The sequence below is a fragment of the Pangasianodon hypophthalmus genome, chromosome 12, assembly GCF_027358585.1.
Source record: "Pangasianodon hypophthalmus isolate fPanHyp1 chromosome 12, fPanHyp1.pri, whole genome shotgun sequence".
NCBI lineage: Eukaryota > Metazoa > Chordata > Actinopteri > Siluriformes > Pangasiidae > Pangasianodon > Pangasianodon hypophthalmus.
The window spans coordinates 10,417,948-10,562,126 of NC_069721.1; the positions used below are offsets into that span (position 1 = coordinate 10,417,948).

The window sequence follows — 144,179 nt, forward strand, 5'->3', positions numbered from 1 at the left end:
TGAAGTATTACCTGTTATTTTTTTTGGACATGTGTAAAAAATATAAGGTTGCACAAATAGGGGGGAAAAAATCCTTTTGTCGTTCATCATTATGGGGAAAACCAATGGCCTCTCGACATGAAAGTCAGAGACGGATGTTGACCTGTGCAAACTGGGTAATGACCATCAAAAATATCTGGGAAATTCAAAATACTTTTAATCACAGCATGATAAAAGCTTTAAGTCTTAAGTAGTTAGACGCATATATGAGAAATTTTAAGCCAACTCATGGTTGACTCCTCCAGGACATTAAGACTTTTCTGTAAGTGGATCTTTAAACAAGGTAATGATCTGAAACATACAGTCAGGTCCATAAATATTTGGACATTGATAAAGTTATTGTTATTTCAGCTGTCTACAGTATATTGGCGCTGAAGTCAAAACGCCCTAAGAACAAGCAGGAACTGAAGACAGCTGCAGTAAAGGCCTGGCAGAACATCACCACAGAAGAAACGCAGTATCTGTGATGTCTGTGGGTTCCAGACTTCAGACAGTCATTAACTGCAAAGGATTTTTCAACCAAGTATTAAAAAAATGACAAATTTATTGTTGGTTTGTGCAGTTACTATTGGTCCCTTAAAAAGTGGGGAGCTATATATAAAAAGTGCTGTAATTCCTACACTGTTCACCTGATTTGGATGTAGATACCCTAAAAAAAAAAAAACTGATACTCTGCACTTCATCTGCACTTTGAGTTCACATTTATTATGTAATTTTAACTTTGTCAATATCCAAATATTTGTGGACCTGACTATACATCCATCCAGCACAAAAATAACTCCAAGAACAAAATCTGTTTTGCAACAGCCATGAACTATATCGACTATCTGCTCACAGCATCTGTTATTCATTTATGTATATGCTTTTGCTCATTTTCATGAAGTGCCAATAATTCCATAAGAAAAATCTTTTCTTTAATTAAAAAGTCCATTACCCGTGACAAATATTACAGTGAAATCTCGCAGCAGCCCCTGCCCCCAATCAGTACTTGCACTCGCACAGACCTAACACTCGTCCCTGACCGCAGCTGCCCTTGGCTACACAACATCTCTCGTGTAGTCTTGAATACAAACAAATCAGTGCTTGAAAAGTCCTTGAAAGTGCTGAAAGTACATTTTGAAGTGTCTTTGTGAACTCTGTAACTGTAAGCTGAAGGAATATCCCCTGCTTTGTGGGAGTAGATAGAGATCTAGAGTGAAGTGTGAATAAGCTTACAACTTTTCTGCCTCCAGTCTAACTGCCCTGCCAGTGTACTTTCTGCCTTGCACTAATCTGTCAACACCTACGCACCCTTCAGAGCCATAAACCTCAGCATCGGTATGGAAAACTCCTCATCCCTAAAGCTTCACCACACCCAAGTTCTTCCAAATCTAGCCTTGATCAAACAGCATGACTCAGTTTAATGGTTTCTCTGAGCTAACACCTCATTCATCTCAGCTCAATTTTAGCGGGTGTTAGATCTGCTAAAGCACTAGGTTTTCAAGCCGGGGAAACCCACCACAACCTTACATAAGAAAGCCCCCCAACAATTGCACACAATCAGTCAAAAGAAACTTGTCAAATGAAATGTCAGCTTTAGCCTTCTGCAGCTTATTTATAGCCGCGCTTGCTTTCCTTCAAATGGCTGCGGGTGGATTCAGGACGGAGAGGGGAAGGGCGCGGGATAGATACGACGGTTTGGATACCTCTCCTTGGCCTGTAGATGTCTAGACTGATAGAGGAAGGCGATGAGGAGGCTGATTGATGGAAGCCCTCAGGGAGAGTGGGCTCTGTGATTGGCACACATGCCGAGTGCCAAAGGAAGAATCCTTCACTCTGTCTGAGACTCTGTCAAGAGCAAACACACCCTTCATGATATCATCTGTCTGCAGCCTACAATTACGTGGAGGTGTTTTAATTCATTCTAATGAAAGAGCTTTTCATGGTGATGGAAAGTGATTTGGTGTGAAGGATTATAGGTCTAGTACTTAATGGGTTGAATTAAGTGCACTTTTCAAGTATATGGCATTTTTCTAAAGGAAAGTCATGGCAACTGTGCTAAATTACTGAGAGGAGCACTCTGAATGCCGCCTTTAAAGATTAGGCAACACTTTACTTGAGTTCGTAGTGCTACATGTCATCAACATAAGTGATTCATAATTTCAATATAGACTTACTGACCACTTTATTAGGAACACCTGCTCATTTACGCTATTATCCAATCAGCCGATCATGTGGGAGCAGCACAATCCATAAGATCATGCAGACACAGGTTAGGAGCTTCAGTTATTGTTACAAACATTGGAATGGGGAAAAATGTGATCACAGGGACTTTGACCACAGTGAGGTTGTTGATGCCAAATGGGCTGGTTTGAGTATTTCAGAAACTGCTGGTCTCCTGGGATCTCTAGAGTTTACATGAAATGGTGAAAAAATACATTTTTAAATTAATTTTTAAAAAACTGAGCAGTAGCTCTGCAGAGGGAAATACCTTGTTGATGAAAGATCAGATTGGCCAGACTGGTTCAAGCTGACAGGAAGTCATGAATAACTGCATGAATGAGCAGGTGTACAGATGTTCCAGTTAAAGAGGCGTGTGAGCGTATCTCCATTTTGATATTATGTTGAGATAAGACCTGATTCAACTGACAGTTTTTGTTGGTGTAAGGTTTTGTTATGATGCAATTGACTGTACAGTGTATAACATTCAAACCTTCTGTATAATTGTTAGAATGAACATTTTGGCTGTGATGTATATTCTTCCTGGCTATTAAATGTTCAATTTTACTAATTATAAAATTTTAAGAACACACATTGCCATGCTATGATTGAAATGTCAGTTTCATATTTTCTCTGAACCTCAGTTAACACTTTTTGGTGTATAACATGTGACATGACCATAATGTGACACTGAGTTTTATATCAGTTTTATGTCAGTTGTCATGATGGACTTATGATGGTGTCACAAAGCCCTGTGAACACTGCCATTAACCGAAGTGTTGCAAAACTTTAACAAAGCAGGCTTTTTGTAGCAATAATTTATTTACAGGGTTGCTAAAAAGCATTTTGAGAGTCAATTTTTCAGCTGATGATGTACCTTTGGACAGGGGTCTCATTTTACAAACAAACTATTCAATAATTAGGCATTGTTTCAAAGTGTACAATAATATTTGGCCTTTTTTTTCATTTATAGATTTTGCACTATTTTTTTATAAAATTTGTCATTAGATTCCAGCTGACATCATTCATAGGCATAATAACTTACTGATTTTACTCTACTGTAACAAAATTAAAAAAATCATGGAGTCCCTGACTATGCTTCACTGACCTCAATTTGAGAATGATGGCATTAGAATAATTATGGGTTTTTTCCCACCAGATTGCACAGTGTTGTTTGTTCTACTGCTGAGCAGGTATCTGTCAGCTAGATATCTGACACATGAACAGTGCAAATGCGTCTCGCATAAACACTGACCACACAAATATCAGGTTTCTCCCCCTCGTCTTTCCCACAGAAGTTCAGTTAGAGCACATCCTTCCTGGCACCAGCCCATAACCTAAGGCAATGCAGCCTGAACCCAAAACATGCTGACGGCTGATGTTAACTCATAGAGGATGTGAGGTAAACTGTACTGATTATGAATCACACGTACATGCAGTACTAACCTATATACTGTAAAATCACAGCTCACAGCAAGTCATTTAAAAAGTGACACTTCGCGATGTATCACTCTAAGTCATTTGAAGACGCATGTAGTGCAAGGATAAGCTGATTCTGTGTGGCCGTTTTGAAATCAGAAATGGTTCACCGCTTTCTCCACTCAACCGTTTGCTGCAATATGTTTGCTGTGGTTGGATCAAAGGAGAAGCACAGACAGGCGCAGAACATGTGCTTATGCGCTGACGTGAAGAAAAAATACTTGGCTCTCTGGATTTAAATATGTTGTCATTTAAATTATTATTATTATTATTAATATTATTATTATTATTACTGGGTGGCACAGTGGTACAGATGGAAACGTTGCCACCTCACGGCTCCAGGGTCCCCAGTTTGATCTTGAACTCAGTTTTCCTGGCTCTGGAGAGTTTCTGCGCATGGTCTCACATATTCATGTGGGTTTCATCCGGAGTCTTAGGTTTCATCCCACCTCCAAAAGAACCTGCCAGTAGGTGGACTGGCTATTCTTAATTGCCCCAAGATGTGAACGAGTGTGTGTGTGTGTGTGTGTTCATCTGTGTTTGGTGGCTTGTGTGTACGTGGTTCCCTGTGATGGACTGGCGTCCCATCTGTGGCGTGTATTCCAGCCTCAAGCCCAGTGTTTCCAGGATAGATTCTGGATCCACTGTGACGCTGAGCAGGGTATTATTATTATTATTATTATTATTAATATTATTATTATTACTATTATTATTTGTAGTAGTAGTAGTACCCTTTCTAAAAGTGTACTGTTAGTGTATTATTAGGAAGAAGAAACAGCTTACACTTTTCGATAAAAAGATAAAAATCTAGAACCTTTAAGGGTTCTTTGGTTTGTCTTTTTGGAGAAACTCTACAAGAGAGTGTTATCTATTTAAAGAACTCCTAACCTGTTTTTCTAAATGTGTACTGTGGAAATACAATAAAGTCTGAAAAATTCTTCTCTGGGTGCTGGCAAAAATGTTTTTATCACATTTCCATGATATTATTGAGGACAACATATATGACACAGGAATTTAAAGGTGCTGCTTCTACGCTGTCAGTGTCCTTGAAAGTAAATTCAAATCTCAATAGGACAAAAGTACATGAATACCTTAGAATGGAACTGTGCTGTATTATGATGTTATGTGGCTTAGTTTTATATGGAGGATGCTTACTTGCTGTTCCATTTAGTTGCGTCAGAGGGTAATGATTTTATCATTACTTTCACATTAAATGTGAGAGAACTGGAGGAATGAGTGTGGACGTAGACTACTTCATTTTCACCCTGATTATAAACTATGTCTTAGGGTTGTGAGTCCCCACCCCCCACCCCCCCCAATGCTGTGCTGGACTGGGAGAATTTTCTGGCCTGCTGGTTTCCCTCATTACAGTGTGTCTTTGGGTGCTTGTCAGATACACCTCCCACATCCTAAATCAATTAACCACTCTCCTCTCCAAGTGTCCTGATCTTTTAGCAGGCAGAGAAGGGAGAGCTGGTGTGTGTCTGACAGGATGACTCTCCCCAGCCCCCCTCCCAATGCCCTGATTTAATTTGCTTGGTAATATGAGGATTGGCATGTTCAGCCCAGGTTCAGTCCAAAGTGAAATTGGACAAGGGCATTGGAGCTTCACCATGTAAAACTGTCTCACCTTGACAGCTGGCTGATTGGGCTGAGGATTGCCTGAGAAGAGCACCTGAACGGAGTGCACACACCAATTCATTTAGGTGCGTGCCGGGGGGATTCAAGTCTGAAGTCGGTGTTATGAAGATGGCGGTAAGTGGGCAAATCCACGGTGTGTTAAAGAGAGAATGCAAGCACAAGTTGCGAAGTCTTGGAACAATTTGGCCCCCAGGCTCTGAACTTTTTTTAAACCTTCATACTATCATAACATGTCAGGCTTTAATGTTTATAGCATATGAATAAAGTAGTTTAGGGTGAGAATTTTGGCTCCCTCAGACCTATACTTTATACTTTTCAGGACGTCTTTTCTGCAGTATGAATCTAGAAAAGCTGATACAGCAGGCAGGGTAGATAATTGGGTTACTTGTGGCTTGTGTTACTAAACTCCACTGGCTTTATTCCAGCTTGTCAGAACCGACATCTCCCATTATAGATCATAGTGCCTCAACTGACAATGACATATTTATCTGGAAACATATAGAAATTGTTTTTTGCTGAGTGTTCTGTTTTATAAGATAAACCTAACTAAGAAGTCACATAGTGGATGAGCTGAGTAATGTGAGTTATCTTCTTATGCAGCTTTATAGTTATTTGTATCACTTCCCAATTTACCCCAGCTAGTTCTTCCCTATTATACGACAGTGTTTCCTTCCTGTTAATGCAGGGTTGCTTCAATACAAACACAACGCTGTCAGCAGTGTGTGGCTCAGATTAGTGACTTTAGTTGGTGATACCTGGATTTCTATTAACCATACTCTTTTCAGGGCAGCACCGTGGTGCATTGTTGCTGCCTCACAGCTTCAAGGACCCCAGTTTAATCCTGAGTTTTTCATGTTCTACCCTTATTTTCATGGGTTTGCTCTGCGTTCTCTGGTTTCTTCCCATTGTCCAAAAACATGCAGGCAGGTGGACTGGCCCTAGGTGTGAATGAGTGTGTGGATGTGTGTGTGTGTGTGTGTGTGTGTGCATGGTGCCCTGCGATGGACCGGCGTCCCAACCAGGGGTGAATTCTTCTGCCAGTGTTTCCAGGATAGGCTCCAGATCCACTGCAACCCTGACCACGATAAAGCAGTTACTGAAGATGAATGAATGAATGAATGAATGAATGAATAATCTTTTCACTAATGTTTCCACACACATTCCTCCAGAATTGCCAAGCTTCATTTCACTCTTCATCTCTCCTGTATACACTCACCAAACACTTTATTAGGAACACTATACTAGTACTGGCTAGGGCCTCCCTTTGCTCTCAAAACAGCCTCAATTCTTCATGGCATAGATTTCACAAGTTGCTGGAAACATTCATTTGAGATTCTGGTCCATGTTGCATCATTCAATTCCTGCAGATCTTTCAGGTGCACTTTCAGGCTATAGCCACACCTAAATAAATGGCTATGCTATTGTGTACTTCTAATATTTTTGTTAGGTTAGTTATCAAGGCTCTTAATCATATCTGCCAAATACTAGCTACTTCAACATTATGCTGTTCCTCTTTCAACTATCTTGTACTTGTTGCTGTTTAGTTGGTGGAAACCATTTTCTGACACTTACATCCTCTATCAGCTCTGTGCTCAGATTGGATTCTATATCACTTGGTAGCATTTGCAAAAACAAGAAATGTAAATGTACTTGTCAACAAACTTGAAATTCTGCAGTTCTTTTTTTGCACTGTAAAGAAAATAACATCTTGTATCTTTTTATTTTTCTTTTTCAAGTAACTGTGCTACTGAATTCATTTGATTCTTTCAGTAGCACTTGTTAGGGTATCCATCATTATCATATGAAAGCCTTTCTTGACATGTGCTTTTCTCCCATAGGATAAGCTGCACTGTATAAGAGCTGCTGTTGTGGCAGGACACACTGAGCATCTTAAGTCCAGCTCATTTCCACCTCCAGTGGAGAGAGACGGCTCCTTTAGCCCTCAGGAGAGATAGCTGATCGTGGCCAATCACACCTCGTAGCAGATGGAGGCGAGGGGGTGGAGGCCAGTCAGTACCTCAGAATAATTGGCCATGATTTTTTCTCAGTTCAGTGGAAAATTCTGGAGTTAATGTATTAATGTTTTGTCTTTTACTAGTATTGTACAGTTCTTCTCAATTAGCATATTTCTGTCATCTAAGGCTATTACTGTTCAGATAATGAATATGGTGATCTAAATTATCCGAGGAGTCTGTTTTTGCTGAAACTAGAGGCAGATTTACTACTGGTTCAAAATGCAAATAAATTCAAGGAAGGTCACATCACAGTCAATAAAATCTCCAGCTCACCAGTCTGCTTCAGTTATATATGCTGTTACCTGAGAAAAAATGTTCTGAACCTAATTTGATTTTGTATTACTTATAGAAAATATCAGTGTGCTCATAGTGTGTGGCACTATTTTTTTCCTGCCACCTGAGACTTTATTAGCAAAATTAATTTAGTGGCTCTCTTAGTAATGCAACTGTCCCACAAGGATTGGTTAAATATAATTCACATTTCGAGACTCAAGCAGCTATTGCAGATTTCATATAGCATTGTCAGATTTTGCCTAAAAAGGATTATATTTGTAGGCTGTCAAAAATGGCTTTTACACCATATGTATGCAACATATGCCCAATAATGAGCCTGAATTCAACCTAAGGCTTGTATAGTTTCAGTTTGTCTCCAGATAGCTTTGCATTTGGCAGGTGTGCCATGTCAAAATGTTTAGTGCCATGATTCACACTGAAATAGTGTAAGAACAGTAACATGCATATTATATAAACACTACATAAAAGTGTGTACACCCCTAAAAGTCGAAGATCCTGGAATGTGACCATACATGGAAATCCCATTCAGACTGATGCTGTCTAGCTGATATTACTTATCTATGTTGCTTTCTGATTAGCTATTGGACCATTGACCTTACAGTTAGTGCTTGACATATGGAATAACCAAATTTACCATTCTGACACGTTTGCCAGTAGCCATCATTGATTCATTTGCTCCTCTTTGTACAACACTGGAAGGAGGTAAGCAAATTAGCATGTTCAAAGAATGTGGATTTCTTGCTGAGAGTAATATTGTGGAACCCTCTTTATCCCCTTATAAGCTGTCTAATGACATTGTGAGGGAAACCACCAACTAAAGTAATTTATTATTCAATATACAAACAGGTGACATCCATCTATTTTTGTACTGCTTATCCTACACAGGGTCACAGGGAGCCTGGAGCCTAATCCTGGGAACTTTGGGCACACAGTGGGGGATACCCTGGTGGGGGTATCCTAGTGTCAACCCATTGCAGGGCATAATCTCACAAAATAGGCAATTTGGAAATGCCAATCAGCCTACAATGCATGTTTTTGGACTGGGGAGGAAAGTGAAGTACCTGGAGGAAACCCCCAAAGCACAGGGAGAACATGCAAACTTTGCGTATACAGGGTAGAGGCAGGAATCAAACCCAAACCCTGAAGGTGCAAAGCAAATGTGTTAACCATTAAGCCACCATGCCCCCAGGTAGGTAGCAAAATGCTGTGGGAGGCATTTTGCTGGCATGGATTGGGTTCACCTGTCCCCTTAGAGGGAATAGTCACTGCAAATCAGTACAAAGTTATTCTGACTTTGTACTGCATTATTTCTTCAAAGATGGCAACGTCCCCATCCACAGGGCACAAGGGCTCACTGAATGGTTTAATGAGTTTTAAAATGATGTAATTAATTTGGACAGCTAAGAGAGATCTATATATAATGGCCATTGATATATTCCTAATATTACTGACCACTATTAGGAACACCTGTATACCTGCTTCATTTATGCAGTTATCCAAACAGCCAGTTGATTACAAGCAGCCCAGTGGATAATCTTATGCAGATACAAGTAAAGCGCTCTCATCCCCCCGAAACAGCTCTGACCTGTCGAGGTCTCCACAAGACCTCTGTAGGTGTGCTGTCATATTTGGCACCAAAAAGTTAGCATTAGATCCTTTAAGTTGCGATAAGTAAGTTGCGAGGTGGGGACTTATTTGTCCAGCACACCCCCCAGATGCTCAATGAGATTGAGGAATTTAGAGGCCAAGTCAACACCCTGAACTCTTTGTCATGTTCCTCAAACCATTCCTGAACAATTTTTGCAGTGTGAAAGGGTGCTTTATACTGCTGAAAGAGGCCACTGTCATTAGGGAATACCGTTGCCATGAAGGGGCATACTTGGTCTGCAACAATGCTTGGGTAGGTGGTACGTGTCTAAATAACATCCACATGAATGCCAGGATCCAAGGTTTCCCAGCAGAACATTGTCCAGAGCATCACACTGCCTCCACCGGCTTGCCTTCGTCCCATAGTGCATCCTGGTGCCATCATTTCCCCAGATAAGTGACGTACACGCACCTGGCCATCCACATGATATAAAAGATGTGATTCATCAGAAGGGGGACAACACAAGGGGGACCTACACAATATTAGGCAGGTGGTTTTAATGTTATGGCTGATCAGTATATAAATTAAATCAAACCAACGTTGATGCTAAGCTGCAGAGCAGTTCAAAACAAGGCCAAATGGCTCAGATGGGCTAAGCTGCTGTATCAGCAGGGAGGCTGCATTTTCAGTCTCTTCACTGAAGCTCCTGGTTCCTGGAATTACATCTTTAATGAAACACATTCCTCGCTCCATTTCTCTTTATGGTCCATAATGATTATTAAACTCAGCCACAGTGCTATCAGAAAGCACAATAAGACCTAATGATGTGGCCAGTGGTTTATCCGAGGTTCATCAAAACAACCAACACTTCCTCCATGGGAATCAGTGATTAAATTCTTAATTACAGCTTTCATTTTACTGCCTGCTAAACATTTTCCATAGGTTTTTGTTATCCTCCATTCAGATGTTATAAGGCATCACTAGCTTTATTGACGTGTGGGTTGTCTGAGTCGGTGGTGTTTGTGTGTTGTGTGTATTGTACAGTAGCCTACACAGTCTTTTCATACACATCAGTTACAGGTGATGAATGACTTCATCATGTATGTATATATTAGGTACAAATGTTCAGTGTATTCGCATAATGTACATTAGTGTTGGCATACTGTATCCATGCACAAAAAATGGAACTCATTTCATCTTGCTGTTTGATTTCCATAAAATAATCATCACACTAAATCACAAGAGCAATTGCTGCTCTTTCCATATGCATGAACCATTAGCTTCCATTACAAACAATGTGTTCAGACTAATGAGCAAAATATCTCTCCCTGGAGAGCTGCTGGAACAGGGAAATCCACTAAAGCCAGGTTAGTGCATAACACTGCCTGCTTTCACTATAGCTCAGCCCATCTCTGCCATCCATCACAGATAAAGGGCTTAACCTCCTACTGAACAGCATGTATGACATCTATAAAATGAATCATCACAAAATGTATTTTTAAAATGATTTTACTCACATTAGATGCATGGTCCATATTTTTTTATAACTCATATTGGAAGTGGTGTCAGTGAACATAAAACATAGGCACAGTACTTTAATGCTCACATTATGAATCCTGTAGCAGATTGCACAGATCCAAAATGAAGGAATGATTACTGTGTTCAAATAAATTAAACACATTTCAAAATTTGATTACCAAATACCAGTGTTCCGCCCCTCTTTTCTCATTTACACATCAGTTACTGAGCTGAGCAGCTGGAGTGAATTTTTTTCCCCCATAAGGAGGCTAATGTAATGTCATGGCTAATAATATCCCTGTTTATGTAAAAGACGGTTTATTTCCTGATGCTCTCAAAGGTGATGTTGCTTAGCAGTGCTTTCCAATAGCAGTGATAGCTATTCAACCACAACCCTCATGCTTTCTCACACGTGGAAGGCAAAGGGACATTCACACACTGAATTTCTCCCTACTATTTTAGAAGACAATCTGGTAACACTTTACAGTAATGTTCAATTCATAGGTAACTATGCAGGAACGAATGAGTAGTTCTTAATTAACACCTATCTTATTCCTATGAAATACTAAGATCTACTAGATAATTACTCAGTAGTAGGAGTTCACTATTAACTATGCATAATTAACTGAGTCGTAAGCAGTAATCATGAGTCTTACATTTCTTCTGCAGAACTACTAGTTAAATTATGGCACTTTTATAATAACTACTGAATAATTACTGATCATATCAACATTAATTCCCAGTATCTAAGTCTTAATTTCCTCCTGGAGATGAATTACCATGTGTATTACTGTTCCACATCATCATTAACTACTGAAGAACTACACAGTAACACTTCAGACATTACTAATGAGTTTGCATGTGCTTCACTTTATAATACTCTTCACATCATCATTAACTACTGAAGAACAACACAGTAACGGTTTCCATGTGTTTCACTTTACAATACTGTTCCACATCTTCATTAACTACTGAAGAACTACACAGTAACACTTTCGTCATTACTAATGAGTTTCCATTTGTTTCTTTTTACAATACTGTTCCACATCTTCATTAACTGCTGAAGAGCAACACAGCATTCAGTAATTAGTAACTAGTAGCCGAATTTAAACTACCACGACCCCGACTAGGCAGTAACTAAGGATGAATGAAGAAATGCTCTTAAAACATTTTGCAGCTCTGCGCATTAATGAACATGGTCTTTGTTTGGCCCACAAGCTACCTATCTGACTTGTAAAAACCTCCCACTCACATTTTTTTTTTTTTTTGCGTCCCACCGAACCCCAATCTCAATGTACATGTCTAGTCTCAAGCAGAAGCCCTGTGAACCATTCTGTATGTATGTTTATTCCAGATGTAGTATCTGTATAGCATTCCTGCAAGTGAATTTAAAACTGAGTTGATTGAATGCAAGCAAATTTAACAAGAGGAATAAAAAGTCACTGATTTGCTAAATTCAGCATAGGATTATAATAATATCATCAATGCAAGCCCATGCCATGACACTACCTCCACCATGCTTGACTGAAGAGCCTGTATGTTTTGGATGAGCAGATGCTTTCTTTCTCCACACTTTGACCTTTCCATCACTTTGGTAGAGGTTAATCTTGATTCCAGAACTTTTGTGGCTTATGTCTGTATTTCTTTTTGCGAATCGCAACCTGGCCTTCTAATTCTTACTACTGATGAGTGGTTTCCATCTTGTCATATGGCCTCTATATTTCTGCTCTCAAAGTCTTCTTCAAATGGTGGATTGTGATACCTTCACCCCTGCCCTGTGGAGGATGTTGGCGTGTCACTGACTGTTGTCTTTGGGTTTTTCTCACAATGTTTCTCTCATAAACTGCTGTTGTTTTCCTTGGCCAACCTGTTTGATGTTTGGTTGTTACTACACCAGTGGTTTCTTTCTTTTTCAGGACATTCCAAATTGTTGTATTGACTATGTATTGAATATTACCAATCAAAATGGCTTGCTTTTCTCCCATAGACAGCTCTCTGGTCTTCATGTTGGTTGATCCTTTTTAACAACAAATTCTGTGTTCACAGGCAAAACCCAAGGCTCAAATCAATAGTAGACTTTCAGAGCTATTAATTATTTAAACAATCAATCTAACAGGGCACACCTGGGCAACAAAAAACACCTCTCAGTCACATGTTCCAATATTTTTGTTCACTTGAAAAATGGGTGGGTTCAAGCAAAAGGCCATGTTTCAAGTTGTTTAACACATCTAAATGTAAATATCATGGAAATGAAAGCTGAAATTCTGATCTATTGTCTCATATTCATCTGAAACCCAAATGTCTTCAGTGTATTACAAAAACAAAAGAACTGGGCTTACCATTCCAATACTTTTGGAGGGGACTTTATGTTGTAAAACTGTATTCAAATGAGTGCATGATTAAAACAACTCATGAATACATTGCTCTACAAATTTTCTTCACCTCCACTAATATTTTGTCATGTCCATCTTATTTACCATATTTATCATTTGGTGTAATTAAATTAGGCAGGTTCTTGTGGAAATAACAAAAATACCCACAAAACAGAACAGTTCACAAAAAAATGAGAAATGCTCTTTTAAATAACCCTTTTAATGTCCAGATGGATTTTAAATACACCTGTTTACTGGTGTTTCTTTTTATCAATGAATATTTGTTTATTTCACCTTTATACATGACCATCCTGTATGTTAATGATAGTTCTGTGGTATGCATTTTAATCATGTTTATAAAACATGTACTCTTTTTAATCAAATCAAATGATAACTTTTTAATTAAAATGCATTTTAATCAACTCAGCTTTTACTTCATGCATTGTTATCAAATCTATTTTAATCAGTTAATTTTTGCTACTTTTACCCCTAATAATGGTGTAGTTTATTATAAGCATGTTGTAGCTAATAGAAATTTTACTTCAAATTCTTTTCAAGCTAAAAATGAAGATAAGTCGAATTAATCATCATTCATGCTTCATTCATTTTCATAAGCCTCATAAAAGCCAGTGTGTTCACATCATTACTGAACATTTGCTAGGGAAAATGGACGAGAGAATGACTCATTATCAGATGCTGAGAGTGGTCTAAGCGAGCTTGTCATAGACTGCTTGTCAGTAAGGCCTTAGTATGGTTTTATTTAGAGTCAGTGTATGAAAATATCTGCAGCCTACTGATTAATCCACCAATTGCCCTTACTGTATCCTTCACTGCTCCTACCGTAGCCTCACCAGCCCTGATTTCCACTGAGACAACATCCTATAATTCAGGCATTGATTAGGAAACACAGTGGAGTGGCTGGGCCATGCAGATAGCGGACTTTAATTTACCTTGCTGGATATGTGGTGAAGACATACTAATGATTAATGGTAGACTATAAATATTGCAAATGCATATGAGAGCATCTGATTAGACATGGAGCCAAAAAAAATGTTTTTATGTTTTACATAACAAGTGATATGTCAGGAATTATTGTTTGCTCCACATATTACAAGCTGGATAAAAGGAAATGAGGCACATTTCAATTATTTAACACACTGAAAATGCACTGTAAGAATTTCTCAGCAACTTTGTATCTCACTATGTGTGATTTTTCATGAGAAAACAGTGGTATCAAAAGACAAAAGAACATAATCTTGTGACCATAGATTATGGTGGGACAGGATATTAGTAATGAGGTTTTCGAGGGGATTTAGACATGCCTTTGTACAGCTGTGTTTGATGCAGCAGGTGTGTTTGCCAGGTTTCAGCAAAATTTCCAAAACCACACAAAAGATCTGAAAATAGCACAAAAAAATTGGGCAATGGAAATGGGGGACACATTTTTCTTCTTTTTCTCAGCCTTTGCGCTGCAAAAGGTGGTGCACACATGTTCCTGATTTAGGGATAAGATCCACTCCCTCTACTTTCCCTCATCGTTGCCATATATTTTACAGTAGAAATTGTTCTGTACTTCATAGACGTACTGTCTGCGCTTACACTTAGCCTTTATTTGTGGAAGTTTATTCGATTAAATTCAGACTACTTGCAATGCAACAAGATCTTGGCAGCCATGGAGTATTTTTAATCTAGCCCATTTTGTCATAACATCCACATACCCTGTCATTAGCTGTCCTATCCACTGCTCCTCCTCCCTGAAAACATTGATAGCATGAGCATGGGGCAGCATGATTCGTGCCCCGGTGGGTCTCTATTAGCGCTTGTTGCAGTTACCCTTTTTTTTTTTGCCACTATGTACAATAATACCTCTATGGCGCTAAATGAGTAAGTGAGCTCACACCTTATAGCTGTCATACAGCAAAAAGGTTTTTTTTTTCACTCAAAAAAGGTAATTGGTATTATAACTGAATTTAAAATGCTAGAAATGAGGACTTTAGGAAGATTAACATTTCTCGAATGGCTGATATATATGGTGGTCCCATATGCTCCTATGGATGAGCTGCCACTGGATTTGAGGTGTATATTACACTCTTCACCCTGAAAACACTGTCTATTCCTTCTTACTCACTGTGTTTCCTCTGGCAATGAGTGTCTCCTACTTCAAACAGGCTCTGAACCTCCAACTGGCCCTTAACTTACATGGTAGATTTATTGTCCACTGTATTGTGATGAGGACTGAAGATCAAGCTTGAAATTTGAACGTGATAGGTCTAAGTCAAACCCTGAACCACTGCTGTATTTCTCTTCACTGATAATTCCATTGGAAAAGCAAAGCAAACTCAACATGCAGAGACCTGAAGCTGCAGAATGTATCTGATGCAGGCCACAGTGTCATTTCAGGCTCTGAGGTAGCATATTATAATAGTTCAGAGGGAAGGAGACTTTTAATACGTACAGTACGTTCTTACTGCAGGGTCAGAGCCATATAACCATCCGCAAATAAAATTCTTATCTATCTGGGCTTTACACTTGACACTGGGGACAATTGTCATATTAATCAACATGTCAGGTTACTGTAGAAAAAATGACCTCATTCTCTGTGCGTGATTGGTAGATTGCACCTGGAGACTCTAGTGAAGTGTTAATTAAAAGCAGTAATACAGTTGTCAGTGTCGATAAATCAATGAAAACCCCAGAGAAGGAAGCAAGAGGAACAGTGCGGTCCTGACTTTTAGAAGTAAACACACTTTTCTTACTCTCTCCATGACCTTTGCAAACAACGGAGAGCAGTAAGTAAAGTAATACTGAACAGATTCATGATAAATGGTTGAACAAAAAATAATTTATTATCAAACTAAGGATTTGCCTGCAGAGTGACCTATTTGACTACAAAGTTGCTTAAGTGTGTGTGTATGTGTGTGTGTGCGTGTGTGTGTGTGTGTAAATACAAAATATACCAATAAACTAATAAATTATTTTCAATCCCGGGAAAAAGTTAGCACAAAAACAAAAATGGGTAGCATTGTACATAAAGTTTCCCTCATTATTTATACTGTGACGCTGTGTGAATTCTCAAATCCGATTGGTCAGAAGGTGTCGATTAATTTTCTATCACGTCAACAGCTCTGCCAGTAGTGCCAGCTACACAGGTATATATTAATGCATTCTGTACTTGTAGTATAATATGTAGTATAATATGTAGTAACAACTCATTCACAGAGACATAATCTAAGACTAATGATAAACAGACTAAAAATGTGCTGTTACAGTAAAGTTTTCTTTCTGTTATTTAACATGATAAAACAATGCTTTCCTTTTGTATTAACTTCTGGTGAAGTTAATGACTGTTTTTATAGTAGCTGCTATAACAATTGATATGAGTGACAAGTTAACTTGTTTCACAGACATTAAATATAACTATTAACAGATAAAATTATGATGTCTTGGTCTTTACTTATAAAGATAATACTTTATAAACTTTATACTACTTATAAAGCACGTGGTTATGGAGAAAATGAAGATCAACATCTTATTGGTAAATGATCACATCAATCTAACAAAGGAGTAAAGACAGGGTTATATAAGGTTACTGGACAGCAGCTGCATGATAAAACTGCCTCAAACTAGTTTCTTCTATGGCCCCAAGAAATGAAAAAGTCCTAGAGCACACCTCAGCCCTGTAAAAGTTGATGGCTTAACTAGACAGGCTAATGTTTTGACTCATTCAGGAAGAGGAGACCTGCCATGTACACCTATATGTGGTGTAATCAATAGTCAAGTGAAACTGAGTTGGATTAGTGCCAGTTTGGGAACAGGTGAAAATTGGAGACAATGTAGGCAATGAGCACAGAACAATAATGTCTTCTGAAAGTAGTGTCTGAATAATAATAATAATGGTGACTTTCTTAGTTTCATGTTTCAATGCATAATTGGGTATAGAGAGATGTATGGACCCTGGAACAGAAAAACGGTCAATTTTACATAGCCAACATCGAAAGGGTCAGTAGACCACAAACCAGAGAATGTGCCAGAAAAATACTTAACCAATTTGTCATGTTGTGTCGGGTCAGGATAAGATAAAGAAATTACTTCAGCAATTTCTGGTGGAGAAAATTCCACCCTGAAGAAGAGTGGAGAGAAACATGCTGAGTCCAGAAGCTCAATCAGAAAGGTGTGTATTATGCCATAGAAAAGCGAGAGGGTGTACGCTCAGTGAATCTGATACAAGAGCAATTCAAGTAACAGACTGACCTAAAATCACAGATAGATCACTTCATATACTGCAGAATCCTAGCACATGATTAGTTATGGAGAAAATGATGATCAGCATCTTATTGGTAAATGATCATGTCAGTCTAAGGAGTAAAGACAGGGTTATATGAGCTTACTGGACAGCAGCTGCATGATAAAACTGCCTCAAACTAGTTTCTTCTATGCTGCCAAGAAATCAGAAACTAAAACCTTGAGGATGTGATAAAAGGAAAACATCGTATCACATACAGGGTCACTGCAACCTCAAAAATATAATAGAGACTAAATCCTGAGGTAAATATGTGTGCAGAGGATCAAGAAGTACAAACCGAAGTCAAAATAGAAATCAAAATGTAAAAACATAATACAGATACAGATTAATGTTAATAAGAGAGATGATAAACCATAAGTAAAATTTCAACGTCACCAGTTCCTCGTTCAAGACTCCATAAAGGGGTCACGTCTCTCCACCAGTTCAATTTGATTCAAATTTATTTGTATAGCTATTTTAACAATATCACAAAACAGCTTTAAGGAAATCCGGATTTATATTTCAGTTTTTCCATAATGACCAAGCCGGAGGCAACAGTGACAAGGAAAAGCCCCCTGAGAATACATGAGAAAGAACCTTGAGGGAAGCCATCCTCTTCTGGGTCACACCAGATAGTGAGATTATAAATCATTACTTTGCTATAACTGTATATTATTAAGTGTGTTGAAAGGGTGTTCAGTACAAGCACTTCTGATGTGCTAGATTTAACTATGGGAAACAAATTGTGAAACAACACCTGGGGAAGAACAGAACCACTTAGACAAAAGTAATGAACCTAATTTCCATGAAATACATATGAATTAGTATAAATAATTGCTTTGGCAAGGATAGTCATCATTAACAATAAAAACAACATTATAAACACTTTTTCTCAAAGTACAATGAAGGAATGAACAAGATGTTGAGTATATAAAAATGGTTACCAAAAAAAAGTGTGTCAGTAAATGAATGACTATGTGGTGCATTTGAAGCAATACTGATTTTCTGAATTCTGGTCCAGAGTCTCTATCTTCTGCCCCTTGTGATTTTACACTGTGTAGAAGTGCTGTTGGACAATCACAGGGAGGTTACCAGCACTTCATCTGATTGCCTTTATCATCTGGATATTATTTATGCAGAGGTTTGGTCAAATGAGATTGTTCTCCTGCAAGAGTTTCACATGGACCCCTTTGTTTCTCTAGAAGGGTGCGCCATCAAGAGTGATCAAACTGCAAACTAGTTTTGTAACCCAATGTCTGTCAAACCAACCAGGAATCACTTACTCATCCTAAGAAAGGTATAGAGATATAGAAGGAAGGAAACACTCAAAACATATTAGTTTAATAAAAAAATACATCACAAACTGTAACAGGCAGCAGAAATATCATTGGGGTCCATCATAATTCAGCATCTGCAAAAGACAGGGCAATTGCTTAATCACCAACCTGAAAAATACATTTCAAATTAGTCATCCTTCTTATTGTCCGCTATAAGATCTGTAAGGATGTTAGTAGCATTAGGAAAAGTTTAATTTGTGATAGGTGCAGTTGTTGAGTTCTAGCTCAGTAAGCAAAGAATTGTGGGTGTTCAACAGGACTGTATGGAGTCCCTCATATCTTAGGGACATAGAGGAGAGAAATCAATTTTTATCAACTAATACTTAATTTTCTATTTGGAAAAAGGTGTTTGCAACAAGATTATAAGGTCAAATCTGTCTTTGAGTTTTTGGGTGCTTAGAGCATTGGAATTTGAGTGCTCAGAAAAGTGCAGAAAAGTGTGAGTCCTGAGAGGTTCTTAAAGAACCTGATTAAATACATATCCATGGTGTCTTTCAAAACACAACAGGAACAAGCTCTAATTATCTGGGCATCCATAATTGGGGCATCCCCCATTAGAAGGTGAGGCACCAAGAGAAAGCTAGTGATCAAGAGCCTCAGCTTCTTCAGGAGAATAAAGAGAGAGAACAGCAGAAAGGACAGGACAGTCAGGATGAGATAGTAGGGGAAGGGAAGGAGAGGGAGGGAAACAAATGCTAAAGGGGTGGGAGAAGGAAATTTAGCAGCAAGTTTGGGTTTTTTTTATAGTAAGACAGTCAGAAAGGTACCGTGGCCTGTCAGTATACAAACAGCAATGTAATTAGGGAGAAATTGGTCACAGAAGAAACTGTCTTGGAAAATATGGCTCTACAGGCAATAGGGGAATACTAACAGGTCAGAAATATGTGTTTTTACCATAAAGTAGTGTAAGAATATACCACATTGAAAGAGTAAGCTGAGACTGTGTACACTGTGAACGGCCATTCTTAAGGGTGTTTAATTCAGCAACTTAAGCACTAGCACCACTCAGAGAACCAGAAAGGACTGCCACATGGTCAGAGTTCACAATTGCTCATCCAAAAAGTCTGTCAGATCCATGAGAAAAACTGCTACCACAAATAAGAAGGACCTCTCCGTGTGAGAAGGGAGAGTCCTGCAGAATGTCATATGTGGAACATTGAATGTTGCGATGCATAGCAGGTTTGGTCTTGTTGTTAGCCACAACAGTGAGTTGAGAAGAGATGAGGGAAGGGATACTGTTTAGAGTTCAGTGTTCTTGAGAAGGCAGAGGAATCTGTGAGGAGTGGGGAGAAACACATGATTATAGCCCACAATAGGGTCCACAGCTTTGAGGGCCAGTTCTTCACAATCCAGGGCCAATCATCAGGGATTGTATTGTCATAGGTGCAGTTATGAGAGCTGAAAAATATGCAATAACATCATGAGCACAGTCACCTTGAGTTTGGGATAAAACTGCACGGTAGCCTTGTGTGACCAAATGTGAAAGGTTTAAATATTTCTGGGTGTTTCAGACTCAGAGAGGAGATCAGAGTGTATTTAAGCAGAGTGAATGACTCATCCATTTCTGGGGTCCAAGTTATCTGAGTGCTACCTGGCTGGACACCTTATAGGGCATCAGTTAAGGATTTGGCCAAATCAGAGAATTTTGGGGTAGACCATCTATTGAAATGAAAAATTCCTAGAGCACACCTCAGCCCTGTAAAAGTTGATGGCTTAACTAGACAGGCTAATGTTTTGACTCATTCAGGAAGAGGAGACCTGCCATGTACACCTATATGTGGTGTAATCAATAGTCAAATGAAACTGAGTTGGATTAGTGCCAGTTTGGGAACAGGTGAAAATTGGAGACAATGCAGGCAATGAGCACAGAACAATAATGCCTTCTGAAAGTAGTGTCTGAATAATAATAATAATGGTGACTTTCTTAGTTTCATGTTTCAATGCATAATTGGGTATAGAGAGATGTATGGACCCTGGAACAGAAAAACGGTCAATTTTACATAGCCAACATCGAAAGGGTCAGTAGACCACAAACCAGAGAATGTGTCAGAAAAATACTTAACCAATTTGTCATGTTGTGTCGGGTCAGGATAAGATAAAGAAATTACTTCAGCAATTTCTGGTGGAGAAAATTCCACCCTGAAGAAGAGTGGAGAGAAACATGCTGAGTCCAGAAGCTCAATCAGAAAGGTGTGTATTATGCCATAGAAACGGAGAGCGTGTACGCTCAGTGAATCTGATACAAGAGCAATTCAAGTAACAGACTGACCTAAAATCACAGATAGATCACTTCATATACTGCAGAATCCTAGCACATGATTAGTTATGGAGAAAATGATGATCAGCATCTTATTGGTAAATGATCATGTCAGTCTAAGGAGTAAAGACAGGGTTATATGAGCTTACTGGACAGCAGCTGCATGATAAAACTGCCTCAAACTAGTTTCTTCTATGCTGCCAAGAAATCAGAAACTAAAACCTTGAGGATGTGATAAAAGAAAAACATCGTATCACATACAGGACCACTGCAACCTCAAAACTATAATAGAGACTAAATCCTGAGTTTAATATGTGTGCTTAAGATCAAGAGGTACAAACTGAAGTCAAAATAGAAATCAAAATGTAAAAACAGAATACAGATACAGAATAATACTGTTAGTAATAGAGAGGATAAACTATAAGTAAAATTTCAACTTCACCAGAACCTTAATGAAAAGTGTTATGCAAAAATCCTTCTGGTGCAGTACCTCATTTAAATGAGAGAACTCAAAAGTCCCTGGCAATTGAGGCAAATAAACTGATGTGTGTGTGTGTGTATGTGTGTATGTGTGTGTATGTGAGTTTGCGTGCATGTGTGTGCGTGTGTGTGTGAATGTGCCTGTGTTAGAGCAGGTGAGAACATTTTGCTGAAGTTATAGGTCTAAGTGTGTGTGTGTGTGTGTGTGTGTGTGTGTGTGTATGTGTGTGTGTGTCTAGCACTGGGTTTCATCCTGGACCTGCGAGCAAGTGCTAAATTGACAGTCAGTAGTAATTACTGATCATGGCTCTGATAGCCCCGCAGATTAAAGTCCAGATTGTTTTCAATCTATTGCCTCTGTGCACATATGCCTAGTCCCATCAGATCTGGAGGAAAGCCAGATAATTGAACTTGCTGGTTCTGCGCTGCTTTGTACAGTTCTAAGATGGAATCATTGGTACTGGGACAGTCAACTCCCTCTTCAATTCTACTGTGTCATTTTTTTCATGGCCTAAAGATATAAATGGCTTCTGGGAGATCTGGGTTTTTTTTTTGTATGTGTTTTCTTTCATTGTGTCAAATTATGACTTTGATTATGGGCTAGAGGTGAGACGATGGAAAGTGAATTGAAACACCCACCCACACGTGCATGCACACAGAGACAAACATGTTTGTCTTTCTATCCTTGTGAGGACCTTCCACTGGCAATTATTAATGCTTTGCTTGCACCTACACACTCAGAAATATCTTTTGTACCTTTATTGTGTATCTTTTACCTTAATTAATTAAATGTACCTTTAAATAATTTTAGAGTTAAGCTTTAGGGTTACATCAGCTGTGCTTTAGGTCCACTTTTTTACCTTAAATTCTTTTTTAAAGTATACTATATCTACATTTCCAGGAAAAAGAAAAGGTAAAGGTACAAAAGACGCACCCTTCGTGGTAACACCCAAGCAACCTTAACGTCAGTAACCCAAACAAAACCTTATGGCTGTTATTATTTTTTTTAAAAAAAAGGTTGCAGTTTTTGAAAAAAAAAAAAAAAAAAAAAGCCAAATGTCTCCACAAGGTTAAAACTGTCAGAAATCTTGGCCCCACCAAGGTAGTAAAACACCCCCCACCCACCACCACCAAACACACACACACACACACACACACACAAGGGCTAGGAAATCAGGCTTGTCCCACACAAATAATAGACGAATAACAACATTCAAGTGATGTGACACTGACTGTGTGAAGTTGTATCGGGTTAGAGTGGGGCAGGAAGAGTGATAGGATATTGCCGAGAGGCAGCAGGACCACCGTCATGCCAGCAAAGTGTCATGGCCTCCCAGCTTACATCACTGACAGCATGAAATAGAACACGACACCTCAAGGGGAACAGGAAGGCAGGAAATTGAGGGCAAGTAGGACCTCCCAATGAGTATAAGGCTTTAGCACATACTGAGTGGACAAGTAATTAGATACATCAAAGTCAATTCATAGCACCCAATTGTACTATATTAACCCTTAAAAGTGCCTATCATTCTGTTAATTATCTTAAATCATATTAAACAATATCTTTTAAGAATTGTATTTCGTATTAAATAATTCATTTAATAATTATTAAATAATTTATGAATTATGAATTATTTATTGATTACTGTGAAACCAATCTGAAAGATACGTAGTTAGGAGAGTGGGGAATGTCGTCTGGGAGTTTAAGGGGTTAGCGTATATATTCACACTCTGTGTAAGGGAGCAAGAAAGAAAACTAATACGTTATTACTTGATATTCCTGCAATTTAATTTCTGGCAGACAGATGTGTTATTTTAATTTATTGAAAGAGTACATAAAAATCCATAAAAGTGTTTATTCATGTTTTCAGAGCTTGAACACATCTCCATGCTGCAACATGTTTTAAAAGATGTGTGTCTTTTAAATGTTTCTACAAACCACATGGTGCAGCATTACTCAATAAAATCTAGTGTGCAGCTCATAGCAGTGCGCATATTTACCTTGGTCATTAACACTTGTAATTTCTAGGGCTTATCCTGATACACTGAGATATTTTGCAATGACTCAGGCTTGCCTGAATGCTCTCTGAAATACATGGCTAATGAAGTAATGAGCTTGCTCTGGGATCAGTTCTCTTACTGCACTGAGAACATGGTGCCTCAGGGGCTCATTAAAATATTTGGCTATAAACAATAATTCAAGCAACCAGTTTAAAAACAAAATGAAAGCATGTGTGGATGTGCTTATTAACATGTGTGAGGGTGAGATATGTTCAATTACTGTACACTAAGATGGTGTCAAATGTGCTAAATGAGCTTGAATATTCTGAGAAACAGCTCATGTTTACAAAATCACAGCCTGCATATATTAAGCCTCTGTAATGAATACGTAAATACCCTGAAACTCTATGAGCCACTGTGAGCTTTAAAAAAGCAGGGTATGTTGTGTACACACTACACCAATATTGATGAAGTGTGAAGAAAAGATTGTTTTAGGTCACAGGGTTCCAACCCTGGTCCTGACAAGTAGCTCCTGTCCTGCACATTTTAGGGTTTTTCATGCTCTAACAATAATTCAATCAATCAATCAGCTACTTATCAGCCTTTCCTGAGTTGAAATAGGTGTGATAGAGCAGGGAAAACACTAAAATGCAGGACAGGGGTAGTCCAGGACCAAGGTTGGGACCAAGTTCTGTTACAGTAATTCACTGGCAACATAGTAAATATACAGTAAAGAATTATAAAATATTGTGTTTTGCAGTATATTGCAGTTATATATTACTATATTACTGTATTTGCAGTAATATATGTACTGTAAATTTAAAATAAAATATAATCCACTACATTTGGTCTTTTGGCTGATGCTTTCATCCAATATGACTTACAATTGAGGCAGGATACAGCTGTGCTGTTGAAGGTTAAAGGTCTTGCTAAAGGACCCAACCATGTCAGCTGGCAATACTGGGGTTTAAACTCATGACCTTCTGAGCTGTAGTGCAACAGCGTAACCACTGAGCCACCACTTCCCCCAACTAGCCTGCACTGATTAACCCAGCTCTATTGTTCAATTAACTCGCACTAAAAGATGAATTTCAGAGCTTTGCTAAACTAAAGTTTTTTTTACTAGTATATAAACGTAAACCTGAAGAGGGTTTGTGTTTGCCTTAAACAGTTTCGGATATAAAGGGCACAAAAATATTTTCAGATGTTGACACCAGGAGAATATTTCTTGTTCTCACTCCCACATACAATGGTAGATATCCCAGTATGCATTGTGTTTCCTGTTATTTTACTGTTAACCAACACACTGCCCTAACTGCCTAATTTACAGTCCAATCCGGTAAAGTAATAAATCATTTTAAAAATAAATACAGTAAATTTATAGCATTCTTTTACAGTGTTTGTATTAGGTGAACGTGAGGAACGCAAACTATGGTAAATGTGTTCGTGAAAGTTTCGCTAGAATAAGCAGTTAAACTGCTGGAATTGCTGAGATTTCACCCCAGATATTTTTAGAAAGCTGAGCTTACAGCATTGCAGTATTCATTGCAGCAGGGTGACTAATCATTCTAACAAATGTAATCAAGTTATGCATGTTATGATTTATTACAGTACTTAGCACCCAAAACAAATAGCTTTACGCTGCACACAGAATGCCACTGAACACTCGGGGAAATGTTTACAACAATTCCTTTAATTGGTCCCATTAACTTGTTTATACACTGATGTTTTATGAATGCACTACAAAAGTGTGGACAAATTTTAATGTTGCCGCCTGTCTGGGGTCAGCAGCACATCCATGGAAGATACAACTTAATATAGCCTGTAATGAGGTCTGACAGGGAATAAATATTAATTAAATGAGATCAAACCAGGCTTGAGCACTCGTCTTCATTAATGTTTAAGTGACAATGTAATTTTCTGGGTACTGCAACTCACGAGGTGATGAGGCATCTCCGATGCCGCTTGTTGTTCCCTGAGTGCCATCTAAAGTGTTTGTGTACACTGAATAGGACGGTGTGTTGCACTGAGTGCTAATGGCACGACGGAGCTCCCTCCCAATATCAGCTTTCATGGCGCTTGTAAATTATAGATCTCGATATGAAGTTATAACAGCCGCTTGAGTGATATCTGTTTCATGGAAAAGGATCGTCTCAGCATTTTTCTTTCACGTCAGTCCCCGGTGGTTTACTGATTACCATCCGTCATGTTGATGCTCCATTGTTTATTGATCAGCAGCTCATAAATTGTGAAAGGATATAGCAATGATGGGGCCTCTAAAAGCATTTTTAAATAGATTAGTGTTGGCAACTGGAAAACCACAGGAGCCCTTTAGAAATGAATGTGTGAAGGCGCAATACAAACCAGTGAGATTAAAACAAGGCAGAGGAGCCCCTGGGCCATTGTGTTTAATCTGAGTTCCCCTCCATTCTGCCATATTGTTTTTAACTTGAACATTCATACTGTAATATTTTGGTCATGGTTGGTGCTGCTACGCCGAACTGAAAAATATCTCTCAGTGGATAGTGAAACACCAAGGCTGTCCTGCTATGTAATTTTTTTGAAGTGTAATGCTGTTGCCCCGAGTCAGAGCTATTTGTCTTTGTGCTGTGCCCTGGTGTCTTGTGGTACATCACAGGAAAGATGAATGCAGCTAATAGACTGTGACACAGCCATTAACTACAGCTGTAATGAAAGTGTAATGGAATCAAGCAGCCATTTCTCAGCACAACACTGGCACACGTAGGTAAAATGTTTAAAGATGAACTAAGAAGCCCTGGCATTCCATGCTGCTTGCCCTTGAACTCCTACTGGCCTCACAAGAAACATCAGAAACCCAGAATAAAAGGCTACTTCAAGACATTTTAAGAAATGAAAGAGATCTGCTGATTGCATTTTTAAAAGTTGACTGTAATAAGCACTGTAACCAGAATTAAAATTTTAGGTGGGTCCACATTGCAGAAACATGTCATAGTTAATATATCACACTGTGTACGCCATCAATGTTTTTTTTTAATCTCAGTTATGTTATTCTTCCATTCTTCCATAAACTACTCTGACTTCAGTTTAATTTTATTGAGTTAATTATTTTGGCTTTACCAGACAGCCTAAGCTGTCAATTTCTAAATGATATTACATTACAAATTACAGTACAACATAAATCTCAATCATCATATGAAGAAGCCATGTGTCTGGGTGGAGCAAGTGAAGAGCTCACTGTTCAATAATTGTTATTTTTTTCTATGAATAACCCACCTGCCCACACACTCATTGACTTCCAGTGAAGCAAAATGACTTATTAAAAGGCTCGTGTCCAATGAGTGTTAATCATTTCTCCTATTAAAACACTGTACTTGAATCTGCCATAGGATCCCATAGAAGCTGGGCTTCACTGGAGTTCTAAGAGCTTGCATTAAATGAACAAACAGCATAATAGTGTAGTGAGATATTTTATCATTTAATTTGCTAAAATATTGAATTTCACCAGGAGTGCTGAATAATATTGACACATTTCTACATTTAATATAGAAACATTTCATTGCCAAATTTTAATGAAGTTTTAGGGGAGGCCAGGCTTCCCCTGTAGTCTTTAAACAATTGCCTCTGCTGTGTACTCATTACATTACTGTGTACATAATTTTGTGAAGTAGTTATACCACACAGTCAGGGGCACCAGTACAAGTTCTGTGCCTCCTGACATGTTAATGTACTGGACCCACTACCATAAACAATTTTTGTTACCTAGGGTCTCTTGTCCACTTAGAATCATCCCTACCATCCTCCCCTTTAAGGCCTACTGCACACAATAATAGCATGCCATTATCCAAGTACACTAAGAGACATAGTTAGGGTAGTTTTAATTTCACTCTTCATCTCTAAAGCTTTATTGTTGTTATTTACGCGCTGACTTTCATCTATTCTCTTCCCGAATAATCCCATTTGCTTGTACACAAACAAACCCAGAGCCTGCTGAGACCATCAGCACATAAGACTCTGATGAAATTCTAGTATGGTGATGAACTTTGATATCAGGGGAAATAATGCAAATGAATATAATCTAATGAGAGCTCAAGATGTCTTTTTGAAATTTTTAATAGCAAAAGAAATAGATCAAATTAGATGAAAGATAAAGTTAACTAATATAATAGTTCAGTTCACCAAGAAAAATCAAACAACTTAACATGATTTTAATTAAATAGGGAGCAATAAGAAATATTTTTACTAAGCAATTGTATATACAACACAACTCAGTAATACAATCTCAACACATCTCTTAATGTCAAGCTTGTTTAATTCCAAAATTTATATTAGACTACTTAAAATATGCTACACATATTCTTGCAAAATACATACAGTACTGTGCAAAAGTCTTAGGCACATGCAGAGAAATGCTGTAAAGCAAAGATTCCTTCAAAATAATTCAGTTAAATGTTTCTACATAAAAAATACTATAAAAACAGTAAACAATAATAATATGGGCTGTTATGTAATTTGTTGCTTTCTTTACTGAAATACAAACATTTTTCTGCAACGTTAATTATTTTGTTGGAAAAGTAATGTTTGGAAATATTCAGTGTGTTTGTGACTTACTCATTAATGCAGAAGTCACAAAATAAACATCTATAACAAATTTGTGCTAAAAAATTAGGGGGCCTAAGATTTTTGCATAGTACTGTATATATTTATAGAAAGTTATCCTCTTCAAGTTTGAAAAACACGCTCAATACACTACCTGAAAAATAAAAATGCTGTTCTTATTCTTGTTTTCGAGTGAAAAGTAGAACAGGGCTATTCATATCTTATTAATAACTCACAGCTTTTCATATATAGTGTGGTCTGGCTTGTCAATAACAGTCCAATGTGCCAAAAATGGATGGATTAGAGTGTCTTTCTCTGCTTCTTCAAAGGTATTCTAACAATTTTCGAGACCAGCAACTTTCAGGTCTATAAAAATTGATTTGTTTGTCAAGAGAGCAAACTGATTTGGATCCTTTTGTCTGTGAAATCTTTGGGTGAAATAGGAGTATTTTTCTGACAGATGAACAGAGAGAGAGTGAGATTTGACTTTAATTTAGACATTGTCTGGTGTACTGAATCCAAGGAGTACATACAACAAGATAAACTGATGAACTTATTAGATTTTGGAATTGATCCAAAAAAGGCTAAGGTCACATCAAGGTCAAATGTCTGAAATAGTTTTTCTTCAACAGCTTCCTACCTGTTTGTCATACAGAGATGGTACTTACACATTCATGTTCAGGAACTCAAGGCCCATCTGTCCATCAGTACATCTGTCAGTCTGTTGGTCGAAAATTCTACCAACGTCCCAAATATACGTGGCTAAATATAGGATTTGTATGGACTTATCCTTGCTACCGCCGGATGAACTGATTACATTTTGGCATTGATCCAAACATGGTCAAGGTACATTTTAAGGGTATTGGAGGCACCCAAATTAGTAACAAGAAGGACTAGACTTGATGGCTGTAGGTATCCCTGTCGACACTGCTGACATTGAGTGCTACTTGTTCCTGTTTCTTTGATTTAAGATACTCAACAACCAAACTACATAAAAAATATACAGCTTGTCTAGTTCAGACTTTTCTGTTACTTATACAAGAAAAAACTGTTTTACTCATGGAACTGATATACAATTATTTAATGATATATAGTGCAAAAGTCCTAGGCACCCTGTAAGCTTTTAAATGTTTGTCTTGTACATGTATGTCAGCACAAAAGAGCCAGTCTTAGACCTCCAGCTATTAAAAAAAAAGCTGCAGAGAAATATTTGGATGTTGTTACAATAAAAAACATGCTTTCGCAGTATACTGCTCTTTACTGTAATTTATTTACAGATTTAGAAACTTTTTATTTCATTTATTTTGAAACACTAACTCATGTAAATAATTTTTACACGTACCTAAGACTTTTACTCCTATTTCTTCCACTATCGTTTTTTTTATTTTTTTTTTTTCATTTTTCCTTGAACAAAAACAAAACATGGCATGGTGATACAGTGGGTTTGCCACCTGGCACTCACAGGGACCCTGCTTCAATCCTGAGGTTGGGTTACTGTCTATGGGGGGTTTCACATGTTCTCCCTTTGTCTATGTGGATTTCCTGTGGGTTCTCTGGTTTCCTCACACCTCCCAGTAACATAACTGTAAGTGAACTGGCTACTCTTAATTATCCCTAGGTGTGGATAAGTGTGTGAATGTGTGTGCATGGTGTTCTGTGATGGAAATATGAAAATGTGAAAATATGGCTTTGTCCAGAGGAAGAACAGAGATGGTGAATAGAAACTTTCCCAGACTTCAGTGCTCAGGCTCTGCTCATTCATATATCATCATTTTGAGCCATCTTCACTCACTCACTTTCATTAACTGCTTTATCCTGATCAGGGTCATGGTGGATCCCGAGTCTATCCCAGGAATACTGGGCATGAGGACTGAACCATCTTTCATCCATAAATATTAAGATTACTTTCACAGAAACTGTGGGTTTAAACTAAGTTCCAAATGAGTCTACTGACTTGCTTTGTACTGCATGAATACCAGTGAATTACTGCTGACTGGTTATTATTACTGTAAGAGTACTGCATCATTGCATCAGTAGACTCCCAGTAGTATTATACATGACTGCAAATTGATTTTGGTGTAATTCACTAAGAGTGAATAACATGCTAAATTATTATATGTCTGATGAAACACACAAAGCCTTGATGTGCTGAAACAAAGTAACTGTGACAATGAGTTTAGAGTGCAAACTCCAGATTGGTACCTCGGGGAATATTTTTAACCACTGTGACTTTTAATGTACTGTTACCACTGTTATCCATCTGTACACTAATCTGCAATGATAGCAGATGATGTCACAAAAAAATTACAGAACATCACACATCACAGTCTTGTAATAAGATATTTTAAACTCTTATTACATAGATTGTGTTTATATTGTTAGCACAAAATCCATCATCCAACAAGTGAATGAGACTTGATTTGTGAGTACAATTGATTTAAATGTGGGCTACAGAACTTAAGAAATTAAGAGGAAACTCGAAATTAAGAAGCCTCCATTAAGTGTCCTTAGTTCCTCCTTCATTTTCTCTGTAATCCACCTCCTGGCCTCAGGCCATCATCCAGCGTCAAGGCCCAAAATCAGTACTGGCAGGCTTTAATTAGAGCATCCATTTTACAACACAAACCTCTAAACCTCCAGTCTTGACCATCAGCCTTTGCCCCTGCTCACAGAAGCCTGTATAATGAGACTGAAGATGTTGACACACATTCCTGCCTATCATGCAACATGGTACAATTCTTGGTCATTATAACACCGCAGATCATAATCTCAGTGCTGGGTTCTAGTAAAGAAGAGAGCACCATGCTGATGTTTACTAGAAATGATATCATTCAGTAATGTCTACAGAGGTCTACTTCTGCTTCATTTCTACTACTGTGTCTTCAATTTGCAGTCTTGCAGTGCCTGCTACCTGAAGCAACATTTTCATCCATTTTAGTCTGCTTATCATGTATTAAATTATGGTCTTTATCTTAAATTTTTTTTTTTTAATATAGATCAGATCAACAGGAATTGCTCAACAGCTGGAAATTCATATACTTGTAGTACAGTAGTACAACTGATAGTAGTTCCAGCAGAAATGTTTATAATAACCTGTTCACTTGCTCTAAATATCATTATTTCTATCAAATAAAATTGAATTGAACAAAAATTGAATTAAAGAACATATGTAATTGTTGATAACGGTAAAGTTTCTGTGAGGAGACATTTATTTAACACTTTTTGGAAGGAGTCTCCATTGTCAGTACTTTGTAAAGCTCAAACTTTACATTTTCTTAATAAAATTAAGAGAGAGAAAAAAGACAGGCTAATGAAGGGAAAGATTATAATGTTATAATATAACCGATATTAGGAAAAATTTGTTTCAATGATGTTCCACAACATTAAATGTAAATAAAGATGCAAAGCAAATACTAAGGAAACAGATACAAATACAAAGTAAACAGATACAAAGTATGATGTATTGTTCTGTAATGAATAAAAACTCAGTGAATGAATAAACTGAGTGAACGAATAAACTGAGTGAATGAAAAAATGAATAAAAAATGAATTATTGTTGGCAAGTTGCTGGCATTTACAAAACGAGAAGACAGAAATCACAGGCAGAGATTCATTTGGCCCCTGTGATTGGTCCATGGTGGGCAATCAACGTACTGTACGGCCAACACACCCATACTATCGTTCTACATAGGATACTCCTCTATAGTAAAAGTTTAAACATTAAAGTGACTTTCACACACTATTCAGTATGCTAGTTTGTGATTTGGGATGATTCATACAGCTCTCTGAAAAAATATGACACAAAACAACACAATAACACAAAATAAAACTAAACAAAGGATTAAAAAACCTTGAAAAATGTGCCAGCAGGACAGCATTAAAAACACAGATAAGTACCAGTGCAGGTGTCTGAGTTCGCTTATGGTTTATTGACAACAAAATGCTTCTCCTTCTTAGAGAAGGTGTTAATTAATCAAGCTAATTAATATCAATAAACACTGGGGGTCTGCTTTATGAATATTAATGACTTGTGGATAGTGTCAATGAAAATGGGCTGTGAGTTTGCGAGGAAGGAAAATACAATATTTTATTAAAAAAAAATATATATATATATATATATATATATGGTCTTAGGCACCTTATTTTTTTAGTACAAACTTTGTTATAGATTTTTATTTTATTACTTCTACATTATTGATTCAGTACAAAAACATTTTCGATTTCCAGACATTAGTTTTCCAGCACAAATGTTACAGAAAAATGTTTGTATGTCAGTAAAGAAAGCAGCATAAGAGACCACTTTTCAGACAAAAAAACATAATGAAGGCTGCTGGGAAGTAAGTGTGACAGTCAAAGTCTCCAGAAGAGCTGTGGCTGGTTCTGCAAGATGCTCAGTAAAACTTACAGCTAATTTCCTTATAAAACTGCACACTCTGCACCTGAGACTACTTTTTTTTTTTTTGAAGCAAAGGACCGTCACACCCAATACTGACTTTGTTTTTTATTAGATAGTGTAATTTATTACTGTTTACTGCTCTTTATAGTATTTTTTTTAATGAAGAAACATTTAATTTCATTCATTTTGAAGGCATCTTTGCTCTACAGCATTTCTTTGCATGTGCCTAAGACTTTTGCACAGTACTGTAAATATATATATATGTATATACAGTCAGTCGCCTGATCTCAACCCAATAGAGCATTCTTTTCACTTACTGAAGACAAGACTGAAGGCAGAAAGACCCACAAACAAGCAGCAACTGAAGGTGGCTGCAGTGAAGGCCTGGCAAAGCATCTCCAGGGAGGAAACTCAGTGGAAACCTGGTGATGTCCATGGGCTCCAGACTTCAGGCAGTCATTGACTGCAAAGGATTTTCATCCAAGTATTAAAATTACAGTTATATTTACAATTATGTCACTTTGTCCAAATACCTTTGAGCCCCTGAAAATGGAAGTACTATATATATATATATATATATATATATATATATATATTTATTTATTTATTTATTTAATTTGAAGATATTTTTTAAAATTGCTTAAGATGTGTTTCTTCAAGACTCGGGAATAATATAAAAATGCCTGAAAATCAAAAGATATAGGACCTTTAAATTATATTTTACTGAAATAACTGCAAAGTACAGATTTTTTTCCTTCACTTGACTTTGGCATGCAGCAGTTAGAAGCTTACAGTGTGATTACACCATGGTGTAGTTAATTACTACTACTGTGTACACAGTGTGTACACACGGCACCATCACCACAATAACCATGACACAGTTAAGCAAAAGAACAGTAGTCTATTGAAGGTCTCACAAAAGCTCCTAACCATCTGCTGTAGCCATATGGCTTTATCACGTCAAATTCAATGCTAACTTTGAAACCCACATAGCTAGCTTTCCAAAGTAAACATAACTTGAGCAAGTATTATTTGTCTCAAGGACACCCATAATTATTCACAAATAGCAGTGTTTTAAACAGTAGGAGTGTAAGATTTGTTTTGTAAAGGCTGTATTTAATTCTGATCAGAATTGCTGAGAGAAGTAAGCAGCTATCAGTAATCATCTCCTTTCAGATGAAGGTACTTCATTACCGAGAGTCTCCCTTTTGACTGCTCTCTCTCTCTCTCTCTCTCTCTCTCTCTCTCTGCCCTGTTCCTTATTCACATTGAAATACTGAAGCAGATGTGGTGCCCTCTGAAGCTCATCTAAATTTGAATTTCATGTCTAAATCCTGCTCTCTTAATCAAACCCATGCTTTATGAGAAAAATTAATAATTTCACAGGAATCTGGAGGAATGCAGTTAATGTCAAAGTCTGTTCTAATGCACACAGGGAGTGTGGCATCTTTATCAATAAAAGGACTGCTTGTTCTACAATACGCAGTCCTTTTATTGATAAAGATGAGCGTATTTCAGGCAGATGGGTCAGTATGAATGACTGGTTCTGAGTATTTGTGCACACCGTGATGGCAATACTGAACTAGAAAACCCATGAAGGTTGTTTTAGTTCTGCAGGTCATGCAACTGCATTTTAAGAGAGAAAAAATAGATTCTTTTACTTTGCTTATATACCAGTTGATAGTGTAGGAATATTAACAATAGTTTAAGGTCAAGTAACATTTCTGATGTTTTACACACTTTTAGAGCTATTTTAGACCCATTCCTATTGTTCATTGGGATGATAAACATTAAAAGGAAAATAAATATGTGTGGATTTATATACTCTCTAAGGAGAGGTGTTTATTTTCTTTTTTTTTTTTGTATTAACACAAAGAGTTGCATACGAAATTTTATTGGTGTGTGTTATTTGCTGTGGTAATACTGTTACAATTCTGTAAGTCTGCACTGGCTACTACAGTAAGTTCAAATGTTATTAGAACAGGAAGGATGAATTTTGAAAATGTAACTAACATTTGATGAGCCATGTGCTCAGTCCTTTTTCTGTCATTTTGGTGAAAGAAGCTGTTATGATTTCTAGTGGTGTTGACAGACACTGATCTGAAACGTCCACTGGAGGTGTGAGAGGTTGATGATTTTTTTATGTTTGCTTCCTGGATGTGGAAGTGAACAAATCCTGGCGGGTGGGCAGGTTTCTACCTATCCTTTCAGCTGATCTAATGGTGTGTTGCAGCTTGTTTGGTCTGCTCTTGCATCAGGATGGACATTCTTCAGCTTTCATAGGAAAAGCCTCCTCTGCTGGAACATTTTAGTAATCCAGTCCATACTGGCATTCCATTTTAGGTCAGCAACGATTACTTGGGGATCTTGTTATGTATAGTTAGAGAAGGCACTGGTCAGCATTTAATAATTTTAATAATTCATGCAACAATTTATAGATTTGTTTCAAATCACAGACTAAAGGAAATAAACTAAGGGACAAAAACATGGCTTTAAGTCATAACGATGAGACATCCTTCATAACAGTGATCATGCACTCAGCACCTTTCAAATGCAGATGTAGGTTACTAAGAATCTGAAGCTCTTCTCTGCCCATGCATTGGTGGTCAGAGTAAATGAGTTATAGATCCATTTCCTCTCTTTACAGCCGATCACTGCAAGGAAATTGGTAGGCTGGACCATAAAGAAAGAAACAGAAATCATTGGCTCTTGCAAACTGGACAGCTTCTCCCTCCTCATCCTCCCAGCTATGTGCGTAATATAGATATTATTTCAGCCTCAGTCCCATTTTCTTCTCAATTAAATTATGATGTCCTCGACCCATCCTGGCTGGGTGAGAGAGAGGGGAAAAGATATGATATGAAAGCTTTATTGATGTCTACAATTACTGGCTAGGCTCAGCTGTAGGCTCTACGTGAATGGGGGTGGGAGGTTAGGGGCCTTATCCGAGCCTCAGAGCGACCCAGGGCCAGCAGGGAGCACCATCATAACTTCCACTGTCCGCCTTCTCTGATGGATGAGGGAGAGAGAGACCTCCTGAGGATTCTTTGCTCCCAGTGCCCACTGCAATACTGTAGTGTTGTGTCTCTCCCTCATCCATTAGGCTCAGCTAGACATATGAAACAGCTATAGTTTTTCAAACCAGTGGAAGACAGGGCATAAAATATGTGTTGGGAAAGTGAGTGGATTATATCATAATACCACTTTTGTGTTGTACAGTAAGATCCATTCCATAAAAATTACAAAACTGCAGGCATAGGGTATTAACCTCGAAAGTTGTTTGTACTTGAAAATACAAAACTAAATTGTAATGGATAGCAAAAAGGGTGCCATCTACCACCCTAAAGTTTTCTATGAAGAACCTTACAACGGAAGTGTTCAAATAGAACCTGTTTAACAAATTACACTCTTAAAATGTGCTGGAAAGTGCTGGAAAAGGTTATTTAGAGTGATTCCATAGAAGAACAATTTATGGTATCCTTAAGAATCTTTTAATTGAAAGATTTTTAACCATTTTTGTTGCTGCCACAGAGAACTAAAAATCCCTATCATAAAAGCTACCATTATGTGGAAGGATGTTTGTGGTGGAAAATGGTTATTCCATTTATTGTGGAAGCAACAAAATTGGATAAAAACTCATGGATCGAAACTCTAAAGAACCTTTTGTTTGCACCTTTATCGTAATAACTGGACAATACAAATGGCATTAAAATACAGAATTTCAGCTTGAATTTCATTGTGTTCACTTTACAATGTAAGAAGTTGCAGCATTATTTTGTGCACAAGAGAGTTAACAAAAGGTTAAACAAAACAAAAGAGATTTGTCTTTTGTACCTGGAGTGTGTTCCTGTGGTATTTGAGTAGTAATGGAGTGCCAATTCCAGCAGTCATGAGGCTGAAAAAACATTAAACATGTCTTTAAATAAAAAAAAAAAACCTGTTATACAGGTACGATATGAAACTAAACGTGAATTGAGAAAACACTATATAACTGATTAATCAAGGCAGCGAGTTGCATACTTGCATTTCAGATGGTACTTTGTAATTACTTGCCTAGTGCTTAGTTTACCAAATGCCTAATCTTATATTCCAGTGCATGAGTGTCAGTGCGACCTCAGGTTTGTCATGTGATTTTATAAAAGAAATACATTAACACCTAACTCACATTTCGACACAGTGTTCTAAGGCCTCTAACTGGAAACAGTGATTCTACACTGTTTGGCTGTGCTTGTGGTGAGCAACCTGGGCTACTTGCTCTAATTTCTGTTCAAATGACGTGGAGGAGAGAGGAAGCCAGTGCGTTTAGAACTTAGTCAGAAAATCCCAGTTCCTCTTTATATTTAAAACTAAATGCTACATATGTGTGCATGTACATTTTATTCACATAAGGCTCTCAGTGTCCCTACATTGCTGTAAACGAGGTACAATACACTGTGGTTAGCACTGAAGCTAAATGTAGTTTCAGCTTATGGGTAAGGCTGTGTTTATTATTAAGTAGTGGTTAGAGTTCATTTTAGAGTTGTTGTTATGGTTAGGGTGAAGGTTATGGTTAGGTTTATGGGTTTGGCTTTAATGAAATAGAAGGATGGATGGATACTGTGTGGATGGAGAGATGGATACTGTGTGAGTGTGTGTCCCAGGCATTGCTGCAATATTTGGGCTCTGATGTACTCTCCACCCACAGAAAAGTACACTACTAGGTGTGGAGCTTAATGAAGGGTCTTGTCGAGGCAAGACAAGGCAAAAGAGCTGAGAGTGAAAGGGTGCGGCCTTATTGGAGTTTTCAAAGCTCAATTCTGCACCACACTGGTGACGACTAAACTCAGAAAAATGGGCAAAGAATGCTGTGGCTGTGTTGCTGCCCTATGAGGTAATGCTCTAATTGGATTTCTCCCGGGAAATTTCTGTCTCAAGTTGCCTGTGCAGACGTTCTGACCTTTACAGTATCAACCTGCAGTCACTTACATTGTAGTATTATTAAAGACAGAAGTTCATGTAAATGGACATGAAATAGACATTTGGGTTTGTCTCACAGTCCTATAAATGCAGATATTGCACATGTGGAATATTAAAAATCAGAAATATGGTTAGTGTAGAACACTCGACTTTACATGGTGCAGGCAGGTTGGTCCTATTTTCTGTTCTCCCCTGATGCATTGTATTTTTCAGCTGGTTAACCTCGCTGCTGTTTGCTTACAGAAACAGCCATCAATCACCATGGTAAGCACTACCTGTTCATCAATTATGCAGCTGTGCCACAACAAAGGGATTTCAAAGAAAACCGATTAAGAGCTTCTGTTTAAAACCCTCAATACATTATCTCAATCCCTGCCACAAATAAAATGCCAAATTATACATACCCATATGTCATCACAATACATTTAACATCCTAGCGAAGTCTGAAGTCTGAAATCAAGTCAGTTACTTGATTAGAGTCATACAAAATAAGCAAGTTTTTCTGTTTCATGCTCATAGATTACATTTCCCCTTTGTCGAGAAGCTTAAACTGATGTCGTAGTCACTGTCTGAAGTTATATATATATATAACTCTAACTTCACTTAAATCACATAAGTGAAGGTTTTGAGTTAAGGCTTATTTTTTCTACAAGACATATGAGGAAAAGGAATGACATGACTCAGGGTTTCCTAGCATTTCTCGTGACAGCTGATAAGGTAGACCAATGAGTCAGAGCTGAGGCTTGTGTTCAATAAAGCTTTTGTTTTTGGAGAAACTAGTAAAGCCTCTTTGTATAGCTGCAAGGAAAGCACCTACCAGTGAAGCCAGAAAGGTCAGCAGTCTTGAAAAGTATAGAAAATACAACAACCAGTCTATAGAAACTAGGGGTGTAATACCATGCTACTATCTGTATCTGTATTTGGATTTAAACCTGATCAAACAGTTAATAATGATGAATAAATGAACACTGTAAACACATTGCTGTTCGTTACTGAAAGTGGTTGTCTGCATGAAAGTAAAATCCTCCCACTCACTTGACTTTTAACTTGTGTCCTGTGGGATCCCAGTTCTGATGCATAGACCTAGTCTCAACCAGATGCCCTGTGAACCTTTCTGGCAAAACAAACAAACAAACAAACAAACAAACACGAATAGAGCGCCTCCTACTCTGTGTTTCAGCACTCTGTGTTTTTTGATACTCACTCACATCCACACATTACTGGACCTTCAACAAACTACTTCAAGCACCACTTAGCAGATGATTCCTAGTAAAATGTGCAGAAGAATTACATTCACATTTAGGAGGACAGCAACTCACAGGCATATTATAGCAACGACTATGTACCACATATTTAATCACAGTCCTCTCATATAGTAGTATCCCTTTAAAACTGGAAAATAAAACCTTTCAATGGAAAAGAGCTGTTTTAAAGTGATAAAAGGGCATGAAGATGCTGAGTCCAGCTGTTTTACTGAAATTGTTACTATTATGGTCTTGAAAGCGGATGGTATTTTATTGACTGTGGTTTTCTTTGCCTGTCTTCGTCACATGGTTATGCACTGAGGTGAGGGACGGAGTTCTGATCTGAGTCAGTGTGCCGTGTCAGCTCCCTTCAGCACAAAACCCACACCAAACAACTGCCACAACTCCACAAGCTCAAGTGCACACAGCCGCATGGACTCCAGCCTTGCAATTTTAGTAGGCAAACAGCTCTGGTAATAAAGGCCTTAGCAAGCACTGTTACCTGCTACAGCCAAGTGTCTTATAACTTACAACCAAGAAAGGCTGTGAGTAGATAATCTACTAAGTCAGCACTTGAATAATTGCAGTGCAGAAGAGTAGTGAGCCAACTTCAGGAGCTGAGACTCTGACAAAGCTCAGGATCATTCTGTAAAGCTCTGGGATTCAACTTCATGGATGCAAATAATGACACACAATAATGTTCCTATCAGTATTCATCTTATAGCAAAAGTATTAAAGCTTTCGCTGGAACTATGTTGCAATCCTCGGAGGTACAGATAAAGACTGCTTTACATTAGGATTGGCGGCGGGGGGGTGATTATTAAGGCTTTGTATAATATTTGGAAAAGATTTTCTCACGTTTAGACAGCTACTTAGAGGAAAAACTCCAGGGAGAAATAAACAAATCAGAATCAATCAGAACAAGAAAGCATCCTGATCTACTCACCTGTAGTCATGTTGCCTTTAAACAGAAATGGTAGGAGGAGCGATCCTGTTTAAAATATCAATGAGGTAACACATATATTTACGTAAGTCCCACCCTCAGTCACCTTGAAAAACATTATCAGAAAACTCTGGCCATTCAGACTCTTACAATGCCACACGCACACATATTAGGCACTCATTATTTATGGAGAGATAGCTGGAGCCACCTGAAAAAACTGAGACATTGATGTTATTCCTTTTTCATGTCCTTACAGTCTGCCTTGGTACATACAACATGGCACCCAAGTGCACATGTTCACATTACATGCAAGCATGCTGACCCATGCTACACTAATGTCTGCACATGATTGTGTAAATGCAGATGCAAAAGTATAAATCAACTCCGGAAAGCTCCCATTTTGTGGCAGCAATAAGGAGCTCTAATCTAGGCAGCGTTCTAGGGGCGTGACTTTGGAGGGAACACTGAAAGGACAGGCTTTATTTGAACATTGAGTTTCAAAACAACAGGCTACAGTTAACTCCAAAATCACTAACTATACCTTTAATAAGTAATATGTAATTATATTATTGCTTCCACCCTTGCTCTTCCAAGATACTCTTTCTTTACTTATAACCACATTTCCTTGGAATTGTTCCATACCCGTAGCTTGCTTTTGTTAGAGAGGAGAGTGAAAAGAATTACTGCAGCATATTTGATGTAATAGACTCTGAGGGAGTGACCTTTTGCCCACAGCTGATCGCTGACTGCTCAGTGTGCTGAAATAGCAGGTGGTGGCAGATTAAAAAGGTGAGGAACGTCTGTCAGACAGGAATCCACACAGCCCAATATACATTATAGTGCTATACTGCTTGATTATTACTGTTCTGCATGTGTTTAGTAACCATTACTGAGGCAAAAACCTGTATGATACGTTAAAATACCATATACCAAGTTTAACTATTAAAAAACTTGAAATCTCCATAGAAACAGGACCGCTGTTTAGGTTCACTTGATAAACAGATTCACTTGTGGGGGAAAACACTCTCATCACATTGAGTTTTATCAGCTGCACTCTTTCGTTAAAAACAAACCAAGGCTCCTTTGGCTGTCATTTTCAGCTTTGAATATATATAGTCCTTGAGTAAAATAACTAACTGTGGCATAGATGACTGTTATTTAGGCAGGGTAAGGGGGTCGTTACTATAATCAGTGCTGACCAGTCATCCTTGGAGACACGCATTAAAACCCACACACTGAAATAAACATAAGCCTAACGCAATGATCTGAACCAAAGCCTTTCCACAGTTCTAGCTCCTGCTCATTAAAGCTGTCCGCCTGGGGCTAATTATAGTGGTATATAGAGTCTGTGGGGCACTGGCTCTGCATCATCTTATCTAGACACAAACATGGCACCCAGGCTTACATGACCCCTCACTTTTTTACCACTTAAACAAACATAGCGTTAGAACTAAATGCAAGAGCTGAAGACAGAAAGAGCAGGAGAAAGGGACCGAAAGAGAGTCAGGCAAAATAGATCTTTCACAATGTAACTGCTGTGGCTTAATTTAGTTAGAGCTGTGTTTGCATGTGTCCGTTGCTTACCCCCGCTAACACCTCTACCCTTACCCGGTCATGAATATACACCCGTTTTTATCAATCTGTTGAAATGTTAAGTATGCTGTGCCTACCTGCTAGGTGGTGCCTACTCTACTGCATATTACAATTTTGATATATGCTATATGTTTACATGATAAGTTTGCATATTTCATAAGAGAAAATGGCTGGGAAATGTATATACATTTCTGTAAGCAGTGCATTTCTACAATTTCTGAAGATTCCTGAAACATGAATGTCCATAGTGCACATATGAGTGACAGAAATGGATCAGCTGCAATTTTTCATGCCAGTTTAATTATGAACTAGAAACCTCTTCAGTGCACCACTCAGTTAGTCTTTCAGATAGTAAAAGGAGCACTTAAGGAATAACAGTGGAATGCAGTAACTTAATTTCTTGGTTTAATTCACTCACGCATCCCTCAACACTCCATCACCATTCAAGCAAAGTGCAGTGTAAATCTCTGACTCAATAATAAATAGACACGTCACCCAATACTTTCACACTCTCATCCTATCTGTATCTATATCTCAGCTTCTATCTCCAGCATAATCCCCCTTTCTCTGTCCATGGAACTGTATCTAATGGCCCTGCCTGCTACCTTGCAAAGACATACGGTACCTGTTCATAAATCTATTCTGGCTTATTTACAGCTGCTGCTGTAGTCAGCGCTTTGAACAGTGCAAATCCTCAGGTGCCTTTGCCATCTGCAGGACTCTAGCTGATGCCAAGCTGTTGGTCAGTGCTGAGGAACCTGAAACAGAAGAGTTTCTACTGCTGGACTGCAAGACAGATATTCACTATTTCCTCTTATGTCCTTTGTCTTCATAAACACAAAGCTGTGTTTTTAGGACACAAGAGAAGGCCTGTTAGGAGCTCTGGTTAGGTTCCGACCAATTTCTGAAAAAAGGTAGTGGTTATGTTGGTGTAAAAATGGGATCTTCGTCCAAAGTTTCTCAAGCAGTACGAATAAATAGAATGTTTTCTGATGCTGGGTCAGATACAGAGGAGCTTTTTTTGGAAGTGAAACGCAACACTATTTTGGATCAATGCTGGTTTATCAAGACTGACCTCAGGTGTTCATCCTAACTCAAAGGATCCTTCATAAATAAAATTGGCAGGCCCTAGACAAAGCATAACATTGTGTTGGTGTGGTCTAATGACAAAGACTCTTAAAGCACTGCCATCTGAGTTAAACATCAGAATATTTTCCTGTAGTGTCCTGTCGTGAACAGCCCTTTCTCTCAACCTAGAATCAATAATAATATAATGTGAATGGCACGTAGTATATGCTCATAATATTGTTCATTTATACATAAAGCATTCATATTTACTGAATATTGTAAATATTAAAGCATCAAGTTCTCTCCATTTCTTTTTAATTGCATAGTCTTGTAAAGTTCAGTGTTTAGTCATTTTCCGTTACTGTTTCCACAACAGTTGGATTATGCATTGTGAGGTTCCTAGACTCAATTTTGAACTATTTTTGCTGTGTTTTTTGGCACAGCATGGCTGATTACCCATTGTCTGTGTTACTTTACAGTTGGTTTTGGAGCATACACTGACACATTTTATTTGACCGCTTTAGAGGAATTTGTCAGTGGAGAAAGTGTATGCCAGTGAGACAAAGTGCTGGAACAAATACTGTTGGGGAATAAGGGTGACCACAGAAAAAGATTTTTTTTATTTTTCATATTACAATGAAGTCACATTCACAACCCCACAGAGTGTATGTACAGTGCCAGAGTAATTTTCATAAAATTGAGCAAAAATTAATATAGAAAAAAAATAAATATTTAAAAAGAATAACACATGCAATTCTTGAAACATACATGTGCACTGTATAGTTTGATTCAAACGTGTTTACATGCATGAATTTGTCATGCAATTTCTACTCTACAAAACATAAATAGTTTCTCCTATTTTTTCAGTGAACAATTTAAATCACTGTGTGTAGTGTTTATTTTATACAATCATTTTTGCTCATTATTTATGAAGGGTGCCAATAATTCTGGAGGACCCTGTATATATACATCTGAAGCAGAGGCTTACCTTGGTTCTAGCTCCTGCGTATTAATTATAGTGTTATAAGGGGGACCATGAGCTCTGCATCATTGTATCTAAAAACAAAAATGGCACTCAGTTGCCAGTTTATTAGGTATACCTACCTGGTCGATTTAATCAGGTATCTAGCATATTGGTTGACTGTATCCCGTTAGTGCACAATTTATTAGCCCTTCAATTGGAGACCGTTCAGTCTTCAGGTGGTAGACCATTCTCAGCACAGCAGTAACACTGCCATGACTGCAGCATTTATATGGGGTGTATAATTACTGGCCACTTTATTAGACATCCTTGTTGTTTTGGTCTAACTACAGTTACAGTTCTACAGCACTACAGCTCATAGATTTCCAAACACAATTAGTGTCACTTGTCATTTAAACCTTTGTAAGTGTGAGCTTCTGTTTTGGTTAGTAGACTATTCTTACCATGAGTTTCTTACCCCAGATGTGCCTGATAGACTCAAATCAGTACCAGGTAGTGGTGTTTGATATTTGGCAATACCTTTAAGTTGTGAATGATGATGATGTAGAGAACGACTATTATAAGTATCAGAGTTATGTGCAGATGACATGTTAGCCTATTTACACATCAGTTTAAAAATAATAAATGATAATAATCGATTTATGATTGTTGACTTGGTTTCAGTCTCATTTAAACTGATACACCAATCTTAGTCATCCAGCTGAGTATGCTGAATTGAGTGGTGTTCATATGACTGTCTCTTCTCACTGATGGACACTGTAGAAGAGAGTTGACCAATTATGCATATCAACAGCGACTGCAGTCAGTAATTGCATACCTACGATATGCACGTCTATGTGAAGTGTACCTTATGAAATTAGGGTATTTACATGGTAGGTGTGGCGGCATGGTGGTGCAGTGGGTAGCATTGCTGCTTCACAGTGCTTCACTCTGTGCATGTTCTACCTGTGTTCATGTGGGCTTGTTCTGAGCTCTCCAGTTTCCTCTCACTGTCCAAAAACATGCAGGTAGGTGGACTGGATGGAGGACTGGTGATTCTAAATTGCCTGTAGGTGGGAATGAGTGTGTGAAAGTGTGTGTGCGTGGTGTCCTGCAATGGGGCATCCCATCCAGGGTGTATTCCCACCTCACACCCGGTGTTCCCAGAATAGGCCCCAGACCAGGATAAAGCAGTTACAGGAGATGAATGAATGACCAAGGTAGGTGTAGTGTAGACCTGCTTATTGGATTCTCAGATGAAGGAAAGCACGGGTGAAGCAGTGGACGGGGTAAGACGCCCTCTTCTTGCACAGTGTGGAGCTGCAGACAGCAGCAGGCTCAGTCTGGGCTCTGATTGCTCTGCTGAGCTCCACTGCGCCGCTTTAGCCAATCCCGTGTCTGTGTGAGTGACGCTGAAGCGGATCGGAGGAGCGCCCCTTTAACACACACACCCACACACACACACACGCACATACACGCACACACACAACGCGACGCACCAGAGCAGAGCGCGAGACGCTAACCGTTTCAGTGCTGTCAACAGACCAAATAAAAATCTTGCCCGCTTGTCATCGCGGCTTTCTCGGCTGTGCCATGTGAAACTTCCGGGAAGAATCTGGCGTCCTGGTCGAGGAGAGGCGCAGCGCTTTCTTCTCCTAACGTGCCCCGGGTTTTGTTTTCGGCTCGCGTCACGCTGTGCTTGATCGAACCTGCTCTGTCGGGGATAAAAAGCAGGAGCGAGCACACGCACATTAGATAAAGCGCGTTTGCTGAAGAGGCTCTGCGCTCATGCAGAGCTCCACTATCTCTCTGCGACCTGCCAGTTCCACGTTAACCCGTTTTATTTTGATGGACAGCAGTGAGTCGCACATTACACACTGCAAACATGTGCCGTTGCGTCTCTGTGGAGATTTTCATGGCGTCTTGTGATGCCTTTAAACTTTTTAAAAAATAGGTGCTCAATTTCGGAGCGCACCGTGACTCCTTTTACTTTGACTGCTTTAATGGAATTTGTTTGTCACTGGGCTGGATTACACTTGAAGCAGACGTGTTGTTGAGAAGGAACTGGTTTCACATCCACAAATCGCCACATCCCGGTTGAAGCTGGCGCATGAAAGCCACGCTGTGCCGTGCGTCCTGCTCAAATTGGCCACTCGCGTCGTGTGCACCGTGTGCGATGTAGCGCGCCTTCTCACTTTCCTCCTTCTCATTCCCAATAAATCTTGGGGCTTCACCGAACAAGAGGGCCTGAAGATGATCCTCTTCCGCAAATTCCGGGTCTTGATCCTGACCGTGTTCCTGATCGCATGCTCCTTGCACATCATGATTGACTTGTTGCCGCGGCTGGAGAGTAAAGGCACCGGCGGCTGCTCCTGCTCTCACACGCCCAGCGAGGATCCGCGCAACTGGGCCCAGCCTCCGGGCCGAGCCGCCGCCCCGGAACCTCTCCTGCCTCACAAACACACTCTGCGAATACTGCAGGACTTCAGCAACGAGCCCGGCTCCAACGTGTCCTCACACTCGCGTGAGAAGTTGAGCCTGGCCGGGGAGAAGACGGAGGCGCGGAGGACAGGTGAGCACCGCGCCAAGGCGGGACAGGAGCGCAAGCAGGAGGCGCGAGCAGCGGGAGCGAGCACACACTCCAGACTCGCAGCGCTGTTCGAGCACCCGCTCTATAAGAGACCTTTACCTGTCCTCACTGACCAGGACACACTGTTCAACGTCAACACCGACATCAGGTTTGACCCCAAAGCAGCGGACAACCAGGAGTGGTTAGTTTCTTCCTCTCTGCTTTTCTTTTATAAAGCCAAGCGTTAAAGCTTTGAAACCATTTCTTACACCCGTATTTATAACAGTTTATTTACTGCTTAGTACATACTCAAGTATCTGAGTTAAAGGATATAAACATGTCTTATTTAGATATTTACATAAATATCAAATACATATTATTTAAAATACACAAGTTTGTTTTACACAGAATATAGCCTATATTATTCTAAATATATCAGATGATGCATTTAAAATATAATAACATTACATTAAGTGCTGTTACTGCTGTTATTAACATAATATTCTTTTTAACTAATCAAAACGATGAACAGATAAAGTAATAACACCATAAAACCTTTGGCACAAATAATTACACTCTCACTTGCTGGTTAAATTGTAAGTTCTTGGTTCTGAAAAGCTTCTGAATTGTGAGTTCAGTCTTTGTTTAGTATCAGCAGCTGGTCCTATCAAAAGCGGTGTGTGTGTGTGTGTGCTCCACAGGCATGGACAGGAGAAGAATGGGGAGTACACCCCTACAGGTGAGCTCACCGCAGACTCCTACCCTAACTGGCTGCGCTTCCACATTGGCATCAACCGCTATGAGCTCTACTCCCGCCACAACCCCGTCATCGATGCAATGCTGAAGGACCTGATTACACAGAGAATCACCAGTGTTGGTAAGTCACAGCAGCGGGGTAATGTATGTGTCTGATTTCATGAATGCTATTAAACAAGACAGAGCATTGTTGGAGCTGGAAAGGTGACAGAGATGAGAATTTATAAAGATATTTTCTTTTCCTCAAACAGATGTGATGGGATTTTGTGCCTCGCTCATTGTGTGTAGGTGTACATTGACTGCAGGCTTCCTTTCATCTAATTATCAAAGTTAACTACACTGCAGTTTCAGTTTCATCGGCATTTAATTAAAATGTGAAACAAAAAGAATAGTGTTTAAATACATTGCATGTAAGCATTCAGTGCTATCTAATAAGAATCAGGCAGTGATTAGTGGGATGCAGCTGTGTTGGCACTCATACACACACACACACACACATACAAACACATACACACATTACTGACTAGAACAGTACATAGTTTACTTACACTGCACGGTGGAAAATTAAAACCTGTTAAGGTCAACAGCCTTTTTTGTTTGAACTCTGTGTCTTTATTTATGATTGCTCATTCTGTAGGCGGAGGCCTTTGTACCGAGGCCTGCCAAGAAATTCTCAACACGCTTGTTTCCTTTCTGTCTCCAAATTAATCAAATATATGTTCTGCACTGAATAGCGGCCATGTGACATTGTAACTTTAATAAGAAAACAGTTACTACATTAAGTGTGAGGCACTGCTGTGACTATGAGAGTTTATACGATGGGCTCATTCTTGTTTTCTCTAAAGCCATGAAATCTGGAGGCACGCAGCTGAAGCTCATCATGACATTCCAGAACTACGGCCAAGCGCTCTTCAAACCTATGAAGTAAGTACTATGTAAATGGCTGCTGCAGTGTGTGTGTGCATGCCTGCAAATTAACACACTGATGCCAGAAATCGAACTGTTAAAAAATAGTGTGTATATAAATATATACACACACACACACACACAAACTTCAGGCAGCAAATCTCTGTCACTCGCATGAAAAAAACTAAATGTGTGAGTTCATGAAAAAGAAATGTGTGAGACAATGTGTGAAAGGAAAAATGCCAGTGAAGAGAGAAGTGTGGAGATATATGTGTTTAGCCGTAAATATACATTCAAACAGTCTTTTATTTGATTTTCCATTATTATTTGTTTTCAGTTTGAGCTAAGCCACTTAGAAACATATTTTCTACTTGGATTTCCTCCAGGAGCAGTTGCTTTCAGAATTTCAGAACTAAAACACTGTTCTTTTGGCTCAGAACAAATGTCTGATGATATTAAAGGGATTGTAACATTAGTCACAAATAAGTGCTGGAGTCGGAGCTGCAGTGCGTAGAATTGTTTTGGCAAGCTATCCCCGTCTGGTTTATCCTGACACTTCTGATTATTTCTACCCTGTAAAATCGGCCTTGCTGTTTTGGGAGGTACGCTTTTAGCACTGCTGCTTTATTTAATTTGGAATCATCTTTCATTATAACCATTAAATAATGGCATTGGATTTGGGCCATTGATGGAGGATTTATGGTGGCCATCACAGTAGGTTATAGAAGGTGGTTTATCTTCTGTCATAAATATAGGTTACAATGGGAGGGTCGCTGTGTGTGGATTTGACGTGCCCCTCTCTACAAGTAATAATGGCCTCCCTATAATTTTCTCAAGCTATAAATGGCAGAAACTGAATCACCTCACTGTCGATCCACAGCCATAGTGCCATCTGAGTGCAGGTGGCCTGGCTGGTGAGATTCTTTTGGCTTTCATTGTTGTGTTTTTACTGCATTATAGCGACGCGCAGTTATATTTGGTGTCAGGGAGCTTGACGGTAATATAAGCTGTATGACTGATAAAATGATAATCATGATTATTTTATTCTGTATAGAAATCAAGAATGTTGAAAACAATTATTCAGTTAACATATGGTTTTTATTGCACTTTATTATTTTATATAAATAAAGATGCCACCAATCAATCAACAAAAATATCTAATGCTGTCTGATAAGGTAGCGTTCCAGTATCACAGTGGATTATGATCACAATTAAAAACTACTAACTGTATGTCCCTAATGTACAGGATGTAGACCTTATTAACTGTGACTGGTGTTGACCACCTAGTCATATAATCTTTCTCTTAAACTGGTAGACATGAACACTTTCAAAAATCAAGGCTGGCTGGGGTTTTCTTCACCCCAGCTTTATGAAGTATGTGAAGCACAGTAGGTCTATTTATAAAAGCAGATTTTTTTGTTCACACACATGTATTTGATGTGGGCTTTCATTGGATTACAGTCTTTTTAGCTCAGACTGAGGTTTGGACTGTGCTTAGCTCCTTTTCAATGGATCAGTCATGTCTAAAACACAAACCCGATTAGGTTCGGATAAATGTGGATTTAAAAAAGAAGTAAAAGAAGCTATACCCTGTCATCTAAACATAGCTGTTAATAATGATTATGTACAGTATGTAGGTTAACACCCCTTCATCTGGGTAAGGCTATGCAGCAGGTTGCATATGGTATACAGCAATTTATAGTACACAAATAAGTCTCCCACAGGACTACCTTCATCAACAGTGTGTTTGGTTTCTGCACAGGGAGTATTTAGGACAGATGAGAACAATGGTCCTTTGGTGAGAAGATAAATGTTATTAGAGAGCAGGGATCGGCATACAGTCTGTTCCTTCTATAATTAGCACAAAGCAAACAATCTACTCTGGCTTCTTCTGAGCTGGACCTCATTCCTGTACTTTATTTTCAAGATCTGTCATTTTAAAGTAAAAACCTCTCAAAATACAGCTTTATAATTTTTCCTTGCTTAGTTAAAAAGGTCAGGAGCTTGGATTTTTTTTTCTCAAGGGTTAGAGTACAACTCGAGTGTTAGATCCAGCGTATACAGTACTTTTGTGGGGGAAAAAAGCAGTGGCTGTTATGAGTTGTGTTTGTTTATGCCGTGCTTAAGTGAGGCCTTAGATCACTTTTTATTTTTGAATTCATCCATGGAGATGACCAGGAAAAGAGATAGTCCTTCCTGTGCATCCTTCTACTTTAGTGTTTTCATTTGCATTAAACTTAACCTATTTCTGAATGTGTTCCCGTACAGATAATCCTAGTTGCAGCATTTGTGGTTTAGTGAATCAGGTGCATAAAAATGATTCATGTCTGTCTGCCTATGTTTGGCATGCAGTCATATCAACCTCAACAGATTGCAAAATGGGATGAAATCCCCTTGACGCTTTTAAGCTACATTTTTCTGTTGTGGAAAGTTTCCTCCAAGACATTCTCTTCACAAGCTGCTTCAAAGCATCTGAAGAGGAGTAATACTACATAATGCACAAGATTGCAGAGGTGAGTTGAACATATTGATGGATGGACTGATAGAATATGAAGGTAATACTTTTGGTCAAATCTCCTACTCAATAGTTAAAGTATGACAAGCATAATAATAGACCAAGGAGCAATGAGTCATACTGTGTTGCAATAAAATAGCAGAGGCCAGTCTAAAAAACTTTCCATGACACCAAACACTGCAGAAAAAGATCTTTTCCTCTTGTGTGAAATGGAGACAGACGCTCATTAATACAATTCGTCTTTGTGCTCCAGTTGTTTGACATTATATTCTAGATGTCATGTGACCGGTAAAACATGTGCATGGTTTGTTGATCCACTTTCTGGTGTGGCTGATTGACCAAATTTGAGACAGTTATGTTTTCATGGAGTTGCATTATCGCAGTATGTTAAGTGTTAATTGTAGACAGTGGCAGGTGGTAAGTGTTTGCCTGAGATTTATCTCCAGTGGGAGAGGCCTTAGTGTTGATCCTTTATGTGGCTGACTGTTGCAGCTCTGCCAGCTCTCAGAGGAGCCAGACTGCTTTACCAGCACTGACATGATTCATACTTAATTAGCACCTCTATAAACACACAACAACAGATTTTGGACAGTTTGGCTGCCATTGATTACAATGTTTTTCAAAGAGTTCATCTCAGTGCGGTGTTTTGACAGTTCGGTGCCGATGACAGATGAAGAACCCTAATAAAAGACTTCCTCAAGAATGTTTTATACTCAGGTGATTGCAGACTTAACAGATACAGGCTTATGTATTTGGTTAACCAGAGACATGTAGTATTTAGCATGTAAACTAAAGGAAAGCTATTTGATGCATCCAGGAATAATTAAAAAAAAAAGAAAAAAGAAAAGAGGTTTCAGCATTTAAAATGTTGTGCCTGGATGACGAGCCACGGCTGATCATTGGATCTGCTTTAGCGCAGCAGACTACTGGCAGTTTTGGGGTAGCTGCCTTCCAAGCAGTTATTTCACTCTGAGCTTTGATTGTATGTGACATGCTGCATTAAGCCAGAAGTATAAAAATACCTCCCAGCCACTGAGCAAACTCATTGACTTCACACTGTACAACCTTATGCCAAACACAACAAGCTTGTTTGCCATGTAAAATATAACAAGCATATAGATAGCCAAACCTGCAGACCCGCCTGATGACCACTGTTCCCGAAATGTTCCCCTAACGTTTGTTTATTGCACGATTAGCTTTAGGAGATGAAGAAATGAACTGAACAGCAAACACAATGATTAGGCATGGTCTTAGTTAAGGTCCTTCATAATGAATCAGTGTAGGAATGTCTGATGAGCTACTGGATTTTGTGTATAGCAAAGTTTAATGGTGTGCACCTCCTCTGCACAGAGACCTAGATCTAGATCTCTCGATTTTCAAGATATGACCTTAAAGGTGTATTAAAGAATGACACATGATCTATGACTTGATCCCATCTATACTGGCTTTCCTTAATACTTCTCCTTAACAGATTTTTGAGAGACATATTGACTCACGTACTTGGTCTATAAATATCAAAAATGCGTTTACAGTGAGGTCCAAAATTTGAGACCACATTAAACATCTTGGAGTTTTGTTCATTTAAAACTGAAAATCAACAGAAAGGTTTAGAAGTGTGAAACATTTGAAACAAATAAGGGAAATGTTTTTTTATCTTGAATATAATAATAATATTGAAGATCCTGCGCTAATTCTAGTGCGGTATTTCAGTATTTAAATTTTAGCAAATTTGTGATATTGACCATATGAACTTCTTGAGTCTTGAGTCTTAAAACTCCGATGCATTTGAACTAATACGGATCATCAGGTTTTACACAACATCATGGTGTCCATGTCAGAAATATTTTCTGACAGTTCCAAATACTTATTCATGGTGAACATAACACACATGAGGGACAGCTGATTATATACATTTTGCACAGTAAATGTGCTGTAATTAAGTTAATTAAAGGTCAACAAATCATCATTATGATTCCTTCATATTTCCCAGCCCCACCTGTCAGATGAATGTGTTCCTTGGTTTTGTTTAATCACATTTTATTGGCTGCCAGCTGCTATGATGTGAAACAGAATTAACCAATCAGGATCATTCATGTTCTCCTGTTTGCATTTGAACCTGAATACCACAAGCACTTCTGCTATTGTCTGCCATCCAGCCAAAATGCATGAGTGTATCACACTTATTATTGCAATGTAAAGATCAGACAGTGATTTTATTTAGCATATTTCCTAATTCCCTCCTGAAATTAATTCAATACTACACCACTGCATCACATAACCTGTAGTTATAGTCAGGAGGTGTCCTGAGAAATAATTAGCCAATAATGAGGCAGAAAGGAAAAATTCAGCATTGTAAAATTTCTTGATTGTCAGTCTTAATTATAATGGCACAGGCGTAAGCTCTGAGCTTATTTTATTTCACAGTAGGACAGACTCTTTAATTGGCACTCCATGTACTAGGCTATGTGAAACTTAGCTTTGAATAAGACAGATAATTAGAGGACAACAGAAAGTGCACCACCATAACTCTATCGGCCCCTGCCAGTGTGAGGAGCAGTTCATGGCCCTGGACAAGGCTTAGAAGACATCTGTTGTGCATCTTAACTTGAAACACACACTGCTCCAGTCTTTCTGTGGACCCCAGGCTGACTCACACACTCTCTAGATCTGAGCCTGAGGTGAATTACCCATCTGAATGGCCTCCAATTTTCTGTACTGGCCATTCCTGCTTGTGTTACTGAAAAGTTGTGTAGGCAAAACCAGTTATGAATCTAGCCCTGGATTCAGATTCATAACCTTTCTCCTTCTTTCTGAAGTTGATGTGTTTTTCTGTATCTGGATAGTTGTTTTTGTCTCATCCTCACTGCTCCCTCTTCCCTGTGTGAGTCTCACAAGTTCATTGCAGATCATTGTGTTGTTGTTGATCAGTACCGCAGTTGTTACAGCAGAAGCTAGGAGGATTGCATGTATGCAGTAAGGCCCAGCATTAACAGCTGCCTGCTTTTCTGTCTCTGTTTTCAAGACTTATATAGATGATTGACCACAAAAGAGAGATTAATATGTGATAAAGCTGAGAAAAAGACAGTTTGCTATTCTGCTAGCTTAAACTAGTTCTTAGAAGCTGTTAAAACTGGAGATGAGGGCTAAAAGCACTAAAGCAAAACAAGCTTGCAGGAAATCATTGATCTGTTTACTCTGCAGAGATGAGCAGAAATGGAAAAAACACACACATTCGCCTGTTTGTTTTACAGCATATGCAAATATGAGCTTTGGAATCTAATTTGTGGTTAAAGCAGGGTGTGTGTTTGGGAACTAATCTCAAATCATGCAAAATAATGTGCATGTATTATTTCAGGCACAACAATAGTGCTGGCAGACAGCAGAGCACAGAGGAGGCACTTATTTCTGGAACACAAGTTTCACAAAATTCCAGTGTTCTCCGCCAGGCACCTTATAAATGGCATGAATCCAAGAATCTCACGTGAAGAGACTTGCTTCTTTAATCCTCCCCTAAAAACAGCCCATCATAGTAATATTATATAAGCCTTTGCTGTTGAATCATTTAAAGGACTTCATTTAAAAGGAGGGTTACAGCATAATACTTTCTGTGAGAGCTTGTCATCGTTTCTGTTATTAAACTGTTTTAATTGAGATGGATGTAAGAGTTGTGGTGGAAGTTGCGTATGAAGGAAAATGTTAACCACAGGCAGTCCGTCGCTCACTGTAGACTAAGTTATAAAGATTTTGTGGCATGAATGCAGCTATTCAAACAGCCTGAGTGTTTTGCAGTTTGCAGTTTGCAGGAAGATAAGTAGTTAATGTGTTTAATATGGACGCTGTAATGTTTATGTATTCAAATTCTGTAGTGGTAAATGAAGAGTGTTTTGTTTGTTTGTTTTCTCAAGGTACATCTGAAGGTTGTTTTTATACCTCTTAAAGCAGTGTGTCAATGCTAACAATTTTTTTATTTATTAAAGAACAGCGCATAATTCTTTTTACCCATTTATACTTATGTTGAATGTTGTGGAACATCTGCAAAACAAGTTACTTCCTGTTGTGTTATAGCAGCACCTCTCATAATAAGACAAAAAATGCAACTTACATTACAGAGAAACCACAAAATCCTATCCTGGAGACTTTCCTCTGTCACAAAACCCAAAGTTACAGCTTTGCCTCTGAGAGCTGACACTGGAGACTCCTTCCAAAAGGCCAAATAAACATCTCCTCACAGAAAACCACTGCATCTGCTATACAAGTCCCTGTGTAAGCTGTTATTATAGAATCAGTAACGTATCAGTGTGCACTGCATACATGTGAGTGCATTAATATAAACATGTGGAGGTTGGGGCCAGATGTGCCACAATGCACAAGCGAATGTGCAGTGCTGTTTTTGTATAACAGCACCATCTGGAGTGTGTTATACCTCTTATACCACAGCAATTTGTCAAAGATTACAATGTTTAATTTATTAATGTATGAAATGACACACATTTTAACAGTTTATAGTTAGATTTAATGTTGTGTAACAACAGAGGTTAGTTCCTGTTGTCACTTATGCTATAGCTGCAATAAACAGTCATTCTCCATCTATCTATCTATCTATCTATCTATCTATCTATCTATCTATCTATCTATCTATCTATCTCTTTCTCTCTCTCTCTCTCTCTCTTTCTCAAAAAAAATGCAGCTTGTCATTTTTACTGAGAAAACAGAGAGCTCCTCTCTGTCCTGAAGACTTTTCCCTCTGCTGATAAACTTCACAAATCACCATGACTGTTACAGAGCGCTTACAGCCGAAACTCCTTCCATGAATGTTACATAAATGTCTCCCAACAAAAAACATCACCACATCAACAATTTTAGTTTGTTTAACAACAGCCATTTTTTTTACAAATCTGTTTGTTATTAGCGTTACGTTGTTTGGAGTGTCCGTCCTGTGTATGAGCTGTTACTATAGAAAAAAATTTATTACAACGAGCACATTACTATTAACCTTGTCCATGTTACAGCCGGAACTACCTGTGCTGTTACACAAAAATAATGCACACCTTCTGACCAGTCAGATTCAAGAATAAAATAAAATGTATAATGTAGAATTATACATACATTATGATTTTATGCCTGTGGTGTGCACTATGAAGACACAAAGTGCTGTCTACTAAAAAACAGCCCATGTGCTGGGAAGTCCTTTCCCTGCTCTTTAGCTTGACCTATTCTGTAGTCAGAGAGCCTAGAGCCTAGGTAGTAGTAGTAGTAGTAGTAGTAGTAGTAGTAGGAGTTGTTGTTGTTGTTGTTTTTAACTTCTGTTCTTTGTGTTTTTGCTTGGAATATTATGAAAGGAACTTCTACATATAGCTGGAAAATGTGACCACATCAGACATCACTGTTGCCAAGGGTGTAGTGAATCTGTATTTATTTTTTTACTCTTTTGGCTTGTATTTTTTTTTTCTCACCAATAAAGTTTCACAGACTGTTCTCATAAATATTTAATGATCTCAGTTCTGCTTTTCTTAGAGTAGATGACATTTTTTTTATATTTCCGCCATGGTCTGTATGGCCAGTTCGCAACATGCTCATTGGCATTCACTGTGGATGTAATGTGAGGCTAAGGTTCTCTGAGCATTCCAGATTAAACTTTTATAGCACATATAGGTAAGCTATAAACCACATGGGGCATGCTGTTATAGGAAAATAATTAATGACAGTGGTGTGATGTGGGGTTACCCCTCCAAAGTTGATTGTTTTTCAGTAACAGCACATGTCAAAGTGTTTTATGACACATCGTTCTTTTTTTTAAATCTATTTTTGGTTACATTTAATGCTGTAGATGTCTGGAAAACAAGTTCCTGTTACTATATACATTATAACAACTATAAGCATTCGTTTCCTCATCAGTCTTTCTTTTTTCTCTGTTTTGAAGTTAAAAAGACAAAAATTACCAAGAAAACTCAAAATACAATGTCCTATCTCCTGTGGTGGAAAACATAATGTTACAGCTTTACATCTGACCGTGTCCAAGTCCATGCTGCAGCTGAGCTCTTATTTAAAACTTTTAAAACATTTCATGACCACAGACTAGGAAGTTTTTGTCCTCAGTTCAGTTAAGATTAAAATCTGAAGGAATGCTTTCATTTTATGTTGGTGTTTTGTGAAGTTTAATGATTTCTTTAAAACTAATGTAATGATATCACACTTTGTGATAAAGAAATTGCCTGTCTAGTGCTCTTTAGAGACCCGTAAGAGACCGAGAATCTGTTTTTTAGAGCAGATTTTCATGTTTTCTCAAATGCTTTAAGATCAAGATCAAGAACCGCCTCTTTTGTAATTAAGCATGAGGAAAATGAGAAAACAACTTGACCACAAGTCGAATCTTGCCAACAGCCAGACCAGACCAAACTGTATAATTACTCTGAAGTGTTCCTGCAATAAATCTGAATCCAGACATGAAAGAATTTAGGGAACATCTTTAATTATACACACGGAGAAGACTACATAAGCACGGTACCTTGGGAGAAACTTTATGTAGAAGTTATCTGAGGAATGCTGAATTTAAAAAAAAAAACTGGTAGGAACTTGCAAGTAATGATGTCTCCGAGCATATTCACACGTCAGTTCAAACGAACACTGGTTCAATTTCTTATTTAGCACAGTTTATTTGAACAAGTGAAAGCACTAACAGTAAAACACTGGCATGGGCCAGACTATAACACTAAGACCCCATGAGAAGGTCACTCTTGGTCTGCTTCCAGAAAGACATTTTTGAGGGAATAGAATCGATGTTTCTGTGTTTGACACATTATTATAGTAAAATGAGACTGTATTTTCTGACTTAAAATGGCTAAGGATTATATTTAACATCTTTTGGCCCAATGTTAAGTAGGTCAGTGTAAACTTTAAGTGAACTGGAGGTAAAATGAACAATGTGTTATCTCCCTGTTTTGGTCAGCACCAAGAAACTTGCATTACAGGTGTGATCACGCTCTCAGAGCTCATCGCGAGGAAGCCCAAAGCACAAACCTCAAAAAATGGGTTTGATGCTTCAAATATCCCACTGGAAATACATATGTGATATGACTCTAGGACAGTTTTTTGTGTGCTTATAATGAATTATTACACTTTGCCTGTAATAAATCAACTGATCATTATTCCCCTTAGATCTCTCTTAGTTAACACAAACAGAAATAGAGATGATTATTCGCTAAATAAAGTGACCCACCTCCATGCCTGATCTTTGTGTTGTCAGGAATTTCCATGGTTGCACAACAAGCCAGTATTTAGGTGGTGCTTTGGAAATTTGATCTCTGCTCTGTTTTTATCCAGAGGACCTCAGACAAGCCTGAGGTGGGACAGAGGAGACTCTGTGCTCCCATTGTCCTGCACTCTCGGCAATTGTCTGCCCTCTGATCACCCCTTTATCTGTAAGAAATCCATACCATGGAGGAAAAAAGTAGAGCGTATTAGCTTACAAGAGCAGTGAATTGAAGGTCTTTAGGAGGTACATTGACCCATTATAGGAGAGGTCGAGGGTGTATATTGTAAAGTGGGAATTTGTTTCGTTGAACGTGCCAGATTCATTAAAAATGCCATGCAGTGCTGGACCAGTGAACCACATCCTGATGTAATAGAGAAAGGAAAGAGTTAGTAAGGCTTGTATTAGAGAGTATATATATATATATATATATATATATATATATATATATATATATACTTGTCTATTATACTTTTCATATTATGATATTTTCATATAAAACCCCTGATAGCTTTTGCTTGCCTTGACAAAACTCATGCCATTATGTTTATTTCAGTATCGCTAATCAGAGCCGTATGGGTTCCAGATTATAACAGAACATTACCAATTCATGTGGGCAAGTGTGCAGTTATATAAGCCATAAAGACATAGGAATAAAGTCATTTGAGCAATAATTTTCAAAGATTTTGGTAACATGGAGGTGACATGAAGCTGTGCTTCATGAAGTACTCTCATTGGACATAGCAGTGATGTAGCTGTAATATTAGCAGGTAGCCTTTTTAATCTGATATTTGAACTGGCCCTAAAGCATATGGCAGTTGGTAAGTGCTTTGATACGTGCTTGCTAACATTACACTATTGTGCTTGCCTGGCAGTTCAACTAGCTAGAAAATGAAATTTACATGACATTTTTGACTTATATAAAATAATTCACATGAGCTGATATTGCTAATATCTCACAATATCACTACTAACTTTTAAACTGAATTGCACTGACTGGAATAATGCACAGTTTCTTCTATAGCAGCTTGTAGCCAGTGAAATTGGATTACAAAAAGACAAACATGACAGGTTCATTATATATCTCTCAAAGATATATAAGGCTTGTTTTACTCAATCTTTTAACTCTTCATGAACCTTGTTTTTGTTTGAACTGACATTATTTGTCCTGAGGATGATATTACTGCGTGAGCTTTATGGGCTTTGGGCTTTCATGAATAATCACTTTAAAATGTCTTAAAATAGCATGCCATGGTCCATGTGTTGTATTCTTTTCAGATTTAGTGTAGATTCATGTTTGAAACAGAAGGAGAACAAGCAGAAGTAAAAGAGCTGTCACTGCTTATATGTCATGCTGGTTCAGTAAGTCCGGAGGGCGAAGGCAATGTTCACTTGCCCCATCAGAGCACCAGCAAGGCATTTCTGTTACAAACTTCTCACAGCATGAGCTGCTTTTACAGTACCAATGACTGAGAGAAGCAGGACTTGCCTCACTCAGATGTTTCTTCCATCTCCTTGGCCTCTCTGAATCCCCGAGGGCAGCTGTTGACACTGTAGCCAAGTATGCGTAGGGAGATGCGTCCCAGCATCCCAGTGAAGAGGAAATGCCTTTCACTCATAAGAGCTCACAAGCCAAATTGTTTCTACACGTCTGCACCAGTGAATGTGTTCTGTGCATGTTTAAAATGTAAGTGATCTTTCAATCAGTGTCAAATCACAGTAGAAAGACAAAAGTGCTCAAGACCAATTGAAAAAAATCAGTCAAACCTTTTTTATCAAGTGCTGAATTGTTATCAATAATTATCACTCACTATCAGTAACCGTGTTTTCCTCCTCAGGGTCACGGTGAATACAGATCCCAGGAACGCTGGGCATGAGGTGGGAATACACCCTGAATTTGACTACAGTCAATTATCAATATTTTTTAAATGCCTAGTAAAACCGTCTAAAATTCCTGTTAGCAGCACTCAGTGGCTGTGGCTGTGGTTCAAATGTGGCACTTAAATTTCCTCCAGTCATCTTACTTTATCTCTTTCTACATTCTCTCTCTCTCTCTCTCTCTCTCTCTCTCTCTCGTTCTCTCTCTCCCCTTTCTGCCCCCACAGTGCACTCTGGCCTCAGATGTTGGCCATTAACTTTCACCGAGCTGCTCTGTAATGTGAAGGAATGGTGTGCCCTCGGCACAGTGAAATTGTGACTGGGTCATCGTTAACACATGCCGCTCTAATAGCCTCCCTGCGTATCTGCTTGATGTGCAGCTGTGTTTGCTGCACCGCTGCTGATGACCCTACAATGACACAAATAATGTGCTTGGGTTATCCTATTAAGAGCCAAGGTAGAGAGAGGAGGAAAGCAGCTATGTGTAAAGCACAGAAGCAGCTCTCTGAATGCCAAATCGAGCTAATCCCTGCATTTACAAAAAGATACACTTTCCTTAAGCTTTCACACAGGCAACCAGTCTCACTGATCCGAGAATATTTTCCGGCTGCTCTCATACAGATTACTCTTATTGCTGATATATAGAGTCTTCAGATATTTCAAATCCCTGCACTTCTTACACAGATCAGATGAATTCTTTATAGAATGAAACCCCATAAAATCCTGGCTTATTATTCAGTTATTCTTCTTAAAGCAAAGTAACTACTATGAATTATTCAGTAAGTACACTTAAAAAAAATAGTTCCATCCAGTACCCTTAAGGGCTCTTTAGTATGTCTTTCTGGGATATGTATGGAGGCTACAACCCCTTATGAATTATCCAAAGAATCTTTAAGAAACTTTTTTAAAAATTGTAGAGTCAAGTAGGAATGGCATGTAGTTACGCAAGTGAGAATTCAGTGTTTTTAATCACTGTAAACAAAATATTAGTGATTTTCTGTCCATTTGCTGTCAAACATTCACTCAAGGTTCTAATTAACTTATGACTGTAAGACAATGGTGGAATGCCAGAGATTCCTGGTAATGCCTCTTAAAACATCCTGCTCAAAGGAAGGGGAATAAAGGAATAGTTATAAATTATGTAAAGCCTACTCTCAAGATGTTCAGTCACATCCTGCCGTGCGACTCCACTCTTACAGCTCTGTGCCATCCTCTTGTGTTTTCCCTTTGGAGGATAAAGCTTAATGCTGGACCTTGAGATTTTCCTCAGAAAAAAGTCTTACTTCAGCGTTCCTCCCCTGCTGCTACACAAAGGCTGATATTCAGGCTTTGTTTTAACACTAGCAGAGAGTTGCGTGTATCGAAGATGTCAGCTGATAGTGTCCTCCTCCCTTTAAATTCGTTACTCCGTGCCCTTTATGCCCTTCTGCTGTGGTCCAGCACTGGATTTCTGTGCGCTCAGCTTGTGATGTTCCCCCGCTGCTAGATAAATGCTGTTTTGCTATCCGTGGGGAAGAGGAGCCTGAGGAGGGACGAATAAGGTAGACTACGTGCACAGAGTGCAGAATCAAAAATGGCAGATTCAAGCTCTCTAATTAGTGGTAATTGCTGTATAGGCAAAGCAATTTGCTTGTTTTCTCTTGAGAAATGTAAATTGTACACCTTTAAGGCTTTGCTCTTAAACTATGATCATGACCTCTGAATGAGAAACTGCCTATATTTCTTAGATGTGCGTGAAAGGTCAAGCCAGTATATTAGCAGACTGTAGTAATCACTGATAAAGCAGAAGAAAGGAACAAGTATGTACACTGGCTTCTTAGAAAAACATAATTAGTGTATGATCTAGTTATATAACAGTTATTGTCAAACTGTGTCCTATTAACTGTTATTGGATTACTCTGAATTACACGTAGGTTTACATCGATGTGCTGTATTGGTGTTGTAAGAAGTGCAATTTTATAACTGATTTTAAAGAATCAGGTTACATTTACCAAAAAGAGGACAATTCCTGCCCATCTCATGCTTTAGGTGTAGCTGATGATGGTGTCTGCTTTCTCTGTGCTCCAGCAGACAGGCTGAGATTTAATGATCAATTCCAATTAGACAGATTTGTCTGGATCTCAGCCCAAGCATAAATAGAGCTCATACTATGTGTGTTTTTAAAGTTAACATAAATCCATGTTGTTCAAAACAGGCATTGTGCAATTCATTTTTAGATCAACAAGTTATGGCAGTTGAATCTGGTTGTGGCATATTTAATCACCAAAACAAAGATTTCAGTCTGTAACGTGTCGTCTGCTATACTATTTCTGTCTTACTTCCCTTTATGCTTGCCTGGTATTCAGTTAATTATCCTTAATGTTCATAGTTTGGAAGCAGCTCCAGTATTGGCTCAATGTTTCTGACTGCGTTCAATAACACCTCACTCACTGGCCACTTTTTTATTGACTTGTAAAGATGAATACAGTCAATTTCAAGTCCTTGTATAATGCTAAAAACACTTCCATGATTTGAATCATTCCAAAAGATGGTATCTCAATAACATAAGTCACAATCAGTCACAATATGTCACCCTCTGCCTTATTATGATGTCTAAGTTCCTCTCAGACATCAGGCATTTAGTGTGTATTCAGGCTCAGAGAATTCCAATCAGAGCCTCTCTGCTGTCTCAATGGGTTTTTTAAAATGAGCCATGCTGCTTTGAGGCATACCACATGCTAAGGCTGGGTACTCCGATTCAGTTTCCAAAAGACATATACCACCGAGCACAAAAATATGTAAAATTCCATGCCCAAGTTTGCTACAAATTAATTTTTCAAATGTGGTTGCTACTTGCATGCAAAACATGAAGAGCAATTTCCCAAACATGCTCAGTATTCTGGCTGTCAAATCTAGTGAAACATATGATGCAGTGAATTAATTTATGTTATTGTATGTTGAATTTGGCAAACACATGATGTTAGGCTTCAGGTAATTGCAGCCTCAGACACTCCACCCACAGGCCACAAAGCCTCTGATATCATTTGTACACTTTTCTGGAACAAAGCTTCAGAATGGGGATTGGCTGTCCATGGTTCTACGTATAAGAACTTCTGTGTGGTAGCAGAAAAAGAAGCTTCTAAACACTGCATCCAAATGAGGTGTTTCATCAAAGAAATTTTAATTAAATGAAAGGCATAATTTCAAAGGTTATACATTTCCAGGAAGGTCCCACTCAGATGTTACTGAAATCACTGCTATAGTTCATTTTGGCTGCCATTACACACCTCATTTTGCTTCTAATAACAGCAGGCATCTTATTTTTAATTTGTAATTGCGTAGAGCCAAGGGGTGATATGTTTTCAAGCCTTTTGGCAGTACTGCATATGAACACTGTGATCAAGCTGAGTAAGTCTAGGAAGCCACAATCTAGTGCTCCAGTGCACTTTATAACCTCACATCAGACATCAGCAGCACCTGCCTGAAGCAAGGTGGGTGGGCAGTGCTGGCTGTGTACGTTTGTAAGATCCTGGATGCATTATCAGACAGAGAAGCAGCAGCCATGGCTGGTAAATCTGTCAGAGATTATGTGCAGATGATTGATTCCTCTTTATGGTCCGCTGATCTGGCTGGAATATTTACAGGATCCCATTATGGGAGTGATGGACCATGGAGGGTTTGATGCAGCAGGATGTTTAGGCCTGCCTGTCGTTCAGCTTGGTGGGTTACTTTCAAAGGCAGAAAGGATTGGTTTTCTGATTGTTGCAGCTGGGCTGTCAGCCTTCTGTCATTTTGAGAGGGCCTCTTTAAACTGACACATAGTCAGTTTTGATAGTGAGGAGAAATCGATTGCTGTCTTGGCCACCTGTTGCTTTCCACAAAGGTACATTTATCCAAAATATCTAACAGTCTATGAGTTCTATGATAGTGAGCTTTAGGCAAAACTGCCTGCTACAAATCTGAACTCAGAGAAACACACGTCCTCCTGGAGCCCACACCATCTACTCATGTTCACACCAACACTTTTCCCACACATGTGCTGACTGAAGGCAAACAGCTGGCCTCCTATATCTGTGTATCTGTGCTTCACATCCCGGGGCACTGCTGACAGTTAGTGAGAGACATGATTGAGGGAGCGATATAGCGTTCAACATAGAGTACTACTACCCAAACAGTAATGTTCCCTTTTAAATATACCAACACAGAAACAGCAGTCTTGCTGAAACATACATATGCGCATAGACACACTCATTCATGGATAAAAATATATACCGGCCCCAGACATGCACAAACATAGACACCCGAGCCTGAGCTATGGCTCCAAATAATAAAAAAAAAAAAACAAAAACAGAATCTTGTGACTGTCCAGAGACAGAGCGGAACATGCTTAGCTGCTTGGTGGAATTTTTACAGCATGGCCGAGTATTCATCCTCCCATAAAGCAGACTCAAGGCCGTCGTAAGACTCTCTCAATAAACAGCTTTGCCAGCACTGTCAGGCACGGCACTAAATAGTGGCCATCTGGGCTGAGCTGAGCTCGGTGCATGTGTGGATGAGTGCAATGGCCTCAATTCTCGCTCGGGGCCAACGCGCCCTTCACAAGTGAAACTGCACCAAGTGCTTTAATGTTGAATGTGAGAAAAATGATAGCAGCGTTTTGTCTGACAGGCCTTTTCAGACACCACCACCACCATCTCTGCTTCTGTTCCACACCTCTTATGTTTTGTAGCTGCACAGACAGAAATTGTGGTGAAATGTGGTTAAGGGCATTTCACCTCCTTGAGTGCCGTTCTAACTGTGGCTCAGGTGGAGTAGTGAGGCTGGTAAAAGAAATTACCTCCTGGCGTAATGTGTTACCTGTTATCACCAACATGCGAGTGAAAGCTGCTTTATTTTCTCCCAGGTACCCCTCATACCCTTTCCAGCAAGAACCGCTCACTCTACAAGAGCCTGGGCATTAGCTCCAAAGGTCATCTCTGTATGCTCCAGCAGAGTTTAAACAATGCTCCGTTTGCTAATCATAGTAAAGTCAAAAAGTCCCAGTGCAGTCCCAGTGGAAAGTGCACATGAATTGATGAAGTTTAGCATGTGGTTCAGCAACATGTGCTTTCAGTGCTCAGTTGTTCCACTGTATCATATTAACTGGAATGATGGAGTAAGCTTTTAGAGCATGTACAGCTGCCATGCATGTGTATTGTTCCTGTTCTCCAAGCAATTATCAATGACACATGTTTAATGGTATTTACTGAGCGAAGGGCCGGTGAGGGATTCAGGCAGTATGCACAGTCACAGCTGTTTCTCGAACCGTTAATCTGTTCTTGCTGATTTTCTCGTGGTATCAGATTTTGTATTGTGCACACCTTTTGTGCTCCCACACCCCACGGCATTTTGCTATCTGCTTCCTATTTTTTGCTTGCTAAGCAAACAGGCAACTTTTTTTGCTGGCATGGTCCTCTAAGCCTTTGGTGTGTGTGTGTGTGTGTGTGTGTGTGTGTGTGTGTGAATCTATGTGCACCTTGTGTGTCCTTTGTGCCAGTAAGCTGTCTGCCTGTTAAGAGTAAACAGTGTCTTTACACCCATGCAAAGTGCATACTCAGCATATGTTGATAGCTCATGAGGTCCTTGTCTCAGCAGACTTTAATTTTAAAAAGGCTACACTCTAAACACACATCTCAAAGGCCCGTCTTTGCTTTCTCTGAAATGGGTGTCAAGTGGGAGGCCAGTTTATGAGAGACGTTGTGTTTTATGATCAACCACGGTCTATGAGTTGTGCATCAGGACTGGAACAAAGATGTGGCTAGACCAGGCAGTTTTTATTCTCATGGGGCAGTGAGATATGAATCTAGTTGAACAAAGAAAGGTCATGTATATAAATAAGGGAGTGTACTGGACGTGGTGGGGTGCTTCGTCCTGGGCAGGGTCAAATTATTTTGGCTTAAATGACTAGAACCAATGAAGTTAATTAGAAAATACACTATATGGCCAACTGTATGTGGACACCTGACAATCCCAATCCCACCTGTATATGATTATTCCCCAAAGTGTTGCCATAAATGTTTTCTGTAGCATTACAGTTTCCCTTCACTGGAGCTAAGAGGCCAAGTCTAAACATGTCCCAGCATGACTGTGCCCCTGTGCACAATGTGAGGCCCATGACGACATGGTTTGGCAAGGTTGATGTGGAAGAACTCAAGTGGCCTGCACAGAGCCCTGACCTCAACCCCACTGAACACCTTTGGGATGAACTGGAATTCTCCAGGCCTTCTCACCCAGCATCACTAATGCTGATCTCACTAATGCTCTTGTGGATGAATGAGCTAAAATCCTCACAGCCACACTCCAGAATCTAGTGGAAAGTCTTCGCAGGATAGTGGAGGCTGTTATAGCAGCAAAGAGAGGACCAACTCCATATTAATGCCTGTGGTTTTGGAATGGGATATTCAACAAGCACATATGGGTCTCATGGTCAGGTGTCCACATACTTTTGATCATATAGTGTATCATGAGCAGGTACAAACCAAAACAACTGCGGGAGCTGGCAGGATCTGCTTGCTAGCCGGAATGAGGAAGAAAAAATACCACCTGGAGCCTGAGCCTCCTTCTCTCTCTCTGTCTCTCTCTCTCTTAGCTCTTTCATTCTTTGTTTAACTATAACCTCAATCTCTCTGTTTGCAACACTGGTATACACACCTATTTCTTTTTAAAACATATTAAAATCTTTTCACAGTTACCCATAAAGCTTTGTAGCGCACATTGTGAGAATGTCCCCATTGTCAGAGGTGTATTATGTCCCATGTACTGGGTGGATGATTTTGATCTTATGACCTTCTGACTCATATCTGGTTTCCTTTGTTATCATTTCCTAATCCAGCAATGAAGTGGCATGTTTTTTTCTTCAGTCCTTTCTGAGCTTTTATGGGAAGAAATGAGCTCTTCCCGCTCCTGCTTAACAAGGCAGTTTAGGGAGGCAGTGCAGCAGGAGGGGTTTTGAGGATCTCCAGCTCCACGGCTTCTCCTCAGGTTCCGCCAGACACATGCCACACTTTCCCACACTTTCCAGTCAGGACCATTTGCGTTGTGGATCAGACGTCTGATAGTAGAATTATAGATTATAGATTATACAAATAGCATGATAGAGTATTAGTTCTGTTAGTTAGTTCTGTTGCTTATATTGAACAACATAGTTGGTAACAAATATTTTTAATTATATCATTAAATATCAGAATATTTAATAATAATAATAATAATAATAATAATAATAATATCATTTGAGTGCAAGTGACATTATCAGGATGTGTGATAATATCAGTAACATGTCAGCAGTGTCAGATAGTTGCTAAAAATTTCTTCAGCAGGAAGAATATATACTTTTATGTCACTATATTAGATGTGTTATCTCATATAGTGAATAAACAGGTGCTTTTGATCTGTGCACAGGAAATCCTATTTCAAATGACACTTGACGCAGAGAGGACGTAATTCAGGAATACAACCTGGGGCTTCAGAGTGGCACAACAGAAATGCGTTCACCCTATTGTCTGGTAATTGTGAGTTCGAATTCTGACAATACCACCAAAGCAACCACCAATCATGGCTGTAAATTAGCCATAATCTCTGGGTGGGGTGGATGACATACTGTTTCCACCCTACTAATCACAGTGACAAAAGCCAATCATGGGTGTCTGTGAAATTATTTATGCAGAAGAGAGCACATAGCGGTTTAGCACATAGGACACAGTGGCTAGCTTCATGCGCCTTGGAAGAAGCACATGTTAGCCTCCACCCTCCCAGGTTGGTAGCTGTCATATGATAGGGGATAGCTGGGTGGTAAGTGGGAATTGGCCAAGACTAAATTACAGAAAAAATCAGGGGAAAATCCAAAAAAAAAGGAAAAGAAAAGAAAGGAATACAGCTTTGGGTGGGACATCAGTCGTTCTCGGGGCACCATGTCCACAAACATTAACACCAAGGGGTAATTCACTCTAGCCAATCCACCTACTGGCATGTTTTTTGAAGGTGGGAGGAACCCGGAGGAAACCTTCCTGCACACGGGGAGAACATGCAAAGAAACTCAACACAGACAGTAACCCAAGATCAGGATCAAACTGGGGACCCTGAAACTTTGAGATAGGAATGCTACCTGCTATCAAATTAGTGCTTAAATATTCATTCATACATCTTCAGTAACGGCTTCAACCTGGTCAGGGCTATGATGGATCCTGATCCAGGAACACTGGGTGCGACGCAGAATAGCAGTGAGCCACTAGCACTAGGAGCACAAGCTGCATCTCTGAGGAGCACAGAGGAATGTGGACTGTCTCTGGCAGCTTCGGTGCTAGCTTATTTAATGATCACTGCATATGTCATCCTCACAGCTGTGTCTGGAACGAACAGCCAGAACAGGATGGCACTCCACGCGGAAATATTGCCATGAACCCTGAGAGAGCTAGTGCCAAGTTTAGTAAGGGAAGAGCCTCTTGGTTGACATTTAGATGTGAGAACCCAGAGCGAGGCAGAAATCTCGTGTGGGTCTGAAATGAGCCCTGCTGGAAACATCCCAGTACCAATGTATATGATGTAAAAATATCCTGACCAGAAAAATGCCAACCCTTGTTGATATTCCCTACCTACATTGTGTTAAAGCAATAAAATAAAAATAAAAATAAAAACTAAGTGAAAAAAGGCAATGACAGGAAGACAGTTATAAGAATAACAACATTAACAGTACATTGTGTCTCTTGCACCATCACTGCTTGACACCTCTGGAGAAGTTTCTGAAAGTGCTGGTGTGTGTGTGTGTGTGTGTGTGTGTGTGTGTTGTTCTCTCAGGGGCCCTATAAAGTTCCTTCAGTTAGAAGACAGAAGGTCATGTTGTGATCCAGAGCATCTCACAGGTGCTCTATGGGGTTAAGGTTCAGGAATATGAGACCAGATCTTGGACTGTTGACCATTTGTCCTGCCAGTCTGCTGAAACTTCGTCTGCTGTGGCAACACTGGCACATGACACACCAGCCTGCAGCATGCTAGCGTCGCTCTCACTAACTTCTCATTATAGTTAGGACTATGGTACATACCTGAAACATATATGGCCTTTAGGCAGCATCTTAAACTTTGAATGAAAAAAAGCAAATTGATACCTTTATAACAAAAGACAATCTATAACTATGGTGTTTTCATCCCAGACATGTTTTCTTTTTGGTGTAGTTTTTCATTCTATGAAAGACAAATATTATCACATTTTACTCTGATACTCCCTGTACATTTTATGTGTGGTATGTGATCCTCAATAATCAGTTCTTACTATATAGGATGGCATGCGTTTCTTATTATTGTGATATTTCAGCACTGTTCAGTATAGCCAAAGATTTAGAGCTTCATGAGCTTACACAGTTTTTCCTCTAGCCCTAGCTCTCACCTCTGACTAAATTTGGCTGTCATATGTCAGGTACCTTTGGGATAGATTTTAGGAATCCAGAAATAGGTAGAGGGTAGATGTATCCCAAAATGTTTTTTACAGCCCACAATGAACTCTCTCAGAGTGAAATGATGTGGGGCTTTTTTTTTATCCAGTGGGGACTAAAAGCACATGAACCTTTGTTTTGCAGGCAGACACGGGAGCAGGAGACGCCTCCGGATTTCTTTTACTTCTCTGATTTTGAGAGACACAATGCCGAGATTGCAGCTTATCATCTGGACAGGTAAATATTCCTCACCTGGTGCTGTAAATGTCAGACATTTTGCTGAATAATATTTTGTGTTTACATGTATGCGCTTGTATTTACACCATAAACAATTGCTGTTAGAGCAGAATTTTACAGTAGCGTCCTGTATTACAAATTATCAATAAACTCCAATAATAGTATAATGAATTGTTTACATCAAATTACTGGAGATAGGATTTTCCTGAATAATTGTACAGTTGACCTTGTTTACGTTGATGCCACGATGAGCAAAGTTTCACAAGTGATGGAATAAGATTCAGTAATGGTTTAAGGGCTAGATTAATAAGATTATTGTACAGGATATTAAATGGCTACGTATAGGCTATTTTAACTGGTTTGTTACGTAGGACACGTCGTATGCTAATGCTAGTTGAAATAGTGAAATGTGAGCGTGAGGTGAAGCTAATCTGTTGCATGAGCTGGGGAAGTGTTCTTCTGTTATTCAGAATATTGCATTTGTCCTTAGTTAGTGTGCACTTTGAACTGTGGATGCTCGGGAGAACCTTTTTGGTAGACAGCAGGGTTGCCAGGTCCATGTTTTTCCCAGTGACGTATTTTAATATACAAGGGTAGGTCGAACAAACACCTTAATTTATTTATTTTGTGTTGTATGGTGCGTATCATAAAAGTGTATCAAGGTTTAAGGTAGCAGTAGAAGGGGCTACTGAGAATAATGGGCCAGTAGTACATTTTTACTTTTGCAGCTACACATTTTATGTACTCTTTCTCTAATTTATGTCTCACTTTGAAGGTTTCATTTGACTCACCCTTGTATTTTATATCATTTTAAATATTTAGTTGTGTGGTTTATTTATAAAAACTGATAAGCTTCAGGACATATAAAAAGGTTTATTTGTGTACTCTTGGTTTAATGATTTACAGTAGTTTATTGTATAATTTATTACTGTAAAGGTTTTTACAGTGAGATATAATCCCTGTGAAATTGCATTAGCATTATTACATTGCATAAATTAAGTTTTACAGCTTTAGCCTTTAAGAACGTTAGGAATTTACTGTAAAATCTACAGAACCCTTTTACAGTATACATGTATATGTCTAGGATTTGTTTGCAGGAGGATGTTCCACTGTGAAATCTGACATACATGTGTGAATGTGTGTGTGAGGATGCACGTTTGTAGAGAGTGCAAAGGAACACTGTGTGTACGAGAGCGTGTGTGTGTTCGGGAGAGTAAACAGACTTAACATGGAATCCACAGAGCCCAGGGTGACTCACTCAAAGTCAATGCAACTCCCAAGCGCACTTCAAGACTATCCTATGAGCTGAAGGATACATACATACAGTCAGATCTGGATGCACTGGGGTCACTGACAAGAAGGGAAACAGAGGGAAAAGACTTCAGTCAGTCAGTCAGTCAGTCATGGGCATCTCTTATTGTCATGCCATTGTAGGTATAAAACTGGATGCTTAATTTTGGAGAATGATTTCCCTTTTTACTGAATCTTCCTACCTCGTATTAATTGTGTAGTTGTGAGCCTCTTGCACTCTGTTCATGTGGATTTGATTGTATTCTTCTAGGATGAAATGTAACGATCGAGCAGGCCCAGCCCAGTACAGCTCAGTTCAACCTTCCTATGCTCTCTCCACACATCTGGCCCTCAGCTGTAACCTCTCACTGCCCACAGGCATGCATGTGGGAAGAGAGAGGAAACCAAGAGCATGAAAAAGCCACCTTCCTTCTAAATATAAGTTTGTCTGGGTTAGCCAAAAGTGCCGGTTTTTAGTTCGGTGTCGGGTGAATGCAGCATTGCTGAGTGAACCTCACGCTCCTCAGCCACGACCTCCATCATCATATTATTAATTATCTGATTTTAGTCAATGGCGTTCGCTCATGGCCGTGGCCAGGAACCGCTCCAAAGAAGAGGCTGAGCCCGTTCTCATTTTCTCTCATGGCTCACACAGTGCTCATACAGTGAAGCAGAATTTCCTCCACATCCTCCCTCCTTCTGCTGCCTCTGTCAATGCGACCGAGCAATTAGTAGCTTCGAGTACAGTCATCCCTCAGGCTCAGTCCATTACGTGTTTTTCAGGATGAATATTTAAAGTTGCTCTGTCAGCAGAAAGCCTCTGAGGAGAGCGAGCACGCGTATAAAATGAGACATGCATGCTGAATGCCTATTAGAGCATGAACAGATGGAGACATTCTCATGGCATGGCAGCCTGCATGTACATTAGCAGCTCGGAGAGACATGCTCAATAACTAGGCCAAATACTGAGTGAAACAGTGTGGAAATATCAGCTAAAGATTTTCATCTTGTGTTTGAAAGGATTAAAATAATGTGCATGGTTGCAGGACTTGACAAAGTGAAGCCATTTGAAAGATGTTTTTTCAGGAAAGATGATTTGGAATTAATTGCTTTACATCTATTGTATCATAGGATTATTTTTCATGGGAGTCATTTTTATTGTGTTAAAACAATTCAAAAATTCAACATTTAGATCTGTTTGCTCCCCTGTTATGCTGAATTTCTTTTTTTTTTTTCCAATAGAGAGTTAAAAAGTGGGGTTAAAGCTCCCTCTGCTGGTACCATCAATTGGCAAACTCAGTTTCCCTGTTCCTGTAAATCATATTCATTCATTCATCTAAAGTAAACACTTTATCCTTGTCAGGGATATCCTTGTCAAAGCACTTAATAAATAATCATGGTCAGACAGTGATAGCTAATGACTTCATGCCAGTGTGTGCAAGCACCTGAATAAGTTTGTGTATAAATGCAGTCCACTGAAATGCTTTCACTAGCTGGTGCCAGAATATGAGCCATGCTGTGGAACAGTTATGGACTTCTGTTGGACTGCAAGAAGTTCAATGCATTATACTTTGCAATGAATTTTTGTCCTTGTGACTACCAATTGCAAATTGTGACAATTCTCTGATTCGTAACAGAATCTTGGATTTTCGGCGTGTTCCTCCAGTGGCTGGTAGGCTGGTGAATATGACCAAAGAAATCAGAGACGTAACCAGAGACAAAAAGCTGTGGAAAACCTTCTTCATCTCTCCAGGTACTGAGCACACTGTAACACAGCCTTTATTCCACTTGCATTCTGGCTCCTTTCTATTCTCCTCTTCTGTTTAATGATAGAAATAAATTTATTGTAATCACTCTAAGCCATTTAAACCTGCTGTCCAAATCCAGCCTTATGCACATTTGACCAAATATTGTCTGGATTTACAGACTGATTCTCATCACTAGATATGATGATATAATCACTAGCATAATAATTTCTTTTCAGAATACAAGCATATACAAAATAAACAAAACTGCAAAATAGCACTGCAGAATGATCTTTCTTTTTTTTTTTTTTTTTTTTTTTTTTTATCATATAAAAGAACCTAAGTGCCCCAGGAACAAAATGAGTCAAATCCACTAAAAGAAGCTATTTGTTATATAATGTAAAAAGGTTTTGCATTTGGATAAATATAAATTAGTTTAAAACCAGATCTTCAGTTGCTGGCCAGACTTCTGCCTTCTGTGCTGTATGTTCAAGCAGAGCACAGCATTGGCTCTCTTACGTTCAAGGATGAATACTGTAGGACCAAATCTCTCTCTCTTGGTGTGCGTGTGTGTAATTTGATGAACATGATGGAACATGGAGACATACTGACTGGCCTACCACATCACCTCATCTCAATCCCATATAAAAATGGAATTATTTGGAAGAGCAGGTGAAATATGAAAATAGGCACCAGTGCAGTGAAAGAGTGGGGTAAAATGAAAGAGGTGTGGTGTAACCAAGCACTATTGCCCAAGTACCAAGTACCTGAGTACAGTGGACACTAGGTGGCGGTGTTGGTTTTGGATTCTGACATTGCGCAGCAAAAAATTCAGCAGAGTTCAGCCTGCTTTGGCTAATCGAATCTTTCCCACTAAATCTTAATTAAACTTATATGCGTTGTATTTATCTCTTTTTACCATTGTGTTTCTATTACCCTAACCCTCTTTTTCTCTTCCACAGCCAATAATATCTGTTTCTATGGCGAGTGCTCGTACTACTGTTCCACTGAGCATGCTCTGTGTGGGAAGCCAGATCAGATCGAGGGATCTCTGGCAGCATTCCTCCCGGACCTGGCCCTGGCCAAGCGCAAAACCTGGAGGAACCCATGGAGACGCTCCTACCACAAGCGCAAGAAAGCTGAGTAAGAACTGCACCACTCAAGCCCTCTCTAGATCAACCAGAACGGCAGGGTTCACATTCAGCCTTATATAGATAATGACGTAATATATAGAGAATGGGATATTCAGTAGAAATTCAGTAGATAAGGTCAATGCTTAAGACAAGGTCCTTACTGTGACTCCTGAAGTATGTGTATTTGTCTTAGGGTTTAAATAATAGCACTCCAAAATCCACCATAAACTCAAACCCTGCTCACCCACATAATTTATTCTGGAAATCTGTTATTATTATTATTATTATTATTATTGTTGTTGTTGTTGTTGTTGTTAATAATAATAATAAGTAATTATTATTTAGAATAATTATTAATAATGATAATTAATACAAAAGAATGGAAATGGGCTCCCATTTTATAATAATAAGAACTATTAGTAGTAGTATTAAATTGATGATCATTATATATCATTATCTATACTACTACTACTACTACTACTACTAATAATAATAATAATAGTAATAATATAATAACTCCCTCAATAATATACATCTTCTCTAGGATTGCACCAATATACCAACATTTTTGGGACTAATTTTTCAGGACTACTTTATTTATCACAATTAAAATTCACACAACACAACAAATGCAGTGGACCATAGTAATACAAAGTGAAGACTGATGCTATAAGCTTAATTTTCAGAAAGAGTACTGATGGTGTTTGTTATGACAAATTTTTAGTTGGATAGCAAGAAATTGATATTAAAAAAAACAAGAATCATTATAGTTGGAATCCAAAATTATGGACTTCAGCTGTAAGGAAGTGTAGTGACACTGAGAGCAAGATCCTGAGTAAACTGAGTAAATATGAGCAGGCAGGACTCCATGTGACATTCTCACATTACTGAACAGCAGCAATGGACTTAGGATGTTTATTCTAAACAGATCCTGCATTTTTACCTCAGATAGTTTTGATAGCCTGCTGTAATGAGTTGTGTGTGTGTTCCTAGGTGGGAGGTGGATCCAGATTACTGTGAGGAGGTGAAACAAACTCCACCATATGACAGCGGCACTCGTCTGCTCGACATCATGGATATGACCATCTTTGACTTCCTTATGGGTAACAGCAATTTCTTGTTTGTGATGCTAGTTCACATTGTACATATTTGGATGAATCATAATCATAAATAGTAATTTATATTATTTACAGGGAACATGGATCGTCATCACTATGAGACATTTGAGAAGTTTGGAAATGAGACTTTTATTATTCACCTTGATAATGGAAGAGGGTGAGACAAGGCTTCTCTTTGTTTCATATTCAGTGTTTTAACAGAAAATGCTTTTTTTTATTGGAAACTATAAACTGTAGTTTTCAATATGTAAATATGTGAAAAGCACAGAGGACTTGGGTTTTCTTTCTAATTTCAGATTTGGCAAACATTCCCATGATGAAGTCTCGATTCTGGCACCTCTGAGTCAGTGTTGCAGGTTAGTCATCCATTTTTACATTTTATTTGTGTTATTATATATACACTTACCTGTGGTTTGATGCCTGAAACTTTGTAGAATATGGTTTTAGTTAATTTATCTGGACAGCTTTAATGTTCATACTCTCATCCTGCTTTGCAAGAGAATTTTATGTTCCTAGTAAGAAGAGAACACCAAAAGTATAGTATAGTATAATATAGTATAGTATAATATAATATAGTATAATATAGTATAGTATAGTATAGTAAGTACTGTATAAAGGCATCAGTTTTGATATCCCTTTGAATAATACCTTGTGAAAATATTGGAATACCTTTATCCTGCCATTCTTTTAGCATTAAATATTATTGCGTAATGAAGCAATTAAAAAAATGTAACAAATAATTTTGAAGCATTTAAAGAGTTTATTTAAAAAAGCAGCAGTGAGACCATTTTCACTGCTGTTGTGCATGGCTTATCATGCAGCCTGGCTAAATAATTACTGGATGATCGCTGCGTTTCAACAGAGTGAAGAAGTCGACTCACTTGCGGCTGCAGCTGCTGGCTAAAGAGGAATACAAGCTGAGCTTTCTCATGGAAGAGTCACTGCAGAGAGACTCACTGTCCCCCATCCTCATCCAGCCCCACCTGGAGGCCATGGATCGCCGTCTGCGCCTCGTGCTGCAGGTGCTAGCTGACTGCATCGAGAAGGAGGGCTACAGCAGTGTGGTGGAGGACGACATGACATCAGAAAGAATGGACAAAGCCTCAGCTCCTCGGAGGTAGTAGGTCTGGAGGAACTGGTCTCCCGGCTTTCCAGCACGTCTCAGCAGACAACGAACTTCTCACAGGGGAAGCTCTCGAAGATGACTTTTCTGAATTCAGTGAATTCCAAAGACTCCGTCCGCAATCGGTGGACCATGTCTGTCATGTTAAAGACATACATGTGGACAACATGTGCATCGCTGCCTGAGTATGTGGACATTTGTGTCTTAATGCAGTATAATGGGGGTCTTTTATTCTTCTCTTTATGGCAAAGAAGAACTGTGCATTTAACAGAGGTTTCTGTTTTTTAAGTCGAAGAGCTTTGAGTGGAGTGCAGGTTAGCTCCAATATGTGTAGCTGCCAATAATTATTTATTAAGTTTTATATTTATTTTCGAGAATTGTTTGACCAACTTCTTATGTCAGTACAGAAAAGAGGGATGGATTCAGAGAAAACGTTAATGAAATTTCAGTGTTTGTGATAGCATTTAGAAAGTGACTGTTTTGTGTATTAAAGACATTCCTGATATAGCCTGTTGGATACCAAGAAAATCTTACTTATCACTCTCTCAGTATCAATAAATCACATTAACGCAATCTTTATGATTACCTGAAAGGGATTTTAGCAAATCTAATCATAATTATAATAAAAGCATATTAGAGAGGTTGCCTAATATTGTGAGTACTGGGTGTGTTCATTTATAAGACAAGCTGGGTTGACACACAGAACAAATAGTAAATTAATTACATCATATATATTAGAGGTAAATACTTGAATGGACCAGCATTCTTTGCGTTTTTACCTTGAGGTTTAGCTTACATGTAAAACAGTGGTATTTTGGCAATGCGCACACATCCGCATCCGCATTCACCAGATCCTCTCCATATTTAACAGTTTGATTTTCACTGATTTACAATATTTTATTGGGCTTTGTATAAACTGTGGTGTTATCATACTAGGCTGGAACGCTGCTATGTCAGAAGACTCAACATTTAGGATTTCGGAGCAAGCAGGGTACTGAGATATGCACGGCTGTGCAGGAAAAGCGCTCTCTTTCTCGCTTTCTTTCTCTCTCTCACTCGGTGGAAAGATGACTGGGTCTCTCCTCCGCTATTAAGCATGAACTTCTCTGTGTGTTTGGTCAAAAGGCTTTTATTTTATTCAACACCCTTTCTTGTTTATACTAAACCTTATTCGCAAGGGTTTTTACAGTCTATTTACAGAGTTTTATCACATTTATTTCCAATATATTTTAAAATTCTGGTGTTGACATTATGTATAAGCTTTGCATTTACTTTACCATTATTTCCTGTCCTTTTTTTATTTTTAAAGGAAGAGTGAATGTGGGTGTTAATGTACAAAGCAAAGACTTTAAACTGCACTAGAGCATATTTCAGTATCTGCTGGAAAAGACCTGTACATATTATGTGAATCCATTACCTGTGCAATCATAGAAATACTTGAACATGTGGGTTCTATATAAATGGGTTACGTGACTAAGCGATGGCATTGCATTGCCAAATTAAGGTAATTTGTTACATTCACTGTACATTATTTTACAGTGTTCATATTGAGTTCAGTCAGAAATATCACTAACATATGACCTTTAGAGATGCATACTTGCTTTTTAGTTGCACCGTTTCTGTGTAAGGTTTCATTTTCATGTCCAAGTGCAATAAATTGACCATTGCAGCACATCTGTGTACTGTGTACTGATATGCTGTAGCTGGCCTGAGCTTAGTCACACAATTATTGTTATAGTTATTAGTGTTATATATATTGCATAACATATGTTTATTTCATTTTAGTTTTTCACAGCTGGAAAACCAAGAGTTTATCTTCATCTTTGTGATAACCCTTGTTTATTTTCATCCTTCGGGGAAAAAAAACCTGAATGCAGTTGTTTTTCAAATGGCTACTGCTTGCGTGGAAGTCTTTAGTCTCTTTCAGAGAGAGCTGTAACCTAAATATTAAACGTCAGATTGAAGGAAAACTCCTCTCTGAAACATATTAAATATGTTTATATTGAAATATATGTGATGTATAGCAATTCTCACATGAATTATTGCAGTATTTTTGTTACTCCTGTGAGAAGTTGAGACATTGATAACACAGTTACAATGGCATTTAATATGAGAAAAAAAGAAACAAATCTCCTAAACATGCGCAATAACAGTCAGGTGACATTGTTAGCTCCTGAAAACAAAAGAGAAAAAAGCTTCTTTTCTCATTCACTCGCAATTTATCAATGTTCATGTCATATTTATGAGGAAATCATGGTAGAATTAGTGGAGACAGCAAACACTGGAGACTCCAGAGACTTGGCTCAGCTAGTTAGCGATCTACGAGATGACAAGCACAATGGTGCCGATGGCTGTATATGCATGAAAATTGCTTCGGAGCCTTATCTGTATGAGCAGAATGCACAGATGAGGAGGTGAGAGAGCTGAACAGACTAAAAGACTAAAGCACTGCTGCATCGCTCTCTGGTAGACATAAGGCAAATCTCGCTGGTGCCACTATTAGCAGATAATCAAAAAGCATTGTGGGTAATATAGGAAACTATTCACCAAAGTGAAAATAGACCAACCATGTTTGAATTTAATTACAAAATAAGTCAAAATAAATAGGTCACATATTTATTTTAAAGATTAATATGTAAGTTGTTAAGGGTGGAGTTTTCCTTTAAATTTAATGTGGTATTAAGGAGCACATTTCATGTCAGAATAACTTTCCAAAAAGGTGGAGGTGAAAAAATCCCCAAGCATCTTGTGTAACACAGAAGAAGTATAAGATGATTTCAAGAAGAAGTGCTTTCGTGCGTTGTGAATGTGTGTAAGTTATGATGACCTGCACATGGCCTTAGCTGAGGGAACTAGCGTCTAACTTTAGAGACACAACAATCCTAACAGAGGACGGAAACAGAGCAGAAAGTAAAGTCCCTTGGGCCAGCTACAACTCAGTAATCGCGATCAGACAAGCCGCAGACACCAAGCAGAGGAAAGAGCGACATGGGAACGCAGCAGGACTTGCACCGGTACACGGGTTGCCAGATTGGGCAATTATGCAGCTGAAAACGACCTTGGGTTGCTTGGTATAATCTGTGCATCTTTGTCGATTAGTCGAGATTTTCTATAGTTTTGTGTGGCTCATAAAATCCATAACATTGTAGTAAAATTGAGTATGGCGAAGCTGGTGAAGGCAATCTGGCAACCCCATCATCCCCGAGTCACACACACGCGCTTTTCATGCGCGTTCACGCAGCCAGACGAGCGAGACGACTTCTGTGCATTTTAAAACTAGTATGTCCAAAGATCTTTCTTATTCATACTAATGTATCACAAGCACCTTGACATGTGTTCAGACTGCACACACACACACACACACACACACACACACACCTCCGGCTGAGTTGTTCAAAAGCATGACAGATACAGTGATCATTAAATTATATGCTTTTGGAAACCGGGCCACAAACTAATGCCCAACTTTTGTGCCCAACGCTGTGCGTGTATCTGTCTATCTATCTATCTATCTATCTATCTATATATATATATATATATATAAAAATATATATATATATATATATATATATATATATATATATATATATATATGTGTGTGTGTGTGTGTGTGTGTGTGTGTGTGTATATATATATATATATATATATATATATATATATATATATATATATATATATATTTGTGTGTGTGTGTGTGTGTTTGTGCGCCACCAGGCAGTAGCAGCAGTATCTCTGTCAGATTGAAGGCCACACACACACTCGAGCCCCGCAGGCTGTTTGCCGGCCCCGCAGTAAACCCTGGCCCCTCATCTGGTCCGTTCAGGCTCCTTTTGAACACACACGTCCTCCCGTTTAGTCACGGAAACGCAATTTATGCTCATTACACAGCATTATAGATTACATCTACGGAACTCGATTGGCTGCTGGAAGATTTGTGCGATTCGGGCTGCGCAAACACGGCGCTGTGTGCAACAAAGTCAGTGAAGAAACACACACACACTGCAGAGCCGCTCACCTTCTGTGTGTTTGTTACAGAGCCTGGGTCCATGTTTAATCGCTATTAAGTGGCTTAGGCTATAAAAAAAGAGAAGCATGAGGAAAGAAAGCCTCAGTTTTAAAACAGGACTGGACCACCCAGACTCCCGGAGTGTGTGTGTGTGTGTGTGTGAGAGTGAGTGTGTGTGAGGGTGTTTGCTGGCTCCATCATTAAAGCCTATTTAGAGCAGCAGCATTACACAGAGGAGGGAGGGGAGGGAGGGGAGGCAGGGGTGGGGGGGGGCAGAACGGGGGGAGAAGGGGAGGTAAGGGGGGCAGGAGGGAGGGGGGCAGAGGGAGGGGGGTGGGGGGGTACCACAACACCAGGCCAACACTGAAGTGTGCTCACTTCACCAAGTTCCCTTCTGCTCTCAGCAGCCCTGAATTACACTGAATTATCATCGCAGGTGACTTTCATCCTGCACTCCACACAATGTTCGACAATTCACAGTATCCTTATAACTGCTTTAATTATGATGGAGATTATCCGTCCTGTGGCACTGAGGAGGAGAAGAAAGTGTGCAGACCTGCTTACAGGTATTTGGTTTAACCATTTTAATCCCATTATTATTATTATTATTATTATTATTATTATTATTATTATTATTATTATTTTAATGAAGTTTGTTATTGTTGCTGTTGATGTTAACATTATTAAAAACTATACAGAGAACTATAACAGTTCTAGTCAATGTAATATTCTAATTCTTTATTTAAAAAATATTGTTATTATTCATAATTCTAGCAATAATAATAGATTCTAGACAATACTATTGATAATAATAATAATAATAATAATAATAATAAAATACTATTGATAATAATAGTTACATCAATTCTTTTATTCTAATTATTAATTACCTTTATTATTGTTATTAAACATAATACTAGTAATAATAAAATAGTTGATTAATAATAAAGTTCTTCTTCTTATTATTATTATTATTGCACAATAATATTGATAATATTAATACTATTAACAATAACAAATAGTAATAGTTATAAATAAATAAAATAGTTATTTATTTAAAAGTATTGTTATTAAACCTAATACTAGTAATGAGTTGATTAACAGTAAAAAATTTTATTACTATGGATGTTGAAATTAAGTTCATAAAATGTTAGCCCAACCTTAATATAACTATTGCTGTTTAAAATACAATTTTCACTTTTTCTTATTGTTGAGTCAGAATTAGTGTGAGCAGTGCTAATACTATTCATGGTCATTAAAAGTTTGTGTAAAAGTAAGCAGCTCATTTATCCAAACAGCAAGAATAATTATCTACTCTCTGTCATTTTTGTAGCATTTGCTCAGTGCTTTCACACCAGGAGCTGAAACCGCTTTGTCGCTATTAAATGTGTCTTTCTCTCATCATTCCTTTCTTTCTTCATCTCACAGTTATATTGCTCTGATAGCAATGGCCATACAGCAGAGTCCAGAGAACAAAGTCACCCTATCGGGCATCTATGAGTTCATCATGAAAAGATTCCCTTATTACAGATCCAACCAGAGAGCCTGGCAAAACTCCATCCGTCATAATCTCTCCCTCAACAGCTGCTTCATAAAGGTAAGAAGGGTGCCAAAACTTTATACGCCACAAATGCATGCCAAGATTAAATGAAATGAAAATTGTAGTAAGTAGAGAGCGAGCAGAGCCCTGCTCACAAACAGTTTCACTGTTTCAGGGTTGAACTTTTGTTACACGGCTTGTGTCTGTGTAATAAGAGCTTGTGTTTTATTGACTTCTTTAGCCTTTGAATCCTCTGCCTAACTGACACCTGCAACTAACCACACTCGGTCAACACACACACAGACAAACACAGACACACACACTAGACTGAGCCACTTTTTCAATTCCATGGGAGATCACGAGGCCAAAATTTGTTTTCCCCAGGTACCTCGCACTGAGGGCAATGAGAAGGGGAAGGGAAATTACTGGACTTTTGCCACAGGCTGCGAGTCCATGCTGGACCTCTTCGAAAACGGTAACTTTCGACGCCGTCGTCGTCGGCGACGCAACTTAAGCCTGGGCTTCAGGGAGCCGTCTGAACCCTTCAGCCCCATGGACCCTCAGCAGAACGCCACGGTGCAGTCCTTTCATCCTGATTCCTTTTGTCCAGAGAGTTCAAACCACAGAGCGGACCAGCGCAACCCTCCACTCAGCAAACCCGAGCCGGAGATCAAATTCAGCATCGACTACATTCTGTCCACGCCAGACCCCTCGCCAGGGTTTAGACCTCCACACGGCGGCTCTGCAGGAGCCGTGATACAGCATCTGGAGCCTCAGCAGCTCAACCTGCACTTCTGGACCCTGTAACCTACACATTCTGAAAAACTCAGAAAAATCATGAAACCTCACTGAACTTCCAAAGGTGTGATGCAAATTAGTTGGGACAATAATGTGATGATTGTTGTGTCGAGTTCATCTGATGTTTGAGATCAAATCTTTAAACACAGTGTAGGTGCAAATAAGATGGCCTGGACTAGCACTCATGGTACAGTGGATTAATAGTAAAAAAAAAAAAAAAAAAAAAAAAAGAATCTTTAAGTTACCAAATGCACAGAACCTTTTTTTTTTTTTTTTGCCTTGTTTATTAGGCTTGTTAGCAGAATTCTATTTCCCCTCTATACAAACATTCCTGAGTATTGGGAGTAAACTTGTAGGACTTTGAGGTTTCGAACCAAAAAATAGACATAAAGGAAGTTCTGCTTTGGTTCACTAACATATCTTTTAAGTTTAAAGATAATAATGACCGTATTCCCAAAGCTTTGTTATTGTGCTGATATTGACACACAATTGCCGTGTTACATGGTCAGTTTCTTTCCTTAGTTTATTTTAAATCATTTCCAGACCTAAGCTTAAGAAACTGGGTTGCAAAACACAGCGCATGATTTGGATGGTTTTGCTCAGAGTGTTTAACCTGCCTTTGGAGTTTAAACGTTCAGTATTGCACCCCCTCTTGGAGAAAGAGTTGAGGTGTTATATTGTTTGCACATTTCAGCGTTTACATTATCTATAATTTCCCCTGACAAACACTGCTCTGTCAGACATTTATAGATGGACAATATCTCTCTTGGAGACAAAAAAAATAAAAACAATTCGACAAGAGGGATCTGTTCACTAATTACATACACTAAATTTTGCTTCTTCTCATATTTTGTGCTCAGAGGACAGATTTCAATTTAATAACTTAATAATCACTGTAAAAATGTAACTGATAATCTGTGATCATTCAGTAGGTTAGAGGAAAGTGAAAGAACCTTTTTTGTGCAATACCAGCATATACAGTATGTGTGTACTACAGTAATTATGATTGTATTTTATATTGTATATAATCTGTATAACTGCTTTCTGGGGGAAAAAAAATCAACACATGACAGAGAAGACAATTAAAACAAATCTCTAATCAGATGGTAGATCTATGCTAATTTGTAAACTATACTAATCTTATGCAAATATTAAAATAGCCCTGAGACATCAAATTTATTGCCACCATTTCTGTCACAATATAAAAATTACACTTAAAATTAAAGTACAATATACTTTAAATGAATAAGATCTGCATTAAGCATAGCATAGAATTTGGCTTAATGAATATATCTTTCTTCAATAAACAGCTGCTTACTGAAAATTGTAAAACAATATCAATTCTACCAGTTTATTACAATGAAAGTGTCAGAACGGTTCATGTAAAAGATTAAAAATATGTCATTCTTTGTATTTTAAATTCTGTATTTCCGTGACATGGTAATTAACATGCTGCCAAACCAGTGCGGTCTAACCTTCTCCAAATCCGACTAATCTCTCTGACTGACCTTTTCCTTTGTGCTGAAACAGAGTCGCTCTCAATTTGATCCCGCCGCTCTATTAGAATACATATCATTCATAACAGTGCACGTTTAAAATGGAAGCCTGTTAACATTTATTTTCCTTCTAAGGTGTATCAATCATTGTGTTTGTACTGGAGAGGGGACATTTTTCAATTTAACCTTTATATTATGGTGTGACTACATCAGGAAGGTTTCGACACACTTACCATGAGTGGCATTTAATATAGTATTACACTTGCAAGGTTAGCAGGAGATGTGACCTTATTCAAATCCTGCTGCCACTACACCACCACTCCCAATGCAATTATAATTAAATGCCTTATGCCGGCTTGCAAATCCCCTGATCGATCATTGATATTAATGTTAATATTGCACTGCCCCCCAGCCCCTGTCTAGCAGTAGAACTGTTATGGATCAGCAGGTTTCTATTAACAGAGCTGTTGATGTTGTGGGCTGTGGTGTGGATATATTTGGGTAAATTAACTTAGCATAAAGTGCTCCAAGGCCTGGGCTTAAAAAATAATGGCAACAACAAAAAGACCAAAGCCATAAGCCTCTATGTACTCTTTCTTCATGGTGTTAGCTTAAGATTACTGTGTGTATAAATGCCATGGGATGATTCAGAACAGAATTAGTTACTATTTATTGATATTTGCTAAAAATTTAAATATGGGTTGTTTTGCCTTTGTCTATGCAAATAAAAATGTGTCTTTTATAATATTTCAGTCATCTTTTTTTTTTTTTTTTTGCATTATGTGGTACCACTGTGACATTGGTGAAATTAGGAGCTTAGGGCAAAGTAAACAGAATTGAGAGAGGCAATTGGGAAATCAGTGGTGTGCAACAACAACAGTAACCATATCACAAACATAAATAGCCAATTTACTCAATTGTTTCTAATTCTAACTTTTCTCCACAGTTTATAATTGCTTTTTTTTTTTTTAAAAAAAATATGACTCAATAACTCACATAAGAAATGTGCTTTTTAAAAATGCATTATTGCATGTTTATGTATAAGAATGGCAATCCAATTATTATGTTCTTGATTAATAATAATTTCCTTGCGGTCTGTTTTTGCTGAAGAGTAAAGATGAAGTACTCACTGGAGATTAATGTACATGTCTGAATGCTCTGGGAGCTAATGAGGATTATTTCAATAACTCGAGGCTAGAGACATAGTAATGTGATTCTTACCATCACAGAGAAATTCACCATGTTGCAATTTTGATATCAATTCTGTGCATCTTTCTGTGGCAGTGTTTACATTTATTTGAACTTGATTTACCCATGACATACAGCTGATAGCTCATGGATGTGCCTCACAGGTAAACTGGAACAGTATTTTTCCTAAATGACCTTGGGGTACAGTGGAGAATAAAATCAGATGGACACGAGCGTTAAGCCTATAAACAGAAATGACATGTGTCCAAGCAAAATAATATGACCTGTTTTGTGAGTAAAAAAAACCGTAAAAACCCCAAGCTCTGTGCAGAAACAGTCATAAATACCATTTGGGTCTTCAGCTCAGGATAAGAAATATACAAACAATTAAAACACAATATAAGTCCATCACTATGTGTTTACTGGCAAACAGAAAGCATAACAAATGTTCATCATCATTGTCTCATTGTGGGAAATCGCTAAACGCTTGGAAACATTTAGTACTTACGTAATTACATTTGATGAGCTTTTTGCTGCTTGAACTCTTTGATTTCATCATGGCACTTCTCTTAACTCTTTACATCAGAACAGCCTGCGGCATGAGGGCTTTATTCTTAATTAAGCTTAATTCCTCCCAAATTACTGGCTTTTATCATTTAAGCAAATAAGCTAGACAGCATCTGGAGAGTAATGGCAGCTCGAGTGTATGTGCCGTCACTAATTCTGACGGATCTCCTGGACATGATCATAAAGAAAAGGACACATTTGAAATATCACTGTATAGTCATTGAAAAAAGCAGATTTGATGAAAGGTCACCACCTTGGTATGTTTTATTGGAGATTAGCACATGCATGAATCAAAGAGCACAGAGTGCAACTTGAGGTATAACAACAAGTAAGCACACAGACCAGCACATCAGTACACAACAGTGTACGGTTTAGCCGTGCCTCACACGCGCTTGAATACAATGCACTCGAGATCTCTTTTCTTGTTCTCCTTTCTCTCCATAAAATGAACATTTCCTGCAGCGGGAATGGGAGAATGCTCACACAGATACATAACACTTCAAATACATATCCAGACAAAGAAAAGTACTACTCATATATGTATATGAAAATGCTATGAGGATGCGCTGATTTTGAAGAAATTCCTTCCCACGTTAAGTAAAAAGAGCATCACTGACCACTGTGTGTGATCATTTAAGCAACTCTTACATATTTTCAATCGCAGTCAAGTCAATAATTTGTATTTATCTTTAAACTGATAGTCGTGGTCATGATCATTGAACCATGAGGTGCAAAAGGGTCTGAACAGCTTACAAAAGCAAAACACAAACACACTCAGGTTTCTATTAACACAAGCATTAAAATCACACAAATAAAAAGTCAAAAGCTGTGAAGTTGATCACTGCATTCAGTTTTACCATCCCAATACTGACATTATGAAATAAAAATAAAATCACTCAGTCCTACATTCTCCACATTTAGACCACAGAGTACGTTACACTCTCAATCACACTGAAATGTAAAGACAATTGATGAAGTGCAGAAGCTGATGAGTGTTATTCTACCCATAAAAATATCCATACACAAAAATTGCACATATTAGATTTAACAAAGGGAATTAGTGTTGCTATATGTTCATAAAAGATTTCCTCATAGACCAGGATTTTAGCATCACTGAGGAAATTACATGAGTTCAGAAATTAAGTATTCATGAGATACCTTAAAAGTATTCATGAGGTACCTTAAAATGAGTCCTTTATATAGGAATTCATTATCATCTGTTGCTGATTAGTGATTTGTGTGATAGTGAAAAAAACAAATAATGTATTCCATTCTTCTAAATTGAACATAAAATTGCTCCAAAAATAACTCACAAAATGAAATAAAAATTGCTCATTAAAATAAAATTACTCATAAAATCTAAAATTTTTTCCAAGAATTTCTCACACCTACTGACTACTCAACATTTGCCACTGACTTTCCATTAATCTCACCAAGGCTGGCATTTTTTTTTAACGGATTCTACGTAACTAAATTCTACAAATGTCAGAAACCACTATTCTGTTACAACAGACCTCCTTACCAAAACTGAGCACTGTGAAGCTAAAAAAAAAAACTGAGCAGTGAAAAACATTTCGAACAAATCTGTCAGCCCTGTCTCTTTCACTGCTAACATCACCTTTGCTTACAAGCCATTCACTTTAAGCTACCAGAATTTACTTGTTATAAAGTTCCAGATTGTGTGTCCAGGAGAACCACATGTGCGTCCAGGACAACTGGACTGTTCAGATGTCACCTGCCTTTGCGAGTGCAGAATTTATGGAGGTTATTTATTAAATTAGTGTTTTCAATATCTCTCTGTGGTCTATCCACTCAGCACACACAACAAATACAGTTAACATGCAGTCTATACATACATTACACAGGATTTTTCCTGACTCAAAATGAGGCAAAGATGACAATCTGTCAAAGCAGGCAAGTGTGGAGTACTCTGTTCTGGATGTCTGTAATTAAATTAAAAGAAATATATTCTTCATTACTATGAAATCACTTTTTAGACATAAGCCGTATCTGAGAAGCCACAACAGTCTACAGTGTAATTTAAATAAATAATGTATGGGATGTAAAATCAGAATTTAACAGGATTTAATTTAGGAAACCTTTATTTAGATATGCTGTGTCTTAATTTCTTCTAACTATGGCTGTTCTGTCCTTCACAAACAAACCAACTTCATACCTGTAAAATGTGAAATATCCATGTTTACTAGTGAAAGTATTGAAATATAACATTTTAAAGTGCCTGTGCTAGTTTACTAGTTACCTATATTAGCATTGTTTTTCATCCTTTTATATCTTTATCTAGGTGTCTAGAGATTATGGTAATTGTACAGACATGTTGTCTATACAATTACTATAGTATTGTATAGTATTGTATAGTATTGTATGGTAATTGTATGGACATGGTAATTGTATAGGTAGGTATTTTATTAATGTGAGCTATTCTACATCACCCTTTTTGTTGTTTTGTGTGGTTGTGTTTGTTTGTTTTTCTGATTTTATGACTTGTAATTCCTATGCTTAACATTTAATGAAATTGGTGTTCATAAATCATGATAAAAATACAAACAAGAAACAACCACCTGGGCTAGATTTCCTGCTTGCTAAGTAGTTTGATAGATTACAGGAAGTTTGTTATTTTGTTGGTTTGTAAGCTAGTTATCATTAAAATGCTTTAGCTAGCAATAGTTAGCTATAACATATTTCAATTTTGTGCACCTCACAGGTCAGCTGTTGAATGACATAAGAACGGTGACTGAAAGAAATGCAGACAACTGGCCTATTTTTTGGTTTGACCTGGGTTTTTTTTTTCTCTCTTTCAGCCGAAGAAGTGCTGTTTTTGATTATTTTTGTCCAAAATCTTTCTGTGGCATCCCTAACAAATATAGTTAACTGATGTTAAATACATACTTGTCTAATGTTAACCAAGTCAAAGATACATTGATAGATTTTGTTTAACATTTTATATTTTAATGAACATTCTCCATTTACCGTGACGAGAAAGTGCCACGCCATTTTTGAATAATAAGATTGCTCTTTTTGCGTAGTTTTGGGTGATAACTCACAGCAGCATTCTCTGATGTTAAAACGTGGTGCTCCTGCTCAAAACGTGTACAGATTTGCAGGTCTGGTTTTGCCATGATGTCTGGGAAGCATCACGCATTTTGAGACAAGTAGCCATCTTTTAATTCCCCATGGAGACAACCCTGATACAAGCTATTCTTCTGGACACCTATAATCAGATATATGCAGTTTGGTCCATTAAAACAGCACACATCTGTGAGTTACACAACACGAAAACACTCAAATGTATCAAACAGAATATTCAAGTTACAGAATTTAAAATTTTACCAAATAGGTACATGTTAGCTACTTATGACTTCTGGTCATTAAGGCAGATCCATTTCATTTCCTAGTAACAGCACTGAGCTTGACATCACTTCTACAGTAGTTGTGCGAGGGAAAAATCCAATTTAACCTGCCTTGCAGTCACCACCAGCTTTGAACTCTATTTACTTGGAATATGTCTCATATAACAGGCAGCATTTCAATGAACGACAGCTAAGATTTGCATTTGAACAAAAGCTCCATCTGCACAGCCTAAAAGACTGCTTCAGTGCAAATGATACTAAATATACATATTAACGCTCTATCCCTTTGTGATTTCTCAAACAGGTCTCACATCTAAATTAATGACATGCATTATCCTGAGGCAGTGCAAAAAACAAACTCTCACTTCATCAATCACTACACTTAAGAGATCTTTTGCTGAACCATCACTTCTGCATCCTTTTCCCTTTCTCACTGCTTCGCGAGGTAGACCAAAAACCAGAGCTCATGTAACCGATATCAAATGAACCAGTCTCCCAAGTTCATGTACTGCAATTCACATACACTATAAAAACCTAACTAATCCTTCTTCTGTTCGTTTTCATTTAATAGATAATACAATAGATAAATCTGACTTTACTGTTATTAGAGTGAAACTTTTTCTAGATAGAAAGAAATTAGTAAAATTTTTTAATTCCCCCTAGCCATAAGGTTTGTGTGCTACTGAGGTGTGGAATAACAATTTAAATAATCTAGGCCCAAAGAAAATTACAAAAAAAAAAAAAAAAATCCATTTCTGACATTTAAAGAAATTGCTAAAATTATCTTCTTGTTAAGTTTTCTAGTTCCTGGCATGTGCTTCATTAACAAAATATCAGTGACCTCTTACATTCATAGAGTTGAATTGTGATATGTTTTTTTTTTTTTTTTAAATAAATGAATGTCTGAAGCTCATGAAAATGTCTGTCTTTAGGATCCGTTCACAAAACCAGTCTGCGAAAACAAACTGCATAGGAGGCAGCCGCCATAGTGTTGATTGTGTAGTAATGCGGGAAGCAGAGGAAGGACAGGGGGCCACTGTGTCTGCAGCACCACCTACTTACCACACACAGGAGGCTGAACACACACCCAATAGTCCCAAAATCCTTCTACAAGACAAACAGGGAGTCTTCAGAGCGATCAGGCTTTTTACCAGCATTTACAGCTGAGTCAGCTGCACTGGTCGGATCTGCACTCGGCGCCAGTGGAAGTGTGGGGACCATTTCTGCAGCTTTAGCCCTCTCCTCCAAAAACTTATCAAATTCTGAAGGTGAAAGAGACAAAGCAATGGTAGAGTCAGTGTCATACACTCATTACTTATTACGTATTACTTGTGTGTGATGACTAAGTCGTTGCTATCTGCCTGTCTTGATTAGTGATTCACCATCGCCTGCTTCTTCTTCTACTGATTTAGTTCCGATTTAGCTGATGTAATCGTGTCTACTTTATGGCTGTTTGCTGATCACCTGATTGGTCGCATTGATTTTAATAAAACCAGAAAACTGCACTTGCATGTGTCTGTTCGCTTCATGACAATAAGATTTGTATACCTTCACTTGTCACCCCTTCTTCTCCTTCATCTCCTTTCTGTCAAAGAAATAGAAACAAAAATTTTAAAGAAGTAAAAATTAAAGCAACATTGATGACAAGACGTGCTGTAAGCAGGTTGAAAACATCAATAAAGCATTTTTATAAAAACAATATCTAAATGATCTTGTTTAGAATTCACACCACTGCCAGTTAAGACAAAGTCAAGGCAAAGATAAAAGTGACAGAAAAATGTATAAATTAATAGTAAACTAGATGCTGGAAATTGTTCATTGCATTTTCAGTGAAATAAAAAAAAAAAAACCCAGAACATCCACAGAAGTCCATATGAAAAGTGAACATTTAAGAAAGCCATTAATGAGCCATAAGCCTCCTAAGAGAAGTTGCTAGACAGCAGAGCTGGTTGGTTAAAACACTCAAAAAGAAATATACTGTTAACAGAGCATATTTCTTTCAGGAAACCTTGTTATGCAGCATCCAAAAAGAAGCAAAAAGATGAAATTAAAAAACAAACAAACAAAAAAAAACCATCTCACCACATCAGTACAGAGCCATTCCTCAATGTCATCCATGACAGAGGACTGGGCAAGAGCGAACTTTGGGCCGAAGTCATGGACAAAACATGGGACAGAACCAAACAAACAACAAAAAAAAAGCCAGAAAACATAAAAAATATATAAAACAAATTAACAAAATTCCTTAAAATTAAAACAACTGCAATGCCTCTGCCTAAACACTGAAATTATCTCAAAAATACACACTTTAGAAAAAGGTGTGCGGTGAAACAGCGCTGCATACAGACAACAGGTCTGGACTTTTACAGTTCCTAGTGTGTTCACATTCAGGAGAAAATGAAAGGCAAATATTCAAACATATTAAATGCTCAAAAGAAATTGTGTTTCATAACACAATAAACACTAATCACAATTGTCCTCTTAGTAATGCCAATTACATTTTAAATGTTTCATCACATACAGTAGCAGTAAAGAGAAGGGATAATACAACAAGCCTACACACACTCATCACATACACTCACCCCTCCAGAGTTCTGTTGTCTAAGCTCAAGTGTAGGAGCTGCTCCACTTGCAGCCTGTGTGTCTTCAAAAGGTGGACTATAATTTGGACAAGAAAAGAAAATAAACAACTGTGAAAGACACTAAATGTTTAACTGATTTACACCTTGTTAAATTTACTTCACTATCAAAATTACCATACGGTGTTACAAATGGTGTGAAGAACATGAAGTGCTTTACGACATCATTTTTCTACCCTGTTCCTGAATGAACAGGGAGCACCACAGGACTGAGGAGATATTGTTTGGGTGGTGGATCATCTCAGGACAGTACTGACACTAACATGGCAGTGAAATGGTTGTGTGTGGTGATGGTGCATCACATACAGCAGAATTGATGTTTTTTAACTGACCACTTTTATTACCATGAATTCATACCTGAATTCATGGTATTACAATCTTTGTGTAATATGTTGTTACTGTCAATGCAATCCACACTGCATGTATCCCACAATGACTGGCACAACAGCATGCTTCATATATATATATATATATATATATATATATATATATATATATATATATATATATATATATTTTGACTGAAAATATTATTAAATATTATTTCAAAATGTTGTTTCGTATGTGCTTTAAGTAAAAAGTACTTGTATTATTAAATATTATTTCAAAATGTTGTTTCGTATGTGCTTTAAGTAAAAAGTACTTGTATAATACAAGACATTGTGATTCTGAAATACATTTATACATGGGTATTCAATTCACAATTTACATCTGTCTTAGAAACTAATTTCAGCCATAAGCTTTTATCAGAATGTATATAAAGGCGCTTTCATCTAGTGTTATCTGAATTGAACCCTGGTGCATTATAGCGCAGTTTGGATTAACAGGTCAGAACACAGCAATCACACGTGTGGACCAACACAACCGGTCCAAGATCATCTGATTGCGGTGTTTCTGTCGAACTCTAGAATGGTTCATTTACAGTGACAAAGTGACTCGATCCTGAATTGATCCAACTGCACGAAGGGAACCAAACATGATGTGCATTGTGGGTTGTTAGGACAGAGGATGAAGGACAGAGCTGAAGTGCTGCGGTGGGCACAAAAAGAAAATAAATGCCAGATATGATACATAAACTGTCATAAAATAGTTATTTACATTATTATCAAATTATTTATTTAGCACCAGCTCTATATTTGGGTGATTTTTGTGATTTCTGTGCACACCTGCCAAACACTGTCCTTCTTCTTTTGCTGCTTTTTTACCAGTGACCCTCAGCCAAAGTGTCTTGTTTTTTGATTCACTTAATTATGTGCAGCGTGAAACCAAACCATATCAAATAGCAAATTAACCAAAAGTATCAATTTCTCTTTGATTCGGACTCGGCAAATTAAGTAATAGGTGCAAACACACCCTAAGACAATGAAAAATATGCAGTATATTCAATTCAGTGTGGTAGTGTACATCACATTTGTATTCAGACTGATTTACTGAATAAGACTTGTTAAATTAGGAGCTTGAAAATTATTGGAATTAATTAATAAAGACATATAAAATTATTAGAGTAAGTGAGAATCACTGCAAAACCAAGGAAATCTTTTGGAACAAGTAGAACTCCATGCCTTCGTTGCCAACAAATCTTTTTTGTTTGTTTGTTTGTTTGACATTGACCTTGTTTGGATCAATTATAAAAACTAGTAAGTTCATCTGCTGGTTACAGTGATAACTCCATGCAAATCCTACAATTATTCAACCACTCGTTCTTGAGAATATAGAGAATCTTGGCCAGATGCACAGACAACCCAAAAACCTAGTGGAATAAAAACCTATTTGGATAAAGCAGTTGTAAATAAGCATGTGCTGCATTAGTTGTTGCATACTCACCTAACTGTAAAATATTTTTTACATTTAAAAAATTAAAAATCTGCTTTTGTCATATTGCCTGGAAAATATGGTACATACACATATAATAAAGTATCATTATAAGTTGCCCTACTTCTTCCTTTGGTCAGCCAGGGTGCCGCTCCTGGTCTGGGCAAACATGTCAAAGTCATCTGACACTGGCTGACAGCGACTTAGAGAACTCAGAGTGCCACTGACACTGTCAGCTCCTACATCTGAAAACACACATCTCTGTCATTTATCACCAAGTGTTACTAGTATTATTGGGGCTAGCATGCAGGAGATACAGATAATCAGCACAGGCAGAGACTCACCCAGACCTGCCAGTCGAGAGGAGAGTGTGGCAGGTGAAGCAGAGCGAGCAGGGGCTACTGAAGCCGGCAGGCTGGAGGGAGGAGTACCACTGATCCTGGGGCTCACCACTGCAGGAGAACCTGGCCCAAGGTCAATCAGGTTGTCGTCTGTGGCCTCACTCAGGACCTGCAGACGCAAAACAATTACACATCAATTGGCAAGGCAACAAACACACATGACTTTATTTAACTCACATGAGAGTATAAATTAGATAAAACACCACAACTTACCCCATTATTGACACCATGAACAGATCGACCAGAACGGAACCTCTCATATCTATGTATAACATTAACAAGTACTCATTAAAGATACAGTCTTTAGAAATAAGGTATTTAGCTTTAGCTGTCCACAAAAAATACCTCTCATATCGCAAAAAGATGTTGTTGAGGTCATCGTTGACGTGGAGCAGTTCCTCTGTGACCTCCTCATTGGACACACGGGAGATGAGCTCTACTATCCTCTGCTGCATGGCCCTGCAGGTTCTGTTCAGCTCCTTACCAACAGATATGAAAGGTGTAGAGAATAATACACCATAACAATGTAACCACAGAACTCACACAGTCACTTTCTCCGATTCTAAATCCCAGCATGGCCATGAGGAGGGAAAAACTGAAGAGTATCCCTGATTAATGTTGTCTATTATATAGAGACTAGGCTTGCTCATTGTTCGAGAACACAAACTGCTCATACAGTGCAATAAAACTATACAAAGACAAAAATGCTGAGTCAGGAGTCACTCACTTGAAGAAGCTCATGGTCAGATGGATCCTCTTGGCCAGGCACCATTTCTGTTAACATCTCAGACATCACCTTGGTGTTCCCACGCACAATATCCAGCTCACTGCGCAGCCTAGAAATCTTCAGGGTAAACAGCCAGTAAAACGTGTCAGTGCATTCTAAGCACAAGCAGCACTAATGTGGCCGTACTGTTTTAGGGGAGGCAGGCTACCTGTTCTGGAGTGGGGTTGATGGATCCAGACATGTGCAAGCTGGGAACCTGAGGGGAGGTGTGGACAGGAGGAGCGGAGTAGGCATGGACAGGTTTTGGCTGAGCTGGAGCATTGGGTTTGGGATCCCCCTCTGAGCTACTCTGCAACTGACACAACACCACCACACCAGAATGTGACCATAAACAGAGTACAGCATTTTTTAAACCTGTAACATCACAAAAAATTCAGCTAGTAGATCATGTGGCACATGCTGTATTTCTGCCAAGCATGGCACCAGGAAGTCTCACCCGCTGTGGTGTGTGGATAGGTGATAAGGTCTCCAGGTCTGACCTTGGGAACTCTATGCCTTTTCTCTTCATTTCCTCATAGACATGGACCACGCCTGTCAAATCGGGACTACTCCTGAAAGCATCAGCCCAAGCCTGAGCCACACAGCACACAGAGTGTCAATAAATATTGACTTCAATGGCCTTAAACCTCCCTTACACATGAAACCTCTCTTTTAATAGGTATCATCTGGTATTGACACAATCCAGGGAGTTGTCTAAAGCTACTGAAAATTGTGAAAACCCATCAAAAGGTGTCAGTGTATGCTTAATATATTTATACATATTAGTTAGACCAACACAAATGTACAAGAAGTTTAAGTGTTCAAGAAGAACATATTTCAAACTTTACCAACCCTGAATTTGCACCACTTATGTAGAATGACCCATAAGTGTAATAAAATATGATCAGTTTAGCAGCCAGACCTCACAGAAAGAACATTAATGTAGCGTGATTATACAATAAAATGGGTGTAGCACATAAGTCCAAAAAAGATTAAGATGTTATCTAGATGCTATTATAGATAGCAATGGAAATGAGGTAAGAGTTTGCAGATAAAATCTCTCATATCAGTATAATTATAATAGAGATTACATGAAGAAAAAGATTTTAACATTTTAAAACATCCCATTACTACAAAACCCGAGCGGCAGAGACGGGGTAGGCAAGCGTTAAAGGTGCTTAGTGAAACACACGCTATATTGAGGGAATAAGTGCTGAATTATATTTTGTCAATATTGTTACTAACCAGTGCACAGCACTGCTTTAACAGGGAAATTAATGTGAAGGGAGACATTATTCTGCTCTGTGAAAAGCTCTGGAAAATTCTCTTTGGGAAACTTTTAAAAAAAACGATCATAATCTCTTTCACATTACTCAATCACAACAACTTAAAGTACTGTAAGAATCTTTACATAGCTCTCACAGCTTTCACTGCAGTTCTATACAGAGCAAAAGCCCATCAAAGACACGATCAAGCTGGCCTCAGACACCTGAGATGCTCGAGGTAACCAGATCGCACATGCTGATTATTAGCAACTCCTGGGACAAAGCACCTGCCAGGTCTCCTTGGCTACAGGGCCTCTTGTATCTAAGCAGTACCAGAAGCTCTCCTGATCCTTCCACCTCACGTTATTTCATTTATTGTGTTTCAAATTACAAAGCATCATATTTTCATCTTCATCACATTAGTATCAAGTTACTGCACCTGTATAAGGGCAAGTACTTTGTCCTGAACGATGGCTGGGGGGTTGTTTTTAGGAGAAATGACCTTAACCAGAACTCCATCAATGAAGTCCCGGGTGGTGACGAGAGCATGGAAGCGATAACCACAGTTCTTCACACATGTCTCAAGAACCTAGTGACAGAGGAGAAAAGGGGTCATAATCAGAGTGAACAACATAAATAAACAAATAAATCTTATTTATTAAAAAAATATCTGCTTACAGTCAAGGTCAGCATCACTTCTCTATAATTCTTATTCCCATTAAGTCTCTTTTTGACAGCCCTTATGGCATCCTTAGGCCTGTCACCAGAAAAGAAAATTAGACATCTACATTCAGTACTGTAGTAATTTTAAATGGAGTATCTGTCTCATGGTCAAAGCAAACAGTATACTTAAATATAATTACTGGTTTGCTCAGTTATGAATTCTCACCTGCATATCTGCATGCTGAATCATACTGTTCCTGTATAATAATAGCAATAAGTTGCTCCTTTTTTATTTAGATGTGCATTCTTCATAAACACTGAATGCTACAGTGTATTATCCCATTCAGTGTATATTTTATCTGAATATAAATGCTGTATCTATGGCTTATTGCTATATCAATTGCACAAGTTTGTTGTCTGTTATGTGCAATACACTGACACACAAAATACACATTTGCTAGGATTACTGTAGAAGCATATCTACATACACATTTGGCAAACATATTTCCTTTTTAGTTTCAGAGTTTCAACATAAATAGCTATATTACTGCTTTTACACAAGCTCAGAGGGTTTAATCTCATTGGTCATTTAGACAGGTGACAAATTAAGGGATGTAGTTTACATAAAGTGTTTTGGCAAGGAACACAATTCTTTCAAAAGATATTCCCTCAGTTGCTGTTTTGACAAAAGTGATAGAGATTGCTGTCTAATACATCGCTCAAAAATCTCCCATAGGTGTTCAACTGGGTTGAGATCTAATGGCTGCATAGGCCATAGCATATTATTGACATCATTTTCATATTCATTAACCATTCAGCGACCCTTGTGCTGTAGGGAAATTTTTCACCACAGTGTAAAGGTGATTAGTCAGAGTAACATTGTATTGATTTGCAGTGACTCTTCCCTCTAAGAGGATAAGTAGATCCAATCTATGCCAGCAAAATGCTCTGGACCTATTAACAAAACTACTGTTTTGTTTTTTTTGTCTGTTAATTTGTCAGCCATCTGTAATCCACGTAAACCAGGGTTTCTGAGACATATTTCAGCCAGGGATCCTCCTACGATTGCAGATTTAGGAGCATAATCTAACTATTCAAATGTTGGGCACATTAGGCAAATGTGTACCATCATATTTAGTTATAAGTTTTCCACACACCAAACCCAAACAATCTAATGTTGTGTTAAATGTAGATTAGAAGCATGTGGGATCATATAAACCACACATTTAGTTGCATTAAAACTGCACTCGGATTCAAAGTGACATTATAACAATTTTTGATAGTAGGTGATCATGATCTATTGCAATGTAACAACATTGTTTAAAAAAAATAAACAAAAACAAAATTGCAGACACACTGCCTATGCTTGATAAACCCTGGGGTCCCTGCGGCTCACTTTTAGAACCATGGACTGTTTAAAAGAAGAAAAAGAAAAAAGGAAAGAATGGCCCTCTTTGGTTTCTTCCCCTCACCCATCTTCTGTTTCATTGATGATGTCACATATCTCCATATTTAAAGTCCAGTCTTCACTCTGTAAGGAGCCATCTGTGGCTTTTTCTATAGAAGAAAACAGAATACTAAGTATAAAAAAAGTATTTAGCATATTTAACCTAATCTCGGGCACCATAATCATAAAATACTGCGTTATATCGGGCTATGACATTGTAATCAGGCAAAATAACACTAGTGTAACGCTCAATCCCACTACAGTATAGTGAGTAAAACTAGCATAGCTAAACGAGCAGGCTACATTAGCTGCCTGCACTGGATGACAGATGGGCATTAGCTAGCTCAGGAAAGGGCAGTATAGTGATGCCCTTCAGTAGAGAGGCTTCCTTATAAACACTCAAACACAGTTTGACCCTCTATCTGAATTTTAGCTGCGGGCATTTCTTCTGATTATAGTAGCTCTGAATATCCGGACACTATCTAGACATGTTTATGAGGCTAGTTCATACACAGGGAACCCAAATAGTGAAATTCATCCATATATGCAGCTTATTTAGCGAGCTAGCTTACAAACAGCTTACAATACTACCGTTACAGCTCAATTTAAGCTTCTTTTAGCTTTAAAAAAAAGTTAAATGTGCACAAAAGAAAGAATTAAATGACTAACTTTTATTGTTCATGACACAGCAATTAAAACGCTGATGTTAAATTGGGAGTGAATTATCAAGACTCCCTAGTACTGGCTAGGACTCGGAGTTAGCCATGTAAGCAGCCAAACTGACGGACTACAAAGCAGTCAAACCTCACTGTAAGAGATATAAATGAATGAAATGTGCTATATTTAAATCCCATACCAATGCACTGTCCCACCGGAGTACCGTACGGATTTCCTAGCAAGAACTCCATCTTGTCAACAACAATCCCATCGACTAACGGTGAATAAGGCAGTAAACACTGAAGCCCCGCCCCTCGCACGGTCCTATTGGAAGACGCAACGCTGGACTTTACATTTATTGGTCGAAAGTCCTGTCTATCACAAATAACCGTTTCATATGTTAAAGGGACACATCAGCAGGTGGATAAATAATGCATATTTTATAATATATTTTTTATATATACATAAAAAAATTAAGTCTACTATGTATGTATACAATATTTTTAAACTTAGAACTCTACATATCGGGCATAATTATTCCTACTAGCTGACACACATGACCTGCTACTTGTTTGAGAGCTTATCTTTTTGGACATTTATAGAAACTGATAGCATTAATGTACCACATGCCCATAAAGTACACTACAGACTTAGCTAATATTTTACCTTAACTTACAAGATAACAGCTAAAAAGAAAGTCAATTAGTAGTTCATTCAGTCACAACCACTGTATATTTAATGTTTCACAGCAATATTATTAGAACATACAGTACTTGTAACTGTTAACATATAATAACACCATTCATTCATTCATTCATTCATTTTTAGTAAGCACTTTATCCAGGTAAGGGTCAAGCTGGATCTTGAGACTATCCTGGGCAAGAGTCAGGAATGAACCCTAGCTGGGAAGCCAGTCTATCACAGGGCTCTATGCACACACATACATACACCTAGGGGCAATTTAGAGTAGCCGATCCACCTATTGGTATGTTCTTGGGAGGTGGGAGAAAACCTGAAAACTTGGAGGAAACCCATACGAACATGGGGAAAACATGTGATACTCTGCATAGACAGTAACCCAAGTTCAGAATCAAACCAAGGATCCTGAAGCTATGAGGTGGCAACACTACCCTATATTCCCACAGAAAATAATGTAAAACATTCTAACACTCTTACAGATGTATTCACAAACACATTACAGAGAAATCGGTTAAAGGCTTTAGACTTTTAAAGTCTAAAGTGTGGCGATGTCACAATTACAGACATATCATTACACAAAATTCTGTTTCCATGACCATAATTATATGGCAGTGATAAAATCCATCTTCTCCACTTATAGTATTGTCTCGTGTACACAGGTCAGATCAGTCCCGAAGCAGTTTTTTCTTCACTGTGGAACTTTCAGATGACAGATGCACAAACAGGGCACCTGCTGCTGTACGAGACCGCAGCTCATACATATCATAGTCATGGGCCCACTCGACGTTTCCCCAACGCTGGATCTAAGTGTGAACACATACAGATGTTCAAGCACTACAGAGATGCTGGACAATGAAAATCACTGCTATTATAGTGAAATGAGAAACAACTCAGAAAACATGCTCAGTCAAAACGAAAGCAGAATCCTATAATTTTTCACAGAAAATTACAGACTGGTGAGGTGAGACAGAGATAGTACCACACAGAGAGTGATGCGTCATTGGACATAAACATTCAAATATTCATTTTTGCACCATGTTTTAGAGAATCATTATAGACTGATTATGTCTCGTTATTATTAGTTCAGTCAGGTCACATAACATTACCTTTAGCCACCATGATTATTTAAAAGATAGCCTGCTAAATGATATATGGATCATTATACCTGGTATTCCTCCTCTAGACGAGACAGCAGAACTGCATGTTCCACAGTTAAATGTCTGTCAATCAGCCCAAAGGACAGAATCAATGACTTCAGTTGTGAGATCACATACTCGAGCCCTGGAGAAAGATGCAATTTATTCAAACAGGGTCTGCTAATTTAAAGAGCAGAACAAACAATTATTCTTGTGAACCTTATACTATACAATAGAAATATAATAGAAACAATTTCCAGGTGCTCTAGTTTGAGATTACAGTGAGTAAATACATGAAATGATAAAGTAGAATCACATGGAACAGCCCTGTGATTGACATTGCTTTTTATTACTTAAAATTACACCTACAACACCTGGTTGTTTCACATATATTGAATATTAACATAAACCATTAGGGGTAAATGCACCTAAAAAGCATTTAAAACAGATTAAAATCCAAACATTCAGCAGATCTGAAGTTTCACTCCAAGACATATTTGACAACTAAAACTTCTGCGACTACATTACGCCATAAAGTACAAAGGTCATGACTCAGCAACCAACTTTTGCACAAACAACTAGAAACACAAGAATAACACAGTTAGGTGCCTCGTTAGGGTATAATCCAGATATAAACAACTACCACGTGTAAACACGGTCAATGTACTTTTAAAAACTAAATTATGAGACACAACTCCTGCTTGTGTGAAAAGAAGAGGCTTTAAATTAATTACACCAAATGCAATTTTTAGAAACATGTACTTATCTATACCTGTCAGAGACCACAAATTATAAGAGCTAAGGTGCTGGCGAAATGTCTCCTTGGTCTCCTCTGGGATTTGCGGGCCCATTATACTAGAGGATGACCCGATGACAACATTGTACCTACAAAAAAAAAAAAAAAGCAGATTAGCAATTTTGTCTGTACATACTGGCAGATGTTTATGTCATACAAAGACTGTCTTTTTAATAATGATTCAGAGAAGATTACCTTTTTTCAATCCAATCCATAACAGGGTCCCATTCATTCTTCTGTAATTCGACAAGTCCTGGAGGGTCTTCTACTCTGTAACTAAAGGTATATGTGGTTCAGGTAACATACAATCATATTTTTCTGATAAACCCTGACAAGATAATAGCTCAGCTCTCAGTCAGTGCAACCCTCCTACAAACACTGTTCCCTGTTAAACCCAAAAATATAATTTCATGTATGAAATAATTATACTTTTTATATGAATGTTCTTTATTTCTGGATGAAGAGATCCAAGTCCTTTCAATGTTTTAAACCGAAAATGCCATCAGGCAGTCATTTAGCATACCAGATTGTGTCAGTCTCCAGAAATTTCAGGGCAGCAGAGATCATTTGGTCCTTGCTGCGCTGTGTTGGGTTATCAAGGGCTGTATTACACAGAGTGGTCTATAGAAACAAAAATACATCATTAGATAAAAAATAATCCCTGTCTGATTTCACAAATCCATGTTTCATTAAATTTAAAGTATCTCACTAGATGCATGGTGTAGAACTTGAGTGTGTCCTTCTGAGCGTCCCATTCGGTAGCAACAGCGATGGCCAGGGCTTCATTGGGCACAGTGAAAAGTTTTCCTCCCGGAGTTTTTAGCTTTCTCCTGTCCAAGTTTATCTCAAACAGACCACCTGCAGCGGACAACAACCAGTATTCAGTCACAACAGTATCTGCTTGTACTAGATACACATCACTTAAATGCACTGCTACACAGTAATACAGTGTGAAGACATCTTCACATAAGGGTATAGCTTGTAAGGAAAAGGCACTCCAGATTGCATTTATAACATGCATTTATCACTTAAACTGTGATAAAAATATCAAATTCCAAAACTGAACAGAAAAATGTAAATTTCATGGTTTTCTCAACTTGCAATAGCAGCATTATCTGAAAATGAACAACTTCGGTGCATGCTCTAACTACTTGGCATAATCACATCATGACATACACTCACTGAGCACATTATTAGGAACACCTATACACCTAGACATTCATGCAATTATCTAATCAGCCAATCATGTGGCATCAGTGTAATGCATAAAATCATGCAGATACGGGCCAGCAGCTTCAGTTAATGTTCACATCAACCATCAGAATGGGGATAAAATGTGATCTCAGTGATTTTGTCCATGGCATAATTGTTGGTGCCAGACGGGCTGGTGTGAGTATTTCTATAACTGCTGATTTCCCGAGATTTATACATAGTCTCTAGAGTTTACTCAGAATGGTGCAATAAAAAAACATCCAGGGAGCAGCAGTTCTGCGGAAAAGCCTTGTTGATGAGAGAGGTCAAAAGAGAATGGCTAGACTGGTTCAAGCTGACAGAAAGGCTACAGTAACTCACATAACCACTCTGTACAACTGAGGTGAGCAGAAATGCATCTCAGAATGCACATATTGAATCTTGAGGCAGATGAGCTACAACAGCAGAAGACCTTATCGGGTTCCAGCTGAGGCTGCAGTGGGCACAGACTCTGGACAGCTGAAGGCTGGAAAAACGTAGCCTGGTCTGATGAATCTCAATTTCTGCTGAGGCACACAGATGGTAGAGTCAGAATTTGGCACCAACATCTTGAATTCATGGATCCAACCTGCCTTGTGTCAACAGTCCAGGCTGGTGGAGGTAGTGTAATGGTTTGGGAAATGTTTTCTTGGCACACTTTGGGCCTGTTAATACCATTTAATCATCGCTTGAATGCCACATCCTATTTGAGTATTGTTGCTGACCATGTGCATCCCTTCAAGACCACAATTTACCATCTTCTACTGGCTACTTCCAGCATGATAATGCACCATGTCACAAAGCAAAAGTCGTCTCAAACTGGTTTCATGAACAAGACAATGAGTTCAGTGTTCTTCAGTGGCCTTCCCAGTCACCGGATCTGAACCCAGTAGAACACCTTTGGGATGTGGTAGAACAGGAGATTCACATCATGAAAGTCACCTGAAAAATCTGCAGGAATTGTGTGATGTAATCATGTCAACATGGACCAGAATCTCTAAGGAATGTTTCTAACATCTTGTGGAATCCATGCCATGAAGAATTGAGGCTGTATTGAGAGCAAAAGTAGGCCCTAGCCAGTATTAGTGTAGTGTTCCTAATAAAGTGCTCAGTAAGTGTATACTTAAAATTAACGGGTCTGTCTCTTCATAGTTTCTTCGGTGAAAGAATACCAAAAGACTATTTTTTTGTTTGTTTTTAATATTTAATTAGATAATGCATCATTTGCATAAACAAATATACATTTTCAAAAAAAAAAAAATCCAATATAAAAATACCTGTAAGAATATCGGCAGCCAACCTTTCAATGTTTTTTTTAATTGACTGTCATATCTATTGTTTAAAAAAATGACCCTATTCATCTGTAGTGCCTTAAAGCAAAAGCAATACAAAAGTCATGGATGCTCACCTTCACCTTGAGAGATACTGACATCCTGGTAGAACTTCCTGCGCTCTGTGGAACAATGTTTCAAGACCAGAATAAATACACAGAAAGCAGCAGACACACTTCAGCAAACTCCACAGTGAGTCTACGCATGAAGACCTCACCTGCTGTAGCACTTCCGTAGTTTGCTCTCTGCACGTGCGCTGATGAACTGAGCGCTTCTAATGCTAATGGACGAGCAGCGAAAGGCAGAAGAGCTCCAGCGAGCCTCCGGTGAAATTTACACAAACTCTGTAACATCGCTGCTTGACCAACCTGAACGACTCCTGCAGTGAATTAAACGCTAACACTGAGTATTAGCCATAAACGCTCTAAAGCTCTAAAGCACATACAAATATTTTAGCACACAGTTAGCTCCAAAAGCTCACAACACCAGTTTAAAACCTCCACATTGACCTTCCCCTCATGTGTGAAGCAAGAAACTTCCTTTTTAAAATAAAAGTCACTTTTCCTTCTGTTCATATAAATATTTTAAGGGAGCAGCTGGCATTGTTTTGACTTTACTCATTTATATAAATAAATAAATAAATAAATAAAATTCTGTTTAAATACTAATACTAATACTAATTTCCCTTATCATTATAATACTTTTAAAATTTTAATTTACATAAAATCTGTCAAATTAAGTCAACAGTAACGTATTCATCATAAATTGCTCATTATATCGAAATAACTACATTATAATAAAATTTGCACACAATCTAAGTCAACTTCAAACATGCTACAAAATATTAATACATTAAAATTAATACGTTATATAAGCCTTATCTAACAATGCAGATCTGAGTGAAGATGAGGAGAACAGGACAAATGAATGACACATGATGTCTAAGACAAATCCTTAGGGTGTAAAAGGGGGGAAAACGTTTGCACTATTTATGTGGATTCAAACAACTAGCCCAAAAATAAAGTACAGTATACTATAGACAACTTTTCTGTTCATCTCAAACATGGATAATGAATTATTGGCTCCCTTGGTAAAGATGGGGAAAGAAAAAGTCATTTAAACTGTTTTTGTGGTTCATTTCCATAATCCCACACTGAAAATATGAGAGAGATTTAATTTAGGGGGTTGTTATTAAATTCTTAATGTACACTTACTTGAATCAAATGTTAGATTTATATATATATATATATATATATATATATATATATATATATATATATATATATATATATATATATATATATATATATATACACTATATTACCAAAAGTATTCGGTCACCCATCCAAATGATCAGAATCAGGTGTCCTAATCACTTGGCCTGGCCACAGGTGTATAAAATCAAGCACTTAGGCACGCAGACTGTTTTTACAAACATTTGTGAAAGAATGGGCCGCTCTCAGGAGCTCAGTGAATTCCAGCGTGGAACTGTCATAGGATGCCACCTGTGCAACAAATCCAGTCGTCAAATTTCCTCACTCCTAAATATTCCACAGTCAACTGTCAGCTTTATCATAACAAAATGGAAGAGTTTGGGAACAACAGCAACTCAGCCACGAAGTGGTAGGCCACGTAAACTGACGGAGAGGGGTCAGCGGATGCTGAAGCGCATAGTGCAAAGAGGTCGTCGACTTTCTTCACAGTCAATTGCTACAGAGCTCCAAACTTCATGTGACCTTCAGATTAGCCCAAGTACAGTACGCAGAGAGCTTCATGGAATGGGTTTCCATGGCCGAGCAGCTGCATCCAAGCCTTACATCACCAAGTGCAATGCAAAGCGTCGGATGCAGTGGTGTAAAGCACGCCGCCACTGGACTCTAGAGCAGTGGAGACGCGTTCTCTGGAGTGATGAATCACGCTTTTCCATCTGGCAATCTGATGGACGAGTCTGGGTTTGGAGGTTGCCAGGAGAACGGTACTCGCCTGACTGCATTGTGCCGAGTGTGAAATTTGGTGGAGGAGGAATTATGGTGTGGGGTTGTTTTTCAGGAGTTGGGCTTGGCCCCTTAGTTCCAGTGAAAGGAACTTTGAATGCTTCAGGATACCAAAACATTTTGAACAATTCCATGCTCCCAACCTTGTGGGAACAGTTTGGAGCGGGCCACTTCCTCTTCCAACATGACTGCGCACCATGGCACAAAGCAAGGTCCATAAAGACATGGATGACAGAGTCTGGTGTGGATGAACTTGACTGGCCTGCACAGAGTCCTGACCTGAACCCGATAGAACACCTTTGGGATGAATTAGAGCGGAGACTGAGAGCCAGGCCTTCTCGACCAACATCAGTGTGTGACCTCACCAATGCGCTTTTGGAAGAATGGTCCAAAATTCCTATAAACACACTCCTCAACCCTGTGGACAGCCTTCCCAGAAGAGTTGAAGCTGTAATAGCTGCAAAAGGTGGACCGACATCATATTGAACCCTATGGGTTAGGAATGGGATGGCACTTAAGTTCATATGTGAGTCAAGGCAGGTGACCGAATACTTTTGGTAATATAGTGTATATATATATATATATATATATATATATATATATATATATATATATATATATATATATATATATAATATGAAGCATTCAAACCAAACCAAGAAATGCAGCTCTAATGTACTCACTGAAAAAGAAGAAGAAGAAAATATATATATATTCTTCTTCTTCTTTTTCAGTGAGTACATTAGAGCTGCATTTCTTGGTTTGGTTTGAATTTATTGGGAACTACAGTTCAGTTAAGCTGAAGCTATGACTGCAATTAGTCAGTGTATTCAAATGAATAAGTCTCAATTTCAACTGCAATCTCAATATACAGTACTGTGCAAAAGTCTCAGGCACATGCAAAGAAATGCTGTAGAGCAAAGATGCCTTAAAAAAATAATGAAATTAAATGTTTCTACATTTCAAAAAAATACTATAAAGAGCAGTAAACAGTAATAAATGAAACAAAGTCAATATTTGGTGTGATGATCCTTCGCTTTAAAAAAAAAAAAGTAGTAGTCTCAGGTACAGTGTGTGCAGTTTTATAAGGAAATTAGTTGTAAGTTTTACGGAGCATCTTGCAGAACCAGCCACAGTTCTTCTGGAGACTTTGACTGTCACACTTACTTCTTATTTTTGCAGCAAAACCCAGCAGCCTTCATTATTTTTTTTGTCTGAAAAGTGTCTCTTATGTAATATGCTACTTTCTTTACTGACATACAAACATTTTTCTGTAACATTTAATTTTGTGCTGGAAAACTAATGTTTGGAAAGCTAAATGTTTTTGTACTGACCTGATAACGTAGATGTCATAAAATAAAAATCTATCACAAAGTTTGTACTAAAAAAATAGGGTGCCTAAGACTTTTGCACAGTACTGTATAAACAAATATTTTGTAATCTAAGACACATTCAGAGGGCTAGTTCTTAGTTTCAAACTTACCCTAAACTGACAAGTAAATAAAGAAATCAGTGTGGTCTAACAAGAAACAATTTCCAGTTTATAACAGCATGGTTTTGTTGTTTAATGTAAAGACGGATGTGTAGGATGTACACACTAATGTATTGATTAATGCATGTACTGTAATGCATGAACACACGTACAGTGTGCATCTACTGCCACCCACTGGATACTATACTGGATACTGAAGCACATTGTAGACTATACTGAAGCACATTGTAGTCTATACTGAAGCACATTGTATACTGAGGCATAGTGTAGACTATACTGAAGCACATTGTATAATGAGGCATAGTGTAGACTATACTGAAGCACATTGTAGTCTATACTGAAGCACATTGTATACTGAGGCATAGTGTAGACTATACTGAAGCACATTGTATAATGAGGCATAGTGTAGACTATACTGAAGCATATTGTATACTGAGGCATAGTGTAGACTATACTGAAGCACACTGTAGACTATACTGAAGCATATTGTGTACTGAGGCACATAGTGTAGACTATACTGAAGCACATTGTAGACTATACTGAAGCATATTGGAGACTATACTGAAGCACATAGTGTAGACTATACTGAAGCATATTGGAGACTATACTGAAGCACATAGTGTAGACTATACTGAAGCATATTGGAGACTATACTGAAGCACATAGTGTAGACTATACTGAAGCATATTGGAGACTATACTGAAGCACATAGTGTAGACTATACTGAAGCATATTGGAGACTATACTGAAGCACATAGTGTAGACTATACTGAAGCATATTGGAGACTATACTGAAGCACATAGTGTAGACTATACTGAAGCATATTGGAGACTATACTGAAGCACATAGTGTAGACTATACTGAAGCACATAGTGTAGACTATACTGAAGCACATAGTGTAGACTATACTGAAGCACATAGTGTAGACTATACTGAAGCACATAGTGTAGACTATACTGGAGCATAGTGTAGACTATACTGAAGCATATTGGAGACTATACTGGAGCATAGTGTAGACTATACTGAAGCATATTGGAGACTATACTGGAGCATAGTGTAGACTATACTGGAGCATAGTGTAGACTATACTGAAGCATATTGTAGACTATACTAAAGCATATTGGAGACTATACTGGAGCATAGTGTAGACTATACTGAAGCATAGTGTAAATAAGTAACATATATATATAAAATGTGTAAACGTTGACAGACATACATCTCAGATCATTTCCATCTTGGATCACTCCACCCAGTATGAATACCTGTGCTAGACTGTATTAAATTATACTTTACACTCCACTGAATCATGATGTCAATCCTGTAGATGTGTATATAGCCTATTATACAACATCCCTCAGGTTATCTACATGGTAACACTCTTTATTTTTTCAGTACTGAAGTTATACTTTTCAAAGCAATGCTTTGGCAGCATACTAGCTGTATGCTGGGAATAGCATGCAAATATCTGCATTGTTATCTCTAAAAGTATGAAACTTCAGGTGCTTATTAAAACGTAAATGGGATGGGCGTAGAAGATAACTAAGGTCACGCTGTCTGCACTCTGAAAAAGCTTAGTCACGCTATCTACTCTTCGGAATATTTGTGCGCATGTACATTACAGTTTACGGTAACCCACTTGTGAAGGAGCCTGGAAAATGCACACTGACTTAGCCACATATATAAAACAAGCAGAGGTTCAGTGAATTAAAAGTAATAAAGTTGGTCCTCAGAAACTGTTAGGACTGTGCTTATTGCACAGAAAGATCTATAACATTATAGTAAATTAAAATTAGTTCATTACACAAAATCACCCAAACTCCCAAAGATTAATGAAGAAGACTTCAGGTACTCTTATTCAATTTTACTGTAGAAATTTATAATAATAATTATTATAAAAATAATACCTGATTCAGTCCTATTTCTGTGACAGTTTAGACTCCAATAAAATTAATAAATCAAACTGTTATCTACAAACTGTAATATATTCATAAAGTGTATTCTTCAGTACTCATGACATGGCTCTCATCCATTTCTAGAGTAACATATTAGAGTAACACTATTTTAAAATACAAAAAAAAAAAAAAAAAAGCTATTCAGTGCCATTTGTGCCACATTTTAAACTCCCTTAAAATTATTAAACCACATTGTTTTCAGTACACTGTAATATATTCATAAAGCGTAGATTATCCACTACTCATGACATGACTTTCTTCCTTCCCAGTCGCCACTGCCACTGTCTGGCAGAGAGTATTGATGCAATGTCCAGAACCAGCTGGCCTTGGAACAGCTTTTTTCACCCTCATCACCTGCATATGATGCAGCCCCCAAATCATACTGCACCATACTTCCATTGTCATATTCACAGCAGTTCACTGCATACTGCATTATCACACTACCAGCTGATACCCCACTCATCTTTTAGATTCTGTGTTGTACAGTGTTTTTATTTAATGTTTATATACACTTTATGGCCAAAAGTATGTACACACCCTCCTAATTACAGGTATTTAAGCCAAACCCAAGTGCTATTATTATGAAACATCTAGAAGCAAAAAGAGCTCAACCATGAAGCTGTAAATCACGCAAACTCACACAGAGTTCTGAAACACGTAGCACGTATACATCCACTACCCACTGTTGCATCACTCACTACAAAGTTCTAAACCGTTGCACACAAGCCTAAGATCACTATGCTCAATGGCAAGTGTCGGCTGGGGCAGTGTAAAGCCCAACACCACTGGAGCAGTGGAAACATGTTCTCTGGAATCATGAATCTTGCTTCACTATCTGGCAGTCTGATGGATGAATCTGGGTTTGGTGGATGCCAGGAGAACGATACCTATTAGAAAGCATTGTGACAACAGTGAAGTTTGATGAAGGAGGGATAATGATCTGGGGCTGTTTTTCAGCCCTTTAGTTCCAGTGAAGGGTATTGTTAATGCTACAGCATACAAAGACATTTTGGACAATTGTATGCTTCCAACTTTGTGGCAACAGTTTGGGTAAGGCCTGTCCTGTTCCAGCCTGACTGTGCCCCTGTGCACAATGCAGTGTCCATAAAGAACTGGTTTGGAGAGTTTGGTGTGGAACTCCACTGGCCTATACAGAGCCCTGACCTTGGGAGTAGCAAATTTCTGGCAACTCAAATAATTATTCCTCTGTTCTCAGAACTAATAAATTATGCAGAACAAATTGTTTTCAGCAAAGAATTCATTCGACTACATAGACTAATTCCAATCATAGCTTGAGCTTACCTGAACTTAAATGTAATTCCCAACAAAGTTCAATCCAAATGACTAAGAAATGGACTAATGCTTTAACGTACTAACCGAAATTATAAATAAAAATAAATATAAATATACATACATACATACATACATATTGCTTATTGTCCCATTGTCCCAATATATATATATATATATATATATATATATATATATATATATATATATATATATATATATATATATATATATATATTGGGACAATGGTACAATCTTTAATTCTTTAACTATAATAATAGAAGAGAGGAAATGTGAAGGGATATAATGGATGCATGAAACAATGGTAGTGTCTTTATGAAATCTTACTAAGCAGGAGAATAAGGTAGACTGGAAATTATAGAAGGTTATACTGTGGAGTATGCAGATATTGTTACTTGCTGTACTGGGTTACACTGTATAGTTTTAGATACTGATATGGAGATTACTGATTGCTGTTTTAATCCTGTGTTATGCTGTTACTGCAAGAAATAAATAGATTTCTTAAACCCTGTTACTGAAATGTGATTTAGTTTAGCCACTTGTAAGCATGCACTAAATGTTAAACATGTAATTGTGGATGAAAGTAAAAGCCTAAACCAAAACCAAAACAGTTTGTTTTAATAATTTTAAGGGAGTTTAAAAAGTGGCACAAATAGAAAAATGTCATTATTCTACATTTGTACAGTAGAAATGAATCAAAGTCATGTTATGAGTACTGTAACATCTACAGTTTATGAATATGTTACAGTGTGCCAAAAGCAATTTGACAGACCTTTCAGAGTGCCCATGCTGACCTCTGTCCACTGCCAAAAGTGCCTACAATGGACAAGTGAGCATCAGAACGGTATTCCCTAATGGAAGTGACCTCTTTGGGCAGGATAATGCGCTCTGCCACGCTGTAAAAATTGTTCAGAAATGGTTCGAGGAACATGACAAAGAGTTCAAGGTGTTGACTTGGCCTCCAAATTCCCCAGATGTGCTGGCCATCAAGTCCGATCCATGGAGGCCCCACCTCACAACTTACAGGACTTAAAGGAACTGCTGTTAATGTCTTTGTGCCAGATACCACAGCACACCTTCAAGGATCTAGTGGAGTCCATGTCTTGACAGGTCAGGGCTGTTTTGGCAGCAAAAGGGGGACCAACACAACATTAGGCAGGTGGTCATAATGTTATGGCTGATTGGTGTATGCATGTGTGTATATATATATGTGTGTGTGTGTGTGTGTGTGTAAAATATATGTACATGTATATGTGTATACCTTCTTATAGTTAGACTGATCTTTTTTCAGTAGGATGTGTTTAATGAAGCCAAGCTTTTTTGCTGCTGCACTGTATAGCCTTATTTAATATAATGTATTTTGCCTGAATAGACAATTAAAATACAGTGAGTTCCTTGCATTTACTCCTCAGTGGCCTGTCTGTTGGAAAGAATGTGTTTGTTCCCAGTATCATACTTTATTTTTCCATGAAGAACAGGTTCTCTGAACTATATACTCACTGGTAGACCTTTATACAATCTCTCTGGCACTGAAAAAGAACAACCTCAACAGATTTTTGGTAGACTGTTAAGATTTAACATATGATTTAATCTTCATGTTTAAAAAAAAAAAAAAAACTGGCACTGGATTATGTCTCAGACGACCTAATTAATAAAGGTGTGGAAAACCAAAATTTTTCTAGATTATGAATAAAGTGACTTTGACAATGCGTATTGTAATTATTATTTATTTTTAAGATATAAGTGATGATTTATATCTTGAAGGAAAAAAGCAACAGACTTTAAATAAGCTCCAATTCTGCCACACAAGTGAATTAAGTTATAACTAAACGTAATAATTGAAATTTTGTGAAACAGGAAGAATGCTGATGTACACTGTCATTGGTTAACTGTTTTATGAGGAATTTGCTTTTCTGTAACTTCTTGCTAACAAGCGTTTCCTTATAAGATATAGTGCCTGTTTCTTGATCTTATTTGGTTAGAAATAACCAGACTGCACAGATACTTCTTCCTGCTACATTCAACCCAGTAAATATAGAGGTATGCACAAGGAAATAACTATTTTTAAACCCTTTCTTGTTTTGTTTCAATTACCTTGTCTGGAAAAGTGATCTCGGTAATGTTACATGTAAAACGGAATTAATGATTTGTTATCTGTAAGGATACTTCAGGACAGAGGAATAAACAGACTGTAGGCTATTCCCACTTGTCTTTCGTGCACAAGGCAAAACCAAAAAGCACCCACTGAGCCAGTTCCTGGATAGGTTTTGCTTTCTCAGTGTCAGAACAAGTTTTATAATTACTTTAAGAACAAGTTTTATAATTACTTCATTCATGTTCACATATGTTAGGTAGATTGAGTTGCATCTGTACTTCTACTGTTTTACTCTTGTACTGATCTTGAACCTTTCGACAAATTCTATTCTCCAGACTGGATTCTCCTATTAAACTATGGTCTACAGACGCTATATTTTACCAGCTATCTTTAACTGGGTCGGCATAACCTTTTTAAAATCAGCTGTTAAAGAACACAAATATTACTCTCAATATGTTGTAAACATTGCATTTGATTAATCTAAAGTGATTCCCAATAATGAAATTTAACACTACTTTAGACCATGTGTTATATAATGGTGACAGCCTTCAGTGATGAAAATAAAAACACCATTATACTGTAGTAGAGCTGTCTTGTGTGGACAGTTTGAGGAGAATGTTCATTTTTAAGCCAGTTTTATACAGCTGCAAACATTCCCATTTCTTATCCAGAATAGAAAAATCCATCTTTTGGCATATTGTTGCATAGTGTGTTCATTTGCAGTAGTTAAATTTCCTTTAAAAAAAAGAGTTTCATTGGGTCATTATACCTGCTAGATTTTAAAGGAAATGATGTGAAATTGTATGAGAATAATTCTTCTGCTCAGGTTCAAAATAATGTGAATAAATATCAGTGTTCTGGGTAAGAAATTTGCCAGACCTGAAAAAAATGGAAGAAACATAATGAAATATGTGAGATTTGGAACCTCTAGTTACCAGATTAATGAAACGTTGTTCACTACCTTCCTTTGATTACAAAATGAGGAAGGTTAAGGCAAAAGTTAAGCCAAAGCTGAGGACAAGGTACTCTGTTTGACCCATTTTCTCTCTCTCTTTCTCTCTTGACCAAGCCAACGCAATATCTTACGACTTGTGCTACAAAATGTAGTGCCATTGTAACAGGAAAATATTGGGAAAATTTATTAGCGTAATTAGATGTGCACTAGTGTGATTAGCTACACCACACCTCCACTATCCAAAGTCCAAAGTCCAGGTCAAACACAGAAACTAAATAGTGCATCTTCAATTCATATATGTATCTATGTATGTGTGTGTGTGTGTGTGTGTGTCTATGTGCACGTGCAAATATTGCACTCCTGTGTTTGGGATTAGTAGTTACCTGTAGTTAAGGTGAAACTATTTACTATAGCATTAGGAATTACTGATAGATGTCAACAAGCAGATTGCTGGTGTTGATGTTTAATAAATCACACATGTTGCTAAAAGTTGTTCTTAAGCTCAGGCTTGGACTCTCCCTGAAGTGCTGAAAAAAGGCTACTGTTGACACCACTCATGTTTGCCTAGGCTGGTCCTAAAGGAACCACTTCATTAACAAACATCAATGCTTCAGGTCAGTTTCCCCTAAATGAAAGTGTTATCTTGGAATTTACTGTAAGACACAGGAGTTTTGTTTCCTTGTTTGACCAAGAGACTTGTTAATCTGAGCCAACCACTTCCTCCTTTTTGTCTTTCTCTTATGTAAATTTGCATACAGTATTTTACATGTACAGTGGTTGAATAACTGAACACTATCTTAATGTGCTCTGAGTAACTCAAATGAGCATTTGATTGCTTGTGGAATACTACATCACATAACATCAAAATTTTATTCGATTCAATATCACTTCCCATGGTGATATGGATAGCTGTGAGGAAACCTAAATATAACTTTATGCTTTCTCTCAAGGTTGTGTAATAAAATCACACTGAGAAATAGGGAAAAGACCAAACTATCATGGCAGAAGTCCAATGCACAAAGGTTTCTGTTTGTAGTTTAGAATCATTTCTTCATACTGTTTGCTGTAAATGAGAATAGATGTCCACATGTTAAAAAGACCTTTTAGTGGAAACTGTTCATGTGCTTCTCAGGATCTCAGTAACACATATAATGTTTTTTAGTCAGTAGTGAGCCTAATATCATTCCCTGGGACTCTTTCACACAGAGTAGAACTCATGCCTCTGTAAAGAGGTTCTTTCATATGTATGTACTGGAATTGATAACTAATGAAACTAAATGCCTTAGAGCTATATGCAGTGACTGGGATCATTATACATCGTATAATAATGATTCATCTAATGATTCATCATTAGCTGTTCTATCACAAGCAAATTGCAATATTTGACTGACATCAACTAAATAGATGTTGGCTTAAGAGTGGATATAAAAAGTCTACACACCACTGTTAAAATTGCAGGTTTTTGTGATGTAAACAAAATGAAACCAATGTAAATCATGTCAGATCTTTTTCCTCCTTTAATGTGATATAGCAACCAACAAAATTCAAATGAACTCATGTTCAAAAGTAATCATCACACACCTGTCATCAGTGAAGTGATTATGATTAACTCCATATAAAGATAAACTTTTCCCGTAGGATTTTCTTGATTTCATCTTGGTTTCATCCAACTGCTAAAGTCATGGTCTGCTAAGAGCTTACAAAGCATGTACGGGATCACATTATTGAAAGGTATCAATCAGCAGAGGGGTTAAAAAAAATTCAGAACAATAGATGTACCATGGAACACCGTGAAGGCCATCATCAACAAGTGGATAAAATGGGGCACCATGGTGAAATTACCAAGAACTGCCACTGGGGGTGCACAGGCTAGTGCATTCTCAGTGCTAGTCCCAGTCCTGGAGAAATGGGGAGGGGAGGGTTGTTGCGGGAGGGCATCCGGCGTAAAACCTGTGCCAAATCAATATGTGGACAGTGGAAGGTGATCTGCTGTGGGGAGCCCTAACGGGAACAGCTGAAAGAACAATAATCTTTTTAGATCTGTTTATAATTAGGCTTACATACTATAAATAAAAGTTCCTGTGAATGAGTTGTTACTATTTATAACATATTAGAATGATTGCATACATCCTGCAGACAGCACTACACTTTCTGATCAATCAAATCTGAGAATTCAGCTGTGCTGTGGCATTGTTCATTCTCTGTGGGCACTGTATAGCAGGTACACAGTGAACTTCAGGTACACTGTAAACTTTACATGCAGATGGAGTTCCTATCCCAGGTGATGATGTCGTCACATGGTAGCCCTGACAGATTGGACTGCAGATGATCTTCAGCAGCCCTCTATGGAATGAGCCTTGGCAGTCCTTCACAGGCTTTAATGATGCTAATGGTCTCAGATCAGCTGCCTCTCTGTCTGAATAGCCAGCTTCCTCTCACCACCCCTGGTTTGAAGAGACACCTGCACCATCTTTCCTCTGATCTGCCTCCATAAAGACACCATGTCATTGTGGAGAAATTGCAAATAGATGATAGCTTGGATTGACTTCTTTTGTTGGCTTATTTTGATAAAATGTCAGGGTAATGCCAGTAAGGTCTCTGATTTAAATGTCACCTCTCTCAAAGTTGCAGATGACTTTATGCTGTGAGTTTGGTTGGGGCTTTTAATATTATATAACGAAACAATCATGCTTTTATTTATGTAATTGTTCACAGAATTAAAAACAGTTAGATAAAATAAATTATACTTGAGTAATTAGACATAATAGGCATATTATAGAGGCAATCTCACATTTGTAATTTGATAGGAGTGACACAAACACACACATACTCACGCACACATGCGCGCACACACACACACACACACACACACACACACACACACACACACACACACACACACACACAAAAGATATTTTATTCTGTCCTGCATTCCAAACACATTTTCTGCTGTCAGCTTCTGTCCCAATTTGAAAAAAGAGATTATTAAATAGTGTAATAATAATAATAATAATTTTTTTGTTTGTACAGAGAGTGATCTCACAATTCATGGTGAGATTTTATGATGTGTTACCACTCTACATATATTTTCCTTTAACAGCAAGTCCCAAAGTATTTTATTCATTTTATACCACAGCAATTTGACAATGCTAACAATTAACTTTATTTGTTAAAGAACAATATGCCATGCTTTTTATTACTATATAATTAAATTTAAATTTGTGGAACAACTTCCTGTTGTGTTCCTGTTGTGATTTTACATTAAAGCAGCTGTAAATTGTAATTTTGCTTCATAAGCCAAAAAAAAATACCATTTTTATTTGGGCCTATCTGGACCCGAATATGACACCAAGGACGTGCAGGAAGGTTTAGCTGACATCAGAGCGTGAACATGATCTGCATGCAGGAGTCATCAGAAGGAACCCTCACCTGCGACCTCATCACAAAAGTGAATGTCTGATGTATGCAAAACAACATCTAGATAAGCCAGAGGCTTTTGGAAGCAAGTGCCTGGACTGATGAGGTAAAAAAAAAAACTCTTTTTGCTTTTTGAATGGCCCTCAGAGTCTCCAGGTTTTTCTCTTTTTTTAATCATTGTTTCTGTTTTTTCCTTCACAAAAACCTGCCATTTTAACAGGGGTGTGTTCACTTTTATTTACTGTATAAAAACTCCTGTGGAGCTGGAGGCTGACAAAAGTATGAGAATATGATTTTTTGTTTATATTTGAATTATATAGATTACATACATTATCACATTAAACAAAAAAATATTTTTTCTGTGCAGTTTTACATTTACATTTTGCCTATGTTTTTTCTTTGTTTTGAGCTTAGTGTAAGATTTGCCTTTAAAAACATATCATTAAAAATTACTGGTTTTGGTTTTTTAGATTTAAAAAAAATAATAATTAAAACCCCAAAATACAAGAGTCAGAAGTTCAAATCTCAGAAATAGAGATTTTATGCAAATTATTTCAAAAGTGAAGCATCCAGGATTCCCAGGGAAAACTGTTCTTATGTTTGGTGGCCTGTGCCAGAATGATTCAGAGCCATGCTCCAGATGCTGGTTCTTTCACTGCCCTCTGTAGAAAAAAAAGGTAAAATAAATAATACATGTCAAATTAGACAATATTCTGTCATATATTACAGACTTGTTTTCTACTCTGACAGCTTCTGTCCCAATTGGAAAAAAAGAAGTTGTTTAATAACAAGGTTTTTGTTTGTACATACTGTATGTAGAGCGATCTCTGTACAGAGAGAGACACATTTGGCTTAAATGGAAAAACCTGTGAGTTTTCCTGTGCCATCAGCAATGAGAAAAATATGGTCAATATAAAATTAGGAAATAAAACAGGTTGTGGTTTTATGGGAGAACAGTCAAGGACGGGGTGGTCTAATATGTTACCACCCCACATACAGTACTGTGCAAAAGTCTTAGGCACCCTTATTTTTTGTGCTATTTTTGTCTTAGATGTTTGTTTTAAGACTTTATTGCATTTATTGCATTATTGGGTCGGTAAAAGCATATTTTATATTTCTAAACATTAATTTTCCAACCAAAATGAACTGTTACAGAAAAATGTTTGTATGTCAATAAGGAAAGTAAAGAACAGATGCAAATGTGATTGTGAAAGTCTCCAGAAAAACTGTGGCAGAGTCTCCAGGATGCTTAAATAATAATACTGCACAAAGTGTACCTGCAACTCCTGATGAATTTTTAATGCATTGACTTTGTATCATTTAGTGCTGTTTACTGCACTTTTTAGTATTTTTTTATATAGAAAACATTGAACTGCATTATTTTTGCTTTGCATTACAGGACCGTTGTGCAGTAGTGTGTATTTTCCTATAACAACATGTCTCAAAGTGTTCTATTCTTCTTATATAAAACAAAATGTCATGCTTTTTTATCCATTCTCTTACCAGCCTCTCTTTATTCTCTCTGTTAGTTAATAAGACAGAAAAATGCAGTTTGTCTTGTTAGAAAAAATTTGATTACACCTTTTATTTACGTCCACTTGGACTTTAAGCATTCCACCGTGGTATTTCCCATGACTTTTCATTTTGGATTCCACTGTATTACTTTCACATGCCTTGTGCATACAAAAGACTTGTGCATCATTATGAAAGTTAACTGTCCTGAGACAAAAAAGTTTGCGTAAAAGTTTGTTGGGACAGCCAAAAGGTGTTGATAACAGATTAGATAGCAGATTAGAGATTATTTTATTTCTAATCTGTTATCATACTCAAACCTTGTTAACCTACGTCCAGATACTGCAGACCGCCCAGCACACTTTTTCTGCATTAGTCATGCATGTGGATTTAACAAAATAACTGAAACCTATGTATGGGATTTTGAAGCTATTTTTGGCTTATTCAGTTGAATGTTTGATGTATGCAAAACAACATCTAGATAAGCCAGATGCTTTTGGAAGCAAAAAAAAAACCTCTTTTTCCTTTTGGAATGGCCCTCAGAGTCTCCTTACTTGAACATCTTTAAAAATGTGTAGGTATATCTTAAACTTGCAAGATGGCCCAAGAACATCTCCGACCACCGGGTGTCCCTAAAGTCTCCATACACACGGGAAATTAACACTTTTTAGCAAAATGTCTGAAATATTGAACATATTGAAATCATTCTCATGGCTGGATCGGGAAGCTGTCACAAGGATGCAATGGACTTTAACAGGAAACATGGCAAGCACATCACACACAACACTGCTGCCAAATTTATTAGCAAATTCAAAAAGACTGGAAGTGTCGCAGACCAACCAAGAAGTCGACGTCCACGAACATCCACTGATGAAGGCACAACCGACAGTTTTGGAACACCCTGTAGAAATGTTCTTCATGAAAGAGTGGGTAAAAATTCTCTAAACAAGAATAGAAAGACTCCTATCTGGCTGTAAAAAGCATTTTCAAACTGTGATATCTGCAAAAGGGCATGTCACTAATTACTAATTAAATGCATGTCCAAACTTGTGCACAAGCCAAGCCACGCCACTGTGGTATTCCCCTGGACTATTAATTTCAGATTCGACTGTATTACATTCACATACTTTGTGCCTTCAGAAGACTCTGGAATTGACCTGGAGCAATTTAACTTTGCATATTAACACTTTGCATATTAAACTTATTGGCACAGCCCTCACAGACTCAGTCCTTGTTAAGCTACAGTATATCTACAGCCAACCAGAAAAGCAGACACCCAGCCAGGCTTTTTCTACATTAGTCATGCCATACAATTTGTGTGGCTCTAACAATATAAATGAAGCTTACAAATGGGATTTTGAAGAGAGAACACGCACAGCTGCCATTTATAGTCATATATATTCAAGTGGCTAGGACTCAAGCTGTGCAATGTGCCCTATATTTTTGTAAAGTGCTAGCTTTTTCACATTTTTTCTTTTTATTTGTTCTTTTTTTATTTTTTACATGATAAAGCAACACTTCAGAGGATGATTTTGATTAACTGAAACTCCAGTTTGGGCTAAACTTACACTGTTTAGTGACTTTTCATGCTGCCAGTGGTTGGGTTTGTAATCATATTTAGGAAAGGTAATGACTAATTTAGGATCAGTTGTTGCACAAACGCCTGCATACAGTGGATATTAAAGGTCTACACATCCCTGTTAAAATTGCAGGTTTCTGTGATGGGGCATGTGACTGTACTCAGAATTAACCAATCACATTCAAACATAGTAATTCACACACAAACAAAGTAATTATCATACACCTGTCATTTATGAAGTGATTCTGATTAACACCAAATAAAGAAAAGCTATTTCTGTAGTATTTTCTAGACATCTTCTTGGTTTTATCCAATGGCTGAAGCCATGGTCCGCAAAGAGCTTACAAAACATGTAAGGGATCTTACTGTCAAAAGGTATCAATCAGGAGAGGGGTCCAAAAGAATTTTCAAAACATTAGATGTACCATGGAACACTGTGAAGGCCATCATCAACAAGTGCAGAAAATGATCACTGATCAGATACAAAGGTACTCATCACTCCCTGCATGTGACAACTCTCTTGTATTCCTCACATGTCTGGGCTATGGGGTAGAGTGGCTAGACAGAAGCCCTTTCTCATGGAAAAAGAAACTTCCAAGCCCACATAAATAAAAAACAAGACAGCTTATCACCCAAAGAACACCATCCCCTCAGTGAAACATGGTGGCGGCAGCATTGTGCTGCTTCTCTTCAGTTGGGACTGGTGTTCTAGTCAAGATAGAGGGAATCAAGAATAAAATTAACATATAAAGTTGTGCTAAGCTGGTACCCAAAAAGACTGTAAGAGAGTGCAGGATTACAAGCAAAAGGTATAGTTAAGGGGTGTGCACACTTGTGCAACCAGGTTTTTCTCTTTTTTTAATCATTGTTTCTGTTTTTTCCTTCACAAAAACCTGCCATTTTAACAGGGGTGTGTTCACTTTTATTTACTGTATAAAAACTCCTGTGGAGCTGGAGGCTGATAAAAGTATGAGAATATGATTTTTTGTTTATATTTGAATTATATAGATTACATACATTATCACATTAAACAAAAAAATATTTTTTCTGTGCAGTTTTACATTTACATTTTGCCTATGTTTTTTCTTTGTTTTGAGCTTAGTGTAAGATTTGCCTTTAAAAACATATCATTAAAAATTACTGGTTTTGGTTTTTTAGATTTAAAAAAATAATAATTAAAACCCCAAAATACAAGAGTCGGAAGTTCAAATCTCAGAAATAGAGATTTTATGCAAATTATTTCAAAAGTGAAGCATCCAGGATTCCCAAGGAAAACTGTTCTTATGTTTGGTGGCCTGTGCCAGAATGATTCAGAGCCATGCTCCAAATGCTGGTTCTTTCACTGCCCTCTGTAGAAAAAAAAGGTAAAATAAATAATACATGTCAAATTAGACAATATTCTGTCATATATTACAGACTTGTTTTCTACTCTGACAGCTTCTGTCCCAATTGGAAAAAAAGAAGTTGTTTAATAATGAGGTTTTTGTTTGTACATACTGTATGTAGAGCGATCTCTGTACAGAGAGAGACACATTTGGCTTAAATGGAAAAACCTGTGAGTTTTCCTGTGCCATCAGCAATGAGAAAAATATGGTCAATATAAAATTAGAAAATAAAACAGGTTGTGGTTTTATGGGAGAACAGTCAAGGATGGGGTGGTCTAATATGTTACCACCCCACATACAGTACTGTGCAAAAGTCTTAGGCACCCTTATTTTTTGTGCTATTTTTGTCTTAGATGTTTGTTTTAAGACTTGTTGTATTATTGAGTCAGTAAAAGCATATTTTATATTTCTAAACATTAATTTTCCAACCAAAATGAACTGTTACAGAAAAATGTTTGTATGTCAATAAGGAAAGTAAAGAACAGATGCAAATGTGATTGTGAAAGTCTCCAGAAAAACTGTGGCAGAGTCTCCAGGATGCTTAAATAATAATACTGCACAAAGTGTACCTGCAACTCCTGATGAATTTTTAATGCATTGACTTTGTATCATTTAGTGCTGTTTACTGCACTTTTTAGTATTTTTTTATATAGAAAACATTGAACTGCATTATTTTTGCTTTGCATTACAGGACCGTTGTGCAGTGGTGTGTATTTTCCTATAACAACATGTCTCAAAGTGTTCTATTCTTCTTATATAAAACAAAATGTCATGCTTTTTTATCCATTCTCTTACCAGCCTCTCTTTATTCTCTCTGTTAGTTAATAAGACAGAAAAATGCAGTTTGTCTTGTTAGAAAAAATTTGATTACACCTTTTATTTACGTCCACTTGGACTTTAAGCATTCCACTGTGGTATTTCCCATGACTTTTCATTTTGGATTCCACTGTATTACTTTCACATGCCTTGTGCATACAAAAGACTTGTGCATCATTATGAAAGTTAACTGTCCTGAGACAAAAAAGTTTGCGTAACAGTTTGTTGGCACAGCCAAAAGTTGTTGATAACAGATTAGATAACAGATTAGAGATTATTTTATTTCTAATCTGTTATCATACTCAAACCTTGTTAACCTACGTCCAGATACTGCAGACCGCCCAGCACACTTTTTCTGCATTAGTCATGCATGTGGATTTAACAAAATAACTGAAACCTATGTATGGGATTTTGAAGCTATTTTTGGCTATTCAGTTGGCTATGACACAAACTGTGCACTATGTCCTGTATTTTTTGTAAAGTGCAAGCATTTTCACATTTAGTGTAAGAACATAAAGCAAGAGGAGCACTTCAAGCACTTAAGGCCTTCAAGAGGAGGAATCGCAAAACCGTAACCCATGATTTCGAATTATATGTTTTTAAATCAAATTTTACCCCTAGCAAGTTCAGAATAAAGAAAAAAAAAAACATAGACAAAAATGTACATTTATTAAATACACCACAGATTAAAAAAGAACTTTAATTAATGGGACATGTATATGATTAAAATATATGAAATTAATATTCAAATACATCTGTCAACTTCCAAGCTTATTACACTCCCCATTTAACTACAGAATGTGGTTAATTACTTTTTGTTGGTTATTCAATTCAGTTCAATTGAAATGACCTTTTTTTTGTCATTATTCATACACAAATGTACAGTATAATGAAATACTGCTAGCTGTTGTTAGTTGTTAACAAATGAGTATACATTAGACAAAAAATATATATATATATGAAAAATACCAGACATGTATGTACTGGGAGTAATTACAAAAATTAGTAAATGTTCAATTAGTCTTGTAGCCAGTGCTGAGATACTACACAGATTACAATTCATAGTGATCAGAGGTTAAAGTCTCCACTGTACAGGTAAAGTGGCTGGACAGCATATATGCATGTATCACATTGGCTATAATACCACCATAATTAGGTTTATATACATACAGTAGCTGGATATACTTGAGTGATGGATTCACAAGTAATAGACTCTAAATTAGGCAAATATCTTTCATCTGAGTGTGTGTTGCACTAGATTGAATGAGCTGAAGACAGAAACTGTTCTTATGCCCTGTGGCCCAATGCTTCGAAACCACTTCCCAGATGCTAGATAAAGGAGTTGTAGTTGGGGTGTGTGCTGTCAGAGATTATGTTTCAAGCTTTTCTTAGACGTCTCTTATAAGTCTCTTTGATAGGTCGTAGAGCTTTTCAGGTGATGAAATGTGCTGCTTTCACTTCCCTCTGAAAAAGAAAGAAACAATGTCACAGAGTATTGTCTAGATAGAATTCTGCATCGGATTTAATTTGGACTTGCCATGTGCTGACTTCTGCAAGCTTGTTTGAAGAACAAACCACTGCTGATAGTGGCAAGGTCAAACACTATAGAGCTGGAAGAAATATTAAGAGTGAGTCTAATGGAAATTTGACCTTAAATGTGTGTTAGGGATTGGGGTGTCCGGGTTTGGCAACCCTAGCTACAGTCAGTAACTGTGGTAGTAAGTGTGCCTGATAAAGTGTAATTGATGTAAATGCAATGAAGCTCTATTTAATGAAGTGGCCTCTGAGTGTGGAGGGATGATGAAATGCGCAGAAACGTTAGCACCGCCCACTGTGATGTGATTGGCTGGCGCGTTGGTCTAGTGAAATAAAAAAAATAATAAAAAAAAAGGTCGGTGAGGATGATTTGGAGCACACCGCCTCACTCGTGTGAAGAGTCAGTAACGGGGGAAGCTCTGATTTAAGCTTTAACAGCCTGTTCACGACCAGCATTCTGCGCAGATCACAATGGGAGACCATCGCTATCCTCTGCACGTGGGAATACTCGGCATAATGTGCAAAGGCAACAGCAAAGTAAGACTGTAGTGTGATGACTAAGATCTAGCATAGTGCATTACACAATGCATTACACTGACATTATAAAAATCCGTTTGTGTTTCAGTTGTTCATGACATCTGTGCTGTGGTCCGATCAGACCGATGTGATTGTCTACAGGTCCCTCCGAGACTTCAAGCAGCTTCACGTAAGAACCAGATGATCGTGAAATAATCTCATTCTGTCAGTGCTGGACTTTCTAAAACGCTTATAATATAATGATTTTGGGGTCTTATTCTTACTGTTATTCTTACTGCATAATTCTTATATATATATATGTGTGTGTGTGTGTGTGTGTAATTATACATACATATACACACACACACATATATATAAATCATATATATATATATATATATATATATATATATATATATATATATATATATATATATATATATACACATAAATATATAAAATGATTTTGGGGTCTTATTCTTACTGTTATTCTTACTGCATAATTATTATATATATATATATATATATATATATATATATATATATATATATATATATATATATATATATATATGTGTGTGTGTGTGTGTGTGTGTGTGTGTAATTATACATACATACATACATACATACATATATATATGTATGTGTGTGCGTGTGTGTGTAATTATATATATATATATATATATATATATATATATATATATATATAATGATTTTGGGGTCTTATTCTTACTGACCATCCTTTCAACACAGTTATTAGCCTACTGTGTGACTCTACAGATGTTATGAGGATGAGTGCTTTTCTGAGTCTGGGTTCTTCCTCATGTGGTCTCAGGGAGTTTTTCCTCACTATTTCCTCTGGCTTGCTCATTCGGGTTGTAAATATAAATCTGCAGCCAGAATTTTTGTCTTTTGGTCCATATTCTATACGAAGGTCAATGTTCTATACAATGTCACATTCTATACGAATAATATTGAAGTGAACTAAATTGAATTCATTTGATAGTAGACAGTAGTTTTAATCAATAAAATGCAGCTTTCTTTTTACTATAGTTTTCAGACATGAAGTCACTACAAGCTGTTTATTATAATAAGTTTAGAATTGGGGGGAAGCTTAATGTAAACCTGTGCTTTATATTTACTTTATGGGATCATTCTTTTGAGAGTGGATAATAGTTTTGATCAATAAAGTGTGTGATAAATTGGGGGTTTCTAGGTTTTAACACGTCTAATGTTTATTCTAGGTTTTAACACGTCTAATGTTTATGCCAAGGTATGTGTGTGAGAGATTCACAGTAGCTCGGTCTTGTCATACAGGAAGAGCAGAATAAACACTTCACTCATAGCACCCAGGGAATGTTAATCCTCTATGCTGCTAGTTTTGGTGTTGACTTCACTCATCACACACTTTTCCAGTCACTGTGCCGCTGTTTACTGGATGTACTAGATGTTCCACACTGCTGTTCCTGTAGCTGTTCCAACTGTTGTATTGTGTTTATCATACAGGGTCTATTTGCACAGTGTGTTTAGTGTCTGTCTGTTTGCACTGAAACTAAACTGTAAACTGATTTGCACTACATGTCTGGTGATTATTTTATACCACAGTATTTTCTGTAATATATTAGACCAAGGCCTGCACCGGTATACTTGTATGTGGCTAGAATGAAAAAGAATCTCTCTCTCTTTCTCTTTTAACCATTTATTCTCGTTAATTTCAAAACAGAGGCAACTAAAGAAGAAATTTCCAGTGGAAAACCCATTTCGCCAACAGGACAGAGTGCTGCCCAGATTCAGAGGTACGGTCGGCTGTGCCGTCAGAGCACATTATTCATTTTGCCATAGAACAAATTCAAACTCTTTCTGAACGTTTTTAAGTGCCGAACACTCTTCTGTCAGGTTTAATGAGGACGCTGAGCATCCAGAGGAAGACTCTGGCTCGGTGGGCGCATCGAGTAAAGGCTCTGGAGCACTACTGCACTGAGCTGCTGCGCTGTAAGCCGTGCGTCTCTCAGTCCTCTGACCTCATTCATTTCTTTATTCCCAGGGAAGAAGAGCTGCATCCTGAGTTTGCACATAACAGGTATCCTACTTTCTACTCTGACTTTAAATGCTGCCTTGGATAAGTGAAAGTTAGGATACTTAAAAACAGGAGTTATATTGGGATATATTGGGAAGGTGGGAAGGCTTTTACTCTCAGGAAAAAAAGTACAAAATTGTGCCTTTCTTTGTCACTTTGGACATTTAGTATGTATCTTTTACATGATCATGTGAATGTAGTGCACCTGTAAACATGATTTAAAGTACATAATTGCACATTGAGGACCCCTGTTGTATCTTTGAGCATTTAGAGTAATAATTTAAAAGTACAATTCATGCACATTTGCAAATTTTTATTGTATGGAGATCTTAACAATGGTACCATTAAAACTTAATGAATCTAATAAGCCTAAAGGCTCGAGTTAAGACTTGATTGTATGGCCAGACCTGAAGTTTCCTTGTTTATTGATCTTTTTTTGACATGATAAAATATTATATTATAATAATATCAAATAATAAAATAAAGCAGTTAACAAATGCTTTGACTAAAGGAATACTCTGGATTTTTTTTTTTTCAGCATAATGATTTTTCAACCAGAAGATGCCCCTAATGATCAGCCAAGAGTCGACTTGAGCAGTAAGTGCCTCAGCAGTGGGAATGTGTCCCAGCCATGTGTCGCCAAACTGTACCGGTGTTTAGCTCCGTATGAGACCAAGGACACCAAGAACAGACCATTTAGTGTGACTGTGAATGAAGTTCTGGAAGTACTCATTAAAGATCAAGCTGGTATGCCTTGCACTGTTTCTATGCAATGTGGGAGAGGGATGATTATGTTGTTGTACTCGCGCTTATATTTCCATCTGAAATCATCAGGATGGTGGCTGGTAGAGAATGAAGCGAAGTGTTTAGCCTGGTTCCCTGCTCCCTACTTGGAGTTGTGTGAGGATGAAGAAGAGAGAGAAGATGAGCTTGACAGTACAGATGGTCAAAGTAAGTTACAGGGCTAATAATAATATGATGATGAAAAAAGTGTAGATTTGCATTTATTTGGTGCCATTTGAAAATGTCTAAATTGATTTGGAAAGTCTTTTAAAAAAATTCTTCATTTTTGTCCCCCCAGTGGCTCTATATTGCGCTATAAAGAACTTCACCTCTACCATGACGGATGAGCTATCGGTGAACATCGGAGCCGTGGTAGAGGTTATTCAGAAGTCTGACGATGGCTGGTGGCTTGCTAGGTAACTCAGTCTATCAGTCTATCTATAGATGTTATACCACTGGAATAAGGATTATGTTATAGCACAGTGCTAAAATGTAACTACTACACAGGATACAGTTTCTGGTGAAAAAAGGTTCCTCTAGTATTCTCAGGGTTCTTTGTTTACCAAAGGGGTTCTATCTGGAACTCTCTCTGATAGTGAGACGACGTTGTGTTTCCTGTTGTTCGGAATAGGGAAACGCTGTTAAACCATTAACTCCTTCAATGCCCAGGTCATCTCAGCGGGTCCAGACTTGTATGTCCCACATATCGACATACAGTACATTTCCTAAAAGAAGGAAAACATGTAGTTCTCTGTAGTTATTGAATAATTCATAGTACTTAATGGATAATATGTTTTAAGATAAAAACTCATTAAAAACTGGATGTTTAGTGGGGTAATGGTTATATTGAACCTTTTTTTCTTATGCACTTGATATAGATTAGAATAAAATCAGTTCTTAATAAAAATCAGTGCAGCAACCATATTTTACTATGGAATACACACACTACACTGCAGGGTTCTTCAAGATTTTTTTGGATAGATATGACTTCTTAGCTCCATCTTGGAACCTTCTGGTAGGGAAACCCTGTTGGACCACTCTAGTTTTAGGGTTCTACATAGGCCCATTAAGCGTTCCCCGAAGAACCTTTTTTCTAAGAATGTATGCAATTGTAATCTAGATATTACAGTTGTATTGAAAAAAAACTTTTTTTAAGTGAATAGATGTTTTATTTAAGTGTTCTTTATTATTGTGGGTGATTCTTACTGACTCAACCTGAACTGTATGATATTACTTTGCTTTAACAGATATAATGGAAAGGCAGGATATGTGCCCTCTATATACCTGCAGCCATACTCCAACCCTATGTTTAGCATGCAGAAAAAGTTGCACAGCTCCAACCTAAATCTGTCCACTCTATCAAGTGCGCTGTCTCACCCCATCCACAAGCCTCGTTTCCACAAGTCCCACTCTATGGAGGTGGTCTCTGAGCCTCCGTGCCACAGTGCTCCAGTCCAACACAATGAATCCAGCAGCCGCGAGAGCAGCTTCAGTGATGACACTGACTTCTGCTCCAGCTCCTCTGTTTCTCCCGGCTCTGAGCGTGAAGAGAACCCGAGACAGTCAGAGAAAGATGCAGAATCAGCCAGTCCTGACAGTGTTGTGTGTATGGAGCTTCAAAGCTCTACAAATTCAGAAACCAGCAGCCCTTCCAAACTGCACCCACAGGTGCCCCCTCGTCCACAAACCCAAGAGATCCTCACCCGCTGTACCACCTTCACCCGCAAAGCAGCCCTGGAATGCCAAGCTCGCCTGTTTGATAGAACTGCGATTCAGGCCCTGTAAAAGAAGAACAAAAGTTATCTAAAGAGATGTTTTGTAATCCTCTCGTGATGACGCATGATACTATTATTTCTGTCTGGTACAGTGACTATGCTTGAATACTTTCATGTCTGAACCAGTTTTTAAAACAATGACTCTGATTGCTCATCCAATTATTGTGTGCATATATTGTCCTTCCTCTACCTGATTGTATGCTATTCATCAGCATTCATCATGCTGTATAAAGGTGAATATAAAGGTGAAGTGGTTAGCTGCGTAAATGCTAACATAGTCAGAGAATATTAGTACAACATTCAGTTACTTCCACTGGTAAGACTGGTTCTATTCGTTTGCCTTTCCTTTTCACAGTCACTTGTCATGTTATATAATAGGCCTGTCACAGTGTCTGAGAGAAAGCAGGCTGGTAACTTTTATATAAAATACTTTTTTATAATATTGTTTTCCCATATGCTGTACTATGTCTTTGAACATTGTCTGTATTCCACATGTTAAATCACAGTACATAAATAAAATTACGCTCCAAATAAAATTATGAAGTGTGCTGTAGTGACATCCTTCACCCAATAACTCAGGTTTGTTGATGGTCAAGTGGCAGGGTACTGATGTTCCAGAGTAGCCTTATATACCTGTGTTATACCGTGTTTACTGTAATTGTTTACAATCCCACTATTCAGTATCACCCAGAATAGAATGGACTTTCCCTTTGAGTGTGGTTCCTCTCAAAGTTTCTTTCTCATGTTTTTTCCTTGCCACCTTCAACTCTGGCTTGGCCATTAGGAATCTAAATCCATATCTGAAAGGTTCCTTCCACTGAAAGTTTTATACACCTGAATTAAATAGCATTAACATCTTAAAGCTTGTAATAGTTTCTCAGTGTTTCTGTATAACCAAAGTTAGCATATGAAGGAATCAGTAAATAAATCTTTCTGCATGAATACATGACTGCATCATCAACGTACCTTTTACAAGAAATGGTATGAAAAAGCTATGGTTTCCTGAAATACTAGATTATCTTTTTGTAAAATCAAATATCTTTGCAAGGAAATTGTTCTGATTTTCCCTGTCGTGTTCCCTTTATGTCAGTCCCTGAATGACATCTATTTAAAGTTTGGTATGTCATGTCAGTTCACTTGTAAAAACATGTCTCATGGCCCTAAGCTCTGACTGCATGATTCTTCTGTAGGAACCAACACAAATATGTTTGTTTAAATAAATAATTGAAAATATTCAAAGGATATTTGAATATGTAAATGAAAAGAAATGTGGTATATATCCAGTCCACATTTCAGATATTGAACTATTTAATACAAATTAATTTTACTTTTAATAACTTTATACAATATTTAGATTAGTGGCAGGTAAATGGGTGAAGCATGACCATAATACTAGATTAGTTCAACAGTATAGACATGGGATCATCATGGAATTGAAATGAATTCAAACTTTTATGAAGCTCAGTTAAGTCTGGAGTATTATATAATGGCGGCTTATACAATATAATACAATATAAAAATTTGTTTTGACCTGAATAGAACGAGGGAGTCATCAGCTACTATGCCAGTTCTTTAATGGCTGGTGTTGGTTGTTGACAGGAGAGAAAAAAATACATTCTATTCCTCCATACACATATGAATATGGATTCCCCGTCATAGACAGTATATGGTACAGCTTCTGTGAATATGAATTATTTTATATAGGTAGGATATAGACAGGTAGTTTGCTTCAGTAACAAGCTTTAATGCTGCCAAATACTACTAAATATGTGACCTAACTTGTGACCTATGTAAAATTAGACTTGTTCTTTGATAAAAGGATTTTGAATGTTTCTGGTCTAGGGTATGTGCTATTTTTTATCTTTAGCTATGAGACATCTGAATTGTACAATGTAGTATTACTAATCAAACAAGAAACAGTAATAAATATCTCAGCAAAATTGAACTGCTGTTCATTCCAGCAGATGCATCCCCACGTCAAGATTTTGTGATCTCCCTGGACAACTCTCAGATCTCACCATCTGTAACTGCAAACAACCTTGGGGTAACCATGGACAATCAACTGTCCTTCTCCTCTCACACTGCTAAACTTACATGCTCATGCCGATTTCTCTTTTACAACATCAGAAGGAATCGTCCATTTCTATCCACAGAGGCAACAGAAATGCTTGTTCAGTCCCTTGTCATTTCGAGACTGGACTACTGCAACTCGCTCCTGGCAGGTCTGCTTCTGCATGCCATTCAGCCTCTGAAACTGATCCAGAATACAGCTGCGTGACTTGTTTTCAACCCTCCCAAGTTCCCAAGTACAAGGAAGGCATGCATCAAGGCTCTTCTCTGTTCTGGCACCTAGGTGGTGGAATGAACTTCCCCTAGTTGCCCGAAAAGCTGAGTCACTGGCTGTCTTCAAACGATGACTAAAGACCTACCTCTTCAAGAAATATTTAAATTATCATTTTGTTATTTAAAAAAATGTAAAAAATACTATACTACTTCCCCAACAAGGTTTTTAGACTGTTAGTACTCTTAGTCCCTAACCTACTGAACCAGTATGAGGGTGTGTGTGTATTGACAGATTCTTTAAAGCACTTCTGTAAGTCGCTCTGGATAAGGGCGTCTGCCAAATGCTGTAAATATGAATGTAAATATTTTAAGTCCAAAACAAAACCAGAGCCAACTGAAAATATCACATCTTGATATCATTGTAGAAAGCAGGACACGACCAGAATGTACAATATAAAGCAAGTCAAACCAATATAAGAAAAGATAAACCATTTCTTTGTGGACAAATAGTTCTGTTGTGTATAATGTGGTTTCTTCCTCTTATCTTGACAGGAATTCATATAATAACCTTGAGAACCTTGAAACTAATAACTTTGAATGAAGAACTACCAGTTTGCCATCTATAGAAGAAGAATGTGGAGTCTGTTTTTATTTTTTGGAATGAATTTAATGAATCGGCAATAATTCATTAAAACTACGTTCTAAAAATCAACAAGTCCAATCGCTCAAATTGTGTTTTCTTCTGGTTGTTAATGTTTATAGTTTGATGTATATGACTAGAACCAAATAAATGGGAATGGTAAAAAATGTTACATCGCCATCTGCAGTTAAAAATTTAAACTAAGGTCAGTCTGAAAAAATCTACAGGCTAAGATGTTAGACCCACTGTAAACACTCCAGCCTGCCTCAAACAACACCTTGGTCTTTCTTAAAAAAGGTGAATGCTGATGTTTTTAGTTAAACATTACCTCACCTTAAAATGAGGCAAACAAAAACCCTAAAGACTGATAAATTCCAATATAAATATGATTCAGTAAAATAGAAGAAATGGTTCGCTCCACTAATAAATAATTATTTTCGATTAAAGTAAACACTGAATGGGCAGTGGACAAATTTTTACTTTGATAAGCAATAAGATGCAGATATTATGTGGATGCTATGGAACAACTTTGGGTAATTTTTTTATTAAATAGCCAGAAGATGAAAGAGTATTACCATTACATGAGTCAACCTACAGAAAACACCACTGTGTTCCACTGGCCATTCAGAGACAACAGTGTCAAGAGAATAGAGTTTGTAGTCTGTAGAGCACACAAGCCATTGAAAGCTCAGTGGTTTCCACAGCACTGCCTTTGTCCACTAAGTAAAACCTGGATGGTACTAAAATAGGCCTCTGTTGGTTGGGTGTCTAACACCTTCTAGACAAGTGTAGTTAGCACCTGACAACATTTACAACACCCTGTGCTAGAATGTAAAAGAAAAGAAAAATGGAAACTAATATATTTCTGAATCATCAGGTGTCAGATGGTCTCAGTTGGGCATGGTTAAGCTGCGTATTGTTGGATGTTGGATGGCAGCATCTGCTTGGACTTCATGGATGTATCATTTGACTAAGAGCTGTGACTTTCTAACACAGTGAAATATGGTGAGTTCTGATATACTTGTTCACTGACTTCACTGACTGTGATCTGTCTATAAAAAACAAACAAAAATAGACTTAGTTGCAATCATTTTGTTTTTCAATCATTCAATGCTTTGTTCGAAGTAGAATCAGGGTTACTAATATCGCCTCTGGCTTGCTCCTTAGGGAAAAATTTATTCATTTAAAATTTATATCCAGAATTTATATATTTCTTTAAAGCTGCTTTGTGACAATGTCCATTGTTAAAAGCACTATACAAATAAAATTTAACTGAATTGAATTAATATTTCAATAAGATTTAGTTTTTCTAACATGAATAACATTGTGAGATTAAACCCTTTCCATAATTTTAGTCACACTCCGTAAACTAGTGGTGTTTGGTTATTGTGTTTCATGTCAGAGTGGTGGCTATGAAGTGGACCTTTTTGTTGACCCCCCAGACCTTGACCTTATCTGTATCATATGCAAAGGGGTTCTACGCTGCCCTGTGCGTGTGGCGTGTAACCATGTCTTTTGCAAGAAGTGTATTTTGCAGTGGATGAGGAGGTATGAAAACTACAAATTACACTTATATTAGAGATGAATCATGCAAAAGCAGTGTTTTCAATGTGAATATGCTAAACAACGCATACTAAACTGATCCAGACAGGAAACATGTCCGTGCTGCAGGAAGCCTGTCAGTCAGCGCCTTATGTTCGTTATGTTCAAGCTCAGTAAATCCATTGGCCGTTTACCAATCAAGGTAAGAAAAACCTTGTTACGAATGCTAGGGAAAGACTGGCATAATGATAACCAAATACTTTTAATCATTTCTACATATCAACCCAGAATCTCAGCCAAAAATTCTTGATCATATCGCATTACTATTCTCAGTGCCGAAATGAGCAACAGGGTTGCACAGCCACCTTCCCTCTCTCAGAGGAGTACCTCCACAGCTCCACCTGCCCATTCGAGTGGCTGCTGTGCCCACAAGAGGGCTGTGGGGCTAGGGTACTGAGGAAGGAAGCCCAGGCACATGCTCAGGTCTGTAGCCACTGGAGGCAGCTGTGCCCGATGGGTTGTGGCACGCTGCTGAGCCACACTACTCAGGCCCAACATAACTGCTACCAAGAGCTGCAGGAGCGCTATGAGGCCCAGCGACAGACGCAGCGAACCATCGCCTCAGCACTGCGCAGGAAGATGCAACGCATGCAAAACTGCATGGCCCACATGACTCGGCAGATCAGCCTGATCTGCGAAAGCCTGGAGCTCAGCGAGAACTTGGAGGAAGAGGAGGAGAGCCCTGGTGAGGGAACCAGCACAGGGAGAAGCTCCAGAGTCGGCCACAGCTCCAGCACACGCACCAGCTCCTAAAAAATATGCCCCTTATATGGTCTTATAAGTGTGTTAATGTGTAATTTCTGATAGAATCTTAAACCTAATACTTACATATACATCACTTGCTTGTCATTGTCAGCTGTGTGGTTTTATTATTAAATGAGTGAACTCTAACAGCTGGGTTGCATATACTAAGCAATACGACTACACTACTGTGTTGAAGTATGTTGAGACCACAGAAACTAACTACACTGAGTTAAGCATGTTAGGTTTTACATGACCAAATGTGAAGAAAACTTTGGTGTTGATGCAAATTTACTCCATGTTTGAAGTCTGCTACAGTATATAGCATACCAAACCATAAAGTCCATAATAATATTGAAAATAATTAATAATATCACTGCATGTAATCAAGCTGAGTATTTTTTATAATCAATTTATTTCATAGTACACTCTTCAATTCTGGTATGGAGAATTAAAAACAAAAACTTCACAGTATGTAGTAGGTGCATATAGGAAGCACAATAAACAGTGAACTCATGTTCTGCTTGCAGAGATTTTATAATAATTTAAACAGAAATGTAAACATTTAAACTGTACTACTGTTTTTTTTATATATTTTTTTTATATAACTGAATAAACCTACCAAATGCACAGTGGTGATGGTGTGTTTTCATAAATGGCCACAGAGTGGCACTACTCTAAAGGGAAAGAATGGTTCATGAAGCAGGTCTCACTGGAGCCCAGAGCAGAACAGTGTGATGGCTGTGTTGGAGAATGCTGATGTGCTGGTTGGCTCTCCAAGGCTGAGTTCATTAAGGGGAGGTATATGTCATCCATGTTTGGCAACACAAACACTTTCTGTAATGCAGTTACAATAAAACCTTATTATAAAGTTTGTAAAAGAGTAAGAACTTGTTTAAAAAATCTTTCTGTGGACATACCTACATTAATTAATCATGTTATATTTATGCTGGTGCAAAAAAGGGAGGTAAGATAAAGAAAGAGCAGAATACAGTAAATGTTTAACCTGAAACTCCTCCTGAAGTTTTTTCTCAATCCATTCAGTGACATGACAGAAGGTCACTTCTCGTTCCCCCAGTTTGGGCTGAACTCGCAGATCAAGCTTTGGAGGCACACAGAAACTGTACCTGAAAGAAAAACTCCCAGATCTACCATTAACCATTTTATCAAGGATGCATTGGCAGGACAAATAAAATTAGAGGGTTATAACATTAATCGGTAGTAATCCAGGGGATAATCAAGTTTGATGTAACTATATCTACTAGTTATTTAACATATTTTCACATTATTAGGATTACCACAGAATGTCTGTGAGTGTGGATTGTACCATATTCTATCCGTAGGTGGAGGTGGAATGTTGACAGCAAGTTCTCCAGAAAGTTCTTTAACCTCAACAGTGAGCAGCAGAGGCGTGTTTGACATCTCTTCAATCTTCTTTTTGATGTACTCATTTTCTGTAGCCTTCTGGAAGTATCTGGATTTAGCAATTTTGTCGACAAGTCTCAAAATCCGCCGTCCCGTGCTGCCCCCACTCAAACCGCTGTTAAGAGGAGAAGTTAGAGATGTCTGACATCTGGACTGAGTTAAGCATTAAATTCTTTAATTTGGCAGTGAGCATGAAGCACAGAAGATTAAACAGCTATTTCACTGATCTAGACTAAATCTAGATTTGAAAGCAGTTTAAAGATATAATCCATGCATTACCATTTAAAAAGCTAATTGGATTTTGTATATTAAAGAATTTTTATGGATGTTTCAGTCACCTCTCAGCACCAGGAATACTGCCCTTCTCTCCCTGAGTTTCCTGAGGCTCAGTGGATGGAACTTCCTCTTCATCAGATGATCCTGCACTTGAGGATTCCTCGTCACTGTCAGCCAGTACAGCAAGTTTGGACCTGGTACTTCTAAGGAAAGCCATCACAGCCAGACAATAACTATGCAAACCTTTCTGTTATGTGATCATAGGCAGAGGGTTAAAGGAGCAGTTTTTCATTTTTAGAGCTCTCTGCTTTCTGCTGTACAAACTGCAGTTATAATGAAAACAACAAGCTTTCCTTTCCCTGTGGAAAGAACACTACTTGGAAAGTACTTCTGTTTTGACTGACGAAGCTAATTTCTGGGCCAGAAAAAAATAATAAAAGTAAACCATATCCTGAAATTAACAACCCAGAGATCCATTGTATAGCCATATTGCACATCATGGTTTCACTAAGGAATATTTAAAATTATATACATATTACGAGTCTAGATAATACTGCAGACTGCACCTTTAAAAATGTTCAGCACAAACTAACCTTACATGGTAGGTCTGCATCTCTTTGACAGCTTTCAGTGCTTCTTCCTTGCCCAGTTTTGATAGGTTAATCTTCGTCTCTAATGTCATCTGTAGGGCTCCTGTGTACTCAATATTCAAGTGGAGCCACAGACCTAATATAGAGAAACATATAATACAGTGATAACCTGCAATGGCATTTATAGTATACACATTTAAAGCTTTTTCTCTTATACTTTAAACTCTTAAACTGTTACGTTCCTCACCCTCATTACCACATGCCTGTCCTATTAGTTAGCTACTGAATAGTTCATTGAAATTGAAAGGAATAACTAAATAATAAAATGGGATTTTAAGCGCTTACAATAATTGTTTGTGTGCGTGAAACACTAGCAGAACAGTCTGTTATTATATTCCTCCAAAAAAAAATAATACGTGGAGGATAAATTAAAAAAAACATCAATGAAAGCTTGATCAGGGTCTTGGTGGTGAGGATTAGAGGATTGTAATCACACAGACTACAAATGACAAACTATTACAGCAGATTATGAGACCCAATCACATGATAATGAGTGCGATAAATCTGTAAGTGGGATGAAGTGTGATTAGAACAGCAGGGCTGTGACGCACAGCATTGCATAATCAACTGTAGATCATCTGGCAGGGAGCAGCAAAAGGTGCACACACGCAGCTGACACTGCTACCGCTGAGGTTTTATATATATACTTATATACAGTATTTACAAGGTTCATATTTAATTGAAGATAAGGTTTAGGCCACACCCACTTCAGGTTTACAGGAAATCTGAATATAGACATGGATATCTGGAGCACTAAACAGATAGTGACATTGCGTCACACACTTCTTTTTGTCACATCAGGGAATGCAGGCGTCAGCTCACTAGGATTTCACCAGCATAAGGAATGTTCCATTCAGCTCAGTGCAGGAACACGGCAGCATGTATGCACAGCGAGTCCACTTTCCTCTGTGTGAGAAAACATCTAAACTGATCTTGTAAGTGTATCTGTTGAGGCTTGTTCACACACCTCTGGCATCGACCTGTGGTTGGAACAAGCCTGTGATCTGGGGCATGCTGGAACCCATGGAAAGCTCAGTTACAGTCAATTCATCCATGAAGTAAGGCAACTGTGGAGGAGAAGGTGGAACAGAGCAGAGTATAACCACTGACTTATTTGAAGAACAATAATTCACTCCTTGATATTCTTCATAAAACTTGATTCATTTCGATTGGAATGTGCTGTTTTTTTTTTTTTGTTTGTTTGGTTTTTTTTGTGGCCTACTCTTATTTTGCTCAGCTTGCGCTGAATCTTGTGGGCTACTTGATCAGACCAGTACTTTTCACAGAGGAAATCCCAGAAGATACGACCAATCAGGGCATTAATCCAGACAGGCTGCATTCCTTCTCCGTGATGGCATACATTCTAGAGTAAAGAAACAAAAGGAAAAACTTAATAAAAAAAAATTTACTGTTCATGAAAGGTCAGACACATTCACTGCCCACTTGAAAGCATTTGCTCCTCTAATTAAAAGATAAGCTTGACAAAATTACTATAGACTTAATGCTGCATATTAGCAATTCCCATGTTCCCTATTGACTTCTTTGGCTGTATATGCGTAATAGTTTCTTAACTGTATTCAAATGTAGTATGTCGACTTCAAGAGGAAATGGGCATGGTGTATTTTTGCAGACCTGATCTTTTTCGGTAGGACTGCCTTGTTTGCTGTTATGGCAGAAGCATTGTGACGATCTGCCCAGGCCTGAAGAGATGAGATCGGCTATGTAGGTGGTGTAGTCATATGTAGACATAGATGAGATATTCTCAATGCTGCCAGTGACCTGCACTGAACTAGAGGATTTTTCCTCTTGCATTACAGACATATCTATGTGGGGAGAAAAATTGCTGGAATGATTAACAGGATTGTACCAGCACAGTTATATAGGCGTTTGAAGAAAATATCTAATCACTGCATACCTGTATATTTAACATAAGCATTTCAGTTTATCATATTAAGTCAATTTGGTCAATAAGACATTTAGTCCCTTAAGATGTGCATTGCTCTTCCTCATAGTTTCACTAAAGTTACTATAAAGAATAATTCATACTAGCATAATAAGAATATTACAACAATAAGATGAATAAATGAATACTAAGCTGGGATTTTGATACTATCACTGCAGCATCACAGACACTTGAGCTCTTACCAGATTCATACTGGCCCTCATTTCTGTACATGGATGCTGCACAAAGGTGATGGAACCACTCCTCTTTCTCCCTTCCTGTTCTGGCAAAGAGGTAGAGTGTGGTGTTGTGATTAGTTTTAGATGGGGAGAGTGCCGATTTCTCATTGAAATGTGGGTCCTGTTGATCCTCAACCTCCTCTGTTAGTTCCTCTGCCCTTGCAACAGTGATGCATATAGGATACTTCCTGTTCCACACTCTCTTCCGTGCCAGAGTTGGGGGCAACAGGAATACCTGTTGCCAAAATAATATCTTTCATGTTCTTTTGTATTGTTCAGTCAAAAGGATATGCAATCAAACAAGAGACACAATAGGAAACAATACTGTAGTAGTCTTAAGTTCAAAAAGAAGTCATAATAAGGTGTGGAGCACAGACCTTGCTGCCATCCAGGTGAAACCTACGAGAGTGGGTGAAGCTTTGATTATAAAACGGCTCATTGAAGGTGGCCCACCGGGGGATGTTGCTGCGGGGATAGTCCAACTGAATACATGGCCCCTCCAGCGTCGCATACACAGAGTGCATAAGAGACGGGTGGTATGTTTCTGGATCGTATGCATACATCTCATTAATCCAGCCCTGAAATACAATACAAGTTTTCTTCCCTCTTTTATCTAAATATAAAAAATAAATCTCAGTGTTACCACTGCAGCATTCCGTACAGTGTTTCAGATAGTTCTCAATATGTTTATCAATTTATAAAAATAGTTTATGCGGATTTGGTGACAGCCTGACTTCAAAACAATTCAATCAATAAAGACAGACATGTTAGAGCTGTCACTTCTCTTTAAAAGGAGCGTCTGGATCCGACAGGCCGTGGGTGGCTGCTGTTCTGCATCAACCGCTGGTGAACAGGCTGAATCCCAAGGCAGAACGATAATAAAAACTTCGGCAAGAGCTCCGAAAGGCAGTGAGACACTAATTGCATACTCTGAAAGGCAGCACACTGGGATATAAATTAATAAAGCTCCAAGGACCAAAGCTCTGGAATTAATTAAAAAAAGCCTTAGGTTTAAAGGCACTCTGACAATCTGTCACCTGGGAAGATTAGACAAGAGTTTTTTTTTGTACTACAGACCCTCTGAAATACCAGAGATTACCGTATTGTGGTGGGGTGATAATCAAGAGAGAATGTTATTCAGCATGACAGTAGACTATTAGAAAGAAGGGTTAATTTTAAAATCCTAAAGTGTTCTTCAGTTTGTCCCCTTGGACACCCTGCAACGTTGGGCTTCCCTTGCAGAAGTTTCGTTTCAAGAAAACTACAGAGACACCATTAACCATCCAAAGAACCTTTGAGGAATTATTTTTCTAAGAGTGTATGCACTTTGTGTTACAAGGGTAGTATCAAATTAAAAGGAACATGTTTTTTTAATCAAATTACCTTAAGTGTTGTCTTTTTGCTCTCACCCTGAATCCAGTCATATGTGTCCTGATTAAACCTAGCTGAGGGATCAGAATAGGGATGTCTGGTCAATCCTAATCGGATAAGGAGTAGCCCCAGCATGAAGCCAAATGCCAAGCCAACAAACATTCCAGACCAATAAGAGGACAAAGGCAAGATGAAATAGCAGTAGGACAAAACAGCAACACAGCCGAGACCCATCCCTGGGACTGGCGAACAGGGCTGCTCTGACACATGCTCGGCTGCCAGATCACTTTTATTTGTTACATTTATATCGTGCACAGCATCTTCATTTGTGCAGATCTCAGTGGGCTCTTCACCCTCCAGTTTGCTGAGGTGACTGTGGGAATGGCAGGATCTGCAGTGAATACATTTCCTATAGGATCTCACAGGCTGATTAGACACAGCCAGTTCCTCACATTCTACTTTCTTACAGCTTTGCATAGGAGTCTCAGTCACTGAAAGCTCCCCACTTGATCTCCCAAGCCCTTTAGAGTAGAAAGAATCAATGGAACTTGTGCTCTTTTGGTGCTTAAGCCTGCCCGTGCTGTCCTCACGCATGATCTTACTGAACACACTTAGAGGTTCGTGCATGGCCTCAGTGAGCTTCCGACAAGTGTCTTCTAGCTCCACTTTAAAAAAGCCTGTTTTGGCCTCAGTTGGGGAGAGAACAACAGGAGACGAAGGGGCAGTGCGAGAGTCTCCATTATGGCCTTTAGACTGTGTGAGCTGAGTCCACAGGTGCAGGCTGAGCTTAGAGTCTGACTTGGACTGGGACACCTCAGGACTGCTGCGAGAAAGCTCAGTGGAGATGGACTTCACCAAGCTGATGAAAGGCCTGGGCTTGAGTGATGAAGTGTCTTTCAGCTCAAGCTCTGTGGACAGAGACTTCACCAGGCTACCCAGAGGCTGGCGGGAGGGGGAGAGGAAGCCCAGACTGGAGGGTGAGCAGTCCCCAAGGGAGCCTGGTGAAGATGGGGACAGGGGAACATGGAACACTGGAGAGTGGAGAGCCCACTCTTTGTCTTTATCTGTCTGCATGTCATTGGAATCCGGCTTGAGCTTGAGGAATTCCTGGTTATTCCTGTCGAGTGTGACTGTAAAATCACTGTCATCGAGACTGTCCCATTCACCCTTCGTGCCCGTTAGCTGGATGATGATGCCACTCCTGTCAGACTCATGCTGGTCAGGCTGCAGAGATGGGTGTTCAATCTCAGTGGATGTCTTGTGGCCTATTTCATTTCCTGCCATGCTTCTTATCTCTATGTGGCACACACAAAGCACCTTCAAGTCAGCAGAAATGACAAAACAGACTGTCAGCTACTTTGCCTTACAAATATGGCATTATCATTTCATAGCATTGCTTCCATTTATTATACACCAGCATTTTTTCTTTTGAAGATAAAGCACTGAAAAAGATTGCCTGGCACTAGATTATTACTTTCCATTTTACTTTTTTAATATAAAGCATTGAATGGATCCCCTTCTGATATAATGCACCTGTCTGTTGCCAGAAACAATATGATGTCATGGCCAGTGGTAACTTAGTGGCTAAGACATTGGACTTCTTAGCGAAAGATTGTGAGGTCAGCTGCTCAGTTGTATAAACTAGATGAAAGTAATGTAAGTTGCTCTGGATAAGGGTGTCTGCCAAATGACATAAATGTAAATGTTGGGTTGCATACAAACATAGAAGAGCGATTTTTTTAATTGGTGTAAAATATGTGGACAGAACTCTTGCTGTATGATTATATTAAATTCTTAGTATATTAAATTGTCAGATTAGATTAGTGAAATCGATATATCCAATTAATATATCAAAAGTAAAGTACCGTGCAAGCAAATTTTGTCTAATAAATAGGTGTATAGTTGCTGAATTAATGGAGCAGGATTTAATATATCCTGAGTGGTTGGATTTACTTAAGGTCCTCTGCCTTATGCTTGGTATGGATGCATGTCCCATAAAGTACTCAATACATTTTGCCCAAAGCCTTGTTTATTCATTCCACCCTAAAGAAAGTAAGCCATAGAGCCTGTTTTCATCCTCTAATTCAGGTTATTTGGTGCATGACAGTGCTATTGTGTTTTCTAGTGCTGTTGGGTAAAGGTTATATAATGTTTAAGATGTATGAGCCATTCAGGAGGAAATTAATTGATTTATTATTAACCATAACTGGGTACAGAACAAGAACTATCAGGAAAATTTAAAAGTGAATTAAAGACTAAGTATGCGGTTGTGTAATTCAGTGACAAATTCTGCAGCAGCAAGACTGCAAACTGCCTTGAAATTCTAATTTAACCTACAAAAGATGGAATAACAGGCAAACTGGACACACACCTGCCACAGCAGAATTCCTACCACATGCATTTCTATGCTGCATTAAACAGTCTTTTGCAAGCATTAACACATATGTAAGCCATGGCTCATTTGCATTGTAAGCAACTGACTATATCAATAAGCAAAATTACATTTAAAAAAAAGGCAGTAGCAAATGTCATTGATTAAAACTATCATTGTTACAGATCATAAAAATGCCACAGTTCACAAAGCACTGATTGATATCTGAGGTATTATAATAATAATATTTAAATATTATATTATAATAATTTTTAATTTTTAATTAATATTATATATTATATTAACATCAACCTGAGCTATTTCTTAGGAGAAAATGGAAAATAGAAAGAATCAAATTTTATTTTGAAGGCGTGGTTATGTTGGAAATTATTTCTTTTTACACAAATCATTAACCTCATTAAAATATTTTAAAAAGTTGCTTTTTTTTTTTTTAATCCATAAATGCAGGGCTAAATGCAGCAAACTCAATATTGTCTTGTTCCCTTTCTATGGTCTGAACTGTTCATTAAAAATGAATCCGGATACACTGAAAATCGCGCAGGTGCGTTTGTGATCATAATCCCCATAAACAGAGAAGCGACCGACTCCTGTTGATGTGTGAATATTTTTTGAACAGAAAGACTAACGTGCGCGTGATTTCATCTGCTTTAAATCAAGAGCAGTAATAGAAAGAGCAGTAATAGAAAGAGGCTTACCCAGCTGCGGCTGTTCTTTAACTTCAGCACAGAGCTTGCTCACGCGCTGGTGCTTTCTCCCAGCGCGTCCTGAACTCTGCTCATCTGCCTCTAATACACACCTTCAGAAACAGCACAAACAGGGACAGCGTCGTGCTTTTCGAAAGCCAGGATTTAACCATGGTTTGAACTCTTTAGAAACGATGATTCTGGCAAACACGCGTTTGGAAAGCCCGCAGTGTACGTCCTGAACGCATGGTATAAAACCGACATTACAGAGCGACATTTAACAGATGTACTGTATATTTAAACAGTCGTAGTATTTACATTTTTTGCAGTTTCGGACAAATTTTAGTATGTCTAATACCGAGGCAGTCTTGCAGCTAAACAGCTCTGTCCAGATGTGACTTGACGACCAGCAGGGTGATTATGGCATGCAGATCACTTTAATCCAGATTAAGTAATGCAGCCCCAACATAGGCACTCTTACAACACACTGCACAGAATTTGGGGCATTTGAGATTTGCACATTAATGAATATTAAAACTGAGTAAGTTGAAATTCCGCCAGCCAGGAGTAGAATTATTTGAAGAATCACGATCTGATGATGAAACACATGGCTTCAGTATACAATGGTATCTACATACTGCTTTCCAAGAGGATGGCATTCAATGACTTGCAGTCCACTCCAAAAGTTTTGGAATGGCAAGGCCAATTATTTGTTTATTTTATTTTTTTTTTTGGTTTTGCTATACAGTGAAGACATCTGGGTTTGAGATAGATCAGAATTTCAGCTTTCATTTCTTTATATGTACATCTAAACTTGTTAAACAATTTAGAACATGACACCTTTTGTTTGAACCCACCCACTTGTCAAGTGATGAGAAATATTAGAACATGTGCCTGACAGGCGTTTCTTGTTGCTCAGGTGAGCCTTGTTAGATTGATTGTTTAAACAATTAATAGCTCTGAATGTCTAATCTTGGTTTAAGCCCTTGGTTTTGCCTGTGAAGACTGCATTTGTTGTTAAAAAGGATAAACCAACATAAATACCAGAGAGCTGTCTATAGGAGAAAAACATGCCATTTTGAAGCTAACAAAAGAGGGAAACCAATCAGATCCACTGCACAAGCCTTGGGAATAGCCAATACAACAATTTGGAATGTCCTGGAAAAGAAAGAAACCACTGGTGTACTAACAATCAGACACTGAACAGGTCAGCCAGGGGGAAAAAAGTGGAAGGTTTCAGACTGGCCAAGTCAATCACCAGACCTTAATGCAATTGAGCATGCATTTCAAATTGTGAAGAGGAGACTGCAGGGAGAAACCCCCCAAAACAAACAAGTATCACAAAAGAAGAATGCAGCAGTTTGGTGATGTCAGTGGGTCTCAGGCTTGATGCAGTTATTTACTTTAAGACTATCTGTTCCAATACTTTTGCTAAGCAAAAAATTGGGTGGTCTGCCACCAAAGGTGCCATGTTTTAAATTGTTTAGCACATCTAGATGTAAATATCAGGAAATGAAAGCTGAAATTGTGAACTATCATATTATTATAGATAATAAATACCTAGATATAAATATCTAGGGACAATCATTGATGTAAAACTTACATGGGATGTAAATACAGCAGCTGTTTACAAGAAAGGGCTGCAACGATTGTATTTCATGCGTAAGCTTCGACAGTTCAGTGTGGATACATATATGTTGGCTCTATTTGTGGAGAGTATTTTGACTTTCAGCT

The 144,179-nt window shown here is 38.0% G+C and overlaps 7 protein-coding genes and 1 long non-coding RNA gene across 13 annotated transcripts; 4 read left to right on the top strand and 4 right to left on the bottom strand.

Moving 5' to 3' along the window:
- Nucleotides 1-44,612: 44,612 nt before the first annotated feature.
- Nucleotides 44,613-76,872, top strand: fam20cb (FAM20C golgi associated secretory pathway kinase b). Its single transcript, XM_026915305.3, has 10 exons — nt 44,613-46,012; nt 46,512-46,687; nt 47,412-47,490; nt 68,699-68,791; nt 71,719-71,834; nt 72,789-72,969; nt 73,953-74,062; nt 74,153-74,234; nt 74,374-74,433; nt 74,940-76,872. The coding sequence occupies exons 1-10, from the start codon at nt 45,495-45,497 to the stop codon at nt 75,196-75,198; spliced, it is 1,674 nt and encodes a 557-aa protein (XP_026771106.1). The 5' UTR covers nt 44,613-45,494; the 3' UTR covers nt 75,199-76,872.
- A 2,678-nt stretch (nt 76,873-79,550) lies between these two features.
- Nucleotides 79,551-83,785, top strand: foxl3 (forkhead box L3). The gene is made up of 3 exons (XM_026915794.3): nt 79,551-79,772; nt 80,635-80,803; nt 81,131-83,785. Exons 1-3 carry the CDS (start codon nt 79,669-79,671, stop codon nt 81,551-81,553), a joined length of 696 nt encoding a protein of 231 aa, XP_026771595.1. The 5' UTR covers nt 79,551-79,668; the 3' UTR covers nt 81,554-83,785.
- Nucleotides 83,786-85,029: 1,244 nt separating this feature from the next.
- tom1l2 (target of myb1 like 2 membrane trafficking protein) lies at nt 85,030-98,151 on the bottom strand. Of its 4 annotated transcripts, none has more exons than XR_004579199.2 (16): nt 98,013-98,151; nt 97,182-97,266; nt 95,725-95,803; nt 95,486-95,635; nt 94,239-94,373; nt 93,951-94,097; nt 93,743-93,859; nt 93,361-93,494; nt 93,229-93,277; nt 92,959-93,124; nt 92,739-92,859; nt 90,746-90,821; nt 90,246-90,305; nt 89,712-89,748; nt 87,858-89,425; nt 85,030-86,738 (listed from the first exon to the last, which is right to left on the bottom strand). XR_004579199.2 is itself a non-coding variant. In XM_026915130.3 (16 exons), exons 1-15 carry the CDS (start codon nt 98,062-98,064, stop codon nt 89,271-89,273), a joined length of 1,563 nt encoding a protein of 520 aa, XP_026770931.1. In that variant the 5' UTR covers nt 98,065-98,151; the 3' UTR covers nt 85,030-88,024; nt 89,226-89,270. The 4 variants fall into 4 exon arrangements, 3 of the variants coding, with proteins under 3 accessions (XP_026770931.1, XP_026770930.1, XP_026770932.1); XM_026915130.3 differs by having other exon boundaries at nt 85,030-88,024; nt 89,226-89,425; XM_026915129.3 differs by having other exon boundaries at nt 85,030-89,425.
- A 375-nt stretch (nt 98,152-98,526) lies between these two features.
- atpaf2 (ATP synthase mitochondrial F1 complex assembly factor 2) lies at nt 98,527-103,536 on the bottom strand. Its single transcript, XM_026914684.3, has 8 exons — nt 103,223-103,536; nt 103,083-103,127; nt 101,154-101,302; nt 100,968-101,065; nt 100,640-100,720; nt 100,421-100,533; nt 99,678-99,793; nt 98,527-99,315 (listed from the first exon to the last, which is right to left on the bottom strand). Exons 1-8 carry the CDS (start codon nt 103,356-103,358, stop codon nt 99,178-99,180), a joined length of 876 nt encoding a protein of 291 aa, XP_026770485.3. The 5' UTR covers nt 103,359-103,536; the 3' UTR covers nt 98,527-99,177.
- Nucleotides 103,537-123,382: 19,846 nt separating this feature from the next.
- noxo1b (NADPH oxidase organizer 1b) lies at nt 123,383-129,262 on the top strand. Of its 2 annotated transcripts, XM_026915620.3 has the most exons (8): nt 123,391-123,587; nt 123,676-123,756; nt 125,290-125,362; nt 125,463-125,646; nt 126,182-126,390; nt 126,478-126,594; nt 126,725-126,842; nt 127,674-129,262. In XM_026915620.3, exons 1-8 carry the CDS (start codon nt 123,522-123,524, stop codon nt 128,209-128,211), a joined length of 1,386 nt encoding a protein of 461 aa, XP_026771421.1. In that variant the 5' UTR covers nt 123,391-123,521; the 3' UTR covers nt 128,212-129,262. The 2 variants fall into 2 exon arrangements, with proteins under 2 accessions (XP_053094412.1, XP_026771421.1); XM_053238437.1 differs by having other exon boundaries at nt 123,383-123,587; nt 126,182-126,594.
- On the bottom strand, nt 126,828-130,878 carry LOC128319423 (uncharacterized). Its single transcript, XR_008302876.1, has 4 exons — nt 130,296-130,878; nt 128,130-128,205; nt 127,804-127,963; nt 126,828-127,151 (listed from the first exon to the last, which is right to left on the bottom strand). It is a non-coding gene; the product is annotated as an uncharacterized LOC128319423 (long non-coding RNA).
- Nucleotides 130,879-132,007: 1,129 nt separating this feature from the next.
- rnf151 (ring finger protein 151) lies at nt 132,008-133,865 on the top strand. Its single transcript, XM_053238391.1, has 4 exons — nt 132,008-132,129; nt 132,527-132,672; nt 132,772-132,868; nt 133,000-133,865. The coding sequence occupies exons 1-4, from the start codon at nt 132,127-132,129 to the stop codon at nt 133,477-133,479; spliced, it is 726 nt and encodes a 241-aa protein (XP_053094366.1). The 5' UTR covers nt 132,008-132,126; the 3' UTR covers nt 133,480-133,865.
- An 11-nt stretch (nt 133,866-133,876) lies between these two features.
- Nucleotides 133,877-143,150, bottom strand: tex2l (testis expressed 2, like). Of its 2 annotated transcripts, none has more exons than XM_053238389.1 (12): nt 142,458-143,150; nt 139,383-140,665; nt 138,377-138,577; nt 137,964-138,234; nt 137,451-137,641; nt 137,041-137,181; nt 136,786-136,885; nt 135,762-135,894; nt 135,231-135,371; nt 134,795-135,007; nt 134,474-134,594; nt 133,877-134,304 (listed from the first exon to the last, which is right to left on the bottom strand). In XM_053238389.1, exons 2-12 carry the CDS (start codon nt 140,652-140,654, stop codon nt 134,140-134,142), a joined length of 2,949 nt encoding a protein of 982 aa, XP_053094364.1. In that variant the 5' UTR covers nt 140,655-140,665; nt 142,458-143,150; the 3' UTR covers nt 133,877-134,139. The 2 variants fall into 2 exon arrangements, with proteins under 2 accessions (XP_053094364.1, XP_053094365.1); XM_053238390.1 differs by having other exon boundaries at nt 139,383-140,687.
- Nucleotides 143,151-144,179: the final 1,029 nt, after the last annotated feature.

Coding starts and splice junctions, on each gene's coding strand:
- fam20cb (XM_026915305.3), top strand. CDS start 45,495: ATGATCCTCTTCCGCAAATTCCGGGTCTTGATCCTGACCGTGTTCCTG. Junction 46,013..46,511: donor GCAGCGGACAACCAGGAGTG/GTTAGTTTCTTC, acceptor TGTGCTCCACAG/GCATGGACAGGAGAAGAATG. Junction 72,970..73,952: donor CACAAGCGCAAGAAAGCTGA/GTAAGAACTGCA, acceptor GTGTGTTCCTAG/GTGGGAGGTGGATCCAGATT.
- foxl3 (XM_026915794.3), top strand. CDS start 79,669: ATGTTCGACAATTCACAGTATCCTTATAACTGCTTTAATTATGATGGA. Junction 79,773..80,634: donor GTGTGCAGACCTGCTTACAG/GTATTTGGTTTA, acceptor TTCATCTCACAG/TTATATTGCTCTGATAGCAA. Junction 80,804..81,130: donor TCAACAGCTGCTTCATAAAG/GTAAGAAGGGTG, acceptor TGTTTTCCCCAG/GTACCTCGCACTGAGGGCAA.
- tom1l2 (XM_026915130.3), bottom strand. CDS start 98,064: ATGGAGTTCTTGCTAGGAAATCCGTACGGTACTCCGGTGGGACAGTGC. Junction 94,374..95,485: donor AAGTACTTGCCCTTATACAG/GTGCAGTAACTT, acceptor TGTGTGGCTCAG/GCTTGGGCTGATGCTTTCAG. Junction 93,278..93,360: donor ATCTTTTTGCGATATGAGAG/GTATTTTTTGTG, acceptor TGTTATACATAG/ATATGAGAGGTTCCGTTCTG.
- atpaf2 (XM_026914684.3), bottom strand. CDS start 103,358: ATGTTACAGAGTTTGTGTAAATTTCACCGGAGGCTCGCTGGAGCTCTT. Junction 101,303..103,082: donor CAGTATCTCTCAAGGTGAAG/GTGAGCATCCAT, acceptor TGTCCGCTGCAG/GTGGTCTGTTTGAGATAAAC. Junction 99,316..99,677: donor GTCTAGAGGAGGAATACCAG/GTATAATGATCC, acceptor GTTCACACTTAG/ATCCAGCGTTGGGGAAACGT.
- noxo1b (XM_053238437.1), top strand. CDS start 123,522: ATGGGAGACCATCGCTATCCTCTGCACGTGGGAATACTCGGCATAATG. Junction 123,757..125,289: donor GAGACTTCAAGCAGCTTCAC/GTAAGAACCAGA, acceptor ATTTCAAAACAG/AGGCAACTAAAGAAGAAATT. Junction 125,363..125,462: donor AGTGCTGCCCAGATTCAGAG/GTACGGTCGGCT, acceptor CTCTTCTGTCAG/GTTTAATGAGGACGCTGAGC.
- rnf151 (XM_053238391.1), top strand. Junction 132,673..132,771: donor ATTTTGCAGTGGATGAGGAG/GTATGAAAACTA, acceptor AAACTGATCCAG/ACAGGAAACATGTCCGTGCT. Junction 132,869..132,999: donor TTGGCCGTTTACCAATCAAG/GTAAGAAAAACC, acceptor TACTATTCTCAG/TGCCGAAATGAGCAACAGGG.
- tex2l (XM_053238389.1), bottom strand. CDS start 140,654: ATGGCAGGAAATGAAATAGGCCACAAGACATCCACTGAGATTGAACAC. Junction 138,235..138,376: donor TTCACCTGGATGGCAGCAAG/GTCTGTGCTCCA, acceptor TTTTGGCAACAG/GTATTCCTGTTGCCCCCAAC. Junction 137,642..137,963: donor TGAGGGCCAGTATGAATCTG/GTAAGAGCTCAA, acceptor CTCCCCACATAG/ATATGTCTGTAATGCAAGAG.